Here is a 144,179-nt window from a genome sequence, read left to right on the forward strand (position 1 = left end):
ATAGTATTGGCATAAAAACAGACTGGTTGATCAACAGAATTGAACTGAAGACGCAGATGTAAATCCACATATTTATGGACACCTGATTTTTTATTTAAAAAAAAAAGCCAGAAACACACACTGGATAAAAAGAAAACCTCTTCAACAAATGGTTCTGGCATAACTGGAAGCCATCATGTATAAAAATGCAAATAGATCTATATCTATCACCCTGCACAAGTGGATCACAGACCTCAACATAAAAATAGATACTCTGAACCTGATAGAAGAGAAAGTGGGTATTAGACTGGAATGAATTGTCACAGGAGATAACTTCCTGAACAGAACACCAATAGTGTAGGCATCAAAATCAACAATTAATAAATAGGACTTCATGAAACTGGAAAGCTTCTCTTGGGCAAAGGACACAGTCCGCCTACTTTTTTTTTTTTTTTTTTAATAGAATCCAGGACTCCCAGCCCAGAGATGCTACCATGAACCAGAAAATACCAGACAGCCTTGCCAAGACCTGACCTTATGCCTTATGAAGGTAGTTTCTTATCAAGATTCCCCTCGCTGGGCGGTAGTGGTACACACCTTTAATCCCAGCACAGAGGAGCCAGAGGCAGGCAGATCTCTGTGAGATAGAGGCCAGCCTGGGCTACAAAGTGAGTTCCAGTAAAGGTGCAAAGCTACACAGAGAACCTTGTCTCAAAAAAAAAAAAAAAAAAAGATTCCCTTCATCTCTAATGACTACAGCTTGTATCAACTTGACATAAAGCTAGCCAGCACAGTATGCCTCTATTTGTCATGTAATAAATGATGAAAGCCTGTCAGGCATATATTTTTTTAAAAAAAATATATATGATAGCAGTTCTGGAAAAAGGTAGTATGATCTTCTTTCCAATAATGAGTAAATTAAATTTTAGGAAACTAGGTCTCAGCTGGAACACTGGCAAATTATAGAGTCCAATTTCAAACCACCTTTTAATGTAAGTGTCTAGCTTTCTTTCTGTTGCTGTGACAAATCACTCCGACCAAAATACATTTAGGAAAAGCATTCATTTAATCTTATTTTCTAAGCCATAGTTTATCTCTGAGCAGGAGCTCAAGCAAGAACTTGAACTAGAAACTATAGATGAATTCTGTTTGTTGGTTTTTCTTAGGATCATTCAACCTTGTTATAACAGGCCAGAGCCAAGAGATTTGGTACAGGCCAAGGATGGCACCACTCACTGTGGGCTGAACCACTTGCATCAATTAATCATCAACACCCCCCAACACACATTCTCATACCCACAGGCCAATCTGTTCTAGGTAATTTCTCAGTTGACGATTTCCCTACAATGACTCTAGGAAGTGTCAAGTTGGTAATTAAAGTGAACTAAGGCAAAGAAATTGAACAACTCCTAGACCCTTGAGAAGATACAGACAAAAGATCAAATGTACCAGACTAGAAATTAAAAAAAAAATATGAACAAACAAAAATGTGACTAAGATGATGCAGATACCATGAAAAGAGGGATGCGACAATAATGGAAGCTTCATAAGTCAAAATGATATGTCAAAAATCAATAGCAATGTGGTAGAATTTCAGGATGCAGTGATTAGTTCATTTTATTTTGCTGGAGAGAAAAATTTTTGTTGTCATGAAAATGTATAAACAACAACAACAACAAAAACAAAAACCTTGCAAAACTGAGCTGGGCAGTTGTGGCACACGCCTTTAATTCCAGCACTTGGGAGGCAGAGGCAGGTAGACATCTGTAAGTTCAAGGCCAGCCCTGTCTACCGAGTGAGTTTCAGGATAGGCTCCAAAGCTTCACAGAGAAATCTTGTTTCAGACCCACCCCACAATAAATAAATATATATTATATATAATATATATAAATATATATATATATATATATATATATATATATATATATCCTTGCAAAACTGAAAAAGAGAAAAGAGAAAGGAAAAGGTGCAAACATAGGTAAAAATGTAACCTCAGATGGTAGAATAGTGTACACACAGTCAGGATGTAAGAAAAAAAAGCTTGATGTAAGCAATTTGACTAGGAATTTCACCAGGCACTTGTCAAGCAATGAAATCCAATGATCCAGGAATCCCAATGATGGAGAAAATAGTTATAAAAATGTGTGAGGTCCGATGTTCATTCGTCAGGAAGTAGTACAAGGAGGACATTTAATAAACAAAACAAAACAAAAATAAAACATTAAACAAAATGTCTGCACATGTGGCAAAATTTCAGGAATACCTGGGTGTGAAGAAATAGTCCTTTGTAACAAAACTGTAAAAGAAAATAGACAGAAATAAAACAATATTGCTTAGCAACTTGGGTCATCACAGTAAAGTAAGGAGATATAGGGATGAGAAAACGAAGATAAAATGAACTTACATTTTTCTCAGAGTTGATTGGCAGGTAATCCATTAGCTTTTTCAAAATAAGAAATAATTTTTTGTTTTATAGCCCCCAAATTATTATAACAAAATTAGACTTGAATAAGTTTTCAATTTCTTTTAAAAGTTTATAGTACGCACTAATAAAAAGTTAAAAGAATAAAGAAATGTAGGTGATATACTAAAATATGAGAAATGTAATATAAAAGAAATGCATAATTTAAAACCAAAAAATACAGGAAAGCATAAAAGATAGAAGTAAGAATAAGGAATAAAGGCAACAAATAGAAATAACAAGTAATTTGGTGAATATTAGTCGAAGCACATTAATGATTACTGAAGCATCAGTGGTGTAGGCACATCTCTTAAAAGAGAGATAATATCAAAATAGGTCAAAATTTAGACCTACTATTAGTTGCCCACAAAGCATTTTAAGTATGAAGATGTGCAGACTAAAAGTATGGGCATGGAAATGATATTAATTAAGATCCAGTTAGCCTTAAGAAATTGGAACGAGGCCTTAATTTCAATGCAGAATTCAAAACAAAACAAAACAAAAATATTTGGGATAAAGGTGAGTAGAGCATAGAAAGACATAAAAATCCCAAACAACATTTTTAAATATTTCATTCGAGGACAGATATTACAATATGTGAGATAAAAAAAAAAAAAACCTGAGAACTGCTAAGAGAAATACAACAAAAAGTTATACCTTGCTACCTTGCTTCATAGAGAAAATACTTCAGATATTCATCACAGTAAGAAATGAGCTGTAACCACATGGTAATTCTATTGGAAAAATGATAATTATGTGCCAAGTTGCATTAATGTTGTTGCATTATCTCCAGAGTGTTTGATAATTAAGTTGTCACTATCCAGTCTGTATTGGATATCACTTATATTGAAGCTTTTTGCTAGGAAAGGAATCTCAATTTTAATCTCACTGTAATTGGTCCTCTTTAAGCATGTCAAAGAGTTCCCAAGCCTAGAGTTCCTTTTCCCAGTATCCAAAGAGAGGCTTCAATTAGCATCCAAAGTGTTTGACACTGAACACCAGTGTTTCACTTCATTTTTTTCAGCATATATGATCATGATGTGAGTTCCCTGTATGTGACATTGTAGATTCTCTGCCTATATTCTGTATTCAAAAATAGATAAGAATATATAAATTATTATTAGATAATTTTACTATAAGTGAGTGATATTGAAAAAGTAGTATATATGTGAATACATTTAAATATGAGTACATTTGGATATTCTGCTCAGTAAAATTGACAACTTGGATTTACGTAACTTTCCAAGATTTTTCACAAACATTAATCTCCTGAAGCTGATTGTGATTCTCAAAAATACGCTGATGGTGTATTTCTTTATTGGTTCTTCGGGAATTTCACATCATCCACCCTAATTCTGCTTACCTCCCAGTCCCACCATATACTCCCCTCACTCCTGCAGCACTCCACAAAAGAAAATTTAAAATAAAATCAAAACAAATAAACAAGTACATAACAAACAAACACACAACAAAAACAAAACACACCCTCTTCACTCCTCTGTCTTTCCTGCCTCTCTAACATCTCTTCATTCTTTCCTTTGTCCAGGTGGCATTGGGAGCTGCAGTGTGTCATATAGTAATCCCTTTAGTCCAGTCAGCTTTACTAGCAAATGTTCATTGCAACGAGTCATTGGTCTGGTTCCAGGCCTTTGGTTTCTGGTACACCTCCATCACTGTAGGCATTTTCTTAATCAAAGTTCTTTCCTTTCAGATGACTTCAGCTTGTGTCAAATTGACATTAAACTGTCCAGAACATAAGAGATAGAATAATTTCACCAAATCAATCCTTTTAGAAAAACAATTGAAACATAGTAGAAAGGTGAGCATTTCTCATTTTCCGAGAAAACTGGCTTTCTGTAGCATCTATGAAGTTCCCACCATTGCCATGCATGATTTAGAAATACATTGTTAACCCAATAACCTGGCAACCTTTTTCAACTTGTTTAGTTGCTTTGGTGGGCAAGGGTTCATTCAGTAAGTGAGGACAATGCCTGCAAATGATCTGAACTATCTAGACTAAGCAATAGCTGATCCTTTCACATTGCCATACCTCTTCCCCCTCTCCTCTCAGTGTCCCAGGGCTATTTGCCTCTCTTTGTTTTAGGAGTCATTGCCCATTCCTCTCTCCTTGGATGTCCTCCTTAAGCCCAGATTCAATATTGAACCAAATGCACCAGCCATCCCTTGACTTCCTCTAGACAGAAGTATGAGTCTTTTGTATCCAAACTGCTTTTTTCATTAATCCCTGTGGTGAGTCCATTGAGGAAATTACCAGTATTATGGAACATCTGGAAGCAACTGAGTTGATGAGTTTTTTGAACCCTGGTCCCTGAAATCCAGTTTCTTGCTGTTGCCTGAAAGCAAAAGTAAAGGCCAAGGATGCCCTTAGTCCACACCAAAACTTTCATTACTGTTTCTCCCAGCACAGTGGCGTTGACTTCCTTCAGTTGCTGTGACTCACAAACACAGGAGGGACTTGTAAAAGTACAAACTCATGCAATTAAAAGCCTAAGTATTTCTTTGCCTTTATATCTGCTCTATATAAAAAGTGTATTAGTATTAAGTACTGTCTCAACTGTGGTTACTGTCACTAAAAATTTTTATCAGCATTAACCCCCTGCTGGGATTACCAAATAGATTCTTAACGTTTGGAGATAAGTGAACACTGTGAAAAGGTCAACTAATTGGTAGCATGGAAAGTAGAGAGTATGTGTCTCTTCAGAATGGATGTTTTGATGATAAGAAAGACTTTTTTCCTTTGTCACATTAATTCCATTTCCATCTAAACCTATCTGACAAAAATGACATAAAAGGAAGCATATTGGGTGAGAAAACAGAATAGGCAGCAGCCGTAGAGGTGTTGATGGATCCTTTGGAGCTAGACAGAGGTAGTGTGGCAGAGAGCTGATCAAAGAGACAGAAAGAAAGAGCCCTAAGAAACAAAAGCTGGAAGGTGATCATTCCTGGTTTCTGTTAAATGAATACTTTGTAATGAATATTAACTAACTAGATCAGTAGTTTTCAACCTTTCAAATGTTGTGACCCCTTAAGACAGTTTCTCATGTTGTGGTGACCCCCAACCATAAAATTATTTGTTGCTACTTCATAACTGTAATTTTGCTACTGTTATAAATCATAATGTAAATATCTGATTTGTAGGAATCTGATATGTGAGCCCAAAGGAGTCATGACCCTAAGATTGAGAACCTCTGAGCTAGAAAGAACTAATGAATATTTCAGACCACTCCCCAAATCTGGACCTTGCACTGCAGACAGAAGTGGTTACTATTACCCAGTGATTTCATAACAATACAAAAACAGCAGATATGTGAATGATGGGAAGATTAATAGGTCCATACACAGGGATTGTTAAATACTAGAGGAAAGAAAAATACAAAAAAAATCACCAAAGGGAACTCCTCCAGCAATAAATATAAATAAATAATAGATATACAAAGCCAAATATTTCAGAAGTAACTAACATGAATAAAGCATTTGAGATATTTTTTAAGTTTTCTATTAAAATGCTGAGAATATTAGATTTTTAAAAAGCATTGCAAAATAAAGCATTGGTTGAGTTCAGTCACAAATGAACAAAAATCAAAAAATTACATTGTAATTTAAGCCTATATTACAAGGTGTTTGGTATTTTGGAAATTACAAAGTTAAGCCTAATTTAAATTTAATAAGAATGGAAGACTGAAGAAAAGCAATTGAGTAAATAAATGAAACTTGTTGTGGAGATACTCACAAAGAATATACTGCAAATGGATAATTAACAATAGGGACAAAAGCTATGTCATCTCAGAAAGCAAGCAAAACTATCTAATGGAAATAAACTGTAAAATCACATGCTAAGATATTGGAAGCATAGGGAAATACTTGAATATAAGGGGGGACCACAAGATAAACAGGAAACACTTGCATGCTACAAAGCCAATGGCATGGCTACTTCCTCAGTAATAGGTTGCCTTTAATCCCATGTCTTTAATTTTGTTATCAAATTCAATTTAATGAGCAACTTAATTTTTATAGGAAACTTTTTATTATGTTTAATCTGTAATGCAACCAAGTGATATCAAATCATCTCATTTCCTGATGTATCATCAGATTGTTGGTGATAATACTATGACATTGCTTTCAGCAATGAATAATTTGAAAACATGAACAAAAGAATCGACATGAATGACTTTAGCCAGTGATGCAAAATATAGTTGAGAAAAAAAAAAGGAAGACTGAGTGTTTTACAGCATTATATTATGAGCAGAACACTAACACCCTTCGTAAGACTGGCTGTGCTTGCTTGGAAAGCATCTAGGATTCTCAACTGTTAACATTTCCTCATAGAAGGAAAGGCTACAGAAGACCATTGGAACACTAGACCCTACGTGAGTATCTGCCCCTCTTCCTAGATATTGGCATGAAATTTTGACTTGATTCCACATGATCATTGTGAAAAGGATAGAGTATATAGTACTGGGAAAAGTAGAGGAAGGGGGCTTCATCTGCACAGCCAAGAGGAGCCATTATACATGATAGATGCATACCTTTCAAAAAGGTGGCTTGATGCTCACCAGTGCTCCTGATCTTAACCTCTCAATCATGTTCTATTAGTAAGTGTAATAAACTCATTGGTTCCTGGAGGTGAGCTTTTGTGGAATTACAGTTTGGTATATTATTGTTACCTTATGAGGAGGGAGGGAGGTATTGCTTAGGTTCCCACAGAAAGAAAATTTTTGACATACTGTTAAATGGAGACATGCTAGTGTATATATGACAATTCATCATAAATTGCATTGAGTCAAAATAATTCAGGTAAAAATCTCAGCATATGTTTCTGTAGATATTAGAAAAACCATTCCATGTATTATAAGTATATATGTCAATGTGTATAGATATATGGATTTATATATATATACATATATGCTATAAGATATTGAAAATTTTTACGTCATTTATATGTTTTTCCTTTAAACTTACTCCAAAAATATTATAGTGAAAATAAATGGGACTTTACTTATGTTAATGGTAACACCTCAAGCTCTTTCTAGAAGATAGATGTGAGCTCATTGTAAAAAAGTATATTTCTCACACCAGGCAGAATCTAAAACAGCTACAGTCCCCCTGCCTCTCTTTTTTTAATTGCAAATACATTCTTCCCTCACACACTATATCCAAACCAGAGTTCCCCCTCCCTATACTCCTCCTAGCCCTCTCCTACCGCCCCTCTATGCCAGATCCACTCCCCCTCTGTTTCCTCTTCAGAAAAAAATACTCCACCAAGAGACAACAACAAACAGGGAAAAGCAATATACAAGACAAGGCAAAGCCTTCATATTGAGGTTAGAAAAGGCAAACCAAGTGGAGGAAAAAAGTCTCAAGAGCAGGCAAAAGAGGCACAGATACACCCGCTCCCATTGTGAGGAGTCTCACAAAAACACCAAGCTAACATCCATAATCCATATGCTGCAGATCTAGCATAGACTCATGCAGGCTCTTTGAAGGCCATTTCAGTCTCTGTGAGTCCATTTGAGCACTGCTTAGGTGATTCAGTGAGCTATATTCCCCTGGTGGCCTCCATCCCCTCTGAATCATACAATGTTTCCTACCCCTCTTCCATGAGGTTCCCTTATCTCTGAGGGGAGAGACCTGATGGAGACCTCCAATTTAGACTCTCCTCTGCATAATGTCTGTCTGTGGGTCTCTTCACCTGGTCCCATCTACTGAAGGGGAAGCCTCAGATGAAGACTGGACAAGGTACCTATCTATAAATATAGCAGAATATCATTTGGAATAGTTTCACTGATTTTTTCCAGTTGTGTTTGGTTATACCCTAGATCTCTAGACTATCCCATCAGAGGCTCCTGATAGACTATCTATAGTTTAAAAGCAATTTGCATGTTTTACAATCCTTGGTTGCAAGAATTAGTATAATTAGACAATGTGAAAGACAGAACATGGTCCTTGTAAAGGAGACAGAGGAATCCAGAAGTCACACACATTATTGATTGACTAGATATCATCATTATCTCTTTTTTGTATTTTTCAGTTTTGAATTTATAAAATAATTATATTAATCTCTTCCCTTTATTTTCACAAAATCCTCCCATATATCTCCTGACTCTCCTTCAAATTCATGGACCCATTTTTTAAACTAACTGGTATTGAATTTGTGTGTGCATGTGCGTGTGCATGTGTTTGTGTGTGTGTGTGTGTGTGTGTGTGTTTGATATATATATATGTATGTGTGTGTATATATATATATATATATATTCCTATATATAACCTGTTTTGTCCATATAATGTTATTTTTTGTGTGCATGTGTTCAGGGCAGACCATTTGGCACTGGGCACTCCCACATTTATGTCCAGAGAACACTTGAAGAGGGAGAAGTGAGACGTGGTGATATTGTGTTCCCCAAAATATTGTGCACCCTAATAAACTTATTTGGGGTCAGAAACAGAACAGCCACAATATTAAACATAGAAGTTAGGCAGTGGTAGCACACGCTTGCCTTTAATCCTAGCATTCCAGAGGCAGAAATCCATCTGTTCAAGGATACAGCCAAGTATGGTGACTCACACCTTTAATCCTAGAAAGCAAGCCTTTAATCCTAGGGAGTGGTGGTAGAAACAGAAAGGTATATAAGGTGTGAGGATCAGAAACTAGAAGCATTTGGCTGGTCAAGCTTTTAGGTTTTGAGCAGCAGAGTTCAGCTGAGAGCCATTCTGGATGAGGACTCAGAGGCATCCAGTCTGAGAAAACAGATCAGCTGAGAAGTTAGCCAGGTGAGGTGAGCTGTGGCTTGTTCTGTCTCTCTGAACTTCCAGTGTTCACCCTAATAACTGGCCTCAGGTTTGATCTTATTAATAAGACCATTTAAGATTCATGCTACAGTGAGAAATATTTAGGTAAAAAGAGATACTTAGATGACGAAAGGAAAGACAGAAATTCAGGATAGCCTCGTGGGGACCTTGATCCTTATCCACCAGCCTAGAACTATCTTCAAAAGGGCTTTTTATAACAATGCCACAGGGCAAGGCAAAAGACCTTCCCCTTGCAACCAACCAAGTGTAGACCCTTCCAAACACCTAGCACCTAGGCCCATGGTCCAATCATCCTCTTATGCAGTCCTGCTGGTAAAGCAAGCTTAGATCTCATTAGGAAACCTCCGTGGACTCCAATGGACAACTAATTGATATGCACTTTTCTAGATCTTTTTCTGCTCTGAGATTTCCTCAGTTTTCTATTGTTCTTTGTATAGGTTTGAGGCTTCGTGTAAAAGAAGGGATAAAAACAGCTTAAGAGCCAGGGGTCTAGGGGGTTCACCATGAGGTGTGTCTCCTGGTAATATCTGAATTGACACCTAAAAAGTGTTAACAATATGGCTTCCCAAACATGAGCTGAACAGCAGTGATGCCAGTGGACATACCAAAGCAGTTGGGAAAAGCTCATGAGGATTGATCCAGATATCATGGTCCTTTAAAGGCTATATTTTACGAGCAATTTTATTGTATTGAATAAAATAATGTGTAAACTTAGAAATAACAGGAAAAAACATAATCAAATAGGAAATTGTTTTTTATATGATCATATCGGATGTGTTCAAGAAATCTAGAAAAATGATTACTGTTAATGTAAAGGATTATCCATGCCACTACATGCTGAAAGTAAAAAATAAATATGATAGTCAACCAAAATTGATATATTTAAATGATATATTTACAAAGATAAAGAAAATAATATAGATTATTAGAAGATTTAATAGTTATTCTGAAAAGTAAAGGCTATATCCTTTTCTATGAGTGAATAAAATGGGAAGAAATAAGGATTTGTACAATTGAAATAATAAACATAATATGAAATATTCATATGCATTAGAAATCATAGCATTATTGTTCTTCAAGAAAGTAATTTCCACCAACTTTGAATATTCTGTTGAAGTGTATTAACAAAATTAGAATGTCAAAATGAAAACTGTTATCATAATTTTTTATTTACAACAGAAATTACGGGTCTAAGTCAGTCTTCATACTTCAAAATACATAAATGCCAAGTGTGATATCAGAATTCGACTCAATGTGATATTTGAATCTGACTCATTGGTTTGAGACTGTATTGGTATGTAGTCTTAGGCTAGTTTGGAACCCGCCTTAGCCTCTTGCCTTCTGAGATTATAGTCATGCTCCATCATGTTTGCCCTGACACCTGAAAAAAATATGATGCTAAAAAGAACACAAGAATATAGATGGGCAGCTGTCTCCACCTAACACTGAGGAAATAGAACCAGAGTAACACAGAGGCAGACCATGTTCTTAGTGTAGATTAGTGTGTACAAGGCCTGGTTTTCATAACCAATTCTTAAAACAAACAGACTAACTAAAAAATAAAATAAAAAATCGTATGTTACATCTGTTCATGCTTATCTTTATCAGTCAATAGGCACATGAATTTTATCTGAGATTTTTTTTAAATAATACATTAATTAAAACAATTCAAAAGACCAGGTAAACAATATTTCCCTGTATAGGCCCAGAACCTATCATCTGACAGTAGTAGACTATAAGCCCAATTTCTTGATATTCCATGCTTTTCTTTCAAAGTTCCAAATACCTCCTTTCTCACAGAGCAAAGTCAAATTATATTTACAGTTTTATTAGGCCTTTGTGTTGTCCCCACAAATCTAAAAATTAAATATTAAGAAAGATTTGATATAGTGAGTTTGACCACTTGTGGCATAATAGGAATGACTACATATGCCAGGACTAGAATATACTGAGCTGCTAGAAGTTCTCTGTGATGGTCCGTATCTTTTGCTTCTTCTTTATGGCTATTATTGTGTCCTCACGCTCTGTGCCCTGGAGACGGATACCTTATAGACTCAATCAGTGGATGTGCTTCTCTGTCATAAAAGATGGAGTTGAGACAAAGGGTAGAAAACGCCAAAACCGATCACATTAATCCACGGCCATTCTCGGTGGACCCAATTTTCCAGAGGCCTAACCTCTTGAAAAAGACTCTGGATGCCCAATTTACTAAAGATCCCCCACTGTGATCTCTATGTGTGTGTACAAGCTCACCTCTTGTTTTTTTATGTCAGCCTGACCACAGTCCATGTGCTTCTTTCTAAGCTCTTCCCTCCTCCTCACACTGAGCATTCAGTTGATTTATAAACGGACACATGTAAAAGTAAGGATGTGTACCACAGAGGTTTCCTAGAGGTAAAGGAACTTGTTGCACCATCTTGAAGATCCTGGTTTGATCCCCAGAATTCATGTAAAAAGAAAGGACATAGACACAGGAGAATTGCTCAGCAACTCATATATATACAGGGTACTATGACAGAAATAACAACACAGCCCTTGCCTCAATAAGGTAAAACTAGAGAATTGACTACTAAAAACCATACTCAGACATCTACATGCACATTATATGTGAAACTACACAGACATACACACATAATATTAATAATAAATAGTCATATGCACAAATACACACATACACACACACACATATATATATACAGGGAGGGGGAGAGAAAAAAGATAGTAAATCCAAGAATAATTCAACATTAGGACACTAATTATAATAATAATTCAAAAAAATGGGCTCTATAAAAATGAATCATTAGACTATACTTCAAAGACATTTTTTAAATTCTAAATCAATACCTAGGAGAAATTGTTAGTACAGTAATAATTATTTTCCTAAGGTAATAAATATGGATGTTAGGAAAAGAGATATTGAAGACACATTATTAATAATAGTAAACACTAGCTTAGCAGCAATCTCATTAACACTAAGAATCAAAATGAGAAAGGATAATATAATCACAGCCATTGAACTGCATTCTAATTGTGTTATCCCATAAAAATAGTAAAGGGAGCAAAATAAGAATTTTTTTAAAGTGGAGAGTGAAATTTCTATTATTTGCAAATTACGTGAATTTGTTTTTCTTTTATCTGAGAAATTCAATGAAAGCTACTACAAAACAGAAACAGGTAGCAATAACTAGAAACTTCAATAGCAGCACTGGTAACAAAATAAACATAAAATCAATAATTTTTCTATTTGCTATCAGAGAACAGGTTAAGGAATGTGTAAATGAATTTCTAAACCATTAAATAAAAAACATGGACCCAAATATAGAGGTGAAAGCCTTAGATCAGAGAAATAGGGAAAGCCACCAGTCACCTTTACCTCACCAATCCTGAAGCTTCCAAACACGAATTACTTCTTGTCTATACAGGCTTATATGCCTTGTTTTTCTACCCTCTCATTGGCCCTGCTTCCTCACTTCCTCTTCCTACATAGCTCTGTCAGTGTCTGTCTTTGTGTACAGACCTCCAGGTCTCTATGGTTAGTACTGGTGGTGTATCACCATGCTTGGCTCTGTTCCCTACTGTGACCTTGAACACACAGAGATCCTGCCTGCTAAGGATTAAGGGCTTGTACTGCCTGACTTCTTTGTTTACTTAAAATGGATGGCCTTTTACCCCTGATATCCAGGCAAGCTTATTTTATCAATGCACAAATAGAGTATCACCACATTTCAGTACAAATAAAATATCACCACAGGAATGTTATCTGGTGACATTTATAACAGATGTGATCAAAACAATGGGAGGTAGTTCCTGGCATAGAACTCCTAACTACAGATCAACACTGAGTACACACGTTAAACTGTATGAGCCTGGGTAGGGAAGAAGAGGGAAAGTCTACCAGACGTTTTGCACAAAGATGTAAAGCCTGAAGCTGAGGTGAGACTGTGAGAATAAAGTGGTATAAATACTTGTTTCACAGAGTTTTTGGCATGAGAACTCAAGAAGTAGAAGGGAATTTCTCACATCACAAAATCCTAAAATCTGACACCCCAATATCATAAAAGCCAATTTCAAGGGTTTTGAATGAATGCTGTATATTAAAAGATGAATGAATGCATATTTGTACAATTTATGAATGACTTGTTCACCTAATGTACAGTCTCCATTTAAACTGCCTTGCATCGAAATAAAAACTGTACACAAAATAATTAACTGCATGAATATTATACAGCTCTACCAAAAGTGAGAATCTATTAGGGTAGATGTATTATTTCAAAATGTCAACATTTATGACTATATTGAAGAAGGAATGTTTTAAAATCTGTATATCTATTACAGAAGTCTTTGAGAATAAAAAAAAAAGTTACCAATGCTGTACTCATTCAGGTTTTTACCTCAGGGTAACTATGGGAGAAAGGAAATTCAGCTGGAAGTCACTATGGGTTTTCAGATTTGGACGGTCACTTCAAGCAAAGGATGCTAAAAATAAAGTAAATGGTGGTGCTACGTGGAAGATTAGCCATAAAGGACTTAGACCCTCCACAGAATTATAGTTATCTCTGAAAAGCTGTTTGAACTGATACCATAACTGGAAAGAAATTCTGACAACACCTCAGAAAGGATTTTCATAGAGAGATTACTGTATTGGTTCATAAAACTGAGATATGTCCAGAGAGTATAGAAAAGGTTAGAGATTTTAGGTTTTATTGAAAATAACTTTTTTCAAAATTTAACCTCAAGTTTGGTCAAAAGCACAGATTTGAAAACCAGTATTTAATTAGTTATTATTAAGGTAACTGTGAAAGGTGAATTTCAACAGGTAACCCAATGAAGGCTATAAAGATTTTGAAATCAGAAGACTAGGCACAAATCTTATCGGTAGCTGCTTTTTCTTTATTCATTCAGTTATTTCAACTCTTCATTTTTTTTTTAACCTAAATGATGGGAATGCCAATCTTACATCAATTAACTCATGGCACATTATTTGGACAATTACAGAATAATAAAGGTCACAATTATCCTCTTTAAACCAAGAAAGTAACTGAGTAGAGTTTTGCATTTAATAATGTATTACTTGCTTTTCTTTTTGCTTTGATAGAATAGCTGGAAAAACAACTTAAAAGAGGAAGACTTTATGTTGGTTCAGGATTTGATGGGATACAGTTCATCATATTTGGGCAAGTGTGGCAATACTAGTGTAATGGAAAACAGAGATGAACACTGGTGCTCGATTCATGTTTTCCCTTTTCCTTTTGTGGTTCAGATCTAGATTCCAGCACAATGAATGGTGACATCTGCATCCTTTGTGGGTTTTCCTTTGTTGGTTGGGCATCTCTTGACATGCCAACAAAGATGCACCAAGAAGAGAGTCTTTTATGTGATTCTAAATACAGTCAAATTTACAAGATTAACCATCATGCAGGATATCTAACAGCAGAGTTGAAAAGAACTGTACACTGCCCTATCATTACCTTTATTGTATCTTGGAAAGGTACATTCTGTGTCATTGACACTCCTTTTCCTTTTTGTCTACTCTCTTTGATCCCCAACTCCAGAGTTCACTACTATAATGCTGAAGAGAATGGGAGAGACAGCAGGACTGCTCTGCCCTTGTTATTCTAAAAATTTGACAATTCAAACACAGCAGGCATGCTGTGCAAGGTAGAACCTAGAAGAGTAGGGCATGGATTCACCATCCTCCCTGGCTTTCCCGTATGACTAATATTAAGGCATACTTTGGACCTGTACTTACCCTGCTACCAAAAAGCCATCCAATTACATAACTGCAAAGACCTGTTCCCTACTAAGGGAACAAAGACGTTGACCATTCACAAACATTTCTCCCTGCCTTTCATATGTTTTTGCTTTGTCATTTCCCACATTGTTTCCATGTGTCCCATGCTCTTCCTCTTTTATCTTATAGATATGCTGTCAATTCTAGTAATATAAATGTATGCATTTGCCTCTTTACATGACCTTCTCAATGAATAATTTTATTGCAATTGTTTTAGTGCATTAACTGTTCACCTTTCACAGTTTCCCATATTTTTAGTGCATTAACAATTTTTGTTTTTGTTTCTTCACTGAATAGTATTTTGCTAAACCAAACTTGGTTTATTCATTCACATGTTGATAGCATATGTATTGATACTTTCAGTTATTTAAAGTGAAGATAGATCCCAATCCCTCAGCCTAGGTGCCTCCCAAACATTCAAGCCAAACAAATGTCTTCTGTATCCAGAGGGTCTAGTCCAGTCCCATGGGGGCTCCACAGCCACCAGTCCACAGTTCATGGGCTTCCAGTAGTGTGGCCAGTCATCTCTGCACATCCTCCCATCATGATCTCAACGTCCCTCGCCTGCAGTATCTCTCCTCTCTCTTATCAGTTGGATTCCTGGAACTCAGCTTGGTGCATGGCCATGGTTCTCTGCATCTGCCTCCATCTGTCACTGGACAAAGGCTCTGTGATGACAGATAGGTAATTTTCTAGGCTGGCCACCACAGTAGACCAGTCCAGGCAAACTCTGGGACACTGCCAGCAGACCAAGGTGGGGTCAACCCTGTGGATCTGTCCCTGGTGCATAAGCAGGCTTCTGGGAACCCGGTGCCTGTGGTGTGACACCTTACATAGCCTTGGTGCAGTGGAAAGGGACTTGGACCTGCCTAGGCTCAGTGTGCTGGGCTCTGCTGACTCCCCATGGGAGACCTCCATTTGGGGGATGTCTTGATGCAGGGTGGCTTGGGAAAGAGGGCTGGGGGGTGGGAGGAGGGAGGAGTGGGGTCTGTGGATAACATGAGGAGTGAGTAGAAAATTTCTTTTTTTTTTTTTTTTTTTTTTTCCCGAGACAGGGTTTCTCTGTGTATCTTTGCACCTTTCCTGGAACTCACTTGGTAGCCCAGGCTGGCCTTGAACTCACAGAGATCTGCCTGGCTCTGCCTCCCGAGTGCTGGGATTAAAGGCGTGCGCCACCACTGCCCGGCAGAAAATTTCTTAATAAAGAAAAAAAAAGAAATATTCATGATAGGAAATTTTGTTTATAATAAAATATGTAGAACTGAAATAAAAAATAAAGTGAAGATAGAGTTGATATTCTTACAAAAAAGACTTTTGGTAGGAATGTTGTATCTGTGTGTTATGCTTGGAATGTGTTTGCCTTTTAAGTAAAACTGAAATGCCATACTGTAACAAACAAAGATGGTTGACCAAAAGTAAGGTATAACGGCGAATATAAAGGGTATACATACATGACACATAAAGAAACAAGAGCTGATACGAGGTAACTCTTACAGACATAGAAGACTTCCACAGTGGTAGCTGAAGCTTCAGAACCAGAGGGAACAGAACTGACCTACACTCAGGTATCTAGGTGCTTAAGTCACAAAATACGTGGCAGATATTTAGGAAGCAGAGAGATGGTCTGAGTAGACCTAGGATGATTCACCCAGGTGCATGGAGACCCACAACAGGCATACAGAACTTCATAAATGGCAACTGGGCCCAAAATGACATGACAGGCTATTTTAGTGTGGAATATCAAACCAGATGGCACTGGACATTGGGACTGTACAACAGTGTCTTGACCCCTCGATGATGTCTGTTATCATAAACTGTAGCTAACTCTCATAGGAAGATTGGTGAGAGAGCCTATGATTATGATCACTACTAACACAGATGAAAATGACAGGTTAATACTAATACAATTTAGTGTTCTCCTAAACTTTGTAAATGTCTCACTAAAAGACAGTTACTTGAATATTGCCTTTTAAAGCAATCAGGCAAACAAGCAAGCAAGATTCAATCAACTAATTCTAGAAGTTCAAGTCCCAGCACAAAGATAAAATAATACCTATGACAAGAAAAGGAAATATGTCCCTTCTAAAATTACTATTCACATGGAAATGGTTCTAAATATAGATGACTTGGCAGGACTTAAAGTAAAAGAATTAAAAACAGTGATTACAACTATGTTTAGAAAAAAAATCAAAAGACAAGACCATTCTCAAGAATCTAAAATCAAAGATTTAAGTGAAATAAGGAAGCCAATAAAAATCATAAAAATATAATTCAACAAAAAGAAGTGCTTAAAAGTGGAACTGAGTGGTGTTAGAAATGAAAAACACACTATGCCAAATAAAAACATCAGAGAAGTGTGATTTTAATTAGTCTTAATAATAAGAAAACCCTGAGTCAGATACCAGTGTGAAAGCTGAAATATTGGAAAAGCAGATCAGCAGCCTCTAGAAACTTACCTCTACGAATTCTCAATCCAAATGGGAAGTTTCCTGTCTCTATGAATCCTCAGACTAAATAGAGGTGATACTGTCTCCAGGAATCCTCTGACTGAATGGGGCCAAAATCCTGTCTCTACTGCCTTTATATTCCTGTCTTCACCTCCCTAGTGCTGGGATCAAATGCATGAGCCTCCTAAGTGGAGGGATCAAAGGCATGAGATCCCAAGTGCTGGGATCAAAGGTGTACTACATGCTACAAAGGAACACTACTGCTAACCTAGACTATTATACCTAGCAAAACTCTGATAATTGAATAAATAAAAGCTTACCTTAATCAAATCAGAATAAAGGAAGTCAGAATGGAATTTTCTTTAAAATTTAGAAATAGATCTAAGATATGACCCAACAATACCATTCTAGGGAATGTACCCAAAAAGAACTCTCTTCAACCACAGAGATATTTGCTTATCCATGTTGATTGTTGCTCTATTTTTAATAGCTAGAAAAGGGAATCACTACAGAGATCTACCAAATGAATAACAGATAATTAAAATATAAATGCATGCAATGTGATGCTATTCAGCTTTAAAGAAAAGGGAAATTCTGAAGCTTTCAGGTAAATGAATGCTGAAACTGAAATAAATTTCCTAAATGATATAACCCATGCCCAGAAATCCAAACAGGACATGTATTCTCTGATGTATGAAACATAGATTTAAATATTTATATTTGCATGCTTGCATGGAGTACCTGTAAATGCTAAAGGAACTATAAAAGGTCCAAGGATGGGTAAAAGAAAGATCTTAAGGGATGGTAATAAAATCATAAGCACAGATAATACTATGGGGGAAAGCAGAATAATGTAGGGAAGGCTTAAGTGGGGGTATTGCAGAGATGGGGAGGTGAAGAGATAGCTAACTATCTTTTCAGATTCTTAAAAGTTAAGTGGGAGGCCAGGCATCAGTGCCACATAAGTTTAATCCCAGCATCCTAACAATTTGGAGGCAGAGGCAGGCAGATCTCTGAGTTCAAGGTCAACCTGATCTACATAGAGAGTTCTAGGACAGCCAGGGCTATACAAAGCCAGTGTTACACAGAGAAACCCTGCCTCAAAAAAAAATCCAGAAAAATGAAACAAAGAATAAAAATAAATTGAAATTCTCATATGATAGGGTAATGCTCCTCCCCTAAACTCTAAGGTATTTAATAATTAATCAAAGTGTGGAATACCCCTCATTGTTTATGGTCATGGGAATCCCTTTGTTTCCTCAAAACCATACAGGCTATTGGCATTGCTCTTGGTTACTTATTAGAATTGATGGTATTTGTGTTTGATGACACCATATACTTTGATCACAAGAAATGGAGGCATCAAACTAATACTGACTAGAAGTTTTCTTTTTTTTTTGTTTGTTTGTTTGTTTTGCTTGTATGGTTGTTTGGATTTTGTTTTTTGCTTGTTTCTTATTGGTAGCTAACATTCACAGTGTTCAAAGAGTTTTGCAATATTCTTAGGGAGAAAACACATCAGTACTTTTACTCAGATGTGACCTCAGCAAGCTACAGTGATAACCAGTCTGGCAAGACAAGACCATTGGTACAATAATAGAATGGAGTTTTCAGAGATAACCATTAGCTTTCTAATTGAATTTAAGTGCTATGCTGCAATAGGGAGCACATACCTGGTACCTCTTGGCCATGAACCCCTGACTTGGGAGGCTATAGGCCATATTACTACTGTTTTGTTACAGGGACATATTCTCAGACTTTCCTCTAAATAGTTAACATTGTACCCCTAATCTAGTGAAATTCTTACCTCTTATCAGAAATGCTTCATTATACAGAGAATGACAGAGCCATGTAGACTCACATCTGGTCAAACAATAGGCAATAAGTGACTGTGAGGGATCTGTCAACAATGAGAGATCTATACCACACACACACACACCCTCCTATCATGTTCAGGGAACATTGTACTAGAGTTCAGGAAAGAGTGCCTTGAAATTCTGTCTTCTAGACTGGGCTGTTACCCCTACCAAATCAAAGCTGCTATGGTTGGAGAAACAGGCCTACCTAGATTAAGCTAGACATTTACGATGGAGAGGGAAGCAGCCTATAGCACCTTACCACTAGATGAGGAGCCATACACAGTTAATGGTTTCATTGAGAGAGAAAGTCACTTTTCTTCAATGGGGTGGCCCATGGCATGTCACCCTTGCTACAGTGGATAGGACCCTATACTCATGTACATATAGGCACTAATTGGACTCAGTGAGTTATTTTCAAAGGAGAAAGAGAAGTAAATGATATGCAATTAAGAAGGGGATGTGGGAGGTAGGATGACGGATGCATTGGAGAAGGGGAGGAAGAGCAGAATATATTTTAAATATATAAAATTTACATATAAAATTACTACATAATTTGTGTTGTGTGTATGTTTGAATGGATGAGGTGTACAGTTTTCTGTGCTACATAGTTTTATGTAAGTTGTTCTTAGATGTTGTTAAAACAACAAAATTATGCAGCAACTCATTTCTTAAAATATATTCTTGTTATTAAGTGATGCATGGCTATTTGTGTATGTTCCTTGTACAAATAAGTATGCATTTGCATTTATATAGATATATAGACAAGGAATTATTACAGACTTATATGAACACACACTAAAACTATTTTCTAATAAATGGAACTTTTCATATGTTTTGAGGTATATTTGTTGAATATCTGCTGTATGAAGGCGCTGTATCCACTACCAGCAATACAAGTTTTAAAAAAAAGGCATGATAAGCAAGGAACTGTGACAATGTAGGATTAAGTTCTGGGACACAAACAAGGAAACCAAGCAGGCATACTAAAGCTGTTAAACTTGTTTACAAATAGTATTTTCACTTTATCTGTGGGCATTATGTTATGAAGAAATTCTACCATTAGGTACAAAAATCTCCTCTTAATTAGTCATATGCAGAAGCTGTTATATAAAGAAACTTCTCTACTCAACTTTCTCATTTTTTAATGATGCATCGTTCTGAAATTTAATGGACAACTTCAAAGGATAAAAGGGATTATATACTAATACTTTAGCTCCCCCAAAAATCATTATCAATGCTAAATCTATGTAAATTACTTTAGAAGGAGTAGAATAGAAATAAGAGAATAATTGCCAATGCTCTATAGGGTATAGAATTTGTCCCTCATCAAAATACCTCATGAATCCTAAAACCATACCATTCTTTTCAAGTTGCCATGATATGAATCAGACTTCCTAATAAGATCAATAGCCAGGTCACTAAAATACTCTTAGGACAAAGTATAACTTTTGGTACACTTCTTTACTGGGCAATTTTTGTGGGTTTATTAAAATTTGGAAGTCATTAAAACTACTTAATCCAAGTATATAGTGTCTACATTACAGTCACTAGAATAATTAAAACTACTTAATCCAATTATATTGTGGCTACATTACAGTCACTAGAATTATCTTCTGTCTATTTTAAAATGTTGAACATATTTGTATTAGTTATGAGTATAAATAAAAATAAACCAACATTTTTCCTATCTGTTGGAGCCTTGCCTTACCTAAGATGTGAAAATATGGCTATGCTTGACTACTCTATTCTCAATGTGTACAATCACACAAATATTTGCTGTAAGTTATCATTCATGAAATACAAGTCTGACTCTAAATCGGACTACATTTTTCGAATAAATTATCTCTCTTCTAAATATGTAAAAAAATCAAGTATTGTTTTGATTATTTTCATTGATAATGGTCCTATATTTTATTATTTGATCAAGTAACTTTTGCTCCCTCTCTGCTTCTGTTTATCTAACTCCCTGCTGTTTCTCCAGCTCTCAATAAAGGTTGCTGGTTTCTAAAAGAATATCTATGTTCTTGATGTTGGTTTCTTAGGTCTCAGTCTTGTTTTTCTTCTTTTCCTTCTGCCTGTCTTCTTTTCTTTTTATACACAGAAATCCCTTTGTCCATGAGCCAAGTTTAAATGACAATCATTAAAGAGCTAGGAGGGTATGGATAGTACTAAACAAGGCATCTAGCTGGACATTGTTGTAATTGCTCTCCCTCTCTCTTTCCCTTCCTCTTCTCTCCCTCTCTCTGTGTGAATTTGTGAGTCTCTGTGTTTGTGTGTGTTTATGCATGTGTGTGTCTGTGTATGTGTATGCATGTGTATGTGTATGTGGTGTGTGTGTGTGTGTGTGTGTGTGTGTGTGTGTGTGTGTGTGTGTGTGTAGGCCTAATGTTGTCATCAAGCACAGCTTCCTTTAAGGTAGGGCCTCTTGAACTCAGAACCCCACTGATTCAGCTAGTTTAGCAAGCCAACTTGCCCCATTGCTTCTCTATTTCCTCCTTCCAGATTCTAGGATTACAAGTGGAGCACATTTATATGGGTTCTGAGGATATGAATTCCAGTCTGTGGTGGCTTGAATGGGAACGGCTCCCATAGGCTCATATATATGAGTGTTTGGTTCGTAGGTGATGAGCTGTTTGGAAAGGATTAGGAGGTGTGCGCTTGTTTGAATAAATGTCACTAGGAGTGGGCTGTGAGGTTTCAAAAGTCCAGGCCAGGCCTAGTCTAGCTTTCTCTATCTGCAGCTTTAGATGAATGAAAACTCAGCTTTGGCTCCAGCACCATGCCTACCTGCCTATACTCTTCTCTTCGCCATGGACTCACCCTCTGAAACTTTAATCAAGTCCCCAATTAAATGTTTTCTTTTAAAAGTTGCCTTAGTCAAAGTGCTTGTTCACAACAGCAGAACAGTATCTAAGCATTCTTATGTAGTAAGATCAAAGTCATCCTTAGGTGATACCTAGTCTGGGGCCAGCCTGAGCTATACAAGATGCATGACACCCTTTTTTGAAAAACATAAAAACAATGTCCGTCAATGTTATGTGGAAAAATGATAGACTGATAAGTATTTAATCATATGCTGTATGCTGTGCTGACTCCAGTAACAGATTCTAGAGATTCGTGGAGGAAAATGGAGATGGGAGTATAAAAAGTGAGAATTCATCTTCAAATGAAAACATTTCGTATGTATGTATGTGTGTGTTCATATTTATGCATTAATTCACTGTTTTCAAATAAGATGTAAAAAGTCAAAATACCCTTTAAGAACAGTCTCCTCCTAGGCCCAATTCTATCAAACTTTAAAGGCACCAATCTTAAGAATGTCAAAAGTCCTAGTACCTACTTTAAAGCAATGATCAGTTCTTAGAAAAGGCACCTGTGCTACTTTTATCCCCGGTAGAATGTTAGGAGAAAGAAGACACTACTATGGAGAAGTGATGGAAAAATGGGGTCATATTTTATTAAACTTTTAATGAGCATATTTGTGGTGACATGAATTCTTAAGAACATCAGATGTGAGGCAAGCCTGTATACAACATCTCTGTTTTCCATGTTCCTTCAATTAGTTCACTAATCTAATATGCAATGGAGATAGAACTTAGAGAAACACCCCTAAAGCAAGGCATGAGAAGCTTTCATCCCCAGAAAAGTACCTGACAGACACTTGAATGTTAGTTCACAATGTCGGGAAATCTCAAGTCATTCTGAAGAAATTTAGTTCATTTCCAAGACTAATACAGTATCCCCTCAAAGTGTGAGGTCAGAACTAGAACAGCCCATACAGAAAGTGAAAATCAAGGAAGAGAACAAAAAGCACTACAAAATGTGGTCATGCAGGTTGCAAAACAGAGATTTCTTGTCACAGCAGGCTTGTAGATGTGACATAGAGAATAAAGAGAAAAGAGTCTTGGTAGAGCTTGGAGACAATGCCCTGTTCAATGCGAAGTACAGAATCTGTCTTCAGAAGTATTTCAGTTATCAGTGAAGTGAATCTTACTAAACCTACCACAAACGCCACTCTCATGGCAAAGGCACATTAAATTGAGTTAGCTTCAACTACAAAGGAAAAGGAGGCTATATCTTAATGTAGTAAATTATAAATATTTTGGTCTCTATTTCTTTTCTATACATTCTGTCTTATGGAATAATAAAGTACATACTTCTACACAAATCATGTCAGAAAAGAATACATCTAACACATATACATGGAAATGTGTTAATAAAATAGACATGGAAATGGAGAGATTTCAGAATTATCCCACTGGAATTTCAGAATAAAATTGGCAAATAAATTAAATGATCTAAATGATGCTAGGTACCACACATGAACAGACAGGAAAATTTTACAAAGAGTCCAAAAGGAGAATGTTAAAAGTGAACACTTGAGACCAGAAATAAAAATGCCTTTGAGGGACTGAGCATCATATTGGACACAGCAGAGAGTGGGACACTGAATTACTTGTGTATTGCAATGTAACACCGCACAAAGTTAGCAGCTTCAAACAAGACATATTTATTATTTCACGATCCCTTGAGTTTGGAGTGTAATTTCAGCTTAGACAAGTCTTCTGCTTAGGGGTTCACATGACCAATTTCAGAGGCTCCCCTCTAAGGCTAGAACTGCGACAAATCCGTTCAGATTGTTCACATACCCTTTCCCTTGCAGCTACAGGATTATGGAAGTTCTCTTCTTCAAAGCCTTCTTCAAGAATGGATGAAGGGAACAGTTAAAGAGATGGAGCAAAAGGGACTCTGGCACAATGGTTATTACAGACTTACATGTTATCATATTCCTTCTTGCTAAATGCAACACACACATCCCACATTTGCTCAAAGCTTAAACGAGAATTAGATGACAGTGTAACTATCAAAAGAAGGAGCTACTGGACCCTGCCTCAAATATTTTGCCTAATTAATGAGTGAATGTAAAGGCAGGCTAAAAGAAATCCAAGTTGAAATTAAGAAGAATATTTAAACATCCAATAAATGCTATTAAATTATATAGACAATGTGAACATAAAGATCTCATATGGGACATAAGAGGGAGGAATCAGTACAAATCTATAAGGAGAAAATAGTCAAGGTTTTAAAATCTTGGTGAAGCTGGAGAACAAAGACAGAAGCCTCAAAACCTCAACAAATATTATGCAAGACAAACACAAAGATGAAGAAAGCTAGCCACATTATCTGTATAATACTAAAACAAAACAAACAAAAAACATGAAGATAAAATTGAAATCAGCCAGTGGGTGAGAAAAGACATGTTTTAATCAGCGACATGATGATTATGATTGATAGCTGAATCCTCATCAGAGGAGAGAATATAAGCCAGTTGAAAGTGGAGGAAGACATTCAAAGTGCTGAATAAACAAACCATCAGGATCTGGAATCCTGCAGGCAAGGAAGATACACTTGCAAGTGAATTAAGACATGTCGAGATTCACCAAAAGTATGAGACTTGGTTCTGAATTACAATAAATGAAAAACATCATTACTCTTAAGGGAGAAGCTATCAAATTTAGCCACAACATGCATTATGAGTAGAAGAGTATCAGAAAGGAGAAACATGTTACTAAAAGTACAAGATATTTGTGTAGATTTAAACTTAATTTCTTTTCCATTAACTGCTAAAAATAAAATCAATGTCAGTATTTTGGGGGTTTAAAACTCATGAAATGAAAATGCAAATCAACAGTATTAGAAATAATTGTTATATCATGTGGCTTCCATACATAGAATCAAAGTGTGGTTATTGATTTAGACATTTCCCCTTTTTAAGATGTTCAAATCACATCAAACTTGGCATAGTGAACTTATGGTTGAAGTCCTCCCTATGAACTCTTCAGTTTAAAATGAAACAAAGATAGAAACACAAAGATGGTGCTGAATGAGAAATACCTCTAAAAGATAAGTTTGAAAATAGTGCCTCGTTTCAAGGACTTCAATTCGACTTTCAGTAGTTAGATAGATAGATAGATAGATAGATAGATAGATAGATAGATAGATAGATAGATAGATAGATGGATGGATGGATGGATGGATGGATGGATGGATGGATGGATGGATGGATGGATGGATGGATGGACGGACGGACGGGTGGGTGGGTCGGTGGGTGGATGGGTCGGTGGGTGGGTGGGTGGGTGGATAGATGGATGGATGGATGGATAGATGGATGGATGGATGGATGGATGGATGGATGGATGGATGGATGGATGGATAGGGTAGGTAGGTAGGTAGGTAGGTAGGTAGGTAGGTAGGTAGGTAGGTAGGTAGGTAGGTAGGTAAGTAGGTAGGTAGATAGATCTAATCGTCCTTTAAAACAAAATTCTTGTGTTATCTTCAGTTTTTGCCATAGTTCAATCTCTATAGCACTACATTCTCCAGTGCCTACATAAATTACTGTTTCTTTCCTTTCCTTTTCAAAATAGCAAGACTAGGATCCCATGTTTCATCCACAAGCCTGCTCTGCATGCTACTCACTGGAAGTGTGCAATCCGATTGCCTCTTTGTGTTCACAGTAGGGTTGTTATGGTATTACAGAGAAGTGTCCCTTAGCAGATACTCAATTTGTAAATATTTGAGAGTAAAATATTTTCACCCATTCTGTGAATTTGATTTTCATTTTCTTGGTGGTGTCCTTTGAATCATAAATTTGAATTTTTAACAAAGTGCCTTTGGCCATTTTTTTCTGTATTCCATATGATTTGGTGTTCTGTCAAGGAATTTTTGCCAAATCCGAGAGTACAAAATTTTATGTGCCTAGCTATAATATTTATATCTCTAATCTATTTTGAGGATTAAAAAAACATTTTGAGGCAATGTTTCAACTTTACTTTTGTGCATATGGCGACCATTTGTTAAAAAGATATATTTGCTATTGACAGGACTTAGTATCCTACAAAATATTTTAAGTGTACATAGACTTAGCAGGTTTTGAACTAGAGAAATTCGAGTCCTGAGTTGTTCTCCTTTCTTCAGTCACTTTGGCCAGTATGGGTTCTTTTCCAGTGCACTGTCAGAGTGAAGTATACTTGGAGTCCTAGGAAGAAGGAAACTGAGGCAGGATTGGAAACCATTTGGGTACATCCTTGCTCCAGCATGAGTTCTTCTTAAAGAAATGAGAAATATTTTTTCTCAGTTTCATTTTTAATGTTCTTATAAATATAGAAAAATCTGGCTACTTTTGCACACTGAGCTTATGACCTAAAATGTTGTTTAACTTAAAAACCAAACTTTAATGGTTCTTTTCTTTTTAACAGATTCCTCCTGAGTTTCTATAAGCAACGACAAACCACAATTTCATGTCTTGCCTTCTAATAAATGTGTTATTGTTTATTTTCATTATCTAATTGATACTATGTATTTGATATTAGTGATCATATATAAATGTTACTTACATAAATTTTTTCTTATTTCTTGTTCTTAACTAATCGTTCTTGCTATAATCTGAGTACAAGTGGCAAGAGTGTTTGCAGTCTTGGTTTTTTCTCTAGGAAGAAAGTATGCATGTTGGCTGTCGGTCTGTTGTAAATGCCTCTTACAATATTAAGAAATTCCTTTCTTTTCATACAGTGCTGAGTATTTATAGCATGAAGAAATGTTGGCTGCCTATTACATTGATATTGTGTTTTTCTTTTCTTCTGTTAATGTGGCATATTGTACTAACATATTTTTAGATGGTAAATGAACACTTGCTCCTGATTTTTTTTTAATGTTACTGGACAGAATTTGAAGGCATAGTAGATACTAAATTGCCATCTTCATATGATGCCTTTGTCTGGTTGAGATACCAGAAATTTGTGTTGGCATCAGAAATGCATTTATGACACATTTCTTCCTCTATATTTTGGAAGAGTTTAGAATCATTGGTGTTAATTCCTCTAAGATTATTTGGAAGAATGTAGGAGACAAAATTTGTAACTGGAAACTTCATAAGTATTTTTATTTTTAAAACATGTATTTGCTTTTCATCCACATGAGTCACAGACAGGAAAAAATCATGTGAAAAATTCTGACAAGTAGCAAAAATCTAAATTTTCACTTTTGTGGGATGTTCTGTGGACATATAGAAATCAAAATAATACATTCCATTTTTCTTACAGCTGAGCATTAATTTTGTGTAACTTTTCTTGCTTCTATTCCAAAACTTCATTCCTCATATTTATGGGAACATACATGAAATTTTCACGCTCATGTTCTGAATATGTAACAAAGCATTATGTTCTAATCTACTTCATGGATTTAAAGACTATTCTGTTTTCGTTTTAGTGAGATTCTGTTAAAGTATTATGTGGGAGAATTTAAATTATGCTTACTTAAATGAGATATTTACTGTTCACAAAGAAAGGTATGAATATTCTTTTTACATTTGTAGGAGTTTTATAAATAGTCATTGTGATTGTCCCGGGGAGACAGAGATCCTTCTGGATCCTTGTAAGTTCAAGGCCACACTGGATGGAAACAGAGCCAGATAGTGGTGGCACACACCTTTAATCCCAGGAAGTGATGCCTGGGAAGAGAAAGCTATATAAGGCATGAAGAAACAGGAATTTACTCTTTTTTAGACTGAGGATTTTGTAGAGGCAAGAACTAGTGGCTGGCTGCTCTGCTTCTCTGATATTGCAGCTTTCACCCTGATATCTGGCTCTGGGTTTTTTTATTATTATTATTATAAAACCACCTAATATTTGAACAACAAGTGGGTATGCCATAATCTATGTTTTGGGCCCTATTTTGAATTTCTGAATCGCTTGGCTACCTAACTTTCAGCTAAATTTTATTAATGTGTCTATAGAAGAGTGATCCTCAACACGTGTGTTACCACTCTTTTGGCAAACTTGTCTCTCCAAAAATATTTCCCTTATGATTCCTAACAGTTTCAAAATCACGGTTGTGAAGTATCAACAAAAATAATTTTATGGCTCAGGATCACCACGAATTAAGGAACTCTGTTAAAGTATCACAGCATTCAGATGGTTGAGAACCACTGGTATAGAATATAAAAAGAAACAAGAGGCACAATTCAGCAATCCATTGCTGCTTCAAGGAGAATGTTGCATCATTTAAATTCATCTTGTATTAGTTACATTTCATTTATCACAATAATCATTAAAATAGTAATGAACAGAAAACACTGAATTAGAGGGCCTCAGAGTCCTATGCTTCAGTGCTCTCCTGTGAAGTGAGTATTGTGATTCACGACCAAACCATCTATCTAGGCTTAAAAACATATTTAAAATTTGTTTCTCAGAAAGATGGTGGTTAACCCCTTAATGGATGCATAAAATGTAAACTATCATTAAAGTTGCTATAGATGATACCCCTCATTCTGTATGTTTTTTTAAAATTTTAATGCATAACTTAATATGAAATACATTCAAAAAAGTCTTTCTATTTAATTATATATTTTCTACTTGTTTTTATATAAATATATAATTATGCGATATTAGTGTCAAGACATGGGTTTCTAGCAGCAGAATTATTGATTCCAAAGATAAAACAAGCTGAATTATAGCTATTTAAAGTGCTTATGGATGGGCTATGAATAACAGTAATTTATAAATAACTTCATGGTTGAAATAATCTGCTGTTAAGATTCATGTTCCATTTTGCTTTAAAACAACTGTTTAAAAAATTCAATATCTTTTGGAATAAGAAAAAATAAACTTGGATGGCATGCAGGGGCTTCCTGGTATCTGCTGTTATTATAATCAATTAATTGAGGACACCAGATAATACTAAGGTATACAATTTTCTCATACACATATTACTGCAATAATGTACTAGCGTGCATGGACTAAATATATATTTCTGGGAATTATTTCTGAAGAAGCCACTATCAGGAAACCACAATAGAAATCTGTCATTTTATCTTTTGTTGAAAATGACAATGCAATTTATGTTTGCTTAGATAAGAGAAATATATGCTCCAATTATATTACGATGCAGAAGGAAGAACTTATCTCTGTGATCCCACTTAACTCTTGTTAAGGAGCAGAGTTCAAGCGTCAGAATCAGACATGGAGATGAACCATGGTTTTTGTTATCACACCAATCACTCTAATTATGTTTGGTTATTTCAGAGAATTTTAAAAATCATTTTTTATGTTCTTAGGAAAGAAACGCTTAGGCATTAAGAAGTTGTCCACTGAATATTAACAAAGTAAAAAAAAATACTTAGATGACCTTCCTATGTTTTCTGTTCATAACTTAGGAGGAGTTCAGAGATGCACATTGATTTGAGCTTTATGTTGGAGTCTGTGATGTTTAATGTCTAGAAGAGGCTATAAGGTAAGGGAAAGGAGAGGAAAGGGGGGAAAGTAGTATATTTAAAACAAGGCACCTGGAAATACACTATTTTTAATTTTATTTAATATAATAACGCAATCCAAGCTTATAATGAGAGTGGAAATATTTATTCGAACTGCACTGATAATTCTTAACATCAGAGCCATTGCATACCATAAGTGTAACTGTGGCTGTTGGAGAATTTCTTCTTTGAGCCCAAATGAGAATGACTAAGAAAGTATACAATGGACATAATTTCTTCTTGGAAGATGTACAGCACATGTTAACTTTCTGTGCCTGTTTTGATGTGCTCCAAGCTGTGAGCACAGAGAGGACACTGCCTCAGTCAAAATTACTGAACGCTCTATTTCTAGTTTTACTTACTACTTTCTTGTTAATATGTGTTGAATCATAACTGTTGGGTACAGATACCCTGTGAGTGCTGATGCTGGTGCCTCAGAAAAGAATACAAACAAGGACTTTTCTTTGTATGTGTGGACGTTGGTGGGCATGCATATCTGTGTCTGTGCTTGTGGAGGTCAGAGATCAACTTTGTATCATTTCTCAAACTCATCCATCTTGTTTCAGTTTTCTCACAGACATATGGGGCTTGCCACTGAGACTTGGTTGGCCCGCCAGTGAGCTTCAACAGTCCTCCTCTCTCCTTCTCCCCAGCACTGAGCACACAAACCCGCATTACCATGCCTAGCTTCTTCCTGAAGAACTTCCTATTTTAGTAGAAAGTTTTAAGAGAGTTAATTTAAATTACACAGCACATCATGACATTTCTGTTTGAATTTAAATTTTATTATTGTATACAGCTAAATGAAAGAATAAGAAGCCACGAACCTGGGAAGGGATGGGTATGTAGGGGTGGTGTTACTGGAGGAGTTAGAGAAAGGAGAATGGGTGGGGTGGGGGATGAAATAAATATCATACTGTGTTAAATTCTCAAAAGAAAATAGCAATATGTCTAGAAAAACAAATATTCAAATATGACTTCTTCAGGACCCAGTTACCCTTGTGTTCTTATACATCATCAGGCTGATATTCCTACTTAGGTTTTCACCTTGCCTGACCCTGATTTAGACAGAGCTCATCATTCAATTAAAATCATTGTAATCTTTAGATCCCTGCATCTTACAATGCAAACATATTCATAAATATTTTTAGAATGCTATGAGATAATCCCATAAAACACTTTACAGGTTTTTTTTTTCAGACTATATCAAATTATAACTAACTTAGTGGCATATCAGTAAAAGAATAGAGCAAATAAAATCTCTAACATAACTTAACATTATAATATAATACATTATCTCAAAACATTGACCTTAACCATTAGTTGATTATGTGCACATAGATCATTATTTGTTTTGACGAAAGCTATAATGAACTGTACACAAATTACTATTATTAAATACTAGACAGTCTGAGACACTACAATTATTAAATATGGAGAGACATGCAATTTGCCCTACTTTCTCAGCAATCTGTTAAATACTTATAGTGTTTATACAAATATCCAGAATTTCTCATTATCATGCTGATCATATAACTATGAAAAGAAATTGCCTATGGTCACTTGAGCTGGTGTTAAGTACCTTGTTTTAGGAATTCATTATTTCAGTGTTGATAGCTTTCCCTGATGCACTATTCTAAAGCTTTGTTACTCCACAGCATGTCACTAGACTAAGCCCTGCCTTGCATAATGAAACATTCTGTGAACGTTCTATTCTACATGCTTTCCTCTCCTAGAACAAGTAAACCAACTCTATCCACTAGACTCTGACTTTCAAGTACAAAACACACTTGCAGAAATCTTTAGAATTACCTAGAAAGCATGAAAACTTGCAAGATAAACTGATATATAAGCTTGAACACATCTCACCATGCTTGAATTTTGATAGGTAATATTGAAGTTTTAAAAACAATTGTAATTGATAAAATCATTTACTTTGTGAAAAGTTCATGTTTTTATCTGTTAATGAAGAATCAGTCCCAATATCTGCTAGAAGGAAAATACTCAAGACTTACTACTCAACTTTCTTTAGATGAATTTTTATCACTAATCCTATATCCTGTTAACATCATCACCTTTATGAAAAAAAAGAAAAGAAAACGCTTCCAAATTTAGTGTCTGTCTTAGTGTTAAATCATGCATCAAAAGTTCTTCTGAGGCAATTCACAGAGTGACTGGAAATGATGCTCAGAGCTGGCTAGCTTCCTTGTCTGATCACATTCTTCCCTCACAACATATAAAATATATATAAAATACAGATTTGGACACTGCTCCTGCTGACAATTACAAGTTATATTTAAAAATCCTGACCACCCAGACAAACAGAAATCAATCTGCCTTTAAAGATGACATGATACCTGTGAGCTCATAGCATTCAGACTTATATGTATTAATATATATACCATGCATATTCCTATTTTCAAAATAATTGTAAAAAATAAATATATAGAAAGTCTTGAGTTTATGTAAATTATTTTTAGTGCCCTATTTTTATGGTAATAATCTTTGTTTATTGGGAAAATTGTTGCTGAAAGACAGTTTGTTCAAATGTCTGTTCATGAAAATTAGTTCTTGGAGATGATTCTTTTCTTCAGGCTTGTGCTTTTGTTTCCTCTTATGTGAAATAGGGGTAAGAAGTCCTGCTACATGGGTTTTTTAAAAGGAGTAAATGAAATGGTATCTGTAAAATTCTTGGCAGAGTAAATGGCTCATTATAAGAACTTAACAAATGTAAGTCTCCTTTACTCATGAGTGGCAGAGAAACCAATGCCTTACATAACACATGGCTTCTGGCTCAGAGAATGTATTGTTTATAGTGTTTATAGGTGCAAAGTCAAAGGAGTGTTGTAGGAGAAACTCAATAGCCACTGGGTCAGAGAAATAGAAAACATTCTCATTTCACCGCTAACTGAGAGGTGAAAGATTCCCTCTGTCTTAGAAACTAAAGCAGAAATGATTCTAGAATAGCTTTGATGGTTCCATGGAGGATGTGTACAGTAAAGAATGAGATTTGGGGAGGTAAAAATTAGTAATGGCTGGAGTCTCACAGAGCCAAATTGTGTTTTTGTTCTGGTTTTCTGGCATAATTTTGCAATCATTTTTTTATGTATTAATAAAAAGTGATTTATTTCTTTCAAATGAAGAAAGCATTTGCTTCTCATGAGAGTAAATATTAGAGGAGATCCTGAAAATGCTCCATTCACAGCTAAGTTCAGTAGGACCAAAAGAGACCAAGCCAGGAAAAGCCAATAGAGGCTTCCTGTTGACAGCACACCTCTGCTGATCCTTCCAGACTGGGCCCAGTCCCTAGTCTTCCCCCCAGGATAGCCTGGCCTAATGACATTAGAAAAGCCATGCCATCTCAAATCTCAGTTTCATCATCTTAAGGAAAAGCCAAGTACAATTCGCACTCATAGAGTCCCTTCCATTTCTTGGACACTTTTAGGACAAGACTGACTCTTTTGTTTCCAGAAACTCTTGAGTATCCAGTGAGCTGTGAAAAGGAAGCCATTAGAGAATGGAGCACAGGAGAGAAGGTGGGATGATTAGATGAACAGACACAACAGGGAACACTAAGAATCGCCATGAGTTAGAACACTGGATTCTAAAACCAGAAAACTATTTGAAAATGAAGAACAATCAATTAAGAATATATTATGATGATCTTCAGAAGAGTAAGTCAAACATGTTTCTTTTTTTTGTTTTGTGAAAACCTCTAAACAGCCTGTACCTTAAATAAAACTCATACTTCCTCATGCTAGGATACTGTTGGTTTGCCTGTGGGAAGTTTTCTTCCTGTTGATCCAACAATTCAGCAAATTTAACCTATTCAGCTTCTGCCCAATAAATTAGAAGTTCTCTGAGGGGAAAAGCTATTCCATTATGTCTAAAACCACTCAAACCAACAAGAACATTCTATTTGAGCTTACCCTCCAACCACAGGTATCAATTCCTTGAGAAAAAAAGAAGACTAAAGTTTATGTGCTATTCAAATGTTATCTCTTAATTCTTTTATCTCCATTGGTTCTGTAAAACATGCAAATTGCTGTTTTCTTCCTATGTGGAATAGAGACCATTAAATGAGATGAAATGCTAATATTCACTCAATCATCATGATTCTCCTAAAGGCTTCAAGGTGAACATGCAACTTTGCAAGAGACAAGCTTATAGATTAGGTCATTTTTTTTAATTTCAAATTTGACAGTTATTGGTGCTTCTGGTTCAGTTAAATTTCTCCTGTTTATGGTTTCATTCTTAGAAATAGTATGATTGACTATAAAACCTTCAATTTCTAAGAGAACATAAGGATAAAAATAACTCATATTAGTCTTTTCATTATGTATGATTTGTCTGTTTATTTGCTGCTTAGGTTACAACTCTGTTACCATTTAAGATACCAAGCCCACTATAATGATATATACTCTATTCTTTTCACAAAAATCCAACAACTGAAGAAGAAATTTGATTATATCTCTCTTATTTAATTGATCTGAATTGAACAGATAATGCTAGTAAGTTAATTGTTCTCCTTATAATTAGTAAAGAGCACCCATTCCCTTTATTCACTAAAAGGCATCAAGCCAATGGCATCATTTTATTTTATGTTCATCAGCACATCTTGTAGTCAGCAAATGAGGAAAGGAAAGAGATCATGAAAAAGAAAGTCACTTGTCTTCAAACATAATCACAGACATGGCATACCATACTCCTAAAGAAATTCTATTGTATAACCTATTAAAACAGCATGATCATATGAGGAAACCCACACTGGAGTTAGGAATGCCCAGAGGCAGCACGGACAGGCACAGGACAGACAAGATGCATCTGTCAAATCCAGTGCCAGCAGCCAGACATAGAAGCAAGGCCAGTGTGGATTACATGGCTCCAAAAAGTGCTCCAGTATGTGTGGCAGCCTCCTCATTGCCTTCCAAATGATAAACCACATAACAGAACTCAGACCAAAATCAGGAGGAGGACTGGGAAATACCATACATATAACTAACAAAAACTGTCTTACTACAAAGGGTATAGGATTCCCTCTACTAAGTACTCACTGCAGAGTAAGTTTTGGTAGTAAGGAAAGTTCTGGAATGATGGAGAGGGATGGGTATATTTTGATAAAAGTTTAAGGAAATACTGACATAAGCCAACCACTTTAAACATAGAGGGAAATGCTAATACACAGGATTTGGGAAATGAACTAGTTTCTGCAAGGCACACTCACAAGTTAAAGATCCCCCAACCCGTGGGAATGAGGAACTGAGAAAGGAAACTGAGCTTATCTAGCTAAGTAAGTTAAGCGATTTGGTCTGGGGATGAAACTCAGATTAAGATTCATTTGTGGGTTAAAAGTACAAATATCACGCACATAGAGATGGGGGAGGGAAGGATCCAGAACCTCTGACAGAATATTGGATAATCCATTTAGGAATATATGGGTCTCTGTTTCTACTAGAGAATAACACACAGGGTCCAACTGCATGAAGTGTGTATGTACACATACATGTCACATAAAACTATGGATATTAGATTGAGTCTGAGTGGGAGAAGGAGACCCACACACCTGCCTTGGGCAGCTTTCCCTGGGCAAGGAAGAGAAGACACAAGCCACCAGGTGCCTTGCAGTGCCAGGTGGCTGGGCACTATTATAGTGAGCAAATATATGGTGGGGTACGGGAGAGAACGAGAGAGAGAGAGAGAGAGAGAGAGAGAGAGAGAGAGAGAGAGAGAGAGAGAGAGAGAGAGAGAGAGAATGGTTCATGTCCTGTGGAGAGAGGCATATCTGAATAGGTGAAGGAAATGAGGAGCAGGCTAAGGTGGGTGGCTTGCTTGCTACCCAGGGCCATGGTGCCATGGTGATGGCCTGGCCTTGGCTGCTGCCAAGACCCATGTCTGGATCCTGGCCCTGTTGCAGAAGCACTCTGCGTTGCTGTCCCATGGCTCCTGTTATCACCAAAGGCCCTGAGGATAGAGCTGCACAGAGTTGGTCCCACCCCTCACTGGCTGCAACACTAGAGATACCCGGCCATACCCCTCACTGGCTTCAGCATTCCGAAGATCAGGTCCTACCCCTTGCCTGGGCAGCACAAAAGAGCTGACCCTGTTCACTGGGAGGGTGGCACAGATGAGTTGGCCCTGAGGGCCTGAGAGTGGAAGAGCTGCCCCCACCCCACTCCCCATCTGCCGTGAGCATGAGCGCTTACACAGCCCCTCACCAGCTGCAACACTAGGGAGAAGAGGCCCTGAATGTCACCACCTGGGCAGCACAGTGGAACTGACCCTGTTAACAGCGATGCTGGTGAGCTGCCCTGAGAACCTGAGCTGGGAAAGATCTGGCCACATAGCTCATCTGTCATATGGTGACATGGATGAAGGAGAAATGCTCTCCCCACCCCCTGCCCCACACTGTCTGTTGCAGGTGGAAGAGCTGGCCCTGAGGTCATAAGAGCAGAACTCCCCTGCCCATTACCAGCTGCAGCATTCAGGAAAGTCGTCCTGAGGGTGTGAAAGCAGGAGAACTGACCATGCTCCTTCCTCCTTGATGCACAGGGTAAACTAGCCGGGGCAATGCTGAGCTCCCCCTGGTGGTGAGGTTGGAGGACAGCTGGCATGGCTAACCAACCTTTCAAACACTCAGGCCAGGGCTGTGAGTTGCCCTACACCAACATCCACCCCGTCTATAATCTGCGGGAGCATGTGAAGGGGCCAGTCCTGCAGATTCAAACCTTTCGAATATCCACAACACAGGGCAACAACAGAATATCCAAGAGGAGTCCCAGTGAGGGCCCAGTATCACTGGTGTAGCAGAAGCCAGCAGCCTCGAACCAGACCAATAACTCTTTGCAATGGAGACTTGCAAGTAAAGATATATGGGCTAAAGGGTTTACTGTATGACTCACTGTGTCACACTACAACTTTCAGGACAAGATTTTTCTTTTTCTTTTCTCCAATTTTTTTTTTTTTTTTTTAATTTGGAGGGTATATCTGCAAGGGCAGAGGGCAGATATGAAGGGATAGGGAGATGAATGGGATTGGGATGCATGTTGTGAAAGCCACAAAGAATAAATAAAAAGTTTAAAAAAAAAATCTTTGGATACTGAAAACTTTATTCATATTGCATTTTGCTATGAGTACTGCAGCATTGCACCACAGTGTCCACGTTGATTTGCCCTGTGTGCTATGGCCTCTTGTCTCCTTCCTATCACGACTTTTGTACTTTAGGTCATAAATAAAATGTTACTTGAACATAACTCTGTGATAGCTTAGTAGGTCATCTGATGACCAACACAGCTACTAAATGACTAATGGGCCAGTAGCAAATAATGTGAGGCTGTGCAGGAAAAAGGATAATTCATATGTTGGGCAAGACATGAGAAGACACTGGCATTTGGGAAGCTATTCAGACAGTGAGTGATAGAAAACTCATGCATTGCTTACTTTGGAAATTTCTACTTAATGTATTCAAAAAAGTGCTTCTTTTATCTGTCCTCAGTCATGGAAAATAAATGAAAGTGAAACTAAGAAAACTATGTGTGGACATACTGTATCTCTGTTAGTAAACACTAAAATGTGGGAGCATCGTACATGGCCTTGAGACTTGGATCATCTTTATACTTGCTGTGGATTTCCACATGAATTCTATCTCTCTATATGTCATTTTACCATGTATTAATCAGGCTTGTCATGACATTTACCATATAATATTTCTATGACAAATTAAATACTCAAAACTTGTATTGCCAAACCTCCCAGATTTATGATGTTTGTATAGTCTGCACATTTTACTTTTGATCATGTGCTAGTTTAGTTAAAGATTGAGAGTAGCACACGTGATTGTATATCTGATCACCTGGAGTGTCTTTATGTAATTGATTCTTAAGTATGACTTCTGGAGCATGGGCACCTAGTAAAAAATTAACCAGGCCAAGCATGCAATTTTATGTCTTCTAATATTTGCCTCAGAAAATATTAAAAGAGATGACTGAAATTAATTATATATATATATGTATAATTTAAGCCAATCTCTTGCAAATTCTGCACTTTCTTATTGTTTTGTATATTTTAAAGTTATTCACTCTGGAAATATTTTAAAGGTAGTATGGGAGACATCAATCAAGTGATTGCAATGGAGGGGGCATGAGCTCAATTCTGAGCATAGCAGAAGTGGCTGGACTATACAGTCAATTATTAGACAGAAGGAGACTAGATGGAAAATTATTAAATGGAGACAACCATGGTAAAGAAATTCTTGTTAAACTTACTCAACAGGATTCTTGCTAAAGGGTTGCCAAAGACAGACTACAGAGGGTAGAAGGTAAATTTGATCAGACACAAAAGGTAGTTGAATATCAAGGATAGAGCAATGCTTGTTGAACTAACTTAGCAGGATTTTTTTTTAATTGGATTTGGTAGCCTTAGGACAGATCTCAAGGACATAGCCTAATTGAAAAGAGAGTTCAGCAGAGGCTATTTCAAGATTGCTCAGAGAGCATCTTTGTCCGTATGTTAGCTGGATTCACAGTAAATATATGTTTGAAATCCTGGGTATATTTTAGTTTCATGGTACATCTTAGTTTAGAACAACCACCTTTCCCACATCCATACCTTAGCAAGGCTAGTGGCTATTGGATTGAGCAATGAAGCCCCAGAAGGAGCAATTCACTTTATCTAGGGAAGGAAGCTAGCATAATTACATTTGTTTTTCTTGTTTTAGAGTCCTGTAGTGACACACCATGCAGCCAGATTTGAGAAAGGGATTTAAAGCTGCTTTGCTCCCCGGTGTGTTATTTATTGTTGCTTTTCTTAACCTCTGGGTTGGGTTTGATCCTCAAGTGATTCCAAGGAAAACTCCATGGAGAATTTCATACTACATCTTCATCTTTCTGTCATGTTTAAAATTTTCCCAGAGCACATAAAGGTATGTGAATTGTATTAGAGCTGTCTAATATAAGAGTAAGACTCAGGGCAATTTTTGGAATGAGTGAGTATTCCCTGAATTTTTAAACTTGGGTAATGAATCCTATTGATATTTAAAACCAAGTATATGTTTTCATAAAGTAAAGTAAAAACTGTAACTGTGAGGAAAGATAATTTGAATTAAATCCATTGATAGATATCAAAGGCCAGCTCCCTAATTACATCTTGAATATCTTAAATGTTCTTTCAGATAATTTTCATAGGAACACGAGCTACAGTTTCAATGTGCACTGATTCTTAGCCTTCCAAAGCATGCACTAATTATTTCAGGATCAACTGGACTGTGTGAAAACATCAAATGAACACTGCCGTTTTTGCATGTGAGCTAGAGTCACATTTCCCAAGCACTAGCACAAAGGCTATTTTATTCGTGGGCAGCTTCAAGACTTAAAAAAAAAAAAATCATAAGAGTCTGTAACCGTATACAAAGGCCATTAGTATTCCATAGGGAGGGATTGTGGTTTGTATTTGAGGCAGCTCACATAAAATTCAAGGTCTTAATACTCCTTTGAGACTCTCGGGCCCCATAGTGACTCTTGAAAAGGCTTTTATTTCTTCAACATATGTAAATTGCAAAGGGTGAAGTCACTGTGATTTAAAGCTAACATCTTCTTAAGAGCTCAAAGGAGACAAAGGTTTTATTAAGTGAAGTGGTAGAGGAAATTGACATTCCAACATTTCAATATAATGTGATAATGAAGATGGAAAATAATATTTAGTGAAATTAAAAGTTCAGGCTCAGAATTTACATTACTCTTAATCTACATCCGATTCTTTCATTCAATTTTCCTGACATCCTTCCTTCCTTTGAAGGAGTTCTCAAGCAAGATCTTGGATAAATGGACATTGATGAGATGGCTCAGGGGTCACACTGCAATTTATGTATTGTTTTCAATTCAGGTTTTTTTTTTTTTTTCTCAATATGCTTGACTGACTGGGATCATATATAAAATTTTATTGAGCACACATAAACTTTTCACCAAACCTTACTGCTGTGGGACGGTCTGTATGTCAAATTGCTCTGATTGGTCAATAAATAAAACACTGATTGGCCAGTGGCCAGGCAGGAAGTAGGTGGGACAAGGAGAGAGGAGAATTCTGGGAAGCAGAAGGCTGAGGCGGAGAGACACCGCCAGCCGCCGCCATGACCAGCAGCATGTGAAGACGCCGGTAAGCCTCCAGCCACGTGGCTAGTTATAGATTTATGGAAATGGTTAATTTAAGATAAAAGAACAGTTAGCAAGAAGCCTGGCCCGGCCATACAGTTTGTAAGCAATATAAGTCTCTGTGTTTACTTGGTTGAGTCTGAGCGGCTGTGGGACTGGCGGGTGACAAAGATTTGTCCTGACTGTGGACAAGGCAGGAAAACTCTAGCTACACCTTACATTGCCACGTGGTACGCAATAATCATCAATAGCACTGCTAGTTTTACATTTTTAATTTTTTCAAGTAGAAAAAGCCACTAGTCTTCATGAAGGTTTAGTTGATAATTATAGATGTTGATTATTGTGGCACAGTACTTAAAAAACAGCTTAGAAGGGAATGATTGTGTGGCCCATCGTCTCAGAGTCTCAGAGAATCAAGGTGTGTATGATGCCAACAGAGCAGAACAGCTAGCAACATGGTAGGTAGGCAGCATGCAAGAATGTTTGCATTCTCAGAGCTTTCTTTCTCCCCTCCCTCCGCCCCACCTTTTTTTTTTTTTTTTTTTCTGAAAACCCAACAAATGGGATGGTCCTGACTCCATTCAGGGAATATCTCTCCTCTCAATTAATAATCTGGAAATATCTTCACAGACATTGTGTGAGTGTGCCTGACTAACCTAGAATACACTTAATCCAATTACACTGAAAGTCCAAATTTACTATTTTAGGTAGATAGGGAGACAGATTAGATAGATGGATAGATACATAGATGATAGATAGATAGATAGATAGATAGATAGATAGATAGATAGATAGATAGATAGATAGATAGATGAGAGAGAGAGAGAGAGAGAGAGAGAGAGAGAGAGAGAGAGAGAGATGGATGGAGCACTATCATGAGCTATTTTCATTGTAGAAGCCATTGTATTTAACATTCATGACTAAGTTAAAATGTAACTTTTAGGGGCCCCCCAATATGGCTCATCAGGTAAAAACACTTGCTGCCTGCTGATGACTGCAGTTTGAACCCTGGGAACCACATGGTGGTCAGAACCAAATCCTTGCTAGCTTGGAATTCACTATGTGAGCACAAAGGATCTATAGGCCTCAAGAGACAACACCTTCAGACCTAAGATTCAAAGTTGAATAAGGCTTGATAATCTAAAAAAACATATATATTTCACTAACAACTACATAGAAATAAAATGGGTATTATAATTTAGTTCTTAAACAAATTGTAACGGTAAATACTGAAATATTGTAATAAAAATGTGAAATCATCTTCAGTTTATTTTCATTTCTATCTTTGTGCATGTGTGCATGTGAGTGTGTCCTGTGTGTGTGTGTGTGTGTGTGTGTGTATTTGTGTTTGTGCAAACGCATGTGATTATAGCTGCTTTGACAGACTTTTGCAGGTCTGAGGAGTTTTCTAGATTTGGTTTTCTCCTTCCACCAGGTCTGTCCTAGGAATAACACTTAGTTTTCCAGGGCCATCACATTCACCCATCCACTAATCCACCTTGGAAACTTTGCTTACTTCCTTAAATGTGTGATTTTGGAAATTCTCTCTAGAAATATTTTTATCATATTTGTGCCTGCAGAGGTATATATTTATATCTTCAGCCATTTAGCTGATGCAATATCTCTTGATAAGGCTTAATATTCTATACCTTTTCACACTCCTATAGAAATCTTTTTCCTTTTCCAAATTTTTTGATAACAACCAATGAGAGAAATTTACTTTAATTTATATGAAGCAAATAAGTACATACAACCATAGATGTTATATTTTAATAGCATACATAGATTTACTTAAATATTCTTTGGTAAAATGTTACTACATATCAGGATAAATTTCAAAGGAACGTCTGAAAATATCTTTTAAAGTTGGTGCATCTAACTTGAAACAAAATTTAAAGAAAAAAGCCATGAATTTGAAAAAGACTAAGGAGGGTACATGAGAGTGCTTAGAGGAAAAAAAATAAATGTAGAAATGGTGCATTTATATTATAGTCTCAAAAAATTTAAGAAAAAATGTAACATTACATATGTTTACTATAAAATCTTATAATTCCTATTAGCTAGAAATAAAATCTATGTGGATGAAGCCACCAGAAATTTTATTTATTTTTTAATATATTTGAATTTAATTTTTAGTATCATTATTGTTCTAGAATGATCTGGATTCAGAGATCTTTTATGACAGAACCCTAGCTCCTGAAATGATACTCGTTCACCTTGTTCACGCAAACATGTTGAGATGCTTCAGCTCATTAGCAGCAATTCAGAAAAAATGTTGACTTGACACTGTTTCTAACCCACAGTACTGGCTGATTTTTACCACATGACCCAAGGGAATTTTTTTAAAGGGGAGAAAATGGAAGAGGACCCTGCAACTATATATGAATTTTCAACACTAAAATCCAGAAATAGGGATTCTTCTGTTGTAGAATATTATTTTAAGGAATGTTGCTTTTGTTTATGTTGCATTTATTTAACTCTGTGAACTGTGTACTGTGGCTGTCTAGAGCACCTGGTAGTTTAATAAAGAGGCTGGACAGCCAATGGCAAGGCAGGAGAAATGATAGGCAGGGCTAGCAGGCAGGGAGAATATACAAAAGGAGAAATGTGGGAGAGGAGAAAAAGAAGTAGACAGAAAAGAAGGAGGATTTCAGGGACCAGCCATCCAGCTACCCATCCAGCCATGGAGTAAGAGTGTGATTTACAGAAGTAAAGGAATGGAAAAGCCCAGAGACAAAAGGTAGATGATTAATTTAAAGTCAAGAAAAGCTGGCAAGAAATAAGCCAAGCTAAGGCTGGATATTTATAAGTAAGAATAAGCCTCTGTGTGTGATTTATTTGTGAGCTGGGTGGTGAGCCCCCTAAAAGAGTAAAAAACTAACAACAACATTCTTCCTTAAATAGAAAGAGGAATAAACATCCACATTTTATAGAAGAAGTAAATATTTGATTATTTCTTTAAAAACTTACTAAGATAATCCAGAAAATTGACTTTATTCTTTCCTGTTTAGTCTTTCCTGTTGTTAGAAATCAGAAAAAAAGAAAAAAAACTGCAGCAGTTAAGATAATCAGGACCATTCTAGATGACTGCAAGGTGGCAGGACATTTTTAAAACGTGTCTGAATGTTGCTTAGGACTCAAAACATAATGTTTATGTTTAAACTGTCAAAAAAGTTCTTCACTTCCTTACCAAAGCAGAAAGAGGACAAAAAGAGTTTTGCCAAAGCTGAATAAAGGAGACATCAGACCTAAACAAAACTTTTCTTGCTTGACTAAATCTTGTAGGACTCACAGAAAGAAGCATTTGCTTTACCAGTAGAGACCCAGCCCGTATCTCATCTCCCACAAGCTGCTTTCCTTGTTTGTTTGTTTGTTTCAAACATTTGTGAACCTGAATAATCATGGGAACTCCATTTTACCCTATCACCTTTAAACTTGGATACACAACTCATTCCTTATATACACATGGGAGTTGGGAATTTTTCGTCCTCATGTAGATGTTGTCTCCCTTCCCATATTCATCTACATCTAGAAGTTGATTACCTTTTGTGCTTTGAATTTTTATGATAATAACTCACTGGACATTTAGGTGAGTGTTGGGAATATGATCTCTTGTCACACTTATGTGGTAAAGTCTTTACCCACTGGAAAATCTCTCTAACCTGGGAGGTTCTCTGCAAATGCTATTGCCATTAGAGAAATAATTTGCATTGGAGCAAGAAGGAAATTCGGCTCAAATAGACTTAGGTAGCTGGTGTTAGTTCATACTTCTAGAATCTGACACAGGGAAGTTTATTTCAGACATATTTAAGTATATTACAATTTGGGGGAAAAATTCCTCATAATAACTATTTCAATCCCATGTGCACAATGAAGTTTAAGGTATGACTACATCAAAATTACATATGACCTCTACCACAAAGATGGATTCTATTGCATAAGTGCCTAGAATATTGTGTGATCTTTGTCATAGAGATAGCATAGAGGTCACCAAATTACAAAGTACATGTGGCATTTCCCTTAAGGATGGGTTCTATTGACTGAGAAGCAATGTTCAACATAAAGATCTAGGGAGGGAGAGTCTGTGTAAGTATAATAGTCTGAAGGATTCGAGTATGTCCTGGGCCTACGCATAGCACAGATCACCAGGCTACTAACAACATCCATTTCCAGCTTTCTGGGTGGAAAACAGGTAGCATGTCCTTTTCATTTAAAGAGACAAGTCTATGTGTTTAACATTCCTGTTTTCCTTAGTGCTTATATGTGAGCTCTAAGACCTCATTCCCTCAAGACAACCTGTTCTGTGTATTTTAGAGGCTAAGATTAATGATGAAGTAGGTAGCTGTGGACAAAAAGGATAGTACAACATCATATGATATTACGGTAGTAAAATGGAAAGGACTCAACATGATTTTGGAATCAGACTCCTATATCCTTTTGTCTTCAACAATAAGGATGACTTTGGTTCTGGGTATAGGGAGAAGGCATCTTTGTGTGCTTGTGTGGTGACTTACTTCAAGGGAAAATCAAATGTATATTTATTTTAGTTTTATGTATGTAAGTGTTTTGCCTGCTTGTATGTATGTGTAACATGTGTGTGCCCAATTCTCATGGACAGAAGAGGTCATTATGCTCTGTGGAAGTGGAGTTACAGGAAGTTGTGCCTGAACTGGGTGCTGGGAACGGAACCTGTGTCTTCTACAAGACTAACAAGTGTTCTTTACTGCAGAGCCATCTCTCCAATACCTCTTTTTGAACACTAAAGTAGATCTTCTATTCTAGATGTTCAAGTCGGAATGCTGAGAAATCTATTTATCCATTTGTAAAATCAGCATATCAAAACATTCCCAGCTACATCAAAGTAATGATAGAGAATTCAATGACCTCACAAAAAGAGACATGTATAATGCAGTGCTATAGACTTATAATGGTTTTAGTTGTGTTGAATATTTTTGGCAATTTGTAAATGAATTCCAGCCAAATGGCATTAGAGCACATTCTTCAGGTTACTTACCCAGAAATGCACTGTTTTGTTCTTTTTTCTAGTCCAACTCCTATGAAACTCTTCAAGTACATTAAAATCCAATTTATCATATGAAGTTTTCCCTAATCTCTTGATGTTAAATTCATGGCCCCAACTTTACTCATATAACCAGTCAGGACTTTAATGTGATGAATTTTTATGAGGATGGTAAAGGACATAGATAATGATTTTAATAATTTTGAGCATGCATGAAAATAACTGGAAACAACTCAAGATCAGACAACAAAATATCCGCTAAAAACATGGTTTTCTCTTAGAGATGTGTGTTCATTAGTTTTCTGTCAACTTGACACAAGATAGAGTCATTTTGGAAGAACGAAATTCAGTTGGGAAAATTACATCAACAGATTAGCATGTAGGCAAAACTGTGGTATATTTTCATGATTGACCATCAATCAAGACAACCTGGGCTAGTGGTGGTCCTGGTGGCTGTAAACAGCAAGCTGAGAAAGCCATGAAAAACAAACCAGTAAGCATTACTTATTGGTTTGTAAACCCTACCCTCCACAAGTTTCTTTTAGTGATGGTACTTTACCACAGCAATAGAAACCCTATGACAGAAATTGGTAGCAGGCTATGACAGATCAGACAGATTAGGTGTTTGGGGGAGGATTGTGATATTTTGGGCTTGAGAAATTATTAAGTTATGAAAGTTTAATAGGTTGCTCTGTGGTAGCTTGGAATACATAAGACTGATGAGAGTACAGACAGTGGAGGTATGGTTTGTGGGGTTTCAGAAGAAATAACATCCCTACTAGGGTCTTTGTGGGATTTTTTTTTAAATTAAGAACCACTAATGTGAAGTCTTTGCTGGGACAATACATGCTGGCTAACTGGGGCTGAGGAATCAGCTGTGATTGAGAATAGACCTACATCATTGAAGTGAAATCATCTGGGAATGTTTCCTCAGGGTCAGCACACAGAAGCTGTGGTCCAGAGGTTACTAAGGGTGTGTTTCATACTGGCAGTTGAACTTGGGAATATATGAGTCAAACAGGCTGCACTAGTGATGTGGTCCCAAAGGAGTTATAGAGAACAATTGAGGCTCGGTTGCTTATGACAGTGCTGGAGTACCTGAAGAGAGTCAATGAAAGGTCATAGTGAAGATGCTGCCTCAGTTGCAGTCTACAACCAGGACTGCAGGAGGCATGGAGGGAATTTGAGGATGGCCATGACTTGGCAGGGCAAAGAAAGCTCGGGAGCAGTGGGAATCAAAGCATATTGGGGATGACAGCCTAATGGAAAGATCACCAAAGACTGCAGCAGTTGTGGAGTAGAGCTGGCCTAAGCCTAGGAGGAAAAGTGAGTAGGCCATGGATGGCAGTCACTGAAGTGTCACTGCCAAGACCTTTAGGGCTTAAAAGATCTTGAGTTCCATAAGTACGACACGGAGTTGTTTATACTCTTGCAGTTTTAGGGAGATTTTGGATATTTTTAATGTCTTGAACTTTTAAAGTTTAAATTTTTAAAGATTGTTGGACTTTTAAAGTTTGAAATATGTTGATACTAATGATATCAGTGGGACAAGTACCACAATGTTATGGTTTTTTCCATAGGTTTTTTTCTTCTGTTTTTTTAAATCACAGCCATAGAAACCCTAGGAAATGACTATGCCATTGTTAATTTCTAAGAACATCAATGCCCAAGGTTTCAGAACTGTAAAGCTAGACTTAGTCAGGAAAATGATGGTAAAAAGGCCACTGGCAAGGCACATCTTTCCAACAGGATTTCACTAAACAACACCCAATATACAAGGGGTGGATACTTATGAAAGGTAATTGGATATGTTAGAAAGTGTGTTGCTGCTCAACTAAGACACTATTATTTTCAAATGCATCTTTGATTTTTGAGAAATGGTGGATGACCTAACATCTTTTATCACTACTACTTTTACCTATAAAGTGGAGGTGACATATATTTCATGGGATGGTTATCATTAAATGGAATGCACTGTGATGGATAACACACATCCAGAAGAACACAATTATATTTCTTCTCTTTGCCGTTCACCACCTAAGAAGAGGGCAGTGACTGATATGTAGGGCTGAGCCTAGGTATGGAAGAAAAAGCTTGCTATAGGTAGCTAAAAAAATGAATCATAGAATCATTCTGTTTTCAAACAAGTTTTATTCAAGCTGTGAAGTAAATACTAATGGACATTAAATGGTTTCCAAAAATATTAAAACACTAAAAAAAGAACAAAATACTGCTCTGAAACCTGCTAAAGCTCTTTTAATTTTTTATTTACATCTATTTATTTATTGTGGAGGAAGTGTGCACATACCCCAAGACAACTTGAGAGAACCAGTACACTCCTTCTACTGTGTGGGTTTAGAAATTAAACTTAAATTGTCAGATTTTGAAAATAAAAACAAAAAAGAATTACTAAGCCATCTCATTGGCTGCTTTGACATTATTATGACAGCCTTCATTATTTATTATTATTATTATTATTATCATCATCACCTTCATTATTGCATATATTACATCTCAACCACAGTGCAGTTTTCACTCCCTCCTCTTCTCCCCCTCCTTACCCTGACCTCCCCTTTTTCTCAGATCTACTCTTCCTCTGTTTCCCTTCAGAAAAGAGCTGGCCTCCCAGGGATATCAACCAAATAAAGCATAGCAAGTTACAATAAGACAAGGCATATACCCCCATATTAAGGCTGGAAAAAGAAACCCAGTAGGAGAAAAAGGGTCCCAAAAGCAGTCAAAAGAGTCAGAGCCAGCCCCTGCTACCACAGTTAGGAGTCCCACAAGAACACCAAGCTACACAACTATAGGATATATGGAGAGGACCTAGGTGAGACCATGCAATCTCCCTGATGGACACTTCAGTATCTGTGAGGCACTCTGAGCCCTGGTTAGTTGATTTTGTGGGCTGTGTTCTTGTAGTCTGATGGCTTTTTTAAAAATTAGATTTCTACTACAAACAATATAATATCAACATAAGATAATAAACACTAGATTATTTTTTAAAGCCAAGAAATTGGGAGGAGGATGTGTTGTGGAAAACATCAAGGTAGGGGTGGGGGATTGGTGTAGACGAAATTTGAAACAGTCTTAGTAAACAAGAAACACAGATCCAAATACAGAGGTAAATAGCCAAAGAGATAAGAGTCTCGACTACCTTATTTTACCACCTTGGCAGTGTCGCTTCCCCAGAGAGAGAGAGAGATTCTTCCTGTCTGACTTGCCTTTTTATTGCCTTTCTGTTCTGCCTTCTCATTGGCTCTAAACCCAAACACATGACTTCCTCGTCACTGCCTGTCTATACAGACTTCCAGGTCTCTATGGTTGGCACTGGAATTAAAGGCTCATCTCACCATACTTGGCTGTGTCCTTGACCACACAGAGACTCTGCCTGCCATGTGATCAGATTAAAGGTATGGGCTACCACCGCCTGACTGCTGTCCCTGCCTTGCTATGACCTCTGATCTCCAGGCAAACTTTATTTATTAACATAAAAATAAAATCACATTTCAGCACAAATAAAATATCACCATAGATTGGAGGGGCATAAATAAATTTCCATAAATCCAATACCATATTTTTGCCTCTATATAAATTTTAAGTTGTTGTATATTGAAATGTAAATTCCATAGATTTTTAGGGGAAAGGCATAAATGTAGATAAAAATCTTACCGTGTTCTGTCATTTTCTATAAGAGTTGTTTATGTTTAGTTTGTAATTATTATAAATGTACATTCTCTTGTTTCTCCTCAAGAGTATATAAATTATATATATATATATACATATTTATATAATCAAAATATAATCAAATAGCAACTGCATAAAATGTTAAAGAGACAAACTCTTTACAATATGTGATGCAACTACACATCAAATAAATTAGTTCCTCAAGATCTCCTGAAGAGCTGGCTTTTGGCCTACAGAGAATATTATTTCAGTAGTACTACACCAAAATCACACCTTCCCTTCAAATCACAGCTTCTTTCCCAGCCTCAGAAAGGAGAAAACGTTTGTGGTAGAAAACCATCGGTTGTACGTAAGAAAAGCCTTCAGAATCATGAAAGGGAACAATGAATTAATTAATCGATTTGCTTTCTAAGGCAATTATTTTCTTCTTAAGATGCCTTACACAATATTGTGATGCAGAGAGTTCATGTGTTTATTAACAGTGATGAAATGAATAATCCCTTACATTAATACAGAGCCTTGCAGATCACAAGGCACACTAACATCTTTGATTTGATTTAATTCTTTCAAACACCAAATAAAGGAAGCAGGATGGATTTTTTATTATCCCTCCTTTATCTCGAAATAAATTGAAGGTCATTGAGGTTAAACTGATGCAGAAACTTTCACAGTAACAGAAGAGGCAGGCATTCAGTCTTACAATCCAACTTCTTTTCCTACTGCAATTATTTCTCCAACAGTGAACCTTCACCAAGGGCAAAACAAGATTTTAATCTGCCATTACTTTTATATGATTAAGATACGCTCTCACATAAGTAAATTTTAAACCCTTTCAACTTTGCTTATATAAAATTTCAAAAGTAAAGTCATATATAATATTCTAAAACTCTAAATAAAACCCAAAATTGGATGAAATCAGTCGTTTGAAAAGGCAGTGTAGTTTTCTGGAACACATTTATCATTTCGAATGTGAAAATAACACCAAACATTAAGAATAATGCCCTTTGTATTTACATAGTGTATATTACTGTGTGTCACAGATGGCTTTATGTTTCCTGAAATTATGTCCCTCAACATTCAGAAGAAATACTCTTGGTCCAGATCACTATGTTCTAGGTCTGAAATTTATATGGAATGACTCAACTACCTAGGTGTTAATTTGACTTCGGATTTCTGTGCACGAACCAAGTAGCACCTTTTGTTATGAACACATTAAATGGGAAACACAGGCACTGTATCCTTAAGACCACACTTAGTATGGTAGTCATTCACCAGAGACCCCCAAAATTTTCTGTAGTTAATCAGATTACAATAAAAGACAGTAAAATAAATTCAATTTGTAGTAAATGCTTGCACCTTGGAGAATATTTCTGTAAAACTTCAGAGATTATGGCATATTTATTAGGATGTTTTATTCTACGTAGAGTGTGGACTTGTTGCAGAACAAATATTCATTACACATGTTCCCCTGCCTGTTAGGCATCATGGCACATGGCTGCATTCTCATAAGGCATCAAGGGAGTAAATCCTACCTGATGTATTCACTTACAAGGAGGCAGAATGAAGTTTGGAGACAGTAACTGATTCAAGCTTTGTCATAAGAAAGCAAATGCAGGAACCTAAATGATAACCCAGACCTATATACACAGGACTTCCTTTGTTCACCTACACTGTCTCTAGATGAAGAAATAATTCTTCACACTGACCAAGAGAAAATCAGATTTTAGCTACCATCTCACTAATCATTCTCAAAGAACAGGAAAAAAAATAGGAAAGTAAATATTGATTCCTTCCTCATACAACATCACTTCTCTAAATTATAGTGTGTGTGGACAAAGTCAAGATGAGATTTTATTAATGTTCAGGGACTGTGTTTCTTTGAAACACTTAATAATCTGTCTTCCCTGTGCTTGCTGAAAGGTTTGCTTCTATATTGAAGAGGGATATGATGTAGTGTAATGTTGAAATGGTGTGTTTTGTAGGTTGGCTTGAGATCTATAAATGTTAACAACTAAAACTGAAAAATTCGATGTTATAAATATGCCAATCTTATACACTTAGAGAGACCTGAGAGAGAAGTGGAAAAACAAACCAACAACATAATGCTCTCACATAGGACCAACATTTCTTGGTTTCAAGTTTAAGTCACACAAAAATCTTTACAAGACTCCTGTGAAAATCTTTGTAGCTAACATTTATGCTCAATGAAAATAAGAAAATTGAACTGCTGAAATTATATCCAGCTTCTTCTGAACACAAGACAGTGAAACTTGTGCATAATTAATTTCTATCTCGAGTGACTTGATTAGCATAAACTTTGTATTCTAATCACCAGCGGGTTTGATGAACTTTCCACACACACTCGATCCTTATAGTTTCACATAAGATGCTCATTGTGTGGCATTTTCAGGCTTGGTTTTTGTTTTTGTTTTCAGTCTGGAATTATCCAGAATGGCGGATTTCTTTCTGATGGTAAGACTCACAGCATTGACCACAACTAGCTAAACACATAAAACATCTTCTCCTATCTAATTCACATTTTCTTTTCCTAACACACACACACACACACATACAAGCACACACACACATAAACACACACATTCCTATTCCTTGATAACTTGTCACACCCACGATTGTTCCCACTTCATTTTCTTTTTCCAAATCAAGAAAAGAAGAATCTTATCCCCAGGACTCATGAATGAATTGTAAATAAATTTACTCTGAGTCTATTTTCTACTTCATTTAATACTTTAGTTCCTAATTTTAACTTTCTTGGTGCATTTCTTTTTAATTTTTGTTCTGGTTAGTTTTTTTGTCGATTTAATACAAACTAGAGACATGATAAGAGTAAACTTCAGTTGGTGAATTGCCTCCATCAGAATATCCTGTAGCAATGTCTATGAGGCATTTTCTTGATTGGTAATGATGTGTGTGGTATCATCCCTATTGAGGTTGGCATGAACTATATAAGAAAAGTAGATGATAGCTAACAGAGAAAGACCCTAGGAGGGATACAAGGATGACCGAGTGAAGGAGAAGTGGACGAGATTTACATGAGCAGACTGGTTGTGGGGAATGAGAACATAGGGAAATGGGAGGGTCGAGCTGGAACAGGGACAGAGTGGGAAGGCTGGGAGGGAGATACCATGATAGATGAGGACATCATGGGAATAGAAAGAGGCAGGGTGCTGGGGAGGCTCTCGGGAATCCACAAGGACAGGACGATCCTACCTTGGACTGCTGGCAGTGGTCCAGAGGGTACCTGAACTGGTCTACTCTGGTGACTGGTCTAGTGAATAAAGGCTCATCATAGAGACTTTGTCCAGTGACTGATGGAGGTAGATGCAGAGATCCACGGCCAGGCACCAGGCTGAGCTCCAGGAATCCAATTGATGACAGAGGAGGGATGATGGGAAGATGTGCAGAGATGACCGGCCACAATAGGGGAAGCCCATGAACTGTAGACTAGTGGCTGTGGAGCCCCCACGGGACTAGACTAGGCTCTCTGGATGTGGAAGACAGTTGTTTGGCTCAAACTGTTTGGGGGGCACCCAGGCACGGGGGCTCGGGATCTGTCCCTGGTACATGGGCAGGCTTTTGGGAATCCGGTGCCTGTGGTGTGACGCCTTGCTCAGCCTTGGTGCAGTGGGAAGGGGCTTGGACCTGCCTAGGCTCAGTGTGCCAGGCTCTGCTGACTCCCCATGGGAGACCTTGATTTGGGGGATGTGGGGATGTGGGGTGGCTTGGGAGAGAGGACTGGGCAGTGAGAGGAGGGGGGAGGTGGGTGGTATGCAGAGTGAGTAGAAAATTTCTTAATAAACAAAATTTTGAGAAAAAGAAAAAGAAAAGAAAAGTAGCCAAGGAAGCCAGAAAGAGCAAGCCAGTAAGCAGCATCCCTTCATGGTCTTTGTTTCACATCCTGCCTCCAGTTTCCTGAATTGGTTTCCCTCAATGATACACTGTAACTTTTAAGCCAAAATAACTCTTTCCTTTCCAAGTTGCTTTTGGACATAGTGTTTATTGCAGCAACAGAAAGCAAAGTAGAACAGTGATATCAACAGTGATTCCATATAAATTAAAACTAAATGCTACAGAGTAATACTCAAAAAAAAATTAGAAGTGGTCTGGAGAATGTAGCTCAGATAGTAGATAGAGTACATGCCTACCATAAGCAAAATCCTTATTTAGTCTACCAAATGACATAAATCAGGTATAGTAATGCACATATGTAATTCTAGAATTTGGAAGGTAGAGACAGGAGGATTAGAAGTCCAGTTGTATCTGCAGCTACCCAGCTAGTTTGAGGCAAGCATGGGAGCTACCTAGCTAGTTTGAGGCAAACCATTCAATTGTTGTATTGACTTTTGAAATAATTTTAGTAATATTTTTAAATATATGCATATTTTAATCTAATTGTTCAGTTCAACAGTACTTTCAGTATCACATCATGATGGATGGTTGTTATAGCTTAAAATTCCGTAAGATGAGAAAATATTACTACTTCTATTTTTTTCTAGGACAAATAATCTGGAGTATATTTTTTTACTCTATTTACAATTGCTATGATGCTTAATCTGAATATTCTTCAAGTTCAGTCCATTTCTCCTAAAAGTTAATAGTTGAAAATAACCTCTTCTACCAGACAAATTCAGTTTGACTTAAAAACTATGACTCCTATTTACAGTTTCATATGCAATATGTTACTTTAATCAATGCAATATTTGCTCCTCTTTCATTTTTTGTGACAATGGCAATTGTTACACAAATATTGTGGGGTCATGGTTCTGTCACTCCAAATGTAGATCATATGATATAAATTTTGCTAAGTTATCCTGATCTTAAGATATCAGTCAGCACAGATGATTAAATAATTAAATGTGTTGGGATGATGGTGCCATAGGAAGATGTCCTCCTTAATTGCTATGTTGAGGTATGCAATTTTTTGTTTGGGAGTGTTTGGGGATACAAAATCTTTTTGGATTCCAATGGTGGACTGACAAATATCAGTTTGCTCAAAGTTTGTGAGACTGAATATGAAAGCTTAATATGGAGAGAACATTTAGATTTCCCAGAGAAAAAACTAAAAGTAGTAAAAAGAGAAGTAAAATGCATCCGGTTAGTAAACAGTGTTAACTTCAGTGAGAAATTCATATAGCTGTCAACCCAACTTTGCATGCTGTGTGTGAATTCTGGCTGCATTTCATGTACTCTCACAAATAACTTTGTTGATGGCCACTTACCTACTCACACAAATAACTTTGTTGATGGCTACTAACCTATTTGTCCAGAAGTACATTGAAGAAGAGGAAGTAGAGGCTTTGAATTAGGTCCATATATAAGCTTAAGCATGTAATGATGCATGTCTATTTCATAACGAGACATTATACCTCTACTTCATCAGATGCCACACTTTATCATTTGTACATCACACAGCGATGTTTTGTCGAGGTACTCATATCATGTATAACCAAATTATAAATAAAACAATTACTATTTCAATTATCTATTGCATTTATTCTTACTTTAGCATCCTAATCTCTGTAAGGATTTGCTGTGGGATGGTCTGTATGTCAAATTGCTCTCATTGGTCAATAAATAAAACACTGGTTGGCCAGTGGCCAGGCAGGAAGTAGGTGGGACAAGGAGAGAGGAGAATTCTGGGAAGCAGAAGGCTGAGGCGGAGAGACACTGCAGTCGCCGCCATGACCAGCAGCATGTGAAGACGCCGGTAAGCCACCAGCCACGTGGCAAGGTATAGATTTATGGAAATGTATTAATTTAAGATAAAAGAACAGTTAGCAAGAAGCCTGCCACTGCCATACAGTTTGTAAGCAATATAAGTCTCTGTGTTTACTTGGTTGGGTCTGAGTGGCTGTGGGACTGGCGGGTGACAAAGATTTGTCCTGACTGTGGGCAAGGCAGAAAAACTCAAGCTACAAGGATTAGCTCACATCGAGTACATTAAGAAGCCCATCTTCAAATTGAAAAATCATTTTAAAAATATTCCTGTGTCCCAACATTTCACTCCTTCAACAACAGTAGATGTTGGTTAATTGAATTAAGCTCTGACCTCTGGTAACAGTTACACAGCCTGGTTAGTAAATAGAATGAATTTTGAGGCTAATAAGATGGCTTGGTAGAGAAAGTGCTTTGTGTTCAATAATGAACACCTGAGTTTTGTCCTCTGCACCCACACAGAAGCTGGGAACAGTGATGTGTATCTGTCACTCCAGTGCTGAGGATAAGAGATAGATCCCAGGGCCTCTTTGGCCAGTAGGTCTTGTGAAACAGTCAGCTCCAAGTTTGGGGAAATACACGGTCTCAAAAAGTAAGACAGCCGGACTGTCTGGCACCTTTGTGCTCTCGCAGCAGAATCACCTCATCAGTCTAGATACCTGGATAAATATCCGTTTTGTTTTTTGAAGCTGCATTCTCTGGCCTGAAAGAGAAGCTAGGGACCTCTACAGCCCTAGTAAGACTGAATGGGAGACAAAGATCCACATGTCACTGCGGTCTCTGTCCTGTGACTGGAAGAGAAAAAACGGGCCTACCTAGCACCTCATGGCCTCTATTATGGTAAGCAAAAGTGTGGTGGAGTATGGAAGAGAGAGACAGGAGAGAGAGAGAGAGAGAGAGAGAGAGAGAGAGAGAGAGAGAGAGAGAGAAAGAAGAAGAAGAAGAAGAAGAAGAAGAAGAAGAAGAAGAAGAAGAAGAAGAAGAAGAAGAGGGAGAAGAGAGGGAGGGAGGGAGGGAGGGAGGGAGGGAGGGAGGGAGGGAGGGAGGGAGGGAGGGAGGAAGAGTGATTAATATCTCACGGAGAGATGGCAGATCTGAAGAAGAAATGAAGAAATGAAGGCACTGAGGAGCGCAAGGTGGGTGGTCTACTTGCTACCTGGGGTCATGGTGCAGTTCAGGCCTAAGCTGAGGCCAAGGGCCATGTCTGCACCGGTGGCCCTGCTGCAGCCCTGGTCTGTGTTGATGTCGTTGGCTCCTGTAACCATTGAAGGCCCAGAGGTTAGGGCTGCGCTTAGTTGGATCTGCCCTTCACTGGTGCAACATTAGGGAGAAATGGTCCTACCCCTCACCAGTTGCAGCACTGAAGAGATCTAACAGGTCCTGCACCTCACCTGGGCAGCATGACAGAACTGACCCACCGACCATGTTGGCAGGTGTGTGGGCAGGCTGGTCCTGAAGGCTGGTCCTGTCCCCCCGCCCCAGTCTGGTGAGGTCGAGGGAACGATGACCCCCCTTGCCACTTGTGGCAGGTGGGAAAGCTGACCTAGTTTCTCAGCAGCTGCAGCACTAGGAATAGCAAGCCCTGGACTCACTGAGGCAGCACAGTGGAGCTGATCCTGTTGACAGGGATGCTGGGGAGCCGGCCCCAGGAATGTGAACAAGGACGTTCTGTCCCTGCCCCTCATCTGCTACATGGTGATGTGAACAAGAGCAGGATGTCCTCCCTTCCCCCATTCCTCACCAACTGTGTCTGATGGGAGAGCTGGCACTGAGGTCAGAAGAACCAGTGAACTGACCCAGTATCTTACTGTCTGCAGCACTCAAGAAAGCAGGCCCTGTACCTCACCTGGGCACCATAATAGTGCTGACTTTGCTGGTGAGGGCACAGGTAAACAATAAGCCGTGAGATCATGAGAGAAGGAGAGCTGGCCCTGTACCCTTTGTCAGCCATATAGTGCTGAGGAAGAGGGAAAGATGCCCTCCCCCTTGCTCCTTCCCACCTGTGGCAGATGAGAAAGTTGATATTGCCCCTCAACAGATACAGAATTAGGGAGAATGGGCCCTGCACTTCCCCTGAGCAACTGCAGTAGAGCTGATCACATTGATGGAGGTGTGGGGAGCTAGCCCTGAGAACGTGAGTGTAAAAGACCCACTTCTGCTCCTCACGTACCATATGGTGGTGTGGGCAAGAGACAGAAGGCTCCACCCCAGGCCCCTCGAGACCTGTAGCAGGTGACAGAGTCATCCATGAGGTCACTCACTAAAGTGAGACAGTTGACCTCTCACCAACTGTAATGCTAGGCAGAGAAACCCCTACATCTCAATTAGGCAACACAATAAAGCTTGCCCTGGTATTGTAGGTGTGGGAAAGCTGACCCCAAGGACATGAGAGAAGGAGAATTGGCCCCGCTGCTTGCTGGGTACTACATAGGGTAAGCTAGCTGGGCCAGTGCTGGAGAGCTCACGCTGGCTGTGAGGATGAAGGAGAGCTGTTGGGCTGATCAACCCAACAACCCAGACCCAGAACCTGAGCAATGAGTTGGCCCATCCCATCATACACCCTATCTATGGTCTGCTGGAGAATGTAGAGGGGCTGGTCCTGCAGACCCAAAGTTACAGGATCTCTATGACACAGGACAACAACAGGAAATCCAAGAGGAGCTCCAGTGAGAGCCCAGTACTGATGATGTAGCAAAAACCAGAGACCTCAAACCAGACCAATGACTCAATGCAATGAATACTTGCAAGGAACAAGATACAGACTAAAGGACTGTGTGACTCACTGTGTCATGCGACAATTTCTGCAATGAGATTTTTCTTTTTTTTTTTTCCATTTTATCTTGTTTTATCCCAAGGAAAGGACTTGCAAGGGTAGAAGGTTGATGGGAAGGGACTGGGAGATGAGTGGGATCAAGATGAATAATGTGAAATCCACAAAGAATCTATAAAAATATTGAATTTTAGAAAACAAATAAGATAGAGAATAAAAAAAGATACATTACCTCATCATCTGGCCTCTGTATACACACATGTGTACAAACACTCATATATCACACACAAACACATCTATTAAAACCTGGATTTTAATGCATAACCAATCTAAATCTGTATTTCCTGTTTGCATAGGATGCCTCCACATCAAGTCTACATTTACTTTTATTGTGATTATATCATAATGTGGGTAAATGATTGTGATTCAAACTCTCGATATATCAAATAATGTAAGTGAATATAGAAAAATGTAATAAATGAGACCTATTACTTTTACTATCAGTGTTAGTTTAATTATCCATAAATTCTATTAAACTATAATGTACATTTTATGGTGACCTTCCAAGTATTCCCAGGTTCGAGGTACTGAAGACAACCTGGCAATAAAATGAAAAATGACTACCCATGCTTTTAGCAGTTAATAATTGGTTTAACAATTAGAAAATTAAGCACAGAATCACTAAGACTAAATATGTTTAAAAAAAAGCATGCTTTTAAAAGGATATAGATCACAAGAAACTGCCATAGAATGTGGACTTTGGAGAAGTTATCTGGGGATGACCATATTTGCTGTGTTAGTTTATTTTTGAAGAGTGATGTCTGCATATCAGAGTATGTATGTGTGGGTAAGAGAACAATATACAGGAATTTTCTCTTTATTACCAGCATGAAGACTGGAGATTGAACTCAGATCCTCATGTTTGGATGCAAGTGATTATACACGTTGAGGCATCTTGCTGGTCTCAAGGAGACAATGTATTTCAATTTACTATGTTCAAAAGATGAGATTTGAACTAGAAAATGTGAGTTATTTGCTATATTTGTGTTTACAAGTGTCTTACTTTCATGTAGGTTTAGGCAAAATTTGTGTATGGAGCCAGTGGCAGCCAGAAAGTGGAGTCAGAACCTCTGGAACTGAAGTTAGAGATGCTTTTTAGCCACCCTGTCTGTACTGGGAACCAAATCTGGGTCATCTGCAAACCAATGAGTGCTCTTAAATGCCAAGTCCTCTCTCTGGTCTTACAGAGAAAAGTGAGTCAGATGAGGGAAGTTCTAGCAGTCCATGCTAAAATTATACATTTTATATAAAGATCAACAATAAGACATTGAATGGTTTTGGGGGATGAAAATGGATAAACTGGAATTTACATCTTGAGAAGATAATTAATAATGGAAGCAGAATATGGACAAGAAGTAGGAACACAGGAATTTTATGTAGATGTGCTTTAAAAATGTCTACAGAGAGTAAATATTGCAAACCAAGAGGGTAACAAGAAAAATGTTAGAACTTTCACAAGTAAACACAAATTTTGGATCATTATGTCTACTTCACAAAGCTGAAAGATATCTTTGAAATAATGATTCTTCCTATGGATATAGTACTGATAATACCTGTAGCTGGATATTCCCTGTTTCCCAGCAGGCCAGTGGTTGGGACAAATCTTTCCCACTCACATCCCCCAAGTAAACACACAGAGGCTTATATTAATTATAACTGCTTAGCCATTAGCTCAGGCTTGTTACTGACTAGCTCTTACACTTAAATTAACCCATAATTCTTATCTCTGTTTAGCCATGTGGCTTGGTACCTTTTCTTAGTTCTGCCTTGTCATCTTGCTTCCTCTCTGTCTGGCTGGCAACTCCTGACTCAGCTTTCCTCTTCCCAGCATTCTCCTTGTCTGCTTATTCCACCTATGCTTCCTACATGGCTACTGGCCAATCAGTGTGTTATTAAACCAGTGTACAAGACATTATCCCACAGCAAATACCACAAGTGGAAATTTTCAGAAGTTCTGCTTATTTAAAGAACTGTTTGGAGTGCTAACATCTCAGAGCAAGCTATTTATGCACAACACTGACTGTAGTTGCCCACTGTTCTCAGAGTTATCTGATCAGAGTCCATGCAGATCTGACTATAACTGGCTTGCCCAATGTTATAAGGATTAGGTTCCTTTGAGAGGCATTTTCCTTCTCTCTTTTTTCTTTTCAAAGATTTTTATTTATTTATTTATGTGTGTGGATGTTTTGCCTCCATGTGTGTTTGTTCACCATGTGCATTCCTGGTGTCCTTCAAAATCAGAAGAGGATTCGAGATTGTCTGAAAATGGAGCTGCAGATGATTGTGATTCACCATGTGGGAGTTGAGAACCCACTGTGCATTCTCTGCAAGAGAAGCAAGTGACATTACCACTGACCCATCCCTTCAGCACCCCAAGGAGATTCTTCTAAAGATAATGTTGAGTATTTACAATTTAAAGTTTTTTTGTACTGATTGACTGATTGTGTGTGCATACTGGCATCATGTATGTGTATAGGCATACATATGGAGGTGAGAAGACAACTTACTAGAATGAGTATTCTTCCACCTTTCCATGAATCCTAGAGTTTAAACTTAGGCTGTTTGAGTAGCATGGCAAGAATTTTTTCCACAGTAAGCCATCTTCCCGGATCAGTTTACAGTTTTTCCTATGTGGATGTTAAATGTACATTTTTTTATGCTTAAGTGGATGTTAGTTCCCTCCAATATACTAAGTAGTTAGACTTTTGTGGACTTCCTTCTATGATTCTTTCAAATTCAATGACGACCCTTCACCTGCATCTCTCTTTCAGCACATCTTGTCCATCCTTCAGTTTTAGTTTGTTCTACCTCTTCTTGGACACATTCTGAGATTTCCCCCAGACTACAGTTTGTTATTTACATTTTGGGTCACCAGAACTGCCTTCTAGGCCTGAAAGACGAATCTCCTTAGAAGAGGACTTTATGACTCTAACCTTCCACTTTAATTATATGATACTCTTCCATAAAACAAATATTTCTATCACAAGTGAGTCCATTTGACCTGAAGTATAATTTCTCTTGCAAAGCAAGCATAATGACTAATTTTTCTCCTTTGTTACCATTTTGAAAAAGAAATGCTAAATGGTTTTATTAATAGAAAACCTGGAGCCAGATATTGGGGTGAAAGCTGAAAGACCAGAGGAGCAGAGCAAGCCAGCCACAAGTTCTTACCTCTACAAAATTCTCAGTCTATAGAGAGTGAGTTCCTGTTTCCTCGGGCCTTATATACCTTTCTCTGCTCAGATATTACTTCCTGGGATTAAAGGCATGAGTGCTTCCCAGTACTGGGATTAAAGCCACTGCCTGGCTCTGTTTCTGGTGGGGCCTTGAACTCACAGAGATCCAGAAGGATCTCTGCCTCCAAAGTGGTAGGATTAAAGGTGTGTGTTACCACTCTCTGGCCTCTATGTCTAATCTAGTGGCTGGCCCGGTCCTCGGATCCTCTGGCAAGCTTTATTGGGTACACAATATATCATCACAGATTAATAACTTCTTCAGACAGTGATAGAGAAGTGAATATTTTATTTTCTTTTTTCTTTGTGGACTATCATCATGGATCATGACAGAGCTGAGCCAGTAAAGTCTAACCTACAATATCAACTGTTATTTTCAGGGCTCTCATTTTTGTTGTTGTTTGTTTGTTTGTTTTGTTTTGTTTTTGTTTTTCTAGTGAGAAGCACATGATTCAGTTAGCTGATTCCCATGTCCTTTGGACATGAGTGAATTCTTCTTTTCTTCTGAGCCTGAAAATGTGCTCTAGGCTCACCTTGAGCTTTCCCTAATCCAGCCTCAAAAGTATAACCTCTGCAGTTCCCAGCCCTTTAGAAAATCTCAGTACCATTAGTGGTTTGTGTTATTGCAATGACTTTGCTACTAGACCATGTTCTTGAACCAGAGAAAATGTACAAATAATAAACCGGTATTCACTTAAAATAAAATAAAATAAAATAAAATAAAATAAAATAAAATAAAATAAAATAAAATAAAATAAAATAAATAAAAATTGTTTATTCCTGAATCGATCTGAAATCACGGAAAACTCCAACATCTCAAAAGACTGATTAAGTCTATATTTGACAAGTCTATATTTGACAATTCAAATGTCTGTTGTTTGTCAGTGATCCACAAGTGACAACATATATCTGGTTGTCACTATCTATCATAGTTAGGGATTTTATTGCAGTGAAGAGACATCATGATTATGGCAACTCTTACAACAGAAAACATTTATTTATGGATGGCTTAAAGTTTAGAGATTTAGTGAATTCTTGTCATGGCAGGAAACAGGGCAGTCTGCAGACAGACAAGGTGCTGGAGAAGGACCTGAAATGTCTTCATCTTGATCCACAGGCAACAGCAAGTTACACTGTTACACTGAACATGGCCTGAGAATATATTAGACCTCAGAGCCTGCCTCCACAATGACACACTTCCTCCTATAAGGCCAAAGGCCACCCCTCCTATTAATGTCATTCCCTATGTGCTAAGCATGCAATCACATGAGGCTCTATGGTAGCCATAGCTATTCAAACCACCATACCATCACTGAAGGTCATTACTCCTACTCTCACTACTTAAATGAGAATCATTTCAACAGAACTTTAAAAGCATTAAGATAAGTTGAAATGACTAAAAATTATCCTTGAATTGTTTCTATAAATAATTAAGACAACAGGAAACAACAAGAAAAAAAGAATTTTGTAAGCATCTTTTATGGATCCTTTTAACGGAAATCCTTCTCTAGTGATGAATAACAGAGTGAAACCTCTTCTGAAACTAATAAAGATTGCTGACAAGAGTCGACTGTTCATGACAGACACTAGGTATGATGTCTAGTTTTACATCACTGTGACACAAATTAGAATCATTTGGGAAGAAGACATCTTAGCTGAAAAACACCCCAACAATATTTGCTGATGGGGAAGCAATTGGTACACTTTTTTTGTTGTTGTTGTTAATTTAAGAAATGTTTTATTCATTTTACATACCAACCACAGATCCCCTTCTCATCTTTCCTCCCACTCCCCCAACAGCCCCCCCCACACCTCTAGGCAGGTGGTATAAGAAAACAGGTGGAGTAAGCTATGAAAAAGAAGCCAGTAAATAGCACTCCTCCATGATACCTTCATCATTTCCTGCATTGAGTTCCTGTCCTTTTTTCCCTGTGAAGTTTTTAGTCATGTTGTTTTAGCACAGCAATAGAAACATGAACTAAGACATGAGGATTATTTCTTGAAATTATCTTAATTGAATGCCCATGGCAATCTAGTGAGGTAATCCTTTTAACTGTTATTTTGAAATGAAGAAAAACCTTATGTCAGAAATGGTGATTCATGCTCTAATCCCAGTAATCAGGAGCTAAGATAAGAGGACATAGAGGTTGAATCCAGCATAGATTGTATAGCTAGTAAAAGACAGGAGTGAGACTTTGATAAAAATAAATAAGGAAGGATGAAAGAAAGAAAGAAAGAAAGAAAGAAAGAAAGAAAGAAAGAAAGAAAGAAAGAAAGAAAGAGGAAAAATTAGACAGTGAGATTAGATTTGATAAATTCAAATCATTTGTGACAGAGCTTATAATTATTTGCAGGATAGCTCCAAATCCCACATTTCCCATTTGTATAATACTGTTTCCTATTATGAGCTTCACAAGTTCTCAACAACTGTCAATAACAAAAGGAGTAACTGCCATGAACAGATGCATAGTGCATTTTCAACATCCATTCCTGCCTTCAGTAAGAATACCTACCATGTCCCAAGTACTGTAATCCATGGGAATTAAGTACTGACTGTAAAAGAACATGGAGTTTGCCATTCTGAACATAAGCGTGAAAGGCAGAGAACTAAACAAAGATCAATAAGATAACATTGCAGGTATTAAAATGCAATAACAGAGAATGTGTTAGGAACAAATGATAGTTTGGGGACATAGGAGTGGGTCAGAAAGGGAGTGCACTGTCCTGGACAGGTAAATTAATTTCAGAGTAAAGAAGACTAGAATTTATCCTAAGAATAGTATATAGTCACTTGCCTTGTGGACTAGAATATGTTTTAGAAAAAGTTCCACGGGCTGCTGAGAAAAATGTGTATTCCAAATCTGTTAAAGTGTTGTGCTTATAATTGTTAAGTCCATTTACTCTATGGCCACAGTTTAATTATGAAGTTTCTTTGTTGTTTTTTTACTTTAGATGACCTATCAGGAGATGACAATGAGATATGAAAAGCATATGCTTGTATCAGGCTTTCTTTTGGGCAAGGAACCAGCTCCCAAATCATGACATGGAGACTTATTAATAGTTATGAAAGCTCAGCCTTATCTTTTCTTTTTTTATTTAAGAATTTTTTATTCATTTTTACATACCAACCACAGATCTCCCTCTCATCCCTTCTCCTGCTTCCCCCACAGCCTTCTTGCCCCTTGACCCACCCCCATGCTCTCCTTGGAGAGGATAAGGCCTCCTATGGGGAGTCAGCAAAGCCTAATACATTCAGTTGAGGCAGGACCAAGCCCTCCCCCCTGCATCAAGGCTAAGCATCCCACCATAGGAAATGGGTTTCAAAAAGCCAGCTCATGCACCAGGGTTAGATCCTGATCCTATTGCCAGGGGCCCTTTAAACAGACCAAGCTACACAATTGTCTCCTGTATGCAGAGGGCCTTGTCCAGTCCCTTGCATACTCCATAGTGGTTGCTGTCAGTTTATAGTTTGTGAGTTTCCATGAGCTTGGTTCACTTGTCTCTGTAGGTTTCCCCATCATGATCTTAACCCCCCTTGCTCATATAATCCCTCTTCCCTCTCTTCCACTTAACTCCCAGAGCTCAGCCTTGTGCTTGGCTATGGATCTCTTCATCTGCTTCCATCAGTTACTGGATGAAGGCTCTATGCTATCATAATCAAGAATATCTTTCTCCTGTGTGTACCCCATTAAGTGTTTTCTTCAGTGCTTATGAACTGACTTAATTTGTGCCTTTATTGAAATGTTCTTCATGGAAGGTACCAATGTATATAGGACATAGAAGGTTAAATGAAGGAGAAATTTATCTCTGTCATCACAGAAAGCCATCATTGATGCTAGGATGAGGTTTTTCTGTGTTGCAGCTAGTTTTAAAGTCACCCATGTCCTATGACATCTCACCCACTTTCTTTTATGTAAATCCATAAATGCATTACTTTACCAACCTAGGCTTGAAAACTATAGCTATTTTGGTCCTTAGCTGGTGCCTTAACAGGTGTGAATAGATCTTTGTACATGTCTCACCAGGAAATGGTTATACAACAGAAGATATACATTTGCAACTGCCATATCTTTTTGATTAGTCCTTTCCTTTTTAATATAAAGTAGAGATATACTTTACCGTTTCTGACTAACTTTATATCAGATCACAGAATATTTACACTACTTTCTTCTCAGCTTCCATTTGCTTAAAAAAATTGACTTCATTCTTTTGGCTCTAAGTTTGTTGGCATCTTTGGAAATGTTTTAGTGTGTGTGTGTGTGTGTGTGTGTGTGTGTGTGTGTGTGTGTGTGTGAGAGAGAGAGAGAGAGAGAGAGAGAGAGAGGGAGAGAGAGAGAGAGAGGAGAGAGAGAGAGAGAGTCAATAGATAGTTCTATTTTGATTTTTAACCCACTTGCTGCTAGTTTATACCTCTCTATTGGAGAGTCAATGTATTTAAAAGTCAAGTCAAGTGATTCCTCTAATTTTATTGGTTTATTTTTCTAGTTGTTTGGACTATTGTTTTAATTATCAATTTAATTTACTGTCCCTCCTATTAGTATTAGAGATTTGCTAGCTAACTATATTGGAAACTGTGCGTTCATTCCTGGCTCTCCTTTGCTCATATGTTCTTCCCATTAATTTTCTCTCTATACTGTCATAATTGAGAATATCTTTCTCCTGTGTGTATCCCATTAAGTGTTTTCTTTAGTGCTTATGAACTGACTTAATTTGTGCCTTTATTCAAATATTCTTAGTTATCTATCACTTTTAAATGACAGTTTTGCCAGGTGTACAAATTTTGGTTAGTTAGAATTATTTACTTTTATGAGTCCAAATATATCACTCCATGCTTCTCTGGCTTTTAGAGTTGTTTAAAATTCTATTGTGTTCTAATGCATTTGCTCTTAGAAGTGAGTCGGTATTTTTTTTTTCCTTTTAGCTTTCAATACTGTTTTGACTCATATGTTTGACACCTTGACTATAATTTGTAGAGGAGTTCTTATTTGGTTCTACCTTTCTAAGTATGTCATATTTGGATGTCGATTTCTTTATCTAGGTTTGGCAAAATTTTCTGGTATAATTTTTATTATGTATATTTTGCATATCAGTGATTTGTATCTCAGTTGTTTCTTCTATCCTGTGAAGTCAAAAGTTTGGTCTGCTGTTCATATCTAACAGGTCCTGAATGTTGCTTTTAAGCTCATTTTTTTTCTTTAGTGATGTCTGATTATATTATTCATTGACCTTGTCCACCATCCCTCATATACTTCCTTCTGCTTAATTGAGTCTACTGGTGATGCTTTTCTTATTTGATTCATTGATTCATATTTACCATTTCTATTTGCTATTTTTTATCAAAATCTCAATTATCTGCTATTCTTTTTTATATGTTGTTCAATTTTTCATTTCTGGGTTATTTTGTCATTCTTTGTGTTGATTTTCTCCTCTTATTTCTGACTTTCTTCTCTATGTCCTAAATTATATTCATCTACTTCTTTTTTAATTGTTTTTATTTTATAATTTTACGTATCAGCTACAGATTCCCCTATCCTCCCCCTCCCATCTACTTCTTTTTATTTTCTTTGAAGTCACTGATTATTCTTACTAGTAAAAGTTTTAAATCTTCATCCAGAAATTTATATATTTTGTAATTTTTTAATTCAATAGGGAAGTTGTTATAGTGTTGTTGAGGTGCCATATGTCCTCCTTTTCCAACTTTTTTGTTTATAGATTGTGATTTTTCACATTTGTTGGTTTGGATGTCTCTACTAGTTTTCGTTTGGAAAAACTTCTTAATGATACACTTCTTCTTAGGTGCTTAATCTCCCAATAAAAATGAATGAGAAGAAAATAAACAGTTAAGATCAGCAAAATCAAACCATGGAAAATATATAAATAAGCTTAAAATGTATTAAAGCCTATAAATGAACTATTAATTATGACAGAAAATGAGAAAACTAAAGTATAATACAAAATAAAGTTAAAAATAAAAGTAAATATGGAAATCATTAATAAATGAGATAAAAAGATGATTCCATATAGAAGTGAAGTTTAATAAAAAAATAAAGGACTAAGAGAGTTGAAAGACAAATAAAGGAATGGGAATCATGTTATGGAGGGAATATAAAAGAGCACAGTATTATAAAAAAAAATGTAAACGTGTAAAAGATGAAGTCCCAGGTAGGAAGAAAGTTCACAAAAATTGAATCATGCAAGAAAGTGAATAAAATTAGAAATGTAATTTTTTATCTTTTATCTTAGTCCCTTTACTACAAATGAATGAGGAGAAAATGAAGAAGTAGCTCAGCAAAATCTAACATCAACACATAGAAATACGCTTAAAATTTATTAAAACTGAAATTCCAGGTGTTATTCTGAGTTGTTTGCCCACAGAGGGCAGACCTCCCTCACCCTATGCACTTTACTTTCTTGTCCAATTCTCAGGAATTCAACACTTCTGCTTTATCAGTGTTGTATCTGGCCCTCTTGCTTTCCACAGCTGTCTCCCAGGGCCACTGCAATCCCAGAGCTATTGTGAGTTTAGTTGAGGTTTCCTGATGAAGGTTTGTTCCCTGTTCTCAAGTCTCTGGAGTTCCTCACTCTCTAAAGGCACCAGACAGTCCTCTGAGTAATACAAAGTGACAGGATGGGATTGTCACTCCAATGCTGAAAGTCCACTAGAAGAGTTTCTGTACCACAGAACCCAGCAATAGCATTTGGGGCTTGTGAGGACTGTAAGCTTGTCTTCTCTTAATCTCAGGATTGCTGTTCTCTTTCCAACAGTGCTTTCTGCCCTACATTTGGATGAGGACTCTTTCCTTTGCCCCCTGCCAGTAAAGCACATGGCTGGGGACTTATTTGGCTTGGAGCTCTTCTCCTTAGTGCATCTTTTATCTATGCTTTTTATAGCTGTCTTATCGCTATCTGTGAATTTCCAGAGTTTTTTCCTCTCTTTGGAATAGAGTATGTAATTTTTCTTTATTTTATTATTTTTAATTACACGTGGTTTTATTCAAATATATTATCTTACAAATTGTAATGTTCTAAGGAAAAGAACAAAAGCATTCCTATCTGATTTTCTTTCTTTTTTTCTTTTTCAATTTCACAAGAGAAAATTTTCCAAGGCTTACATCTTCAGCATTCAGTTTAGCACAGAATCTGTATTTATTGCTTCAGGAAATTCTTGTGAGATTGCATTTTCTTACTTTGGTACTTCTCCACTCCTGGGTCACAAGGAGGCAGTTTTTCATTTTGTCATTTTACTTAGATTACTTATTTGATGAAATATTTATTTATTTGCTCTTTATTTTTATGTATATGTGCATGTTTGTTCTTGCACCATGTTTATTCAGTGCCCACAGAGGCCATAAAATGGAATTAGATCCTCTGGAACTAGAATTACAGATGCTTGTGGGCCACTCACTATGTGTGCTGGGATTCAAACCAGTGTCTTTGGGAAGAGGAGTTGGTGCAGTTATATTCAGAGATTTCTCTCCAGCTTCCATGAAACATCACTATAGTAAAACTCCTTTCCAATTTAAGAAATAACTGATGAATCTTAATATATATTATATACTTACATTTAATCCATATTTTCAGTGTTGTCCTTTGGGAGTTAGTTTATCAGTGGTTGTCCTCTGATGTTTTCTGTGTCATTGGGCTATTAAAAATAATGGGGATGAGAAAAGAATATATGAAAAAGAATATGAATTATAACTAAAACAGTCAAGACTAGTTTTCATTTAGAACTTAGTATATACATCCAACAAAATAGTAGTTTGTTGACAGAACTTAAATTTTACTATTTGACTGAAGATATGGAAGATCAGAGATGTAATTGATTCTATGTTACATTGAATAAATGATGCATTGTTATTTGTATATATTATATTTGTTAATATAGGAAAATCTTACCAATTTTAGTTTGTTTATATATGGTACTTCTCATAATATGTGCCTAAATGGCAAATAAAATCCAAACAGAACCTGGGCATATGTGGCTAGGAAGAATTATGTAGTTCCTGGATGGGGATCTTATAATTATTGGTGGCTAACCAGTAAGGTATACATATATTCTGATTTCCCACTAAATTGACTAGGATCATATAGCCAGTTCCAATCTATACCCCAAAACTAGGAATAAAATGAAATTCTGGGGACTGTAGAGTAAAAGTGTGCTTTCTTTACCTCCCTGTTCACATCTGCCTTAGCACTGGAACATTGGAAGCTTTTGGTACAGAGCACATAACAAGATGGAGGCAGATAGATCCCCTAGTGAACAGGTTCGGTATGTTGAAGGAACCTATGCTACCATTCTAAACAAAAGAAAAAATGGATACACGTGTCATCTAGTTTTATACCTTAATGGACAGTGATTTGAGGCTGATTTTTTTGTTCCTAAGAAAAGTAGCTACTCCTATTCTAACAAATTGACGCTGCAATGCAACTTCACCTGACAGGCCTTAGGAAATCATGAGTTCAATGGAGGTGGGTGTATTCAGACAGAATTGACAAAGGTGAGTATAAACTACATCAAATGACACCCCCACTTTGAAGACACTGAGTTAGGCAATATTCACGGTAGACACCAAACATTGAATTTTGCAAGACAGGACTCTTGGAAGTTTTTTGTTTGTTTGTTTGTTTGTTTGTTTTTTGTTTTTTTTTGTTCATTTGTTTTGTTAAGTACTCTAATGAAGAACATCACAGACAAAGTAAATAATCCAAGTCAAGCATCCATAGTCTCTTCATTCCATTGTTTTCAAAGGGTACTTTGGAGCTGGGATAGATTTCTAGGTATTTTTAGTCAGATTACAGGGACTAGATTTTTAGGCTCCACATTGACCAGGAAAGTGATGCGTGGTTCTGTTAGGAAGGTAATGTGCCTCACAACAATTGACTCCAACTCCCGTTGAACTCACCAAAGGGGAATTCAATGATATTTCTCAGCTTCAAGCACTGCATTTGCAGCTTCAGAATCCTCAGTCAAGTCTTAGAGGAAATGCAGTTACTAGGCTCATGCTAACTAAAGCAGAGGACATTGGCACAAGAGGTTTCTTATGTGCATAGCTCCACACTGGCAGATAAAAATGTGCAGGTGCTAACATGACTAACAGGTCTGCAGGGGTTTGTCTCATTTCTAATCATTGTGGTTTGTAAATTAAGTGTCCAGACCAGAAGGTGTGACCCACAGACAATGGCATTATTGAGAAGTTTGGGGATCTAAATGACAGAAACTTCATCAATTGATCAGTTTTTACCTGAATAGGCTATTAGGAGGAAAATCCTTCTTGAAGGAAGTAGATCGCTGTGGTTGTATCTTTGAAAGGCATAATGTTACTTGTGTTCCAATTTTCTCCACTTCCTGTTCATCCTCTTCCCTGTAGTTTGCTTCCCTAATGATGTCATAAAACATTGAAACTTTGATCAAAAACAACTTCCGGAGGAAGTAATTTATTTAACTGACAGTTGAAGCACCGTGTGCTGAAGTAAACTGCCATGAATCCATGTTTCTACACCACAGTCCATCACTGAAGGAAGTCAAGACATAATTACAAGCCAGAACCTAGAGGCAGAAACTGAAGCAGGGACCAGAAAAGACTGCTGACTTACCTGTTTTCTCTCTGTAGCTCACTCAGCTTACTTAAAAAAAAATGATGACCTGCCAACTGCCAACTGCCAAAAAGGGCAATGCCACCTGTGGGCTGGGGACTGTTACATAGTTCTTTACTCAAGAAAATGCCCCATAGACGTACCTAGAGGCCAATCAAAGGAGGTGTTTTCTACTAAGGTTCCTTTTACCCAGATGACTCTAGCCTGTGCATGGTTCAGAGCAAAACTTATTAACATGCTCCTCATTCTGCCACCTTCTCTGATCAGTCTTTCAAAAAAAGCATTCTATGAACCAATTTGCTAGTGCCTGCACTTTGCACTATGATACTTCACTTCACCTTAGACTTGCAGTGAAGTCTCTCAAACTATGGGGCAAAATGAACTTTCGCTCCTCTAAGTTTTTATTTTTCCATCTAGCATTTAATTATAACAAAGAGAAGATGAACACACAATACAGATAGAAGATCTGGGTATTCATTGGCGTCTGCGACTGCCCATTGGCTGCTGTTTTGCTTGTAGATTCATTGCCTAGTGTAGTCAGTCATTTGCAACTCTACTCACCTCCTATTGAATTTCACCACATAGTTAAACTCCAGCTTCTACACGTGACTCATTGGTGTGTGGGAGAATGTATGCTCAGCATGTTTTCCTTAATGAACCTTCTTCTTCAGTTCCTCATTCTAACTGCTCATGCAGATCACTATCCCTCCCCTCCATATCTTTTTAGGATAATAAATCTCACTTTCTTTTTGGGAAGAGTATTAATATTTAATTGGGAAATCTCTTAAAATGTTAGGAAAATATTAAGCCAAGCACAGAACAATGCCCAGGAGAGTAAGCAGCTTGATGTGTGCAGTGAAGTTGAGTTATTCATTTGCATCTTTTTCTAATACCGGTGACCCACTAAGTGAATCTTTTTCATGTTCCTCTTTAGGAGTAAAGTTCTATTGAGTAAGAAAATAAGTCACAAAAGGAGATGTCAGTTTACATTTCTTCTCCAATGTGTCTTTTGAAACAGTGCTTATTTCAACACATTAAATTTGTTCCGAAAGTATTCAGGTCATGCATAATTAAATATATAGCTTTTAGCAATTTTAGTTCCTCTAAGACGTGTTGCAAAGTACATAATATGTTCTTTTGAGAGAGAATATCACTGTTTCATGTTTCCAGATGTTTCTGGAATTTGCTACTCAAAGGTTAATTTTATGCAAGTATCCAAAGTTGAGACTTAGCAGATTTTTAAATGATAAAAATCTATGTTCTTTAACATATGCTATTGTGGAAAATTAATTATATATATATTCAAAACTGACTCAAGACTGTAGAGGATTAAAGGGTATTTTAATATATGAAAGTTAATGTATTCTATTGATTATTCTGAATTATTTATCTTACAAAGGCCGTGAGTGAGACAAAAGGGCATAAGTTGTAGAGGCCAGGCAATAACCATGAACAATTGATTTTTTTCACATCAACTCAAGATTGCTCCCAAGGTCTGTGATGAATTTTTGGTGTATAATGGTTTTTAAAATAAGAAATATCTCTGGATAGGATATGAGATGCAAAAATCTTTTCCTACAAGAGTATAGTAGAAAGAAAAAGAATGATAATGGTTATGCTAGGTGACTTTTCCTGGGTAGACGTAAACAAACACCTCATCTCCCATAAGTAGGGAGATGTTTGGTGATGGAGTGAGTGTATTGGGTACATTTACAAAGGCACTGAATGGTAAGATTTTACTGGGAGTAGCAGAGTGCTCAATGGCAGCTGCTTTACCCATCACTCACCCCACCATGGCTGACACATCACAAAGCTCCATCCCTGTAGTTGCTAGAACAACTTGCATGCAGTGAGACTCTATGTCAGTTTAATTATTTCATGCTCATGATAAGGAAACAATTTTTGAGATCATCTGCAAAAAATAAAAATAAATAAAGATCCTTGATGTATGTCACCACATCAACACTACTTTTATAAAATAACATTACTCTTGGTGTACTTTTCATTTCGTAGTTCAAATATTACAGAAATACACAGAAACTGCATAAAAAAAGAACACATTGATGAACTAAATTTCAAGAATGTGCATGCCATCCATTTCTCTGACACTGCCTAGTCTAAATGATTTATACTATTGCAGATTTCTTTGAAGACATGAGGTACATAGTGATGTAGACAGTGATGTATAGTTTTAAATGTGAAACCACTTATGTGTATATATTTATGTGTATGTGCACATACATGTACACCCTTCCAACATATACTTTCTTATAAAATAAAGCGAAAAATAATGGTGCATATTTTCAAACAGATAAGAAAGACATAGTTATGCGGTTATGCTTTGTATTCATTACTCTCTTTCTTTCTCTTTCTTTCTTCCTTCCTTCCTTCCTTCCTTCCTTCCTTCCTTCCTTCCTTTCTTTCTTTCTTTCTTTCTTTCTTTCTTTCTTTCTTTCTTTCTTTCTTTCTTTCTTTCTTTCTTTCTTTCTTTCATTCTGGTGATGTGACCACATATCTGAAAAGAAGCAACTTAAGGAAAAGCTTACTTTGGGTCATAGTTTACAAAGGGTTGTATTCTATCATGATGAAGTAGGCATGGTGGCAAGAGTCTGTACAGCTAGTCACATGGTGTTCCAGTTAGGAAGCAGAGAGATGAATGTTGATGCTACGGTCACTTTCTCATTTATACTGAATTGGTTACCCTAGCTCATTGAAAGGTGAAATCACAATGATGTGGGTTCTCCAGTTGAACGTTTCTATACTTGCTCCTCATAGTGATGCTAATTCCATTAAGCTGGCAATGAATACTTACCACTGTACTGCTGTGGGACGGTCTGTATGTCAAATTGCTCTGATTGGTCAATAAATAAAACACTGATTGGCCAGTGGCCAGGCAGGAAGTAGGTGGGACAAGGAGAGAGGAGAATTCTGGGAAGCAGAAGGCTGAGGGGAGAGACACTGCAGCCGCCGCCATGACCAGCAGCATGTGAAGACACTGGTAAGCCACCAGCCACGTGGCAAGGTATAGATTTATAGAAATGGATTAATTTAAGCTATAAGAAGAGTTAGCAAGAAGCCTGCCACGGCCATACAGTTTGTAAGCAATATAAGTCTCTGTGTTTACTTGGTTGGGTCTGAGCGGCTGTGGGACTGGCGGGTGATAAAGATTTGTCCTGACTGTGGGCATGGCAGAAAAACTCTAGCTACACTGTACGATGAGAAGCATAGTTCTATCAATACAGAAATAGTACTGTTCCTCTCCTGAACTCTGAAAATCATCAGTCAAATCTAATCAAAGGATATTTTTAACAAAGGTGAACTATGGATTTGTTAGAAAAGTGTTCAAAGGAAATTCCGTATTCACCATAGGCCACCTCAACCTCATTATCTATTGACTTTCACCCATTGTTTGAGAATCAGATCAATTTTTTATCATACTTATCTATGATATACAATTTCTGAAGGTCAACCAGAGATCACTTGTCAAGGAAATGTGCCTTCACAGCAAACTCATTAAGGTTACTCCAACTGAGTTTGTTCACTGCAATCTATTCTCTAAAAGGGCGATGCTAGGCTTATGGTTTACAGGCTAACATATCCCTGTGTTCCCTTACTTTGAAACTCAATTTTCCTACCACAATTGCAAATACAGTAATAATTCTTCAGATAATTTTTTATTTCTTTTAAAAATATAGCATATTGGTTATCATCTTGATAAGATCTAGAGCCACTTAGAAGATGGATCTCTGAGTATTCCTATGGAAGCTTATGTTGGTTACATCAATTGAAGGGAGATCAATCTTTATCATGGGTGAAGTGATTCCCTGGAATATTAAAAAACAAACAAACAAAAAGAACTAAAACAAATCCAAACAAAGGAAAACCAGAGACTGCCAGGTTAGCACCAACATAACTGCAATGCTGTTTTCTACTGTCAGCGGATACAGTACAAGTAGCTGCTTCAAGCTCCTTCTGCTCTCTTGCACAGCATACTGTACCTTCAACTGTGAACTAAAATGGACCCTTCCTTTTTAAATGGCTTTTGTCGGGTAGTTTACAAAGAAACAAGAAAGGAGACTAAGACAGCATATCTTTATAGTTATAAAGTTATAGCAACTAAATCCATAATTCCGATACTTAGTAGAGAAAAAATAGGCTTACATGAATTAGAGACAAAAATATGACACATTTCAGCCTTTCCCCATCCTCTTATCCTTCCTCTGTATTTCTTTTCTCATCTAAATGGCTCTAGGGTAGATGTGAGTATGTATAGAGAATAAAGTATGTCAAATAGCTGGTGTCGGGCACATAGGAGGCTTAGCTGTATTTGCAATGAGAGAATAGAAAGGAATATATCCAGCAATAGATTATAGGGTGATGTAGGACAAGGTTCAGCACATACTTAGACTTATATAAGTTTCTGAGATTTCAGCAAACAAGGTATAGATAACAGGGTATGACTAGAAACTGGTAAGATAAGGAAATCTCCCTTGACTCCTTGATTGTATTCACAAGATATAGATGAAAGTAGATGATTGTTTTAAAACATCGGCTTTACTCAATGAATTGCATTTTCTATTCCTATTTTTCTGATTAATCACACTGAGTATTCAGATTCCTCCAGGATTGTTAGGAATATGCTTACTGAGATTCATCACTTGAGCCCTAGGAGGAAGAAGCCAAACTGTACCCAGTGTTTCCTCCTCCTCCTCCTCCTCCTCCTCCTCCTCCTCCTCCTCCTCCTCCTCCTCCTCCTTCTTCTCCTTCTCCTTCTCCTCCTCCTCCTCCTTCTTCTTATTCTTCACTTCATAATTCCAATTTTGTTTGTGGTTTTAGCTAAAAATTACCCCCTTTTATAACTGGATTCATATACCATTCATATTTTTTCATACAATGAATTTAAACTGCTTTAAAAAGAAGTGACCTACTTTCCTGATTGGATTGCAAAGTAGATATGTTTATAGTCAGACCTCTTTCTAGACATTTTATTTTTCTAGTTATTTGTTTGTTGGTTTGTTTAAACAGACAGGTGCTACATTTATATCTGCTGGTTTCAATTTGGCCATGTTTCACATCTAGCCTTTTGGAGTGGCAAATCATGGTTCACTTTCACTTAAACATTGGTAGTTTGGAATATCTGCTACTAAGACTAATTCTATAACTGAGTTTTGTATTCACCATATAGGAATCATTTTTAACCTCTAATGTTCTCCAAATGCAGCTTTGTGTGTTCCAGATAACTTGATGCAAAATAAAGTTTTCTTTTTTTTTCTTTTTCCTTTCTTTCTTTTTTTTTTTTTGCGGGGGGGGGGGGGGGGTGTTGGTTTTTTCAAAACAGGGTTTCTCTGTAGTTTTGTAACCTGCCCTGGAACTCTCTCTGTAGACCAGGCTGGCCTTGAACTCACGAAGATCCACCTGCCTCTGCCTCCCAAGTGTATAAGTAACAGCTTCTATAGTGTTTTCAGATGAGTGTTCTTGAAGTTTTTCTACAAATATATATCTTAGACTAGGCAGTGAATATATTGAAAAGTTTTTTTTTCTTTTTTTTCCCCTAGCACCTAGTACATTGATGTGAATCTTGACTATGCTACTGAATTTGAACTAAAAAATACAAATTTTCATGGCTTTTTCTTTCTTTCTTTCTTTCCTTCTTCCTTTCTTTCTTCCTTCCTTCCTTTCTTTCTTTTTTTTTTTTTTGAGACAGGGTTTCTCTGTGTAGCTTTGGTGCCTATCCTGGATCTTGCTCTGTAGACCAGGCTGGCCTCTAATTCACAGAGATCCACCTGGCTCTGCCAACTGAGTGCTAAAATTAAAGGCTTCATGTTTTTTTTTTTAATATTCTATTTTTTCTGCCACATGGAGTATTCCAAAAGGGTTGTAAAGATATTATTCGAAAAAATCCTGTTACTCACTATTATTTCCCTCAGACACCACCAAAAAGCAAAATGGGAGATGCTAATGTTGCTGATGCTTTTTGTACCACTCTTTGCAAATTTAGCCATTCCATGGTAAATAAGATTTACAGTTAAACAAAACTAGTAATCTGAGCAGAGTGCGTGTGTTAATCATGGGATCAGTGCTATTCCAGGTCATATTGCTAGGATCTCAAGAGTAAAGAGCGCATGCAGAAAAATTGATACCTAGTTACTGGTTTCTATGAGTTAATTTATATATAATTTCTGCACTGAGGTCAGGAGGAGTGTCTAAATGGTAGACAAGACTTGTTGCAATGGAGCAGAGTGGGATGAGGCTAGGACCTCCAATTCCAGGTGGTGCAGTCACTTCTAAGGGGTGAAATACATTCACTTTTGAATTTCTGTGGAGTTGGGAATGATATGTCATCTTCTATTTCAAAATCGAAGTCTTCAGGTAACGTTTCAGCTGCTATCTGAACTAACTGGTCCTCAAAAGTACTCAGAGTCCATAATTTCTCTAATTCATATGTTTCTATCCTTTCTAGAGGCATCAGATGGATTATCATAACTCCAAAGTCCAAAAACAGGTAGCCATCGGCATTATTTCCTTCTGTTTGACATGGAGACCACTTCTATAGTTCACATGAATATACCTTGCCATGATGACTAGTCCATGGTACATTAGTATCAGGTGGAAGTTCCAATTCCACATAGTTTGTGTATCTCATTTCTGGAGCAACTTTGATCATTCAAATATCTCTTGCATTTTCTTGCCTCATACATATAAACAGCATATTAATGTCAAGCTTGGCACCAGTGTGAGCCTAGAAACACAGAGAAGCCCAGGGGCACCACTGCTCTGCTCTTCTGGCTGAAAGGCCCACAGTGCAGGACCTACACCAGGCTCCAGGTCAGGTAGTTTAGAGACCCCTCCCAAAGCCATTACTGCCAGGTATAGAAGCAGGGGAATGAAAGCTGTGGAAGGCCTGCTCACTACACCACAGAAGTAGCCACAGAACGCTCCCTGGTAGAAATCCAGAACCCATGGCTATTGCTGCATATTCCACTCTGAAGTCTTGAATGTTACAGTTATGGCATATTGTGTCCATGTTTAATATTTAATGGAACACTGGGAAAGTGTTCCAGAAGTCTCTCCTACATTTCTAGTCACAGCATGGGCATTAAAGGGAGGAGCATGTTAAAAGAAATTACAAAATAAAGGGAAAAGAAAGGAAAAGGAAAGAAAGGGAAGAATTTCTTGCCACACAGATTTTTAAGAGGGAAGTAAGATATAAGGCGTTTCTAAAAAGATATTTATCAGTTAATATAATACTGCATTTATTTGTGTGACATGTGACTCTAACATCCTTGGCTAATCAAGCTTTCCTGAGGTCTAATTCAGGATTTGTATATCAGCAAATACCTTCTTTCTTTTCTTTCCTTTCTTTTTATTATTTTGGTTTTGAGAAGGTATTAATTAATGTCTCAATATTATATTTCATTAAATAAAAGTGGACTGGAACCCATATGTTTGTTAATTCTCAGCTGCACAAGAGAAACAATAATGATGGAAATGTCCTGCTGTATGCTGTGAATGTGTGTTGCTCTGATTTGGTTGATAAATAAGACACTTATTGGCCAGTAACCAGGCAGGAAGTATAGTATAGGCAGGATAAGCAGAGAGGAGAATTCTGGAAAGAGGAAGGCTGAGTCAGCAGACGCCAGCCAGCATTCCAAGGAACAGCATGTAATGCCATACAGGTAAAGCCATGGAAAACATGGCGACATATAGATTAACAGAAATGGGCTGAGTTTAAATGTAAGAGCTAGTCATTGGAAAGCCTGAGCTAATGGCCAGTTTTAATTAATTAAGCTTCTGAGTGATTATTTTATAAGCAGCTGCGGGGTCCATGGGGCTGGGCAGGACCGGGAGAAAAACTTCATCTACACAATAAGTATTTCAATACTATAATTCTGAAATCCATTTTGTAGCAGGATTCCTAATTGATCTTAAAAATAAAAACCTAGAGCCAGATATTGGGATAAATGCTAAATGCTGAAAGATCACAGAAGCAGAGCAGTCAGCCACTGGAGAGACTTCTTACCAAAACTGAATCATGAGCCTGAAAGGGCCAAGCTCTTGTTTCCACCCTGCCTTGTATTCCTCTCTCAACCCAGCCATATCACTTCCCATCTCCACCTCCCTAGTGCTGGGGTTAAAGTCATGAGATCACAAGGAGTGGGATCAAAGGTGTGTGTCATCACTGCCTGACTCTTTCTCTTTTAGACTATATCAATCTTGTGTAGTCCAGGGTGGACTTGAACTCACAGAGATTAATCTGCCCCTGCCCCTGCCCCTGCCCCTGCCCCTGCCCCTGCCCCTGCCCCTGCCCCTGCCCCTGCCCCTGCCTCTGCCTCTGCCTCCAGATTGCTAGGATTAAAGGTGTGTTCCACCATTGCCTGGCCTCTATGGCTAACTAATGACTTAGCTCCACACTCTGATCTTCAGGCAAGCTTTATTTGTTAGATAACAAACAAAATTTCACCACACTGTAAAAAAATCTCACAGAATTTCTCAATACCCTTTAACATTTTTCTTGATATAGAAGGAAATTAACACAGAGACCCAATATGTTCAATGTGCACAGAATAAAAGCTAAGGGCTGCTCAGCTCTAAATGGGACGTTTGCAGCACATTCGTAGAAAGGCTCAGCAATCATCAGTAGGAGGAGAAACATTGTTAAGAGCCAAAGGTGGTGAGTGACTACAGAAAATTGTTCTTTCCAGACACAGCAGGCACCTGCACATATGAATTCACAACAGCAATGACAGTGTACACAAGACCCATATGGTCCACAGACTCAACTAAGCACACTTCTTAGGGGCTCACAAAAAACAAGAGGCAGTCACAATCACAGAGCCTGCATGGGTCTGCCGTAAGTCTTCTGCATGCTTGGTGTTGTTGTTTAAGCTGGGTGTTTATGGGACTACTAACAGTGGGAGTAGGGTGATATTGACTCTTTTGCCTGCTCTTGTGACTCTTTTCTTCCTTCTGGGTTGCCTCATCCAGGCTTAATATAAGAGTTTGTGTCTAGTCTTATTACATCTTATTGTGCCACATTCAGTTGATATTACTGGGAGGCCTGCTCTTTATTGAAGAGAAATAGAGGAACTGTAGAGTTGGAGGAGAAGAGAAGTTGGAGGCAATCAGGGAGGAGTGGAGGGAGGAGAGTCTACAGTCAGAATGTATTGCATGAGAGAAGAATAAAGAAAAAGAGAAATACAGAATAGACAATTATAAAAAAAAAAAAGTGCAAATAAATGTCAACTCTTACAGTGTTCTTCAGAAACTCTACTCTCTTCCGGGAAGAATGAGAGGAAAAAAATCAAGAGAGAACAAAACCAGTTGATGGGAAAGTAGAAGGAATTTGGGAAAGAAATCCTACCCTGAGCTTAGCAGCTATTGGCATTTGATAACATCTGGGGAATAAGAATTAGTTTTCATTAGATATGTGACTCCTACTGTGTCAACCACTCCACAGGGCATGCATACCCAATGTTATTTAAGCAAAACAATTGGACTTGATTGGTTTAAAAAATGAATATAATAAAGAGCATAAATTGGGTGGATATGGAGATGGGAGTGAATATTGAAGGAGTTGTATGAGTGGATACTATCAAAACATATGAAATTCTCAAAGAATAAAATATTACTTAAATTCAGGTTAAAAATTGTGCGAATGTGTGTGACTTTGTATCTATATGTGGTTTTGTGCTTTTTCTTTGAGTGCTTTTCTACTGCTTGTTTTTGTCTTATTCTGATATGATTGATTTTATTTTATCTTATAATTATTTTTTAGATGCCTGTTTGTATTCTAATGAGAGAAAGAAAGAATGTGGATTTCGGTAGGTGGGAAATTGGGAAGAACTTGGGAGGAGTTGGAGGAGAAACTGTAATTAGAATATATTGTATGAATATATGAAAAATCTATTTTCAATAAAAAATATAAAAAAAAGAGGGAAAATTTTTCACCATGCTCTCAAGTGAAATATTTCTTTCCTTTGTGTTCTAGATTACATTTTCCAATTCTTAAATTGATTTATGTAGGTGTATGTATTTTAAAACATTCTTTGAAGAAACCAAATTTTACTTGCTAGTTTGTTTTTACTTTTTAAAGAGAATTTGCTTTTATCTCGTGTAGCAGGAATCTTAAAAGTTCTTATTAATAAAATCAAGCCTGAGGCGAGTTATTGGGGTCCATGCTGGTAGATCAGAGAGACAGAACAAGCCACAGCTATCTCACCTCGCCGGATCCTCAGCTGGTCTTGTCTCCTCAGACTGGAGGCCTCGGAGTCCTTATCCGGAATGGGTCTCAGCTGAATTACTGCTCAAAAGCCTGAATGCTTAACCAGCCAAAATCTTAACCAACCAAAAGCTTAACCAGCCAAATGCTTCTAGTTTCTGGTTCTGACGCCTTATATATCTTTCTGCTTTCTACCACCACTCCCCAGGATTAAAGGCTCACTTTCTGGGATTAAAGGCATGAGTCACCATGCTTGGCTATTTCTAATGTGGCCTTGAACTCACAGTGATCCAGAGGGATTTCTATCTCTGGAATGCTAGGATTAAAGGTGTGAGTGTCACCAGTTTCTAGCCTTTGTATTTAGTGGCTGTCTGTTCTCTGACCCCAGATAAATTTATTAGAGTACACAATATTTTGGGGAACACAATACCACCACAATCTCGAATAATTAAAGAATAATTTATCCCCTCATTATCATTTTTAAGACAAATTTGTGTTTGCTGCTTCATGAGTTTTGTTTGATTTGTAACCATTTCCAAAAATCCTTAGAATGATGACACATACCCTAAAACTAAAACCTTGCACACACACTTAAGATTGAATCTCAGAACACCAAGAACAATCACAATTTTCAGGGAGAGATCCTGTCTCAAAGGAATAGATGGAGAATTATAGAGGACATCCAATGCTCTCTTCTAGCCTTAGTATATGGGAACATGTGTATATACTGTGACACATATGTGTGCATATACTCATATAGACTGATGTGTACACACACACACTCAAATAAAAAGTAAAAATTTGAGTAGCATTATTCATATTATAAAAAATGTAGATATACTGAAAAAATATACACATGGTTGTTCATATAAAGATCACTCATAGTACACCATGAGTAGAAACAAACCAAATGCCTGTCACTAGGCAAATAGATTAATAAAAGAAGACATTTATCTATAAAAAGAAAAAGAGTTAAGACAAATGAGAAATATTGCATGAGCCTTGAAAAATCTGGAAATTAGTCCATTAGGTACATGCATAAAGCTCTTGGTTGTATCCTCAGTATTGGAGGTGAGGCAGGATGACCAGAAGTTGAAGATTATCCTCTACTGAGTTTGAAGCCAGCCTGGGATACCTCAGACCTTGTTTCAGTACAAAGAAAAGACATAGTTAACAAATTAACAATATCTAATTAAGCAATAGGCAAAGTGAGAAGGCCCAGCAGAATAAATGGCAAGTATTTATCATGCCCCTTCTTATGAAATGTCAGGCAGAGTTATATAAACAAAGAATGAATTCATTGTGGCCAATAGCTTGAAAAGATTATGAAGTAACTATGAGTAAAATGTTTTTAAGGAATAAAAATATTATAAAATTATATTATATTTCATAAAATATATCCACAAGGCTGTATAATTATCATATAGTTTCATTCCTAAAGTGGTATAGTTTATGGTATTTGCACTATATTTATGTGTAAAATAAATTTAAATGAAACACATAAGGTATATTTGCCATTCAAAAGAATGAATTGATAACATTTATTGTCAATAGAATAAATTGTATATCTAGTTCAATAACTGTCAAAGATAACTTGAAAAATAATGGCTATTGGTGATTATAATGAATAAATTTAAACATGAGTGAAAGTGCAATTAACCTTTTTGACTGGATAAAAACTGTCTCATACAAACCTGTAACCACCATTTCACTCATTGGCAAAATATGGAATGATTATTTTTGAACATTAAAAAAATTGTGCACACTTACTACTCTGCTTCTGGCCAGCGCAATGTAAAAGTGATTTTATTGGCTGAGATACTGAAAATGAATTTAATTGGATGAAAATGTGGAGAAGAAACATAAAAGTGTGCCTACTCCTCTGAGATGATTGTGCATGAACAGTGTTTTTGGCAATTCATGCTGAATATTGTGCATAATACTATAATCCTCACCCTAGACAGGTGTAATCATGGCAGTTAGGAATAAAGCTATCTTCTGCTCACTAGCACATGTTGGATACATACTACCCTCTCTCAAGAAACAAACATACAAGAAATGCATAAATATATTAGAAATCACACTTAAATTAAGCAAGGTCCTAAATAAAGGTATTGTATAAAATTTTCATATTTATATGTGTTCCAGAAATAATGAGAAAAATAATATGAAAAACAGACATTTCTACTTTATTAATTTTATTTTATTGAAAAAATTGTTTCATATAATTTATTCTAATTACTCTTTCTCCTCCCTCCACAATATATAAAACTGTGTTTTATATGATAGAAAATGATGAGTGAATCATAGAATTCCAGAGTAAATGAAGGACTCCATCATAAACAGGGATTAGGGAAGAACATTTTTAATATGCCAGTTCTTGGATGATATAAAGACCCACTAATTTTCTTAACATAAACAAATTTAATTATTTGGAGTTAAAAGTATTTTCAAATGCTAAGGGTGTGGTATAAAATAAAATTTAAAAAGGGTTATATAAAAGGTTGAAGAAGAGAACATCAGAAATTGTATGCCCTGTACATAAAGTTTTTTAAAGAGACACAAAAGGGGGGCATTTTTAAGTATTATTGTAAGAGAGAATTCTGATTCTTAAAAGTTACATTAAGAAAACAAGGTGCAAAATGTAGGAATTATTCACAATTTGTATAAATAAGAAAACAAAGAAATGATATTAAAAGCATAAGAAGAAATCCAATTAAATATAAATGATAACTCATTAGAAATGACCAAAGTGGAAATGAGACACTTCAGAAAAGAAGACCCACAACAAAGATGTTTTAAAATATTTTATAGAATTACTTTCAGGGAAAGTTCACATTAAAAAAATCAAGGTAAAATAGCCCCATAAGTCCACTTAGGTGATAAAATTTTAAAAAGATTTACTATTAAGGAAAGTCAAAAGCAGGACTATGACGTTTTGTTTCATAGCTGATTGGAATGGACAATAATGAAGATAATTTGGAATATTAAAGAGAAATTCTTTTATAACTTTCTATTTATTTTAAGCTTACTACTCACCATGTAACAATTTTCCGACAAGATATTCATCGAAGTGAAACACAAATTTTGACTTATTAAAGAGTTATAAAGCTATGTATAGAGTTACCTTTGCCATGTTAGCCCTAAATGAAAAACTGACCAATTATTCATTATAAAATAATAGGTTTTTTACAATATGTCATAACCATTAAATGAAATATTGTGAGCAATAGAAGGCAATACATTACTGATTCACATAAAATATGGAGAGATCTTTAAACATTATAGAAATTAAAAGCAAACTCAGGGTAAATAAGACTATGATCTATTTGTAGGAAATTATTGATTAACCTTGTGAGATTTATCCTTTAACAGCTGAGCCTTTTCTTCATTACAGAATTATTGACTAGCCTAAAACCAGTATATGGTAGAGACCATTTTAGACTGTTTCTCTTTGCTAGGGATTGAGGATAGAGTTTGAGAGAATTTTCTTGAATAATAATACTATTTTACAATTTGATAAAAATATAGTGCTTTGTAAACATTCAGCCAATATTGACTTAATTTTCATCTATGATAGTTTTCTAAATATCCATAAACATTTTACATCAGCTAATTTTGAGTGTAATAAAGCAATATGTTAATATAACAGTTTTGACTAAATGAACCCAAAGTGTGGAACAAAAGAGAATAAATCGATATCCAGGTAGGTATGATATGAAATGGAGAACAAAAGTATTTCTAAAAATGCAATAAATTTTATTCATATAGTTTAATTTGAAGGTACATATGCACTTTTTATGAAGTTATTTCACAATTTTCGTATTTGAAATATTCAAATAAAATCAATAATACTCTCTGATAGTTAGTTTTTAAAATATTTCAACAAGTGTAATTTAATATACATAATTTTCATTGGCTCCTTAAGAAAATTTTGGTATTAAGGGGAAATTTATGCTATCTATTCCTATAGAAAACTAACATTCCTAGCATTTTGCCATTAACTCTACACACTACTCTTTACCTGAAATCTGGGAAGAAATTATATAGTGCATCTACCAAATAATGACTTCACATCTATCAAAAATCTTAAAGTTCACATGTAAACACAGATTTATATAATGCCATTTCCATAAAATATCATTTCCCAATAGAAATAATAGTTGATGTGGAAATAGCATATGCAGAATGGATAGTTATAGAAATGGTTACCTGTTAAGAGTACTTACAGATCTGGCAAAGGACCAAGTTAAATTCCCAGTACCTTTACTGGGCAGGTCAAAATCACTTGTAACTCAAGCTCGAGACCCTGTGAAACCTCTGATTTCTATGGGATGCTACATTTATCTGCAAATACACACACACACACACACACACACACACACACACACACACACACACACACACACATATATATATATAAGATTAAAGCAACGACAGATCTTTATAAGTGAAAAAAGTGGCTTTTGAAACATCATTAAAAATTATATTCTCTTTTTGCCTCATCCTAATGTTTGAAAAGGTTCCTCTGCCTACACATCTTCCACCTTTCCAGACATGGCTTCTGAAGAATTCACAATTACCAGGTATCTCTACATCACATGAAGAAATCACAGGTCTAGGTTAATTGTTTTGTGTTTGAAAATGCACTCCACAACTTAGAAAAGTAGAGTGTCTCACCAAGTTAATGAAATATGATTCTCTAATTGCCAATTGAACGTTCTATTAAGATAATAATTCAGAGTAATATGGTAGCTTAAAAACAGTTGCTCCTCTGATTTAATTTTCACTCCTTGCAGCTATTGATAGACTAGAAAATGCACACTTGCTTTTCTTCTATTACTTCCCAAATAGCTCACTAATTTTGAATCAATTAAGTTAAATTAAGTTAACACAAGTGAAAAGGAAAAGGTCTCAGTTCTGTGTTACACCTGCAATACAGCTTCTGATTAATGTATTCAGGTGACTGGACAGTTCCCCAGAGTGTTGTTAATAATAATATTTTCTCATATATGTTTAAATCCTCTCTCATTCTCATATATGTGTATATATATATGAATACACACACACACACACACACACACACACACACACACAAACATATGATGCTATAAAGACTGCTCTCAGTAGCTCAGAAACTGAAGGATGGGTGTGGAGTCGGCAAAGTAATCACTCAGTTGACTTTTTTACCTGAGGATGTAAAACTTAATTCTCTGCGCCAGCAAAAAAAGGGGAAATGTTGTGGAATATTAGTTTAAGTAGGCAAAGATGTGTTACGTTTGTTTTTGTTGCATTTGTTCAACAATGTAAAGATGTGTTGCTTTGCCTGTTAAAGACACCTGATTGGTTTAATAAAAATCTGAAGAGCCAATAACTAGGCAATAGAGGGATATGTGGGGCTGTTGGTCAGAGAGAATAATTAGAAGGCAAATTCTGGGTTCCAGAAAAAGAAGAAAGACAACAAGGGAGGAAGAAGGAGATGCCTGTGGCCAGCCAGGTAGCCTATATCCAGATGTGGAGTAGTACATACAGAATGAAAATTAAACAGCCTTGAAATGAAACATAGATGAAGAGAAACAGGTTAAATTGAGTTGTAATAGCTAGTGGGACAAGTATAAGACAAGGCTGAGTATTTATAACTAATAATAATTCACTGTGTCATGATTTGGGAGCTGGTTGGTGGCCCAAGAGAATGCCTGCTACATTAGGTGCCCAAAGTGGGGCTCAATTTTCCACATAGGGCCTGAGAGAGGGGGAAAAACAGATATGGTTTCTTTAAGAGGCTCTACCATACAGCGAACACTTGAGTAGCCAGCACATTAAGTACAAACAAAATGCTAAGTAAAATCATCTGCCACAGCATGGTCACCACCTTCTAAAGCTGGGATGATTAAATGCATCTCCCAATTGGATGCAGCTCCCATTTGAACACAGCACCTCTTGTAGTTCTCAGCCATATTTGTAAGGTATAAAGCTTGGCTTTACCAGATGGGAGCAGGATGGAGCCAGCCACCAGTGCAAAGCCGCAGAGCAGTTTAATGTTTTGCTCAAACATAGAAATACACAGTAAAGACAGGTCCGTATGGAAAGAAAACTCTAAACAGGATACTGTGTATTTTTAAATGTGTGTAGCTTAAGAAAGAAAAGAAAATGTGTATAGACAGTCATATAAAAATGTTTAAAAGTAATAAAGTCATTAAAGAGAGAATAAAGTAATATAAAGAAAAAACACAAATATGGGTAATACACAGGAGTCTAGATCCTGTATGGTTTTATGTTGATTTTGAATTTTTGAATGCTACTGAGCAATCTACAGCTGCTGAGAGGCATTGGATTGTAAAATGGACTGCTGGATTAAACCAACCTAAATACTTTAGGGATGTCTTAAATTTAAAATGGAAGTCAGGAAATGTATTGCATTGGGGAAGGGGCTATGGACTCCTTCAAGTTTAAGAGAGATGAGATTTGATCTGCAGAGACCTCCTGAAATTCTTGGTTACAGACATAAAGAAATAAAACAAGAAAAACTACAATAAAAGTGATGTATATACTGATCCCTTTGCATGGGAATAGTTCTGACACTGGACTTGATCATTATCTCAATTTTCTCAGGGTTCCATAAAGATGTTTTTGCCCTCAGACAGCAGGAAGCTATTTGAGAGAACATAATGCCCACATAACCAAGAGGTGGTTATTTGGTGTGTTATGAATGCTTGTCATCATTTAGTGGGGGATATAAAAATGTAGGATAAAAAGACAACTATTAACTTTGGATAGTTTACATTGCTATGAATTTTGATAATATTGATATGAATTTAAAGCTACAGTTACAGATTTCCTTAGTTACTATAGACGGTAAATTTGGTAAAAAACTTTGAACTCACCAAGATAAGATAGATGATTGAATAATTTCTCTGAATTTGACAAATACAAATTGACTAGGTCTTATAAATGTAATTCTTACTTGATAACTGTTCTTAGTATATATAGTTATTCTGTTAAAGTTAAAACCCTTTGTCAGGGTGTTTTGTGTAGTACAGGTCAGTTGAAGAAAGAAGTCATTAAAAGATGAAATTTTAAGGCCTATGTGTCAGTAGGAAGGTTCAGCCTCTCTGATGTACTGAACCCCAAACAGCCAAACAAATGCATATTTATCGATTGTTGATGTACAAAGCTGTTTTTTGGGTAAAATATTTCCTCATACCAAGGTCCCTAATCTAATCTATATGTCTCTCTGGAGTAAACATCACATGCCCTCATAAGTTTAGTTCTTTATTTTGTTTTGTTTGTAATATACAATAATCCTAGTGTACGACAAATTACTAAATAATTTTATTAATAAAAAACTCTGAGCCAGATATTGGAGTAAAAACTGAGGGATCAGGGAAGCAGAAAGAAACCAGCCATGCTCTTACCACTAGAAATCCTCAGCCAAAGAGAGAGACCTACTTCTTGTATACCATGCCTATATGCCTTTCTGTTCTGCCATCTCACTTCCGCCCTCTACCCAGCTACATCACTTCCTGTCTGTACAGACCTTCAGACCTCAATAGTTAGTGCAGGGATTAAAGGTGTGTGCCAAAATGCTTGCTCTGTTCCCAGTGTGGCCTTGAACTCACAGAGATCTGAATGAATCTCTGCCTCTTGATTGCTAGGATTAAAGGCATGTGCTATCATTACCTGACTTCAGTGTTTACTACAGTGGCTGGTTTTTACTCTGAACCTCAGATAAGCTTTATTAGGGTACACAATATATTGGAGGATACAATATATCACCAAATTTATTCTTTTTATGTCTAAAATAAAAAGTTATAACTAATACAAGAAAAATATATACATTAAAAACAATAACTACATACAACGTATGTAAGCAACAAATACATCAGCAATGTATACTCCATTTACAATTGAAAAATTCAGCAAAAATATTCCATTATCCATTTTATTTTGGTGAGTCCAAAATGTACCTAATACACTTTCTTTTTTTAATAGCACTACATGCATTTTATTTATTTATTTTTAATATACAATTTTGTTTTAACATTTAATAAATGCATAAATTATACATATAACAAAGAATGTTTAAGAATGTTCTTTATAATCTAGTATCAGTCAATCCTTGGTGTGTATACTGATTTTTTTTTAATTTTTTTTAAATTTTATTTTACAATACTATTCAGTTCTACATAACAGCCACAGATTCCCTTGTTCTCCCCCTTCCTGCCCCCCTCCCCTTCCCCCCAGCCCACCCCCTATTCCGATCACCTCCAGATCAAGGCCACCCCTGAGGACTGAGATCGACCTGATAGACTCAGTCCAGGTAGATCCAGTCCCCTCCTCCCAGATTGAGCCAAGCGTCCCCGTATAAATCCCAGGTTTCAAACAGCTATCTCATGCAGCAAGCCCAGGACCTGGTACCACTGCCTAGATGCCTCCCAAACAGATCAAGCCAATCAACTGTCTCACCTATTCAGAGGGCCTGATCCAGTTGGGGGCCCCTCAGCCTTTGGTTCATAGTTCATGTGTTTCCATTCATTTGGCTATTTGTCCCTGTACTTTATCCAACTTTGGTTTCAACAATTCTCGCTCATATAAACCCTCCTCTTTCTCGCTAATTAGACTCCCAGCACTCCACCCGGGGCCTAGCCGTGGATGTCTGCATCCAGATTCCTCAGTACTTGGATGGGGTTTCTGGCACAACTATTAGGGTGTTTGGCCATCCCATCACCAGAGTAGGTCAATCCAAGCTGTCTCTCGGCCATTGCCAGAAGTCTTTTGTGGGGGTATCTTTGTGGATGTCTGTGGGCCTCTTTAGCACTTTGTTTCTTCCTTTTCTCATGTGGTCTTCCTTTACCATGGTCTCCTATTCCTTGTTCTCCCTCTCTGTTCTTGATCCAGTTGGGATCTCCCTCTCTCTTTCCCTCGACCCTCACCGTTCATTGCTCCCACTCATGTCCAGGCTGTTCATGTAGATCTCAGCCATTTCTCCGTCATTGGGTGATCCTGGTGTCTTTCTTGGGGTCCTGTTTTCCAGGTAGCCTCTCTGGTGATGTGAGTAGCAGTCCAGTCATCCTTGTTCCACATCTAGTATCCTCCTATGAGTGAGTATATACCATATTTGTCTTTCTGAGTCTGGGTTACCTCACTCAGGATGATTTTTTCTAGATTCATCCATTTGCCTGCAAACTTCATGATGTCATTGTTTTTCTCTGCTGAGTAGTATTCCATTGTGTATATGTGCCACAATTTATTTATCCATTCTTCAGTTGAAGGGCATCTAGGTTGTTTCCAGGTTTTGGCTATTACAAACAATGCTGATATAAACATAGCTGAGCAAGTGCTTTTGTGGTATGATTGAGCATTTCTTGGGTATATGCCCAAGAGTGGTATAGCTGGATCTTGGAGGAGATTGATTCCCAATTTTCTAAGAAAGCTCCATATTGATTTCCAAAGTGGTTGTCCAAGCTTGCATTCCCACCAGGAGTGGAGGAGAGTTCCCCTAGTTCCACATCCTCTCCAGCATAAAGTGTCCTCAGTGTTTTTGATCTTAGCCATTCTGACAGGCATAAGGTGGTATCTCAGAGTTGTTTTGATTTGCATTTCCCTGATGACTAGGGATGTTGAGCAATTCCTTAAATGTCTTTCAGCCGTTTGAGTTTCCTCTGTTGAGAATTCTCTGTTTAGTTCTATAGCCCATTTCTTAATTGGACTGTTGGTCGTTTTGATGTCTAATTTCTTGAGTTCCTTATATATTCTAGATATCAGTTCTCTGTCAGATGTAGGGTTGATGAAGATCTTTTCCCATTCTGTAGGCTGTTGTTTTGCCTTGTTGACTGTATCCTTTGTTCTACAAAAGCTTCTCAGTTTCAAGAGGTCCCATTGATTGATTGTTTGTCTCAGTGCCTGTGCTACTGGTGTTATATTTAGGAACTGATCTCCTATGCCAATCCATTCAAGACTACTTCCTACTTTCTCTTCTAGCAGGTTCAGAGTAGCTGGATTTATGTTGAGGTCCTTGATCCACTTGGACTTATATTTTGTGCACGGTGACAGATATGGATCTATTTGCAGCCTTCTACACATTGATATCCAGTTATGCCAGCACCATTTGTTGAAGGTGCTTTCTTTTTTCCATTGTACAATTTTGGCTTCTTTGTCAAAAATTATATGTTCATAGGTGTGTGGGTTAATGTCAGGGTCTTCAGTTCGATTCCATTTGTCCACATGTCAGTTTTTATGCCAATACCAAGCTGTTTTTATTACGTAGCTCTATAGTAGAGCTTGAAGTCAGGGATTGTGATGCCTCCAGAGGTTGTTTTATTGTACAGGATTCTTTTGGCTATCCTGGGTTTTTTGTTTTTCCATATGAATTTGAGTATTATTCTTCCCAGGTTTGTGAAGAATTGTGTTGGTATTTTGATGGGGATTGCATTGAATCTGTAGATTGCTTTTGGTAAGATTGCCATTTTTACTATGTTAACCCTGCCTATCCATGAGCATGGGAGATCTTTCCATTTTCTGACATCTTCTTCAATTTCTTTTTTCAGGGACTTAAAGTTCTTGTCATATAGGTCCTTCACTTGCTTGGTTAGTGTTACCCCAAGGTATTTTATGTCATTTGTGGCTATTGTAAAGGGTGATATATCTCTGATTTCCTTCTCAGCTTCTTTGTCCATTGTATATAGGAGGGCTACTGATTTTTTTGAGTTGATCTTGTATCCTGCTATATTGCTGAAGGAGTTTATAAGCTTTATCAGTTCCTGGGTGGAATCTTTGGGGTCACTCAAGTATACTATCATGTCATCTGCAAATAGGGAAAGCTTGACTTCTTCCTTTCCAATTTGTATCCCCTTTATCTCCTTATGTTGTCTTATTGCTCTGGCTAGAACTTCAAGTACTATATTGAATAAGTATGGGGAGAGTGGACAGCCTTGCCTCATTCCTGATTTTAGTGGAATTGCTTTGAGTTTCTCTCCATTTAATTTGATGTTGGCTGTTGGCTTGCTGTAAATTGCTTTTATTATGTTTACGTATGTTCCCTGTATTCCTGATCGCTCCAAGACTTTTATCATGAAGGGGTGTTGGATTTTGTCAAATGCCTTTTCTGCATCTAGTGAGATGATCATGTGGTTTTTTTCTTTGAGTTTGTTTTTATGGTGTATTACATTGACGGACACTCGTATGTTGAACCACCCTTGCATCCCTGGGATGAAGCCTACTTGATCATGGTGGATAATTGTTCTGATGTGTTCTTGGAGTCTGTTTGCCAGTCTTTTATTGAGTATTTTTGCATTTTGTTCATGAGAGAGATTGGTCTGTAGTTCTCTTTCTTTGTTGTATCCTTGTTTGGTTTGGGAATCAGTGTTATTGTAGCCTCATAGAAGGAGTTTGGTAATGTCCTTTCTGTTTATATTATGTGAAACAATTTAGAGAGTATTGATATTAACTCTTCTTTGAAGATCTGGTAGAATTCTGCGCTGAAACCATCTGGTCCTGGGCTTTTTTTGGTTGGGAGTCTTTTAATGACTGTTTCTATTTCCTTAGGGGTTATTGGACTATTTAAGTAGTTCATCTGGTCTTGATTTAACTTAGGTATGTGGTACCTATCCAGAAAATTGTCCATTTCTTTTAGGTTTTCCAGTTTTGTGGAGTAGAGGTTTTTGAAATATGACCTGATAATTCTCTGGATTTCCTCAATGTCTGTTGTTATATCCCCCTTTTCATTTCTGATTTTGTTGATTTGGATTCTCTCTCTCTGTCTTTTGGTTAGTTTGGATAAGGGCTTGTCTATCTTGTTGATTTTCTCAAAGAACCAACTCTTTGTTTCATTAATTTTTTGTATTATTCTCTTAGTTTCTATTTTATTAATTTCATCTCACTTTGATAATTTCCTGGAGTCTATTCTTCCTGGGAGACTTTGCTTCTTCTTGTTCTAGAGCTTTCAGGTGTCCTGTTAAGTCACTAGTGTGAGATTTCTCCAACTTCTTTATGTGGGCATTTAGTGCTATGAATTTCCCTCTTAGCACTGCTTTCATAGTGTCCCATAAATTTGGGTATGTGGTGTCTTCATTTTCATTGATCTCTAGGAAGTCTTTAATTTCTTTCTTTATTTCTTCCTTAACCCATTGGTGATTCACTTGAGCATTATTCTGTTTCCATGAAATTGTAGGCCTAATTCACTTTCTATCCTAACTTGTATTATCAACTGAAAACTATCTTTTGATGTCTTTCAAATTTATACATTTACACCTCTTTAGTGAGTTTCTTCTCTGAAATTGTTAACAAGGAAAACTGTAGCTACAACTATCTAATCTTCAGCTCCCTCAGAGACCCAAGAAGGAAATAATATTAGCTAGTTAAACAGGAAGTGCAAACAAGTGGCTTCCAAAAAAATGAGTTATGACAGAAACAGCTAGTTGCTTGGACAGTCACCCGACATTTTTCTGCAATGTTGGGGTATCCTCTTTGGCCTACAGGCTTAGCATATCAAATAGATGCATTTGTGAAGCAGGATTTTCTAAAGATCCTTCCTACCTTGTCTTGGTAAGGATTGGCAGTCCTGTGTTTTGTGTCTTGCTTGTCCATTTTGAACAGCATACTGCTGGCAGTTGAAGCAAGGACACTTTTTTGCTCAGTAGCTAACTTTTGCCACAATGAATATAAAATCCATATGGAGTTTCTTCAGTGCTCATCATCTTCTCTCAAGAAGATTGGTGTTGCTAGAAGCAGACATGTCTCACAGTCATAAAAACAAAAAAACTGTTATTAAAACATCTTAAATGCCATATTCCATAGATCTCTGAAGTGTTTAAAGATGACATGTCCATCTAAAATATATCTGTGCTTGATCTTGAAAACATACCTAATATGACTATAAGTTCAATTGTAATGAATAACTACTAACTTACATTTTTTTATATCCTAATAGTTGGTAATAATAACTTTCAAGGATTAGAAAATTGCATTACATTGTTACATGAGCTGTATAGGTACAGTACTTTGAACATGATTAAAAATATATGTACAATGTATTCTGACAAAATTAATCTCAAATTTGTATCAATATACAAAATTTGTATAAAAATATAAAATTCCAATCCAATGCAAAATATTTAAAACTAATAGTTGCCTTCTAAAAGTAGATTCAATAGTATATCTTTTTATCTTATCATATGCATATCTTCTCCTTTTTCTTTTCAGAGTAGATTCAATAATCTACCTTTTATTCTGTCATTTTTATATCTTTTTTCCAGAGTAGATTCAATAATCTATCTCTTATCTGTATCTTCTTATTTCTCTTTCTTTTTTCTTTTTTTTTCAAACAGTAACCGTAAATCTAATCTCCTTTCTTTAGCTTTTTTCCTAACAATTAACAACTTGTAACCAACAATCCTAAACAATGACAATTATCCAAAACCCATTGAATAACCAAAAACCACCCACCCCATCACTTAGGAATGTGGCCTTATGTTCTAAAAATTACTTCCTGCTGTCAGGGGGTGAAAGCATCTTTTGAGGATTCTGAAAAAAAAAATGGGGGGTTAATTGTCAAGTCCTGGGAGAAGTAGCTGTATCATTTGTTGACCAGTCTCTGCATAATGCAAAAATGCAGGGCTTGTCTCAAGACCTTGCTCAGGTAGTCTATGAGGCTGGGTCATCTCATCTAGCCATCCTGAAATTGTCCTGAGCAGTTTATAATCCAAAGCAGATCTTTGGGTGGTATTTGTTAGCTTAGTAGTATTATCATTGTCCATGTGGAATCATCATTGGGGGGCCCCATCATCTTTTGGGAGACTTCAAATTTGCTGTTAGGCATGGTCATGATTCCCTGCAGAAAATTGATTGAGACTGAAACATGAAAACATGTACAGGCAACTAGATGAAGCCTTTGTTCTAAAATTAGTTAGTACTTTATATGACCATTAATATCATGACAAAAGTTTAATATATATATATATATATATATATATATATTAATCTTATAAATTTTGATATAAGATTCATACCTTAAGAAATGTTTTAAAGACTCAAAATAAAAACAAAAAAAAAATATGAGATTAGTAGCAGTAGAATAGTCCTTTAATTTTGGTTTTTCTTCTGTCCCGTATCAGGTGGCTCTTCTGACAGGACACAGAGATTTTGCATTTTCTTTTAACAAACATTCTTGGGTTTAGAGAAGGAGAGAGCCAAGCTCCAATTCCAAAGCCAGCTTTAATTTTTAATTGAACTAGGCCTACAGAAAGACCATTTGTGATAAGTGTCTGTAGAGAAGAGCAGAAACAAATATTGAGGAAGACTTATGAAATGTTATATGTGATCTACCAATAGGCCAACTTAGTGTTTTTCTTGAGACATTTTTTTTTCTGGATGATTTTTCCTTTTTCTTCGGATGCCTCATTTGTCCAGTGTTCTTCAGATTCCTTACCTGGATGCCTTCATTTTCCTGAAAGATAAAAACAAAAACACTTCCCCAACTCTAACTTTGAGGAGATTCCCTTTTGGCAAATTATAACTAATTAAATGAGAAGCATTTGTTAGTGATATAATTTAATTTAAATTGAATGGTCAAGTTGGTTGATGAACCATCACCTCTTCTAATGAAGAGGTCTCTCTTGTTCAAATTTAACCTTTATCAATTTTGATGGTACCCATAGTTTTTCTTCTGTAGAAACAAAAATAAAATCTTGCCCCTAACATAATAAATATCCTGGTTTCTATTCTGAGTTCATCACATCCTTAAAGTATATAGGCTGATTTAATTTGGTAGTTTTTTTTCTATTATCCAATGTCTCTCTGCAGCTGTTGATTTTTTCTTATTAGCATTGAGAAAACTCAAAGTTAATAGAGCATTATGTAATCTATGTCTGGGGGTTTGTTACCTCTTTCTGTTTATTTAGCATAACCTTTAGGGTCTGATTTGATTTTTCTGACTGCTTGGCCTGTAGGAATGTGTGGTATACCTGGAATATGCTTTATATTGTAATAAAAAAAACTATTTCATTTTAACAGAGATATAGGAGCACTGTTAATTTTAATTTGGACAGGCATACCATGATGGCCATAACTTCAAGCAAATGAGTGATTACAGAATCAGCCTTTTCAGGACTGAGAGAAGTTGCCCATTGAAATCCTGAATAAGTATCAGTGGTGTAGTGTACATATTTCAATTTTCCAAATTCTGCTAAATGAAAAACATCCATCTGCCATATTTCCTTCCTCTGAGTACCCTTTGGGTTACATCCTGCTGGTAATGAAGTCTGATTGCAAAAGGAACATGTAGGACATTTCCTTACAATTTCCTTTGCTTGTTGCCAGGTTATGGAAAAAAAAATCCTTTTTTTTAACCCTTTACTATTGAGATGATTTTTTTTATAAAATTCTGAGCCCGCCAGCATATTTCCTATCATTAGTTTAGCTATCTTGTCATTTCCTTGTGCTAGAAGGCCTGGCAGAACCCTATGGGATTGGATGTGAGTTATATATAAGGGATGATTCCTATTCCTTATTATACCTTGTAACTGAATAAATAATGAAGTTAATTCTGACTCATCAGGGATAATTTCTCCAGTCTCAAATGTAATACCACTCTTTCAGCATACTGACAGTCAGTAACTATGTTGAGAGGTTCTGAAAAATCCAGTAACACCATCAGAATAGCATATAATTCCAGTTTTTAGACAGAATTATAAGGACTTTGAACCACTTTACTTAAATTTTCTGATTTGTAATCTACCTTTCCTTGTTTGTTTGTATCTTTATAAAATGTAGGGGCTTCAGATATTGGTGTTTCCTGTACAATGGGAGACAGGATCCAGTTAACTCTCTTTATAAGTTGAATTCTATTACTTTTTGGATATTTAATGTTAAGCTCTCCCAAAAAATTACTGCAAGCTCTTTGCCAAGGTTCACTTTCTGCCCATAATTTGTAAAGTTCATCATTAGTTAAAGGTACTACAATTTCTGCTATGTCTATTCCTGTTAATTAACAAAGTCTCAATTTTCCTTTTAAAATCAACTCAGATCTTTTCAACATAAGTTTTTTAATTTTTTACTCTATTTATTTGGTAGAAGTATACCAATATAATATCTTCCTCCTGCATTAAAATTCCTATAAAAGAATGCTTAGAGGGTAGGATAACCAGAATGCAATCCAGCTTTGGATTATGCATCCTGTACTTTCTTTTCCACAAAGCCAATTCTCTCTCAGCTTCAGCTGATAACTCTCTTGGACTATTTAAGTTCTTGTCACCCTCTAAGGTTTTGAACAAATCATTCAGTTCATCATTTTTTACCCCAACATCAGTCCATAGATAGAAAATGTTTCCTAATAATTTTTGAAAGTAATTAATTGTCTGTAATCGATCTCTCCTAATTTGCCCCTTTTGGGGTTTATTTTATTGTTAGACCTATTTTATATCCCAAATAATTAATAGAATATCCTCTTTGTATCTTTTCAGGAGCAATCCTAATCCACAACAAGCCAATGTTTTTCTTTTTTACTTCTTCAAACCTTATTTCTAAAGTATCTGCATTTGAATCAGATAATAAAATATTGCCCATGTAATGATAAATTTTAGATTCAGAAAATTGTTTCTGTATTACTTCCAATGGCTGCAAAATAGTCACACAGGGTTGGGCTATTTAACATACCCTGTGGGAGAAGTCTCCATTGATATCTCTTAACAGGCTGAGAATTATTATAAAAAGGCACCATGAAGGCAAATCTTTCTATGTCTTTCTCTTGTAAAGGTATTGAGAAGAAACAGTCTTTCAAATCAATAACTATAAGAGGTTATCCATTAGGTAATAGAGTAGGAAAATGATTTCTACATTGTAGAGAGCCCATTGGCTGAATTACCTTGTTAATTGCTCTTAGGTTTGTTACAGCTGTTCTAAAGCCTGTAGTTTCTCTGTTGTTAAGGGCCAGTGTGGAACCCATACAGACTTGCCTGTTAACCATTTTAAAGGTAGAGCTGTTGGTGTCTTTGAAGGATCAGCAGCTGTTGTGCCCTGTTCTTGTACAATCTGGATGGTCGGTGACTGTTCTTTATAATATTTTCAAATATTTTTCTCAGAAACATGTTACTTTATGGTTTGTTTCTGAGGTTGAAGAAATGTTAATCTGGGTATTCCATTGTTGTAATAAGTCATGTCCCCATAAATATTAGCCACATATAGTTTTAATTTTCTTCTCTGTCCTTCTGGCCCTATACATTCAAGCCATCTTGCACTCTGTTTCACTTGAGATAATGTTCTTATCCCTAACAGCTACACATTTACCTCCTGAGGAGACCAATTTGGATGCCAAGATTCTGGTGCAATTATGGTTATGTATGCACGTATGTCTACAAGACCCTCAATGAAAACATCATTTATTCATATTCTTAATATTGGTCATTGTTCATTTATAGAAGTTTGCAAAAAAATTCACTTTATGATTTCTCCTGAATTTTTTGTTCTCTCTTCTAAAGCTATTCTAACACCCCAAGCAGTATATTTTTTTAAATAGGCATTCAGTTATTTAATTGCCCTGGGAAAGAGACTTTTTCTAAGATGAAACAACTGAACTGAATTTGCCATATGGGCCTGTGAGAGACCCCTCAGGGAGTTTCCTGATGGTAAAGGCAAAGGATTAGCTTGTCTGTCCCTTGTTGATCTACATTCACTAGTCCAATATTTGCCTTTAACATGCCTTCTGCATATCCCAAAAGGGCGGGGCATTCTTTTGCCATTGTTTCTTGAAGAAACATTGTTTCTAGGAACACCCTTTTCACAGTCCCTTTTTAGGTGACTTTTTTTTTTTTTTAACCTCAAGTAAGATATCTGACATTATTTTTCTTCAGATCTCTGAAAATCATTTCTCCTATCCAAGTATCATCATGGTCATGAGATTAAATATTAATTGTATCTGCGAGCCATTTCTCCTAGTGTGCTTTTAGGAAAGGATGAATTCTCCACTAGGATCATGACAGTTTATTTTAATATCTTCTGTATACTTCAATAACTTGAAGAATTCCTCACGCTAGTACCCCAAAATGATTCTTGGCTTTCAAATTCTTGATATTAATAAGATGGGCTTTCTTCTTCTCCTGAATTACCACATCACACCTAATGAAATACCACTGAACCAATCAAATTCCTGGATGGCTGCCCTTTATTAACTGGTAATTTGGAAACTTAGTTTCATAAGGCTCTATCTTAAATAATAAAAAAAATCACAGCTATAAGATTGTTTCTCATTGGCCAAGGAAGTGAAAGATTCTCTGGAGGCATATATAAATTAAGCTTTGAAATATGGCAAATCATAAAAAATAGTATGTGTTAGTACATAAGATCCCATTAATTTGGCTACTTTAATTACACAGCTCTCTGCTTTTTGTGGCTATTTGAAGAGTAAGACTAGCAAATGCTTACAAAACAAAATACAGTCTTTATTTTATTGGGTTTATTTTATCTTTTCCAAGGAAATGCACTTTCTTCTACTAATGTTTCTTTCAGGCACTTTGGATTTTATTTTGTATAAGACACCATGTGGGTATATGGACAACACATTCAGAACTTTTTTATCTGAAGTTATCTATGCATAATTCATATAAAGAATGAGGTTGTATTCTTGACATTAGGATATCCAAGATGAAATAAAAAGTTTTTGTAATTTAAGAGGTCAGAGAGCAATGTTCACTTTTTAAAGGGACTGTTAATTCCCAGGTCAAAGTACTTTGAGCTCCTTCTGTTTTGAGCCATCTGACAGGCTTTATGACCCTAATCTCATGTGACACTCACATTCTGAAGTGAGTAATTAAAAAAAAACAAAACTAGTACTGGCCAGTCAAATTCTACATTTGTTTGTTTTGATCATTTTATAAGAATGTCATAGAGATCAAGATGAGACAGAAAAAATAATAAATATTAGGAAAGTTAGACTGTTTTATAGTTTTTAAATCTATTTTACTCTTACATATTTTTAAAAAATTTTTTGGGCATCATCTAGCCCCAAAACACAATGTATAAGAATAATAAGCTATTATTTTATATAAATAACATACATCATTGAGAGGCTTTAGAGGAAATAGATGAATGACTCACACTGGATAATTGAAGTCATGGTTAGAAAAAAATCATTTAAACAGTATGGCAAAGAATTCTGTTTTCCAGACAATAAGTTAAACATTTTCTTATCTCCTAATTTTATAAAAAATAAATGATAATCTTTGACATTAGTTTAAAAACTACTATAATAATCACAAAACAACAACTGAAAAACAAACAAAAACACAAAATGCACTAGGTCCAGACAGAGATTCAAGGAACACCTCAATAATGAGGTTCTTTATGATATTTTAAAATTATTATTATTTTCATTCTTTGTGTCTCTCTTCATACTTGAAGTGAAGAGCCCAGCACACTAGACATGTCACTGTGCACAAAGTAAGCTACAACAAAAGCTTGCCATTTTGGTTAATTAACCAGAGCCAGAATAGTTTACCCAAATAAAATGTAGACAATATCTGCTCTACTTCAGCCTAACACCACAACAGAAAACACTATGCCATCACCCTAACCATAGCAGAAAAGACCCACTAAGGCACAAAGACATCATGAGCAAGCTGAAACAAAGCACAGTACCTATTGCAGACTGCAGTTTGAGGAGCCCTGAAAGCAGCTGAAGCTTGCATTTCCATATGGCTATAATAAAGCCTATAGATTAACACATGGGTGATGAGTCAGTTGGGCTTCTTTAGCACTGTGTGAAGATCAAAGTCCCAGCTACCATCATGAATGTATTTAACAAGTCAATTATGAAGTGTTTAAAAAAATGAAGAAACAGATGATTGTGGCCAAGGTTACTTTCCAGATACCAGCTAGTATTGCCCTTGTTAGAATAGAGATCCACCCTGATGATGTGAGTAGCAGTCCAGTCATCCTTGTTCCACTTCTAGCATCCTCCTATGAGTGAGTACATACCATATTTGTCTTTCTGAGTCTGGGTTACCTCACTCAGGATGATTTTTTCTAGATCCATCCATTTGCCTGCAAACCTCATGATGTCATTGTTTTTCTCTGCTGAGTAGTATTCCATTGTGTATACGTGCGACAATTTATTTATCCATTCTTCAGTTGAAGGGCATCTAGTTGTTTCCAGGTTTTGGCTATTACAAACAATGCTGATATGAACATGGCTGAGCAAGTGCTCTTGTGGTATGATTGAGCATTTCTTGGGTATATGCCCAAGAGTGGTATAGCTGGATCTTGGGGGAGATTGATTCCCAATTTTCTAAGAAAGCTCCATATTGATTTCCAAAGTGGTTGTCCAAGCTTGCATTCCCACCAGCAGTGGAGGAGAGTTCCCCTAGATACCTCCACAATAGACTGCTGGCAATGGTCGAGAGACAGCCCGAACTGACCTGCTCTGGTAATGGGATGGCCAAACACCCTAATAGTCGTGCCAGAAACCCCATCCAAGGACTGAGGAATCTGGATGCAGAGATCCACAGCTAGGCCCCGGGTAGAGCTCCGGGAGTCTAATTAGCGAGAAAGAGGAGGGTTTATATGAGCGAGAATTGTTGAAACCAAAGTTGGATAAAGTACAGGGACAAATAGCCAAATGAATGGAAACACATGAACTATGAACCAAAGGCTGAGGGGCCCCCAACTGGATCAGGCCCTCTGATGGGTGAGACAGTTGATTGGCTTGATCTGTTTGGGAGGCATCCAGGCAGTGGGACAAGGTCCTGTGCTCATTGCATGAGTTGGCTGTTTGAAACCTGGGGCTTATGCAGGGACACTTGGCTCAGCCTGGGAGGAGGGGACTGGACCTGCCTGGACTGAGTCTACCAGGTTGATCTCAGTCCTTGTGGGAGGCTTTGCCCTGGAGGAGGTGGGAATGGGGGCTGGGCTAAGAGGAAGGAGAGGGGGGCAGGAGGGGGGAGAACAAGGGAATCCATGGCTGATATGTAGAACTGAATGGTATTATAAAATAAAATAAAAGGAAAAAAAAAAGAATAGAGATCCACATACCTTAGAAGTGTCAGCACTGAGTAATATTAACAACCAGCCTGAAGCCACTAGTATCTCACCAAGAAGGGGGGAAAATGTAACATGATTTTCTGTCTTTCAGACAAGGAGATATCAGTAGGAAGTCAAGGCACAGCAGAAGTGAGGAATAATCCACGGTCTCAAAAGAAGACAGGTAAAACAATAGCAGAAATACGTTCAGATTAGCATGTTCGTGCTTCCAATTAAGTTTCCATACAAATATCATTTAGATACCATGAAGCTGGAAGAAAAAAGCTATGTCACTGAAAATGAAAATCAAACAATGGTACACAATGACATTAGAAATGTTATATTTGTCACAGATAGCAAAGTAACCAACATGACAATCCTTTAAAAAGTTACACATTTTTAACAATTAAAATGAAATGGCAACTCATCATTCAGCAGAAAATCCACTGTGGAGAGCAGGGAAAAATCAGGGGCACAATATTTTCAAATGCTAAAGGAAGAAGACTGTATTCTGTAACTCTAGTCCTAATATACACATCCTTCAAGATGAAGGGAAGAGCAAGCAATTCTCGGAGGAAGGAGAACTAAAGATTTATTACCAGCAGTCATATTCTCTAAGAACAGATAAGGAAGTATCACTGAACAGAAGAAAACAATAAAATAAAGAATTCAGAACTGTGTGAAAGAAGAAATGCCATTGTAAGCAAATTTAGGGACAGCATAATAAGCTTTATTTTCTTAAACTTTTGGGATGTTTTGTGATGACTATGTCAAATATTATAATAATATCCATGTACTTTGTGTATGCATAAGAAATATATAAGGTCACTTGTTACTAATGGCATTGAAAAAAAGTGAATTCTCTACACTTAAACTGGTCAGATAATACCAGTATGTATTGTGTGTTTTTATTCCTCACAGAAGTAAAAATATAGACAGAGTAATAAAGCAACAAACAAAAGACATTCAGTGAAGAAGCGGGGGAGGACTGTCTTCATCCAAGACCACAGTTATATAAGTAGACAGCCCTAAAAAAATCCACAACTAAATGTTATATTCATCAACAGCTGATTAGAAGTTAAATATCCAGAACTAATAAATGTATTAATGTTTGAGTATAAAACAGTATAATAATTCAGATGTATTTTAAGCTATTAAAGAACAGTTTACCATAATAAACATTAAGGCCAACATGGAAATATCTGAAAACTTTAAATATACATCAATAAAAAAAATATTCTGGATTGAATGCCACATACCAGAAAATAATTCTAAATACACAGAAAGTTATACAGTGTTCATGGATTAAAAGATTAAATGAACTAAGATTATCAGTTCTCAAATGAAATTTTAGATTTGTTTTCAAAACTTCTCCAAACATCCACAAAAATGTTTCTAAAATTAATGGAGAAATTTGAAGTTTGTAGAGTTGTTTTTTTTTAATCATGAAAAAAAGGAATAAAGGACAAAGAATAAATCTATTCAATTTCAGACTCATGTGGGCACAATAATCAAAAGCCAGTGATGCATAGCTCTATGGAGCCAGAAGTAGATTACAGAAGTATCCCTAAATACAAAATTGAGAAGTGAAAGGATACCGTTTTCACTAAATAGTGCTAAGGACAGATTTCAAAACAAAACAAAACAAAAAAAACTTTTAAACCCTGGTGTCAGTGGCTCATACCTTTACTCCTAGCATTCTGGAGGCTGAGGCAGGTGGATCTCTGTGAGTTCTAGGCCAACATGGTCTACAGATCAAGTTATAAGACAGCTAAGGCTGTTAACACAGAGAAGCTCTATCTCAAAAAAAAAAAAAGGAAAAAGAAAAGACAAAAAGAAATAGTCTTCTAAGTCTCTAAGTCTATTCATTTTCCATGGTTGAAATGAAATACTTGGGTTGGATACATTATGAAGAAAAGGGGTTTATATATTCATAGCTTTTTGAGAACAAAGTCCAAGATTCAATTTACTTTGTCTGTCACAGTGTGATGATTCATGCATGAAAGAGCTCAAGTGTCAAAAGGAAGAAGGGGTTTGAATAAATAGAAGAGCTCTTTCCCATAGTCACTAGGGCCTGATGAAGAGATCCCCTGGAGAGGGAAGTAAGGGCAACATAAACTCCAATTTCACTTTGTCTGCATCCACTATATCTGGACAGAATGTCCAATGGGTTAGCAAACTAAAAAACAGATGACAACAGAGCCTAATGTGGTGGACATGGGGAAAGAGGTAATGTGTAGCATGAATGAGTATCAGAAAGCCGTGGGTTCTTTCATACTTGAAAATGCGGGTATCAGTCTCCATCATCACCATTAATGTTTGGTAAGAAAACAAAATGAGAAGGTGTGAATAATCACTTGGGCAATATACTCAGCATTTCTCTTTTCTTGGGTTTTATTTTTTCCCCTTTCTCCTGCTAGTTGTAACATCAGGTAATTCAAACTAAACTCTCATCCAGCCTCCATGTATATTTCTGTAGAACACACCCAGAAAAAAATTGTCATTCTTCACAGAAAGATAAAAATGTCTTCATTTTATATTGCTTATTTTAATGTAGTAATTCTCTAAAATTTATGTAATGCAATACCAGCAACTGCATTAAAGTGTTCAAAACCTCTTTTAGCCAAGGTCCACTTTGAGAAACTGTACTTAATTTGAGGAAGGTCTTGGATATTGTCAAGAACATTATAGAGTTTGAATATGAAAATTAAATGTAAAAAGTTTCCTCAAATCAACTTCAAGGAAGTAATCAAATAGAGAAACAATTATGTGAAAACCCCATGGTTTTGTAAAATGATCCATCTGGATAGTTTTATACATCTAATATATTGATATTATGTATTGATTTGTCCAGTAGTTTAGTCAATTTTCACTAAATCATCATTGTCAAGTGGAGTTGTCTATTTTAGCTTGGAAGAGAAATTACCAGGATGAATTTATATCACTGAGATGGGAAATACTAATACATCTAAAACAGTAATAAATAATCTCAGAGAAAATCCAGGAAAAGTTCTACCTAGGTGACAGGGGTAATTTAATGGGTTCCTTTTGGACTGAGTGTTAAGAGTGTGCCTCATTAAAGAATGTGGTATTTTACTTGTGTTCTCAGGGAAGTGATTCTGGTAGAGCAAATGGTAAGAGTAAAGACACCAACACAACTTAAAATTTCCAGAAGCAGAAATGTGGCTTAAACTGAAAGGAAAGCAGGGGTGTTTCAGAGGATACTATGAAAGACTAGATGAGCACATGCTGCTCAACCAAAGTGGAAGTCCTGCAAAATGAAATCCTAGGCAATTTCCTTGTATAAATATAGAGTGCCCTTTCATAATCTGACATATTTTTTATTAGAATTCTAATTGTTCCTGTGATACCAACCTTAGCAGTTGTTACTCTACTAAGTATAGCAGGCAGTTTTAATATTTTGGTGTATTTAAACACAAACAGAAGTGGGCATATTTAAAATGAGATGGAGTTTCATGAAGTGGTACCTTTGCATGGGGCTTTTAACATGAGCACAACTTGTGGGACTTGATGTTGCTCTGGGTGTCACTGCTGAAGGAAGGGAAGACTGAAGACACCACTTCGTATTATCACAGACTTCATAAATGCTGTACACTTCAGATAAAACTGATTTATAAAAACTCACTAAAAATAACCTTAGCTCACTGGAACTTCTTGACTTTACAAATTTGTTTGACGTTTTGAATCTTGTAGCAACAAAGCTTAAAAAAAAATAAGCTTGGTATAGATGATTGGAATTCCCAAGCTCCCCTGCCATCTCATGGGAGCATCTTCATGTTTTTTGGCCATGGTTTACCGAAAGACTGTTCTGCAGTATATTACATCTTCTGCTTGGCCCTCATGATCATTAAGCACATTTTTTTTACATTGAATATGATGAGAAAGCACTGAAGACTTTTTTGTACAGGCAAGGGACATTGTCCAATACATACTTAGGCTGCCAAGGGGGGCATATCTTAGAGGCTGACAAAAGTAGGCTCACTGAAGCCAAGCAGGCTGGCTAACACAGCAGGTAAGAGGCTGTAGGGTACAGCAGGGTATAGACATAAAACAGATGCAAAGATAATTTTTATCTCTGTATATTATACTACATAACATTCCTTTATTAGAGCCTTTTGTTCAGAAAGAAGGGTATATTTCTGCTCAGGCAGTGGACAAAATGTCCATATAGAATTCACCTATTCTCCTGGGAGGCATGCTTTTATTCTAGTACTGCATTTGTTATCATTCTCCCCAGAGAACTGTGAATAAATGGAACACAGAGACCCCTATTTCTACAATTATGTATTTAGGAAATGATCTGAACATTATAAAAATGAATTAAGTGCTTCAATATCGGCTTTCATATTTTCTTCACTTTTGAGTTTGGGTTGATATGTAAATGTCAGACACTCAGGAGACTGAGATTCAACAGAGCAGGAGTTCACAGTAGTATTTTAAGACCTTAAAGAAGAAAAAGAAGTTTCAAAATCTATTATCATTTTATACTCCCTAATAATTATGACTATGACTCATACAAATCAACCTTTCAAATATCTTGTCATAAAATAAAGGACAAGTTACAGAGTTCCTTAATAAGAGGTTAGTAAAGAAGAAATGCATTATTCCAAGGCTTCATTTGGCTTAAGTTTAGAAGCCTCTAAACTTACCATTAAAATTCTTTTCTGATAACATGTCCTAAAACTCCTCTTTCAAATTAATTTCCATCTCATAGTTTATACTAAATCCTGAAGATTCTTTTATGTTGTGTATAAAATGGTTATACAGTAATTTCATTCCTGGTTTTCATTCAAAAATCAGAAAGATGGGATGGGGTGATTTACATATGGCCATATAATTATCCTGGCACTGAAATTCACAAAAGACAGATACTAACTCGGAGTACACCGACACAGAAATTGAAAAGGATGACACACCATGTAGCTGTAATAATCACTTCATCATCAATTAGTGTCATGAATAAATTACCCTCTTAAGTGAGAAATTATAGACAGCCCCACAGATTCGACCAAATCTGGCAGCCCATGCTTCCCACAAATAAAATAGAAATACTGCATTTAATTAGCCCTGATTTTAGAGATTTTTTTTAATAAAAAAAGAGGACTAAAATGACAGACAAGTATAAAAACATCCATCGAAGAGGGTTTATTTTATTATACCTTTCAAGAAACATACTTTTAACACACACCAAGTAAATACTGAAGCCTAACCCTATAACATCTATATTTATTATCAAATAAATGTATTCACCTAAGATGACTGAAGAGAGGGAGGAAGACTGAAAGTCACAGAACACATTTTTTTCAGGTTCAGGTAGTAACTGATGTTCAATATCTGCTATACATCATGAATTTTTGCTTTCTGAGATTGGAGTAATTTAATCAACTGGCGCTATCATTGAGATAATGTATACTAGACCTGGAGAATATCCTAACTACAATATCTGTGTACAGATTCACAACTATGCATAGTTTTTCCCTATATAATAATGGGTGTAACTAAGCATAATTAAGAATGAAAGCAGTTTCATAGTCTTCCTGAATCATGATTTTCTAATAGGGCACATTTGGAAACACTCTGTAAAGCTGTGGTTTCTTCTCTCCTGAGACTAGACCTTGCTGTGAATAGTCTATGGTTCAGGAGGCTCTCATTCCACACAATCTTTGGTCTCCCTTTGGTATTTTTATCTATGTGATGCTTTTGCAATGATCTCTATGTCTCAACTCTTCTAAAGCAAAATATCAGTTACCCTCATTGGGGTGATAGAGGGAAAAAACTGACAAATCAAGACGAATGTTGCTGTTTCCCAAGGGTCCTAGAGAATCTTTCATCACTGCTGAGGAGAGTTTCTTACCAAATGTGGTTGTCTGTAGAAAATTCCTTAAAGCATACTTTTGAGCCCTAAGATATGAGTTCTTTCATGTATCCCAGTTCATTCTTCATGTTGCTCATATGGAGTTCTTCATCCATATAAAATAAATTGTAAAACAATGATTTATTTTTCCAAGTCACTTCATTGGCTACCTTATCCATCAAAATATAGGTAAATACTCATGTAAAGTCTCAGAATATAACATCAGGTTCGAACTGCAGTGGCACATTAAGGGAGACATTAGAACTTTAGGAAACAGCCTTGCCTGCACAAAACCATAGGTCCTTGATGCAAAGGTGCATATTAGAGTGAAGAAATATGAATACTGGGTTCACATATTTGAAACAATTTTCTATAACTCACCTTATCTACACCTTAGTAGAAAAGTCAATGTGGTGGTATTGTGTTCCCCAAAATATTGTGTACTCTAATAAATTTATCTGGGGTCAGAGAACAGACAGCCACTAGATACAAAGGCTAGGAAATGGTGGCACTCACACCTTTAATCCTAGCATTCCAGAGATAGAAATCCCTCTGGATCTCTGTGAGTTCAAGGCCACATTGGAAATAGCCAAATATGGTGACACGCCTTTAATCCCAGAAAGCCAGCCTTTAATCCCAGGGAGTGGTGGTAGAAAGCAAAAAGATATATAAGGCGTGAGGACCAGAAACTAGAAGATTTGGCTGGTTAAGCATTTGGCTGGATAAGCTTTCAGGCTATGGAGCAACACAGTACAGCTGAGATTCATTCTGGATGAGGACACAGAAGCTTCCAGTCTGAGGAAACAGGACCAGCTGAGGAACTGGCAAGGTGAGATAGCCGTGGCTTGTTCTGTCTCTCTGATCTACCAGCATTGACCCCAATAACTGGCCTCAGGTTTGATTTTATTAATAAGTACTTTTAAGAATCCTGCTACAAGTCAACACTTTACTCTAAGATTAAGTCTTACTCTAGAGCCCATGCTTGGCATAGAACTTACAGAAACCTAGGTTGTTCACCAGCTAATGATCCTTAGTGTGACTCTGTTTTTTACTTCATTGTAAAACAATGATTTATTTTTCCAAGTCACTTCATTGGCTACCTTATCCATCAAAATATAGGTAAATACTCATGTAAAGTCTCAGAATATAACATCAGTACGAATACAATGCTGTCCTTTCTGGACAAGCAGAACACAAGGAAAGCGACCACTGTACTCTGCCAAGACAGGGTAAGATGGTCTTTCAGAATTCCTGCTTCTAAAAATGGTCTGTCATATACTCTAGGCCTGTAGCCACTTTGAATGCACCAACAATGCTGGGAAACATTAGGTGACTGTCTAGGCTGCCAGCTGTCTTGGTCTACTCTTGCAAGATTCCCGAAAGTTGCTTGCATCCATCTACCATTTCTCAGGTACCATTATGTTTCTTCTCAGGTCTTTGATGTGGTTAAAGACTAGATAGTTGTAATTTCCTCAGTTATGATAAAAGATAAGTTAGATATAAAACCTTAAACTCACAAATATAAGATAGATAGGACATCTTCTTTAATATTGTAACTGTAATTCTTGCTCGATAATTGTTTTGTTATATGTAATTTTACCATGTTAAAGTTAAAACCTTCCTTTTTAAAAAAAGAAGAAAAGGGGAAGTGCTGTGGATATCATTCTATATAAATAAACACTGATGGCCAGTGACCAGGCAGGAAGTATACACGGGACAAAGAGAGAGGATCATTGGGGAAACAGGAAAAAGGAGGAGGGACACTGCAGCCACCGCCAGGACAAGCAGCATGTAAAGACGCCGGTAAGCCACCAGCCACATGGCAAGGTATAGATTTATAGAAATGGGCTAATTTAAGATATAAAAACAGTTAGCAAGAAGCCTGCCATGGCCATACAGTTTATAAGTAATGTAAGTGTCTGAGTGATTATTTTATACGTGGATTGTGGGACTGCAGGCCTTGGTGGAACCTGGAGAGAAGCTCTCCAGCAACAGATAACCCTGATCATTACTCAATAAAGGGAGCAACTAAGCAAAGAAAGCCACAAGCAGTTTGCAGATTTTCTTTGGCTTTATTTGATGAAGGGAATTAGTAATGGTTGTGCTCGTTGTTCATTGGATATGACAATAAATTTGAAGCTTATTCCTGGTTTTCCTAGTCTTAAGATATTATTATAAATTCTACATATAATTATAAATTCTCTTTGTCAGGCACTGTACATTATTTCCCTGCTGACATTTTGCTTTCCTGGAAATTCATTAACACAAATGTGCCTTCTCATAACTCAGCTTATGAGAGGGTTTAAGTCATATTTTAAGAACTTGAGTCTTCCTGAGTCATCATTGTCATTTGCATTTCAGAGAAGAGGCTACTCCAGTGGAGGGAAGGCAAGCAAATTGGCAGATCTTGCAAGTGGCAGTGGATGTAGAATGTGTCTCTGACTCCCACCTCTGTTGATTTCCATTTCCCTGTACTACTTTCTAAGCTGTATGGTGCCTGGCACATTTTCACTTGACAGATGGTCATATGAGAAATGATGCATATAGAGATGCCCCTGACAATACGAGGAAGTTTATTGCTAAGACTTATTCCAAGTGCATATTGGTAGCCTTTTCCAAAGTAAAGGGTATTGCTTTATGAAGTTTACTGAGTAAAGTAAGTGATAAGAATCCAGAAGGTTGGGAATAGATTAGAGACAAGTAAACAAGTAAAAACAAATGTATTATATTGCTATGGAACCAGAGCTCCCATTTCCTGACAGATATTACACTTCAAGCTCAATAAACAGGCCCACTAACTTATTTTATTCTGAAAACACGGTGCAGGTTATGTTCTTTTACAGTTCAGTGTTTTTGAAGATGCTTCAGTCTTTGCCTGAAACACTTTGAACTATATTTATCAAGTGGTTCCTCTTGTTATTCAGGGATCTGTACAATAGTTTTTTTTTTTTAAGTATTCTCTTACTCTTTTATTTCAGTTATTCTTCTCCTTACTCACATACTGTTGATTCACTGTGTTATCTTCCTCATAGTGCTTAGGAATATGGGAAATGAGCTTCTATGCTTGTGTTTCCCTCTTCATTAGAGTATTGACATTGAATATTGAGCAGAGATAATTTCTAAATTATTTGCAAGTATAATCTTAGAATAAAAACAGTATCTGTTATATACAAAACATTCAATAAATATGTAGATGAATGAAATAATGAATATTAAATTATTGTAAGGAAATAAATAAGGGCATTTGGAGGCAAAATGATGAAAGAAAGAGAATAATATGTGCAGCTATGTGAGGCTGCTGATGGAGTAGAGACTGTCTCTGACTCTTCTAGCTACTTTTGGAATACTTATTCTCCTACTGGGTTATCTCATCCAAATCTGATATGAGGGTTTAAGTCTAGTGCTATTTCATCTTTTTATGCTGTGTTTGGTTGATATTCCTGGAAGGTCTGCTCTTTTCTGAATGGAAACTGAGGTGGAGTGGATCTGGGAGAGGGATGGTTGAGGAGACTGGGAGGAATGGGGCTAAAGGAGACTGCAGTCAGGATGTACTATATGTGATAATTTTAAAAGTTACCAAGGTAAGCAGAAACAATATAGATTTTTCTACTCTGACAATCCTGCCTTCAGAATTCAGAAGAAGGATTGTGTGACCCAGAGGGGTCATGGGCATCACAAGAAAACCCACAGAATCAATTAACCCGGGCTCATAGTGGCTCACAGAGATTGAACTGAGGAACTAGGGAGTCTGCATTGGACTGACCTAGATCCTCTTCATATATGTGATGGCTATATAGCTTTGTTTTCTTGTGGGGTTCCTAACAATAAGAGCTGATACTGTCTTGACTCTTTGGCTGGCTTTGAGGAACCTACTCCTCATATTGAGTTGCCTTGTCCAGCCTTAATACAAGGGGAGGTGCTTAGAATTACTACAAATTGATATGTCATGTTTTGTTGATTATCCATGGGAGGTCTGCCCTTTTCTGAATAGAAACGGAGGAGGACAGGATTGTGGGTGGGGCCAGAGGGGAGGTTGAGAGGAGGCGCTTGGAGGAGAGGAGGAAGAGGAAACTGAGATTGGGGTATTAAATAAATTAAATAAATAAAAAGAAATACACTCATAGACACATACACACACACACACACACACACACACACACACAGCCAGAGAGAGAGAGAGAAAGAGAGAGAGAGAGAGAGAGAGAGAGAGAGACTCCTTACACCATACAGATGCATTTGCAAACACATGCACAATATAATTTGGATAAAATTGTGTATTTGTCATGTTTTCAAGCTTGTGCTAAATTTACTCATTATATTTTTATAAGATTTCTTTATTTTCATTATCAGTTGTCCATGAAACATTCAGAGAACACATGCTTCCGTTTCTCAAGGAGATGTAGCTGGTATTGTTATAATATACAAGCAAAATACAAACGTGAATTATTTTAGCTGGAAATCTATGACAGTACACAGAACACAAAGCTAAACAGAGACAAATACTCTTCTACAAAGACCAACCCCAGTCAGAAGAACCAGAAATGGGTGCCTTAATTTATCATTCTGTTATGGAATTCCTTCGTAGATCAGGAGAAATAAAATATGGTGTAAAGATTTTTGTTACTTATAGGTCCAGAGAGGAAAACCACATGCCTAGAGGCCAAATATAGAAATCAGGTAATAGGTGGAGAATTAGAGTGACCCATGAGTCACCTCAATTATTGGAATCTAGAGTATTCCTCAAACATGTTTTGTGTAAGGTGTTTTAATAAGTGATTTAACAAAAGTAGGCAGGGGTTCCAGAAGTCATACTGAGAGTGAAAGGAGATTTGGCAGAGACAACCAATGAGGTCATAAATAGCTATACCCTGTTGAAACACTCACCAAGAGGTAATTCATAGGGCAGATATAGCAGAACTGAGAAGTATAGACCTATAACCTGGATCAAGGAAGGCTGAACTCTTCTTTAGGCATGAGAAGGTTCAGGATATAGTCTAAATAGATGCAGAAGACATAAAATTATAAGAATTACAATGCTGGACTCTAAGTAGAAGATTTCAAGTCTTAGAAGAGTTTCTCCCTTTAGGAAAAGCCTGCTCCTGCATATTCGTCTAGAATGACCTATATGGGAACAAGAATATTGCTGGAAATTAAAAACACTCATTTTCAAAAATGTGAAAGAGAAATGTTTCTGGTATATTCGTGTGTGGGTTGGTTTTTTCTCCGCCTCAACATGACATGAGTATCTGGGGAGAGAAAGGAGCCTAAATTGATAAAAATGTTTCTCACTGTTTGTCTTATATGCATGTCTGTGATATCTGTGGGACATTTTCTTCCTCCTATTTATAGAGAATGATCCAGGCCTCTCTGGTAACAGTGCCGCTATTGGACAGATGGTGTGGTTGTATAAGAAAGTGAATTGAGCAAGCCTTGAAAAGCAAACCAGTAAGCAGCATTCATCTGTGGCCTCTGCTTCAGTTCCTGTCCCCAGGTTCCTGCCTTGAGTTCCTGCTCTGACTTGCCTTGCAGATAGAACACAACCTTAAGCTGAAATATACCTTTCCCTTCCCAAGTTGCTTTGGCCCTGGTGTTGATCACACCAATAGAAACACTAAATAAGACACAATCTAAGGACTCTGAAATGCCAGACTGAAACTTCAGCAGGTTAAGTTATGTCAAATCCAAGTTTGTAGTAGGTGTTTTTGTCAGCTAAGTGCAAGAAAAGTGAAGGTCAGCAAATAGAATGCCAATGACTATTAAATATCAAGAGCCTGTCCAGTGAGGAAAGGATTGACAACACTCAGATCCATCAAAACGAGAAGACTAAGCTTGCTCTGACTCGTGGGTTTTTACTAGTCTCTTCCAATCCAAACCAAGGTGAGAAGGATATAAAAGAACATTAATTCTGATTAAATTTCCGAATCACAGTGTAACCTTAGGAAAAGACACAAATTTTCGTTACTCTGGGATTTTCTCATCTGTGAGTTTGCTCTCACCCTGGTCCTTTTCAGGTCTTCACACTTTATTATTGCATTTTCATGCATAACTAGAAATTCAGTATATAACTACAAGTTGAAAACATTTTGCTTTTTAACTGATACTTAATCAGAACTGGATTTTGTATAAACACCAGTAAATTTTTTTTCCAGAAATGATTGTCATGATTTTGAAAATACACTTTCTCTGTAGCATTTCTAGACTCACAAGTCATATACAAGTGAACATCCAACATTTTGACATTAAAAATGAACATAAGAAATGAAACAATCAGTTTCTGCACAAAACTATCATCAGTCATCAGTAAAGATAATACTGAGTTTTCCAAAAGTCATTTGTGGAAGTCATAATCAAGTAGACGGCATTCACACATTCTATGGGAACTTGCTGTGGTTTTAAGGTCTTTTTGATGATTGCTCATTATTAGTGTTATTTTGATTTGAAGCTGTTTGTAAACTCTTTAAACTTTATTTTTGACACATACGTATAATTTTGAAATACCCAGTGATATTATAATTGTACACTTTGGCATGATTGAATCAAGCTAATCAACATATTCATTTCCTTAAATACTTATTTTTTTCCTCCAGTCTAGCTACAATCATGCTTCCCTTGGCAAACATTCCCCTTTCTTCAGTATTCTCAGCCTCATATTTTACAAGTAAGTGAGACATATATATATATATATATTACCATTTTACTCTGCCTTCAAAAATATTTATGTCACTACAAAGACATAATTTTCCTGATTCAATGTTTACTTCATTTTCACTTATTTAACCCATGTTGTTTCCAGAATGCCATAATCTTTAAAGGAAAATAGATTTTAAAATAACATATAAAATATAATTTCATATAGCAGACCTCAAAAAGTGACTTTTTTGTTGTTGTTTAGTAAAAGTGTGAGAAATGAGGAGAGGACTACACATATGAATTTAGAAAATAACTTTCCATAGCTATATCCTCTCTACTTGAAAAATGTACATGTCATACACAAAAGTTAAATATCACATGAACCCTGTGAACTGGAGCAAGTGGAATCTCATCCAACCTCAGAATTGTATATATATATATATATATATATATATTGGTCAAGACTGTAGATATAAGAGGAAACATGGGGTATATGTTTGATAAGAAATCTAGCACATTTGACAGTAAACAGGAAAAAAATACCCAAACACACTCTTTTATAGAAAGATAACATGAAAAAATCTTGAGACTCTATTACACAAGATCAACAGGCAGGTCAGTGTTTCAAAAATTCTTAAAGTAATGGCACAGGATTGAGATATATTTGAACTTCCATGGGAAGTCATTAAGAAATACCAAAGAGACAAGTGATAAAGTTAGAACTGAGCTCAATACATTCTATTAATGATCAATTGGCAGTCATTTCCCCTCTCCGTTTTCATTTCCTCATCTGTGAAATGAGAACATAGGGTCACTTTTAATAGCTGAGTGTTTTATAGTCTATTATGCTATAGAATCTTTCCTGGGCACACACAATAAATCAACCTATCACAGCACTGGGCATTTTATGAGTCATGGAAGGGATATGACATTTAAATTTCATCTGGATGTAGCTATTAGCACAATGTAGTAGAAAGATCACAGGGCAAGAACCCCAGCTTTCCAATCACTGTCTGTGTGGGTACCTGAAAAATTAATCACAGTGCTCTAATCTGTTCATTAATTAAGTGGAAAAGAATAGTAAAATTTTCCATAAATGTAGTAATGAAAGAATTTTAAGTGGATTATTTCATTTCTTTCTCAGATTCAATCTTGGTTGAAACTCTTCTTTACCCTTAACCAGTTTCCATGAACAAATGCCTACATGTGATTTATTGTCAAACCAGTGGTAGGATTAGATCTTGTATTGAAGAGGGTGCTATATGTACCTGTTACAGCAACCCAAATATGTAGAATACAATATAAATCTCAAACTGTATACTACATATGTTCTATGTACAGGATTATACCATTGAAGGGTGAGCCAAAATTAACCTTTTCACCTTAAGTTGCATTTCACATCAGGAAAAGTCACTTAAACAGCTTAGCAGCTATTTAGCTGGGTTTTCTGCACATTGAGAGAAGCAGTGAGTGATCAGAGGGCCAGGGTAGTAATTAGTGATAGACTCAGTTTAAAAAGCAATCCACGTAAAACCCAAGCAGGCCTGATTTTGGCCTAGGCATTAGGACAGACATATGGGGAATACTCTGAAGTATTAGTAGTACTACTTATCTACTAGACATTAAGAAGTAAAAAGGCAATGGAATAGTTTTGCCTTGGAATGTTTTTGGTCACATGTTATAGGGACAAAGAAGGGGATCGATAGAGATGGGATGAAGATTACAGTAGATGGGGTAGAGAGTCATTAGGAAACACTATGCTAATTTACAAAATTGTCAGAGAGCAAAATTAATCAATGAAATGATAACTTGAAGTCATAAAATGGAGTAACATGTGAATGAAAATATAGTTATTGGAATTAAATTATTTCATCCACTAGAAACATACTTGTTCAGCATAATCAACGAAGTTCTGTTGTACCAAGTAATAAGAACTGAAGGACATGTAAGTGTCTATCTCCAGTCTGCAATAGTTCAAGAATCTGGAGCAAAATCATAAAATGAAAGATCTATAAATCAATTTAAAAATTTTTTAGTGGATTGTAACAAGAGATCTATGTGTGAACAGTGGTGAACATTTTCTACAGTTTTCTCCATGGCCAAGGAAACTTTGGCTGACCTAGGATTCAAGAGACAAGAAGAAGCTAGCAAGATGGAAAGAAACTCATGATGAAAGTTTGAATCACAGAAATTGCCCTCTTTTCTGAAATACTGGAAGTGAGTGTCATTGATGGCAATCTGTACTTTTACTTTCTTGGAAGAGTAAGCCCTGTGGCCAGGGTACTTTCTGAAAAACTCTTGATCTCCACAATCTAGGAGATTTTAATGAACCCCTCACAGTGCTGTTCTGGGAAGAATGAAATAACTTCCAATGTAATCATGTTTCAATTGCTGCACATACTCTAAATCACCTAACATATGTTTGGATATAAAAAATCCATTGAAAACATACTAAGGTTAGATCACAATTATTTCAGATAATGGTAAGTTTATTCAATTTACCTGATAAGTCATAAGAATTTATTGACAGAACCATATTTACAAATCACTTTTTTGTTTTTCTTTTTTATTAATTAAATTTATTTATTTGTTTTACATCTCAACCAAAGTTTCCCCTCCATCATCTCCTTCCATTCCCTCCCCTCACCTCCTCGTAGCCCCTATCCTTTCCTCCTCCATTTCTATTCAAAAGCAGGCAGGCCTCCCATGAATATCAACAAAGCATGGCATATCAAGTTGCTGTAAGATTAAGCACCTTATCTTGTACAAATGCTGAGCAAGGCAACTCAGTATGCAGAATAGGCTCAAAAACCAGCCAAAGCCTTAGGAAAAGCCCCTGCTCCCACTGTTAGGAGGCCTGCAAATAGACCAAGCTACACAACTGTCACATATTGAAGAACACCTAGGTCAGTCCCATGCCAGCTCCCTGGTTATCTGTTCAGAATCTATGAGTCTACATTATTTGATTTTGTGGGTTTTCTTGTGTATCCTTTACCCCTCTGGCTCTTACAATCCTTCCTCCTTCTCCTCAGCAGGATTCACTGAGCTTGGCCTAATGTTTGCCTGGGGTCTCTGTATCTTTTTCCATCTGTTACTGGATGAAGCCTCTCTGAAGACAATTAGAGTAGGCACCAATCTGTGAGTACAGTAGAGTATCATTAGGCATCATTAAACTGACATTTTTGTTCTCTACAACACTGCTTGCCATCCAGTCTCTGGGCCCTGGCACTCCAGACAGTGTCAGGGTTAGGCTTACTCTCCTGACATGGGTCACAGGCTAGACCAATCATTATTTGGCCACTTCCACAATCTCTGTGGCATCCTTACCTCAGACAGGATAGACTGTATGTGGAAGGTTGTGTGGCTGGGTTGGTGTCACAATCACTCCACTGGAAGCCTTATCTGATCACAGGAGTTGGCCAGTTCAGGCTACTTAGGTGCTATTGCTAGGAGTCTTAGCCAGGGGCATCCTTGAGGATTCCTGAAAGTATCCCTTGCACCATTTTTCTACCTGAACTGAAATGCACTCTCTTTCCAGTTATCTTTTTTAGTACTCTCCACCTCCACCCACCATCCAACCTGAACCCTCATGTTCCCATCCCCACCTACCCCCAGCTCATCCTAGGGATATCAGAGTGTCACCTTTGAACCCTCTTTGTTACCTAACTTTTCTAGGTCTGTGGACCATAGCGTGATTATCCTTTACTTTACAGCTAATATCCACTTATAACTGAGTACATACCATGTTTATCTTTCTGGATATTGGGTACCTACTCAGGATGATTTTTTACTTCCATGAATAAATATTTGTTTTCAATATCTTATAAGACATAAAACAAATGAGATTGGAATTGGAAGAAGTGTATGTAATGAGAGTCATTGCTACCAAAATTAAGTTGGAGATACTTTTACTTATTTGTTCTCAAGAAAATTAAACAATTACAATGATATAATAAAGGGTATAGAAAGTGTTCTGGCAAAACAAAAGAGAAATTCAAGGGAGAATTAATCAGCATAGAATCTGTATTTAACATCCCTTCTCTCTCTCTCTCTCTCTCTCTCTCTCTCTCTCTCTCTCTCTCTCTGTATTAAATTTAATTAAAGACTATATATTTTTAGTCTCTAAGGGGACAAATTCTGGAAATTAGCCATTAGTTAACAATGCTACGATGTCTACAAAATATATTTCCAAATAAGAATGAAGAACGGAATGAGTGAGCAGAATGCAAGCCATTCATTAAAAGAAAGGAAGTTGATCTTGAAGAATGAGAAAAATGCTAAAAAAATATTAGTATAGGCTTGAGGGAAGTGACATTGTAAGAAGTAGAACCATTATGTACAAAGATAATAATACTGCAATTCAGTGAGGCCTGTATAGATTGGGTAGATAACAGACTGGAGAGATGAGGAGACACACATCCTCTAAGGGCTTAAAGTGATGCCATGGAGAGACACTCAAGGTGTTATTGTAGTTGCTCCTCAATTTTATGTTTCTTTCAGGAAAGTGCATAGACAGACAATTTATGGTCACTACCAAATGCCTTCACATAAAATTTAAAATCTAATTCATCACTGTGAATTTGGTACAGCTAAACATTTTGCAAATAGAGGACAACCATACAGATGTATGAAATAACTTAGATAATCTTACTTAAATAGCGGCAAGTCTGATAATATTATTTAGGAGTGCTAAGCCATAGTTTCATTATTGATAAAGATCACCTCAGATACAAATAAAACTAAGTCAAGTTAAACGCATAAAAACAATTTTCATAGTTTATTCTACTTGTTTATTAGCTCCTGTTTCTCTGATGTTTGCTAATCCTATTCTGTTTATTTTTGGTGGTCTGTCTTTGTAGTGTTTCCCCTTCCCAGGCTGAGTGCTCTGATATGGCCTACCTAAGGCATCACAACTCTTTGTGAAGCAATTTATCTTCCTAGTATTGTATGGAACATGGTTTGCTCTAGCCTCTAAATCCTACTGGAGCAATTCTAACGAGACTGATTTGTGTTGTGAAAGCCCACCAAAGAGATTTATGGGGTGTTCATCTTCAGGGAGCCATGTGCAATGCAATTAGGTGTACTGGGCCATGAGCAATGGGAAGAATGCCATGCAGGAGTCATGAGGCTACTTTCAATCCTGGCCCCACCCTTAGTAGCACCTGGTAGCTATGGGCCAGCTTAGGCTCTGCATTCATTAAGTTTACTATGGAATTTCTGGGGCTCCAGAACTGCTCAAATGTGTCCCAGTGGTCAAGGTAAATAGTGGCTGACATGCTCAGATTTGGAGTTATGGACTTGCACTCATTCCTAAAGGGGATCATCCCTATTTTTATTTTTTAAGATACAGTTGCAATATTTTTTTAAACAAAAGATGTGTGAAACTTAGATAACTTTAGATTTAAGATAGGACAGGAAAAAAAAAAACATGTTTCCAAAAGTTAGATCCTCTAGCAACTGTAGATATGACTTAAGCATATAATACAAAGGATGATCTTATCTGTAGATTCAAGGCTTTCATCTTATATTCACTTTGGAAAGTTCTATGGTAGACACTGGCTTTTTATTGTAATAAATTACAAAAACGTAGGAGAGGAAGGTGATTTTATATCTGGACAACAATACTAGCTAGCTCAGTTGCCTCACTCAGTTTTTGTTTCATATGGGCCAGGTGAATCTTCAAGCAATACATAGATATAGAAATATTGTGTAGTGACTAGACACCATTAGTCAGGACTGAAGTAGGGCAAAAACAGTTGGTTCCTTAGATAATCTTAAATAGGTGACTCTACTTATAATAGACACTATTACTGTGGGAAATCTTCAAAATGCCTCCTTTCGTTCTTCATGACATTTAAAGCAATTGCAACTAAAGAAAAGTAAAGGTGGGGGAGGGGGAAGGAGAGAGACAGACAGGTAGGCAGACAGACAGACAGACAGGATGAACCTGCCCATCCTGCAAACACTACACAGTCAAGCCTTGGACTTGAATGACGAATAAAAACAGTGGCTTCTGAAGAAGCATAGCAAGGGATATCTGCAGACACTGCTCAAGCTCCTGTCCTCAGAACTGCTTCTTGCCAGCAGCTAAAAGAGTGTGCATTCATACCAGCTTCCCTGCCTTAAAGGTTCAACTGAGGCACATTCTGACTTGGTCCCCAGGGTTTTCACTCGTAAGTATGCTGCATTACTTCCCCCTTTTCTTGTTTATGACTTTCTATTCCTTTCTGAGGTATCCTGTAATCACTTCCCAAAGAATTATTTTTACTTGCACACATCTTCTGATCTTGGTTTTGTGGCTTTCTGATTTTAATATACACAATTGTTAACTGGATAAGCAGCATTACTTTTTGTTTTGTTTTGTTTTCTTTTTGGTTTTGATTTTGGTTATTTGGTTTTGGACTTTTGAGAAAGGGTTTCTCTATGTAGCTTTGGAGCCTGTCCTAGAATTCACTCTGTAGCCCAGGCTGGCCTCTGCCTCCTGACTGCTGGGATTAAAGGCATGTGCCACTACCGCCCACCCGGCATAGTATTACTATTTTCCCTCTAATTCGAAAGGCCGTAATTTGTCAACTGGACAAGCTGTGTCTGCATAAGGAAAATGTAAATAATCTCTTTAGTGGTTACATGGTTTTAGACAGTTGGAATTTTTTTCTCAGAATTGTAACCTCAATTTTAAAATTGTATTCACAAATTAACACTTTTTTAAAATTTTTTACAAAGCATTAAATTGAGAACACACGTGGGCTTACTAAAAACAATTGACTGTGGCAGCATTCGCAAGCGGCTTCTGTTCTGTTGTATCTTGCTATAGTACGTGAAGAAGGTGCCTGTGACCATCTTTGGTGCCTGTAGAGGTTAGGACATAACAGATGTCACCTGCCACTGAAGGCCCTTGAAAAAGCTGGTCTCAGTGCTGAACTGTACTGACTGAATTATCATATGGGGTAATCTAAAGTAAAAACCAAGAGAGATGGCTTTTTATTTGTTTTTGTTATTCTTTTTTTCCTCTCTCTCTCTCTCTCTCTCTCTGTGTGTGTGTGTGTGTGTGTGTGTGTGTGTGTGTGTGTGTGTGTGTGTGCGTGTTCATGCACATCACATAGACACTTGATCCTTATTGGTTCCTTAGACTTCTCTGGCTTTCACACAGTTGTCTTTTCTTAAAATTTAGTGCCTTACTCTACATACTTACAGAGTATGAGAGTCTTAAGTATATTTCAGGCCCAATTTTACTGAGATATTTCTAGCAATCAAATTCTACATGTTAAAAAAAGCTATGATTAGCACATACACAATTAAATGCTGAAATATAAAATGTGAATTCATAAAATCATTAGAAAAAAACAAGTGAAAGTCTATTTGATATTGTTTCAGGAAAGTTTTTTTTTTTTAATTTGATATTGGAAGCAAAATAATCTCTGTCTGAGTCAAACAATTCCAGCCATGCTATTTTTTTGCACTATTTTGTCCCAAATTTAAAAATTAAGTACTTAACCACATATGTTCTCTTGGTTTCTCTCCAGAAATAGGGACAGAGTTAGTCAGAGTTATCAGGATTTGTTTGAATTGTGTTCAGTGCCGAGAATTGTGCCCCTTGTGAAAATGTTTCTGAATGAAAATAAAATATTTCAACACAGTCTACTTTGGAAGTAAAGTAGTCATGAGTCCAGTACTCAAAGTTTGTCCTTTCTTAAAATGGAGAAGTTCTGGCTTCATTCACCCTGATATGGGTTATGTGCTCTTTGCCTTTGAGGATGTCCATTTGAATATAAGCCTAGTATCCTCATTAAGGAATAAAAGAAGGCATGGTAGAAATATGAAGACTATCAAAACCAACACATTTTGAAGAATTTTTCCAGCAAGAGAGGCACAGCTTTTTATTTAATCTTTGGGACCAATTGCTGTTAAAATATGTGAATTCCGCTGGTTAGATTAATGCCACCAGGCCTGGTACTCCTGAGTAGAAGCATTTTTCTTGTCTGACTTCAACTCAGTCTTGTATAGTCCCTATATAAAGTCAGATGAATTACAGCAGCTGAAGCGATGAAGTGGCTTTAAGTGTCTGCAAGAAAGGCTGATGATAAAAATTGGCCTGGACAAAAATATCAGTTATAATCACCAAGCAACTGGTAAGGGGGAGGAAGTGCCATTCATCTCTAATTCCAACTGTTAATTACCTAAAAATATATACATTTCTACTTATATTTTTGGCATATTATGATTTAATCAAAACATGGCCTGTCGTAAGTTTAGGAAAAAACATGTTCAATTCAGTGTATTTTTAACAGTGTAATACTCCTGACAGTTTAGAGCCATAAGACATAAAAGAATAATAGAGGAATAGACAATATTTAGTATCACAGGAATGTAAAAATCATAAATTAGATGCCACATGGCAGAAAACTATATTTATTCCTAACCTATTTTATAATTTATGTGCAGTCTGAGCTGCTTCATATCAAGTTGGCCAAGGTATTATATAAGGTGGGTTAGATTGGTAATTAGAGTCCTGTGGAACTAATATCTGGTCTCTACATGTGAAACAAAAGCTCACAGAAGTGTCTGCAAAGAATTAAGGGGGAAATAGAGAATCTCAACCTGCAATAAGACATCTAGTATGATAATACTCCTTATTATGTAAGTCATGTTGTCAAAGAGGGACTTCATTCTTGAGTCCTGGTTCTTTGATAAATGGAATAGTAAAAGTAATGATTTTCAAATAATGTTTGTGTCATTGCCATTTTAAATGGTTCAAGCAATTAACATTTGCATACTGCTCATTATGTCTTAAGAACTTTGCAGTTGTTAACAGTGAATAATATGGTAATTTATTACATAGTAGATAGTTCATATATTATATGTAAGTAAAGTAGTATATACTTATAGGTAAATACATTATTATGTTTTATATTATAGGGAGTTTCATTCTTTTGTGGCTGGCCTTCAAAAGTAAAATCTTAATGGAAATCAAGAAAGTCAGAAACCCATTGTTACCTGTAATCAACCTTTATAACATTGGGCCAAATCATCTCTAATACAGTGCATTTACTCAACTGGTATCTCTAACTATAATTACGAACTAGGAACATGATAAATTGGTATTAATATTGGTGATAATATATTATATAGTGAATATTTCATTTAGATTAATAAGACATTTATATACACATATAAGAAGATTTTCAATTATAAGATGACTTTGGGTTTGACAGTGAAAAAAGTACATATTTTGGAATGCACTGAACAATGAGGTGGAATACATGATGTATAGCAAGTGAGAAGAGTAGCTACTAAAGTACACAGTTAGAAAAAGATTGTTCTGCTACTAAAAAGTAGAAAAGCTTTCTTGGAGGATTCTAAAACATTGTGTCTGTTGTGCAGGGGATTGGATTGCAAAAAAAAAAGATAATAGAAATAGAATAACCTTTCATCCATATAAGAACAGTGGAGACTTGACTGGGTTTTAATTCAATGGCCTACAAATATTTCAAGTGAATAATTATTATTATTAATTTTAGAACTACACATTTTAATAAAATTGGACATCAATTAAAAGTAAGCAACCTATTGGCAAAGGAACTAGCTGACAATTTGATTTCTTCGTTTCTTTCCTCATTAACTAATGGAGCTTCATCTTTTGTGTGTCAGTGGGGGTCTCTCTTGTTTTACAGAACACTAAGTGACAGCCTTTCATCCAGATTTTCTCAACATTTTTCAGTCTAGAAGAGTCTCAAAGAATGTTGAGCACTATGCACATTATAAAACTGTCAATGTGATCTTATTTTGACCTAATGTGTGGGCAGCAGCAAAGAGACAGATTTAAATTTGGTACCAAAGGATGCTTAAGTAGAAAATGCTGTACAGGAGCAGAACTTATTTGTACCAGGTGACTCAAAGAAAGCACAAAAGCTCAAAATACAGTGTAGGCAGAGGAAAAGAGGCACCAAGACTTCAGACTTTCCTTTGTCTCATAATTCCCTTGGAGAACCTTTGTAAAACTCATTGAAATTCTTCATTTATTATCCAACTCCAGAAACTGAGAATGTCTGCATGGCTCTCAGAAGTAATTTTATTTAATAAAGCTCTCCAGCATTGCTGCCTGAGGGGAGAACTCTTGGCTCATTTAGCAGAAGAAGGAGCACAAGGAGGAGGAAGAAGAAGACACAATCGGTTTTTTTTTTCTTTTTCAGATTAGTAAATAATTCCATTTCTTCCTTCCCTTTCACACCTCTAAACCCTCCTATATGCCCTTCCCCACTCTCCTTTCAAATTCATGGCCTCTCTTTCACTCGTTGTTATTGCATACATATATGTATATAGATATATATTTTAAATATAAGCTGTTCAGAACATAGAATGTTACCTTTATGTATGTTTTCAGGGCTGACTGATTAGCTCCAAATAACTCAATGGTGTGTCTTCCCTGGGCAAGAACACCTCTCCTGCTACCAGCCTTCTGCGGTTGTTCACAGTACTTTGTGTAGTGTTGAGGAGTTGTGGGTTTTCCCCATCTAGTTTGGCTTGTCGATTGGTGTCATTCTTGTTTAACTCACATTTGGGCAGTCATGTTAGTGAAACTTTATGAGTATAACTTATGATATTACTAGGAGACATAATACATCAGCAAATTCCCTTATCCTTTGGCTCTCCCAACCTTTCTGTCCCCCTTTCCATGTAGTGCCTTGAGCCTTAGGTGTGGGAGAATTAAACATTTCTTAAAAAATTTACTTTACTTGAGGAGGTATGCTAGCTAGTACATGCTTTGAGTTAAAGGCCAGCCTAATATATATACAAAGTCCTAGGCCACCTCAGGTTATACAGTGAGACATGGTCTTAAAAACAACATCAAAAATAAAGTAATAATTTTATTTCATTTTTGTTTAAATGTATGTACTTGTGACTGTGTGTTCACATGTACCTGATGAGGATTTGAGATCTACTGGACCTGTTGTGAGCCTTCTGTATTGGATGACAGGACCAGAATGGACAAGCATAGAATGTTGCTATTACTCATGAGGAGCAAGTACTCTTAATTTGCACTGAGCTATCTCTTCATGCCTTTGAAGAAACAAGATTGATAGTCACTTTTATCTTCCAAATGGAAAACTTAGTTACTAAATTTGTCCCTAGCAATCTGAGCATCATATCTGTATCTGGACCCACTTACAATTTGGGGGAAACCTGTGGTACCATAGTGATGTTTTCTTGGATTTGTTTTTGCTTTCACTCTAACAACTGTGATGCATAATCAGATTATGAAAATTTAAGAGAGACCTTTGTCTCCTCAAAGTTGGACATTAAAAATACCACTTCTCCATAGTATGACTCTGATCCATTGGAAAATAACTTTAAGAAATTGATTCTTGCCTTAGCTCTGAAAGAGGAGACAGATCTCAGGTGTGCAGCTGAGGCTGACAAAAAGACACTGAGTCTGATGCCAGCTCCCCTTCAATGAACAACAGGAGATTCCTGGAATTGGTAATACCCTGCAGTGTTGTTTCTTACAAATGAACAGAAAATACTGTGAACAAAAACTAAAGCCATGCTGAGGTTTCTGTGGGCATATCATTTGGAGAGAGTAATGGGAAAAACAATGAATGCTGTTACTTAAATTGTTGACAGTTCATTCACATTGACTGAAACTGGACTAGTGAAACCTTAGGATTAATAAATGTCTTGCCTATGGATGATCACTCTGCATCTTCCTTTAGATGTGCTGTTATTTCCTCATGTTGTAGGGTCATTTTCCTTTCACACACAAAGACATCTCTGAATTAGTCTAGGGAAGGTAGGAAAAATTATGCTATGTTATGACTTGAAGAACCATATCAGCTTTTCACCAGATGTCACTAAAGCAACATTAAGTGACCTGTGAGACTCACTTAATTGTGATTTCCATGTACTTTGTCTGAGAAATGGGATAATGAAATTAGTCACAGATTATAATATGGATTATCCTCTGATATGTGGGAATCTCTTAGTCATATTTACATAACTGGGAACATAAGATGTTGTTAGCATAAACAAAATAATGCCATTTTTCCCTCTAAATGCACATTGGATATCTCTTTCTTTCAGGTCAGTTTAGTACTTACTAAATATTGATATAAATTATCTTTTAAAGAGATACAAAAGGCAGAGCATTTATCTCTTGAAATACACTTTAAAAACACAAAGAAAACAAATGAGATACTTCATGATAAAGATAGCAAAAACTATTTGTGTTATCTATTGATTAAGTGATTTCTAGAAGTGATATTGTTGTACCTGTGTCAGGAAACCCCCAGAGACCACCAAGGAGCTGGTTTCCAATGCAAGCACACAAGGGTTTTTTTTAATTGTGAAGTTCGAACCCAGAACACTGCACTATGCTCCAATGCAGAGGAGATAGGAAATGTATTGGCCCCTAGCTCAAGGTTAGGAGAGTTTTTAAAGAAAAAAACTGCAAATTGGGAGTTACATACCTTGGAATTTCAGGCCTGGGTAAAGGGATATGGGGCAAGGTGATTTTTTGAAACTTGGTTTAACTTTTGGTGTGAAAACACAACCTGCTGACAGGATACCTAGATATCTGCAAGGACCATAAACTGCCAATAGAATATCGGCAGGAACATCTGGATCTCTTTAAATCTTAGTGCTCTGTTTCTTAATTGGCTGCTTCTTGGGTATTTGTTCAAATTTTGCTGTCATGGAAAATTCCTGAGGTTTTTCCTGGAACTCAGTCAGTCCCTTGTCACCAGATGGTATAAAATGGTGGCCTGTCCCTAAAATGGAGTGGGTAAGGTTTCGTCTAGGCCTTCACAATATTAGCATGGCAAAGTAGAAGGACAATAGTGTCCAAATTTTTTCCTCTCACACAAAAATCAATTTGGACAAATGACCATGCCGAAACACCTTCACATGCATTATGGGATCCTGGTAAGACAGTACAGCAGCATCTTGTGCACCTTAGTGATAAGGGTCCCCTGCAGAAAGTGGGAGGGAGAATTTCCCATTTTCCATGGTAATTCTCCCCTAAGCACTAGGAATACATGCTGGAGAAAATCCCTCAGCTTGGGAAAAAAAGAAATCCACATAAATATTTTCTGAATGTCATTGCATCAGGACCAGTGGAACTCTGTGTCAATGTAGATCCCACAACACAGTGATGATCTGGATTCCATAGATTTAGGTCCCATGCTGAATTGAGAGTCAAGATTTATTCTCCATGCATGCCCCAAAATGTATATCTGCTACACACTTTGGGCCCAAGAACAGCTAAGGTTTTAAGTTAAGTTAGTGTCTTGCTAAGACCCTCAGCGCAAGAATCTTAGGAATGGCCTTCAAGTCAACATCACAGCTATGCTTGACAAACTGATCTGACATACCTCCTGACACTAGATTGTAACTCACAGATCCAGGCTCTAGGTGTATTTCACAAATAATTTATTCCTACCATTCCCAGAATTCTTCCTTGGCATTTGTAGAATCTGTTAAAGGGTCTAATCGAGTTGATCCCAGTGTAGACCTGCCTCCATTGACCAAAGACCTAAGCTATATCCATGAATAAAACAAACAAAACAAAACTAAAGGAGAAGTTGCCAATCCTAAAGCGGTGGATATGTATGAACTCTCTGACAAGGAATTAAAAAATATGTTTTATTCATATATTGTGTGTTTATATATGTGCATGTGTATGCTTATGTTTGTGTTTTTGTGTGTGTGGTATATGTGTGCCTGTGTCTATACTTGTAGACTCCTATGTGTCTCATGACACATATGGAGATCAGAGGACAATTTAGGGATTGCTTCTTTCCTTCTATCACATGGATGGCAGGGATCAAATTCAAGTTGTCAGCCTAGGCATCAGGCACATTTATCTGCTGAGTAACCTCACTACCCTGCTCTTTTATAAAATGTATTTTATGCTAATTATTGCTAAGTAATCACCTGAAAATACTCAGTACCTTATAAGAAACAACAACAATAACAAAGTATGAAAAAATATAATACTGAACTTAATTGTTTTAGGAAAATCAAACATGAAATACAGAGGTTAATATTATATTTATTGAACTGACAATTTTCCTAGAGCTACTTTCAAGCTAACTTGCAATAAAAACAAACTACTGATATTAAAGACAATTATTGTGAAAATACAAGCATTGGGGGAAAACACTAATAGAAATGAAAACTATAAAATCATACTGGCTGATGATAAACCATCAATGTATGAATTATAATAATTCAGAGTAGGTTGTATAAAGCAATATTAGTGATAGTTAATATTTTAAATCTGAGATAAAAGGGGATCCTCATATCTATTAAGACAAAATAAACTCAAATTATATCATGGATATAAATCTCAAATAAAAATTATGAAAGAGTCAGAAATTACAAGAAAATCTGAATTTTCATGCATTGTTTATGAAGTTTAGAAGATCAAGATAGAACAAGAAAATGGCAGATTAGAGATCCATCATTCTGCATCTGCAACATCTTCAACTTAATTAGCAGATGTTTATTCTCCTAATACCACAGAGCACTGAAGCTAACCTTGTGAGTGGTAATCCCTTTGAGGGTAAAATGACCCTTAACAGGGGTCACATAGGAGCATCAGAAAACAGATATTTACATTAAGAGTCACAACAATAGCAAAATTACCATTATGAAGCAGCAATGAAAAAAATTATGGTTGGGGTAATAACAACAAGAGTATTTTATTAAAGAGTAGCAGCATTAGGAAGGAGTGGTGATACACTGAGCACCCTAATAACATTTGCCTGAAGATAATAGAACAGAACAAGTCACTAGATTAAACATAGAGGCCTGGCAGTGGTGGCACATACCTTTAATCCTAGCTGATTGGACTCCTGTGCAAATGATAGATTTGAGGAGATTCAAAGAAGCAATAATCTCATATCTCATCCATTCATCTTTCCTGAAGTAGATGTTAAACCCATGGTAAACTTGTAATAAAATTATCCCTCAAGACTGGAGCAGTTGCTGGACGGTGGTGGCGCACGCCTTTAATCCCAGCGCTCAGGAGGCAGAGGCAGGTGGATCTCTGTGAGTTCAAAGCCAGCCTGGTCTCCAAAGCGAGTTCCAGGAAAGGCACAAAGCTACACACAGAAACCCTGTCTCGAAAGCCCCCCCTCAAAAACAAAAAAAAAAGACTGGAGCAGTCTGGTTACAGCAGTCTTAGAGTCTGGTCCCCAATTACAATGGTGGAACTGGTAGAAGAATGAGGCTACAACCGTTGAACAATGAAATAGAGCTAGAGGTATGGAAATCTCCCAAGATCAACTTCTTGGAGAAGGTGATTATGCTGATATACAAAGACAGTGATCATATGATGACCATACCCTAGCTTTATGCAGATGGCAGCCTTGAATATTTGGGATAGAATTGAAGAAGTATGTAAGAAAATAGTCATTTACAAAAGTTATACAGGATCCAAAAGAAATCTTCACTGATTTCTTACAAAGACTGACTTCAGCAATAAATAGAATAATATCAAATTCAGAAGCTAGACAGATAATAATTGAATCTCTGGCTCTTGAAAATGCTAAGGCACAGTGCAAAGGGATAATTAGGCTGTTAAAAGCAAGTTCAGCAACCTTGGAGGAATGGGTCCCAGATACAATTAATATTGAATCTCATTATTATGATGATGCTTGGATAGAAGAGGTGATTTCCAGAGGTTTGAAGAAAAATAGTGATGTCAAATGTTTCAATTGTAGTAAACAAGGTCACTTAAGAAGGACATTCCTAGAAACAATGCTTTTGCTAGGAATAATCTCAATAGTATGCTACTCCCTTCTGGATTATGTAGAAGGTGTGGTAAAGGCAGACATTGGAATAACAAATATAGATCAACAAGGGACAGACAAGGTAATCATTTGCTGTCAGAAAACTCCCTGAGGAGTCTCTTGCAGCCGCCCATGACAAAATCAGTTCAGTTCTTGCCTGTCACCATGGAGGAAACTCCTTCCCAGAGCAACTGAAGAACCTAATTCTTATTGAAACAAAACATAACAAAACAAACAAACAAACAAAAAAACACATACTGCTCAGGGAGATATAGAAGCTGTAGAAGAGAGAAGAAAAAATTCAGGAGAAACCATAAAGAGAATTTTTTGGCAAATTTCTATAAATGAACAAAGACCAAAATTAAAAATATGAATAAATGACATTCTTATTGAAGGTCTCATAGATATACCTATGGATGTAATAATAATTGCACCAGAATCTTGGCATCCAAATTGATCTCTTGAGGAGGTAAATGTTTAGTTTTTGGGATTGGAACATTATCTCAAGTGAAACAGAGTGCAGGATGGATTGAATGTATAGGGCCAGAAGGACAGAGTGGAAAATTAAATCCATATTTGGCTAATATAGCTATGAATTTATGGGGACATGATTTATTATAACAATAAAACACTCAGGTTAATATTCCTCCAATATCAGAAACAAACCATAAAGTAACATGTTTCTGAGAAAAATATTAGAAGGTATTCTAAAGAACAGTCATCAAATATCCAGGTTGTATAAGAACAGGGCACAGCAGCTGCTGATCTTTCAAAGACACCAACAGCCCTACCTTAAAAATGAATAACAGACAAGCCTGTATGGGTTCAGCAATAACCTTTACCAAAGAGAAACTTTAGGCCTTAGAAGATCTGCTACAAGAGCAGTTAAATGCTCAGCATATTGAAGAATCAGCCAGCCATTAGAATTCTCTTGTATTTGTTATTACAAGGATATCTGGTAAGTGGAGAATGGTAATAAATATGAGAAGTTAACAAGATAATTCAGTCAGTGGTCTCTCTACAATCTGGAATTCCTTTGCCTTCTCTGTTATCCAAAGGATGGCCTTTTATAGTTATTGATTTAAAAGACTGTTTCTTACAAAAAAAAATGACAGAGAAAGATTTGCCTTCACAGTGCCTACTTATAATAATTCTCAGCCTTTTAAGAGATATCAATGGAAAATTCTCTCACAGGGAATGTTAAATAGCCCAGTCCTGTGCCAAAATTTGTATGACAGTCATTGGCAGTAATATGTAAACAATTTCCTCAATCTACAGTTTGCCATTACATGGACAACATTTTACTAGCTGGTTCAAATGTAAATAATTTAGAAAGAATGTATGAAGAAGAAAATTTTGCCTTGTTGGGGATTACAATTTGCTCCTGAAAAGGTACAAAGTGGAGATTTTATTAATTTATTTAGGATATAAACTAGGCCTAAAAAAATTAGACCCTAAGTCATGCAAATTATGGGAGATTGATTACAGGCTCTTGATGACTTTTAAAGATTATTAGGAGACATTTATAGTCTATGGACTGCTGCTGGGGTAAAAAAGATGAACTGAGCAATTTCTTCAATACCTTAGTGGGTAACAAGGATTTAAATAGTCCAAGAAAATTATCAGCTGAAGCTGAGAAGGAATTGGCTCTGGTGTAAAAGAAAATGCAGTATGCACATGTGGATCATTTTGATCCAAAGTGTGATTGCATTTGGGTTATTTTACTCTGTAAGCATTCTCCTACAGGAATTTTAATGAAGAGAGAAGATATTATATTGGAATGTATATTTTTACCAAATAAACAGAGTAAAAGAATTAATAACTTATGTGGAAAAGTTCTGAGTTGATTTTAAAAGGAAAATTGAGACCTCATCGATTAGCAGGAATTGACCCAGCAGATACTGTAGTACATTTTACTGAGGATGACATTGAAAAATTATAGACAGAGAATGAACCATGGCAAAGAACTTGCAGTAATTTTTTGGGAGATATTAACAGCAAATGTCCCAAAAGAGATGGAATTCTACTTATAAAGAGAGCTGATTGGATCCTGCCTTGCAATGTACAGGAAACACCAATATATGAAGCCTTTACATTTTATACAGATGCAAACAAACAAGGAAAGGCAGGTTTTTAAAATTTTAGTAAAGTGGTTCAAACTGTGTACCTTAATAAAATTTGCCTGAAGATCAGAGAACAGAACAAGCCACTAGATTAAACTTAGAGGACAGCCTCTGTTGGCACACACCTTTAGTCCTAGCACTTGGGAGGCAGAAATCCATCTGGATGTCCATGAGTTCAAAGCCATCCTGGACTATATGAGATTGACTCAGTCGGGCAGAGAAACAGAGCCAGGTAGTGGTGGCACACATCTTTAATCACAATACTTGGGAGTCACATGTCTTTAATCCCAGCACCTGAGATTTATGCCTTTACTTGAGAAGCATACATGCCTTTAACCCCAGGAAGTGATGGCTAGGCAGAGAAAGGTATGTAAGTCATGAGGAGACAGGAACTAGAGGCTTTTTCAGGCTGAGGAGCTGGTAAGGTGAGACATGGCAATGGCATATTCCTTTGTCTCTCTGATCTTTCAGCGTTTATTATTCATATCTAATTTTTCCATTCCCTACTGTGTGTGATAAAATATGACCTGTGTGGATGTCCTGTTTAGGTGGTCCCTGCATAACTCATGCTGAAATTTAATTTTCATTATGACAGGATTAAGAGATAGGGACATTAAGAGCTGACTAGTTCTTGAGGAAATATCTCTCATAAATAGACTAAAGTCATTATCTTGGGACTGAGTTAGTTACCACAGGAATGGTCCCAGAGAAGTGAGGTTGGTGACCTGGACTTTTTCTCAGCTCTGTTGTTGTTGTCTTGTTCTCTCTCATGTATTATACTTGATGTCATATTGTTATGCAGCTAGAATGATCAGAAGCCATCACCATGTCCTGGGACTTTCTAGCTTCCTGAACTGTGAGAAATAAGTTTATTTTCTTTATAAGCTATCCATTCTTTCAGATTTCATTTCTCCACTAGATCTTAGACAAGCAGTAAATCAGTGAGCTCTCACTCTGTGTTGGGAACTAGGCCAGTACACAGCTTTGGTAGGAAATAAGAGCAAGAAGGGACATTGGGATCAATGCACATAGGCTCCCACATCCCTGTGTTTATGGCCATCTCCGGTCATCCCCACACAATAAAGATGCCCTTTATCCACATAGCACTATATGTAGGTAGCTGTTTCCTGTTTATGCCTCCTCAATTTCAGGGTGAAAACAGTTCTTGTTGCCAACTCAGAGCTTTTGCAACATTCACAATGCAGTAAGATTACAAGTTATACTAGTGTTCATACTTCACCACCCCCTTTAATTACTGGAATTTTGGGTATACTCTGTGCTTCTATTCAAGTCCCTGACATGTAACTATCACTAGTGAAAACAACTAGTTTGTTGCAAGAAGAGAAGCAGAAAAGCAAGAAGAGACTATTGATGTTAGAAATAGAGAATTAAAGTCATGTTTACTTTAGTGTATGTATGTGATGAGACAAGTTACTGGGGTCCTTTAAGTTTTCAGTACTCCATATGCAAAAGGAATACAAGAATGCCTCAACTGAAGAATGGAAGTAAGTTCATGCCTTGGTTTCTTTTAGGGAATTGGTTTGAGGAATGCCTAGATACCCAAATCCGCAGAGGCTGAAATCCTCTCTAAAATGATACAGTGGTTTATACACAATCTATGCACATCCTCTCCTGTACTTTGAATCATCTTTAGATTATTTGTCATATATACTATGACATTAATACTAATTTAACTCTATTGTTTAGTAAGTAATGACAAGAAAAAATCTGTAACTATCAGTAACTGTAACTACAGGTTTTCCTGAACATTTTGAATTGAGCCAGTTAAATCCCAGGGTGTAAAACTCATAGATATGGGAGAACCAGTTTAGGAAACAAAGTTACTTGATACCAAATCAATCTGCTTAGGGCCTGAAATATAATTCCCTCAGTAATGATACTACTGGTAGCAACGTTAACAAAGCTTACATGTCACATATCTTTGATTTCACTGATTTTACATTAGACCTTTAGGAGTTTACTTGAACCATGCTATGGTCTCTCAGAAGGAAGAGATTCTATACAGCAACTGACTCTGCAAATGTACTATTTCTCAGAAAGACTTTCACTTTTCACACTCAAAAATGCAAATTAATTAACTCTTATAACATATTTAAATGCTGATACTATAAGCTGAAAAAAAAAAGAAAAGGTTGTGTTAAATGTCTTTCATGGGGGCTAATTGCTCCAGAAAAGCCAAACTGTTACTTATAGGGAAGCACTTATCAATCTCATAAAACATTATAATACCGGTGTCTCCTATTTGAATTTTCGTAGCTTAACTTTTATGAATCTCTAAACTTTGTTTACAAAAAGAGTGATGTTATTTTTTGTTTTCACACAGAATAATTATACCTGGTGCATTGACATTATTCAGTAATTATGTGCTGTATCTCATCAAAAACAATAATTTCTAAGTAACTTCTCTGTACATAGGAAGGAGCAAGCCCATCAGAAATATGTATTTATCTCTGAGCAAAAAAAAAATCTCTGACATTTTCATTTTTTCCAGCTAATAGATTTTTATATGAAATTATATTATTTCTTAATTTCTGTGTGTCTAGGTCATAAGCATGTGCATGAAATATATGAATTTTCCAAAATCACTTTGAGGATTTCAGTTGATAACCATGATATGTGCTGTGTATCTCTTTGGTGCTTAGAACACAGATGAACTCTTTTATACATGTTTTATATGAATGTCTGTGGTAATTCTGATGCAATTTCTAATTCTTAATTAGCACTCCAACTCAAGCAGTATCATATTGTACCTTCGATCTTAGCCATAAAGCCATAAAGAAAATCTTCATTTTGTTAATTATAATTGCAGTCCGTGCCAAGATAATGAACTTAATTTTCTGTCTTCAATTGGATTATGTGATTAGATTTCATTTCATTCTTAAGATTTAGATTCCAGAGTATCAGATACCTTTATTGTTTAACATTCTGTGTGATGGAGTCAAACCATCCTTCTCAGTGTTTTCCAGAATCGAATGCCACCATCAGGACTTCCTGCCCTGCTGGTTGTATAACACTGCTAAGCTTTGCCTATCCTGGCTAAGTGGAGACTAATAAGGCATTCAATCCTGGTGACTTCTATGATTAGTTTTTATTTGCTTTCATAGAGAATATACCTACCTAATACTACTTTTTGCATAATTATATGCCTACCACTCATGCTCACTTTATTTCATACATAATATACCTTGCAGTACCATCTCCGTTCACAGTTCCGCCTCAGAGAACATCTCTAAGCTCCAGCACTACATAACTTTCCACCTCATTACCTACTTCTATTTAAGTACAGATTTTTTTTTTGGCATCCAAAGACCCTGGAATTTGTGGGACTCTGCTAAACCCACTTTCTTCCCTTTTTTTCTGATACATGATCTTTTTTACTAAGTTGAGAAATTCTCATTTTCATTTAAAAAATAGTGAATAAAAGTGCTTACTATAAAATCTGAAGACCTCAATTTGATTTCTAGAACCATATGCACGGGTAAGAAGAAAAGTCTCTCATGAAACTGGCCTCTGATCTCCAGACAAATATCATAGAGCATACACACACACACACACACACACACACACACACACACACACACACACCATATATCACCAGAAACAAAATAGCAATAATAATAGTGTTTTAATTGGACTCTTATGAATGTATTCATTTGGGGAAGAAAAAAAATTAAATTATTTTGAAGTCTAGTCTTATATCATAAAGCTCTTGAGTGTCCTATTTAAGTTTATTGCTGAAACACAAAGAATCTAGCAACTGCCCAAGGGTAGGAAATCTGCATAAGGCATGAGGAAGAGAGCTCTGAATTTGGCAACAGATGTTTAGTATGGAAGACAAGTGTTAGGACCTAGGTAAGGGTTTGAGAAATAGAAAGAGCAGGGGAGGCTGGCAGGTTACAATTCTTTAAGTAATGGACACCTTGGAGAGGGTGGTTTACTATTTCCTCCAACAATTGGCTCAAATTTCTTTTAATGAGGCATAAATTTCAGCTGTCTTTCATGAAGCCTTGATGCAATGGAAGGAATTTTACATAAAAGATGTTCAAGCAAGTCAAAACTGCATGTGAGATATCCAGTTTATAAAATCTGTCCTGTGGCAGTGTTCATGCCGTCCTTTCCCTTTGTCCTTATCCACATTCTCTCAATCATCCTTAATCCTCATTTTTAGAATTTTTTCATGCCTAATGTCCTCCTCTTTTTTTCCAGGGTAAATTACATTCCCAATCTAGATTCATCCCTACACTTACCTTTGGATAAATTAACACCCATTCTTGTGCTCTACTAAAGACCAGAGTCTACTCTGAATCCTATAAAGTAGGGCACAAATCTACACCCATGATGCCTAGAAACAGCTTTTAAAACTCACTCACCTTCATCCTCCTTCCTGTTGTGGTATTTTAGAATAAAGGAACAATACTCATTGTTATAACCATTCATTGCATGTGATAGAGAATTGTAAAGCATGTTGAATTATAAGACCCTCCATCTCCCTTTACAGGTACTTTAATGTAATTACTGATTGGTATTGTCATATCAATACCACAAATTGTGAAACAGACTCAAGGAGACTGATTTGTCCAAACATAGCATCTAAACCAAGTACAAGAGCTCAGATTTGAACCATCCAAATCTTTTGGGTACATATGAACAATTCTGAAAGACCAATCCACAAAAAGAACCCCACAAATTTTCAACATGACCTATGTGGGGGAATAAAAATGTCTTAAGGTGACTTAGAAATGGGGAAGATATTTCCCTTGTTTTTGGCATGCCTTATAGAGTGAATTTGGAACACAATAGTGTCGCCTCATCAGGTGCAATTCCCAAACAGAAATCACTCTTTCTTCAACTTCTTTATGGAGTTTCTGAAACTTTAAAGAAAATGGTTTTGAAAGTACTGCAATCTCCCCCACAATTCACTAATGTTTTAGTTCACTAGTTGACTGCAAAACAAACCTAGCAATTATAATATAAGATTCATATACTTGAATTACTCAATCTTGGCAAACACTTGTCTATATGTCCCTGTTCTCTATTTCCCTCCTATTCTTAGAGTGAATTATCTGGACTCTCAGTTAATGCCATTTTATCTCTGTACATATTATTTTACATTCCATATAACATAAATCAATCTTCTCAGCAATGACATCATTTTTCTTACAAAAAATCACAGTTATCAGTGTAAAAGTCTGGTCCTATTTTTTCCACGTAAACCTGTGTTTAATATATTACCCTCAAAAATCACTCCATTTCTGTGTTTCACTTTATAGCATCAATTTTCTCTTGAACCTAATACAGAATTTACCTCTTTGTCTACCAGATGAATAAAAATTGTTCTTATAAAAGACCCCAGGAAGTCTAATTTTTCCTAAACTCAACAGGAAAGTCTAAATACTCATTTTCTTAAACTATTGGAGTTATTTGACCATTTCCCACAACCCTTTATCAGTTTCCAATATATGGACCTCTAGTTTCAGGATTTTACCTCCATCTACCCTCCAAGTTGCTCTTTCTTTCAATTTGCTATCATTTAAAAACAAACAAACAAACAAACACCACAACTCTCTCTCTTTCCACTGGACCTCAATGCTTTCATGTCAAGACAATCTTGTTTAGTATGATTACTAGAATACTGTCTGCATTGATTCTCTTTCCCTATTGCAATATGTTCCACAGCCTCAAAAAAATTGATACAACTCCCTATCCCTGCTTAAAGATGAACATATGATTTCATCTCCCAGATTCTCACTTATCCCGCTTAGTATTGACTCTTTGCCTCATGTCTGCTCCATCTAATTATATCATCCTTACATGTCACCCATCATTAAATCACATCAGCTCTGACTTAAACCTTTCTTTGGTTTTGATTGTTTCTCATCATAAAACTCTCTGCCCTGATTAGGGTCCTCTTCTTTACATTTTCATTAATATTTCTCATAGGATTTTCATCCACAAGGTCAAGAGGGTCAGAACTTCTGGTTGTTTGTTTTCATAAAGGTGCGTGCTTGTGTGTGTGTGTGTGTGTGTGTGTGTGTGTGTGAGAGAGAGAGAGAGAGAGAGAGAGAGAGAGAGAGAGAGAGAGAGAGAGAGAGCGTGACAGACAGACAGACAGACAAATTAAAGTCCTTAGAATTTTCAGTAACGATATACTACAATTAGAAACTTTATTCCACAATCATCATTTTTTTTGCTCATTTAAGTACATTGATTACTTATTTAGACATTAAAACAAACAGAAATAACCACAGAGGACACTCACTGTGTTGACTTGATGATTTGCCTATGATCTCTTTCTTCCCCTACCTATACACAGAACACAAGCACCTGAAGGAAAAGGTGATCTCTGTCTGTTCATTGTAGAAGCCAGTGGAGCCTGGAATAGTGTCTGATACAAAGCAGATACTTAATATTAACAGAGCTATTGAATAAAACTCAAATATCCATTACAACTGGATGGGTAATATTTCTCAAATTTATGTGTTATTTTTCAGTGAGCACCATTTCCTTCCTAGAAAAATAAACTTTTGTCTTCCAGTATAAAAAAAATGTCAAAAATGTCAATTTCCCCTAACTTTGTCTTTGTACTTTCATATTTTCTTATTTAATTCCTGTAGTGCTTGTTGATATATATATATATATATATATATATATATATATATATATATATCATTTATGTCTTATGTATATGGTATATTTTATGTATAATCTTCTAGGTACAAAACACTCTGATATTTTTAATAACTCTTTAAAAACTTGTGAAGTTTTAAACCAGTATCCTTTAGTATTTTCTTTTGAGAGAATCTGTGTTGTGTGGAATACATGTAAATGTTTTAAATGTCTGACAATTATGTTATACTGTTATTAAATTCACTGGTTACTTTCCTTATAAGGGCCACCACCCAGAGACCTGTGTATAGCAGAAAAGTACTTCACTGCAGAGCTATATCTCCACCTCTTTATCATTCTTTCTTATTTCTTCTAAATTCTTGTTTTCCCACTCCCTAGAATATCTCTCACCAAAATTACAAAGCGAGTAGGATTTTTACCTCTTCTATTATTATAATTTCAAAACTTGAATTATTAGAAAGTATCAAGAGGGTTGGGCCTTGTGAGGGACAAAGAATAGATTTAGTTCTTCACATGAGAAACTGACATGGTGAAATATTTTCCTATAGATAATAACAGTGGTGGGAATGCATTGCGTGGGGGACCCTATAGTATAGTGGAACACACTCTGTTGTCTGCAATTGTTTATTTCCTAGGATTTCTAAAATCATATCTTACTAAAGTGTGAAATAATTTCCTTCCTACATTTGTATTGAGTCTACATGAGAAATTCATGAAGCTTGCACTAGTCTTAAATTTCATAAGAACAAATCATTTTAACCTTACCTTTCTCATGTTAAGAAAAGTATCTTTCAACTCTAACTTCTCTGCCACTCTGGATTATTGCAAAAGGCATTTTTTATTAACTGTCAATAAAAAAGTGTTATATATAAATTCTTTCTTTTGTGGCTCTATGGAAAAAATACAAATTCTCACAGATATTTTTATTATATTCCCACAATATCAATATTAAGAAAGTCTTTATTCTTCCTTTTCTTTTATATGCATATACTGAGCAAATAATCTAGCTACACTGAAAGAATTCACAGTGAATAAATAAGAGGGAATGTAGCTCCTAAGATTGCTTTTTACCTAACTAACCAAGTATCCCAAATAATTGATTTGCCTTTGTGAACTTTGACTGATATTCACTAATTCTTTAGTGCTGTCTGCAAGCTAGTCAACATTGATGCATCCAGAAGCTGCACTATTAAAGAAAATGTCAGAATAGCAACAGTTCTGAAATGAATGAGCAATTTTCAAAGAAAATTTGGAGCAGACAGTTACAAGACAAGGAACATGTTATTCAGAACTATCGTAGTAGAGAAAAAAAGATCAAATACAACCCTGCTGAAACACATTGTGGAACAGATTTTAAGACAAAGGTGATCAAATGGAAAATTCCCTGATGATTATAGGAGTGGAAACCAATTCTGTTTGCTAATTGGCCATTTGGGAAGTCATGTGCCTATCTTGCCACAAAGACTGGAGGGTAGGGTCACTATCTTTTCTGTTGCCTGAATTTCAAAGGAATGAACCTCATATCCTCGAGAACACCCTTTCTGGAAAAGTAAGGCATTATAATGCAAAGAAGGGAAAATACATTCATTATTAAGGAGGGACCTATCATAGGCAAATTTGCACAGGAAAATCCTAAGGCCAAAAAGAAGCCTGATCTCTTCACCCTTGTTCCAGAGAGCTATTTTTCTTATCCCGGAAGAAAGAAAAACAGATGCAAAAGCCACTCAAAGTATATATGTGTGTGTGTGTGTGTGTGTGTGTGTGTGTGTGTGTGTGTGTGTGTGTGTGTGTATGTGTGTGTATGTCCAGCTTATTCCAAGGCTGACTGAGGGCTTTCAAAGTGATTATCAAGGAAATCACCTTTGAAAGCTGGAGAGATGACTCAAATGTTAAGAGTACTTGTAGCTCTTGCAAAGGACAAGGATTCAGTCCCAAAACTCAAATGTTGGCTCACCACCACCCATAACTCCTGTTGCAGAGGACCTTATGCACTTTTTTTTTTTGCACCTGCAAACATAGATATGCATGCGGTGCACACACACCCATGTAGGCAAAAACACTCATATACATTAAATAAATAAATTTAAACAAAGACTAAAAGAAAATCACCTTTGGGGGAAAGAATTGCAAGGGTTCAACCATACCTACAACTTGGCAAAGCCTTTGTTTGGTGGTGAACTTAGGGCCTGAGTTCAGTGAAGAGAAAACTGAGTTGCTTGGGAATATCTGTCCCTCCTTGAGCACTTCTAAGACTTAGCAGGACCTTAACTGAAATTTTGCAGCCTGGGAATATTCTTATATATTGGAAAAAGAATCACTAAAATGAATTCCCACATTCCCACATGGGCACTACAATAAACAACTCAGTTCCTTACTACCCTTGCTGTGATGAACATGCCTATTTGCTATCTCAAATGTTAGGTTAAATAAGTGATTGGAAATATTCTTTTTTCTACTGCTGGAAGTTGTAGAGTTGGACCTCAGTCCATCTGTGGTGAATGTGATTGCATGACATGTGATCTATCTCTAAGCCCTGTATTTACTTCTCAAGAAAAACTATTTGAACCAGGATATACTGTACTGATGAGTATGCACACTGTGTATAAACTGGGCTATCACGATAGTTAGCAGAGCAAGCACTTCAACAAATATTTATCAGGTGCCCATTTATTTATACTCTTTAATATGTCTTCCACATTCTCAATGACACTGATTTAAAAAAAATAACGAATTTTACTATGCCACTACGCATTAGTACCTAGTAGCTAGCTGTCTTGGAGTTATCTGTTTCTATAGAGGACAGAGTCACCAGATCCCACATGCTCTTACAGGGACTGCAGGAGCGTACAAAAACATGGGACTGATTTTTCTAAATATCTGGAAACTGTCTTTTTCACAGTGTTTCCAAGTGCTATATCTATAACACTTGGCTTGTCTCTTGGTCGGTCCTGTGTTTACCTTTAAGAACAGATACCTGGAGGTTATAAATTTCTCTCCATGAACATTGGATGAAATAAGAAAGATCCAAATAGCTGTGTAAATGACCTATAGACAATGTCAAACTTCATTATCATCTTATTTATACCAAATCAACCCTATCAGGCATCTCACTTAGGATCTCCAGACTTTGAAAGGAGCAAAAAAGTAAAGGTGCCTGGGTTCTGGATATTCTCCACCTATTTCAGCAAACAACAGTAAAATTTTCCTCATTAGTAGACTATCATTCCCAATAATTTCTTTTCCATTATGTATATGACTCCCTCACTTTTGATGGATTCAGATGTTGCTTTGTGAACTAGGCTAAGATTTCTATAATTTTTAATATGCTGAACAATGCTGTGCTGTGAATGCTTAGCTAACACATGATGTTTTGGGTTTGGTAGGGCAAGATAAGAAATGTCCTTTTGAGGGTTTGTATTTTTCGCTTATGGAAAAAACTTGCAAGTAATAATAAAATAACTAGGTTGCAATACAATATCCATAGAAATGTTTATTAGCGTATAATACCATAGTTTTTTTTTTAGACACAGTTTATTTCTGACTGTTTGGAGCCTATCTATAGTCACAGTTGGAATGTCCTCCAGCTCAGCTTCTATCAGGGATATCTGAGTGTAAAATCTTGGCAAAAATCAATTTGACTGCTTTCTGTATCCCAGAGATTCATCCTACGATGTGCATTATTCATCCTTCCATTCATGCACCATCGTTCTTTGTTAATTCTGAATTACAGTTTGTTCTCTGCTAGTTATCAATGATATCCACTAGACAGAACACATGACTGCTTTTGTGAAAACTCTTTTAGCAATGTTAAGAGAATCTTTGCCATCCTGTTATTGCAAATATAAATATATCCTCATATGTACATCATATCCTTCATGGACAGCTTCCTTAGGTAAATTAGTTTCCTGCTTTTGTCTCAGTGAGAGGAAGTTGGGGTGTTATCTTCCTTGTCATTTATATTTCAAGAGAATGACTCTCGTGTCATGAGAAAGGCATCCCTGGAGTATTATGTGGATCAGAAGACTTGAATCTCAAAAGAGCAGAACAAAACTTATTACCCTAATTTTCTAAGGAAAGCTGTGCAGTGAGCTGTGTGGTATAACTGCTTTCTGCAAGTTGACATTCCAGTTTCATTTCTACTGTCAAGGCAAATAACCTCACAGAAAGCAATGCAGAGGATGGGAAGGATTTATTTGCCTTACAACGCCAAGTTGCTGTCCACTTTTGGGGGATGTAAGCCTGGAATTCAAGCAGCTAGTAACAGTAACATCCACACTCAAGACCAGAGAAATAAATACATCCTTGCTTGTTTGCTCTCATCAAGTTTCTCCTGTCTTATATAGATGAGAAATGCACACCTATGGAATGACATTACTCACAGTCAGCTGGATCTACCTGCATGAATTAACAATCAAGAAAATCCCCTACCCCAGACATGGCTGTAGAGCAATCTGCTCTAAATAATAAATAAGTCCCAGTTAAGACTTTTCCCAGCTGATTCAAGGTTGTGTCAAATTGACCATTAACCAACAAACACACTGGGTTTGAGCAAAGTTTCACTTTCCCAAGTAGGAAACATTTAAAGGAGTCCCTAGCCTCAAGAAAGGGTTGGATCTGGAGAATATTAGAAGAAAGCCTAGAGAGAAAGGGACCTCATCTCTCTAACATCTTGTCTGAAATTCTCAATTAAAACTAACCACTACTCCCTCTTTTAAGGTGATGTGGCTACCATATACTCTGCACGTTATCATCACTGACAGTTTATGTTCTCATAGCTGCTTTATCTCTTCAATTTGTCAAAACCAAGAGTTAATTTAAACAGTCAATCTATCAGTCTCCATTGTTCCTATTTATTTTATTTATATTTTGTTTTTTATATCCTCACCACAGTTTCCCCTCCCTCCTCCCCTCCAACCCTCCCTCCCCACCAACACTTTCCCCCCATCCACTCCTCCTCCACTGTTTCTCTTCAGAAAAAGGCAGGTCTCCTGTTGATATCAACAAGCTATGATATCAACCAGATATCAAGTCGCAATGAGACTAGACACATCCTCTTCTATTAAGACTTGACTAGACAACCCAGTGGGAGGAAAGGGTCTGAAAGCAGGTAACAGAATCAGAGACAGAATCTGCTTTCATTGCCAGGAGTCTCACAAGAAGACCAAACTACACAACTCTAACATATGTTCAGAGGGCCTAGCTGAGATCCATGCATGCTCCTGATTGTTGGTTCAGTCTCTGTGAGTGCATATGAGCCCAAGCCCAAGTCAGTTGATTCTGTGGATTTTCTTGTAGTGTCCTTGACCCCTCTGGCTCGGAAAATCCTTCTTCCACCTCTTCTGCAGAATTCCTCAAGCTTTGTCTAATTCTGTCCAACATTTGCCTCTGGGTCTCTGCACCTGTTTCCATCAGTTGCTGTTTGAAGCATCTCTGGTGACATTTGGGCTAGGCACCAATCTATGAATATAGCAGAATATCATTTGGAATTATTTCATGGACCTTTTTATTTTCAGTCATGTTTGGTTCTGTTCTAAGTCCCTGGGCTCTCCTGACTTTGGGTACCGGCCCTTCAGCTCCAGACAGTGTCAGGAGAGAGCTGCTTCTCATGGTATGGGTCTCAAACTGGACCAGTCATTTGTTGGCCATTTTCAAAATTTCTGTGTCACCTTACAAGAACTACCTGCTCAAGGGTGTATGCTACTGCTGCCTGACTTCTTTGTTTACTCAAAATGGCTATTTCCTCTGATCTCCAGGCAAGCTTTATTTATTAATTAATAAATAAAATATCTCCACACCTGTACCCCAACACATATTGTAGGCAGGACAATTGTAGGTCAAAGGTTTTATGGCTGGGTTGTTGTCCCAATTCCTCCACTGGAAGTCTTGCCTGGTTACAGATGTCTGATTCAGGCTCCACATTCCCCATTGCTCAGAGTCTTAGCTAGAGTCATCTTAATAGACTCCTGGGAATTTC

General features: G+C 36.7%; 1 long non-coding RNA gene across 2 annotated transcripts; it reads right to left on the reverse strand.

Moving 5' to 3' along the window:
* Positions 1 to 3,719: 3,719 nt before the first annotated feature.
* LOC143273235 (uncharacterized) lies at positions 3,720 to 70,590 on the reverse strand. Of its 2 annotated transcripts, none has more exons than XR_013051128.1 (4): positions 70,475 to 70,590; positions 69,562 to 69,696; positions 67,882 to 67,961; positions 3,720 to 4,183 (listed from the first exon to the last, which is right to left on the reverse strand). It is a non-coding gene; the product is annotated as an uncharacterized LOC143273235 (long non-coding RNA). The 2 variants fall into 2 exon arrangements; XR_013051127.1 differs by lacking the exon at positions 70,475 to 70,590 and adding an exon at positions 69,914 to 69,983.
* Positions 70,591 to 144,179: the final 73,589 nt, after the last annotated feature.

Source organism: Peromyscus maniculatus, chromosome 5, assembly GCF_049852395.1.
Source record: "Peromyscus maniculatus bairdii isolate BWxNUB_F1_BW_parent chromosome 5, HU_Pman_BW_mat_3.1, whole genome shotgun sequence".
NCBI classification, from domain to species: Eukaryota; Metazoa; Chordata; class Mammalia; order Rodentia; family Cricetidae; genus Peromyscus; species Peromyscus maniculatus.